The 144,179-nt window shown below is 39.8% G+C and overlaps 1 long non-coding RNA gene across 2 annotated transcripts; it reads left to right on the plus strand.

Annotated features, from left to right (window-relative positions):
* The first annotated feature begins 980 nt into the window (after positions 1-980).
* On the plus strand, positions 981-95,223 carry LOC117504703. Of its 2 annotated transcripts, XR_004558898.1 has the most exons (4): positions 981-1,234; positions 89,106-89,241; positions 94,597-94,759; positions 95,018-95,223. It is a non-coding gene; the product is annotated as an uncharacterized LOC117504703 (long non-coding RNA). The 2 variants fall into 2 exon arrangements; XR_004558889.1 differs by lacking the exon at positions 981-1,234 and having other exon boundaries at positions 89,017-89,241.
* The last annotated feature ends 48,956 nt before the right edge of the window (positions 95,224-144,179 follow it).

The following is a 144,179-nucleotide window of genomic DNA, read 5'->3' on the forward strand; positions in this document are numbered from 1 at the left end:
CTTAATTACAATTAAACCAATTTATACAAAAATAAATACAACTTTTGCTATGGACTTATATTGGCATCTTAATTGCAATGATGAAAAATTGAATGTTGTGTATGGAATTGTATTAGTGTCTTAATTACAATTAAAACATTTTATATATAAATAAATACAACTTTTGGTACAGAATTATATCTTAATTACAATTACAATGATGACAAATGTAACTTTGAGCCAGAAAATATAGTTTCCAGTACTGAATTCCATTTTAATTACAATGTGAATTAAGACACGTATAATTCTATCCAAGTATAAATAAAACTGCCACATTCGTAAAGGGGGGGCATGTAAACTACATATTTTAGTCAACATCATGCTTGCGATTACAATTTCTGCAGCAGCAGAGCAGAAAATTCAACATGAAATAGCTAAAAATTGAGTGTAAATGAAAAGCTGATGTATTTTTCAGTGATTTCAGGGCGCCAGGCTGCTTTGGTTTGTATATTGTGATGTACGCTCCCAGCACATGGACGCTCAGATCAGAGCGATTCCAAGATGGCCGCGCACCTGTCATGGAGGTGGATTGTCCTGATTATGTATGGAGATCACCTCGAGGCCTCTGTAAGCTGCAGAGAGCGCGCACACCTCAAGTTAGTGCTTCAACGGCGGTCAAACGCCCGTCGTTTTTAAACCACCGACTTCCCCTCAGAAAGAAAGGATAAATACTGCCAGTGTCTGCTTTCTCTCTCTCTCTCTCTCTCTCTCTCTCTCTTATTCTTCCCTTCTCTCCCTTGCCCTCGCTCTCTCTGTTCCTATGTCTCTCCTTCTTCTCTCTCTCGCCCTCTTTCTCACATCATAAGTGCTGAAACGCACCCCAGGGCCAAATCGTACAGAACAACCCCTCTGAGCCAGAGAAAAAAGCTGGAATCCGTTTGCCCTGATATTTCACCAGCACCAGCCAGGAGCGAGGGGAGAGGGAAAGACAGAGAGAAAGTGGGGGAGAGGGAGAGGGAGAGAGAGAGAGATATTGGGAAGGAGACTGGGGCAGAGAGAAGGGATAGATGGGAAAACGACACACCATGCCGGGCTGTATTTATTGGGGGTGTGAGTGGCGCGCTGCAGGCTGTGGGACGGTCGGCAGAGTGTAAGGTGTTGCTGTAAGGTGTGGCCGGGTTTACAGAAAGGGAGGATGTGATGGTGATGGTGGAGGAAAAAAAAGAGAGAGATGGAAGGATTGGTCATGCGCAAGGTAAGAGAGAGGCTTTGTTTGATTGTATGAGGGGGTGAGGGTACGGGAGGGAGGGGACTGCCGACTGTGGGGGTTATTATTATTGCAGGCAATCTTTGTGTGTGATAGATTCAGCTGCAGGCTCCTTATTTGTTCTGACGCGTGTCACGAGGCTAAAAGAAGGTCTGAAGTTGACATGCACTTTCCCCATTTGATTATTTGCATACTTCTTAAAAAAAGCATGTGACTCAGGTGGGTGGTGATTGGCTGATTTGAATTGAAGCATCATGTGCAGCGCTTGTGAAAACTATTCACCCCTCCTCCCCTTTTTTAACATGCTGATACTGTTTTATGACATCAAATCGATAATTTCATCTTAAAGTGATTTCAAATATCTCACCCAAGATCTGCATTAAACAAAATTATAATCAATATCATAATGAAGTGCACATTCATGAATCATGACTTTAAAAAAAAAAAAAATAGTAACAATAATAGATTAACTCAATCCAATTTTGGGCAGGACAATCAAATAATAAATATAAGTAAACTCAACTCAGACAAAGCATGCAACATAATTTAAATGAAGTGAGTTGGAGCTACACACATTTATTGGATGGAAATCCTGCTCAAAATTGGATTGAGTTCATCCAGTCTTTTTATTTAGTTTTTTGAGCAAGGTGTCAATGTAATGATTCATTACTTTGCAGTTTATATTTTGTTTAAGTGAATAATGTGGGATATATTGGATTTCACTGAGATTGAAAACATTTAAAATCAAATTGTATGCATACATTTTACACAATTGTTAACATGAACATTGAATTTTGGGCAGTATTTCTAAATTGTAAATATATGTATTTCCAAATCAAACAATATTTATGTATGTAGCATAATTTAATTTAACTGAGTTGGGGCTACATGTATTTATTGGGTGGAAATGTTCAAATTTGGATTGAGTTCATTTTTGTTGTTGTTGCTTTTTAGTGTGGTGTAAAAGTGATTATTCACAAGTATGCATTTTATTATTTTGCACTTTATATTTTTATTTAATCTCGATCATGTACATATGTTCAGTTTTCACTTGGAGATTAAAAATAAATGAAAAATCCAACTTTTCTCAAAGATTATACCATTCCTTTGGACATAAAAATTCAATTCTGGGCAGCATTTCCATCTCATAAATATATGGTCAAACCAGGTACACACATTCAGCATAATTTTTATGAACTAAATTGAGGATATACTTTTTTATGGAAATCATCTCAAAATTGACTTCATCCATTCAGGCTTCTATTTTTTTTAGGAGAAAAAGTGATGATTCACTCATAAGTATGCACTTCATAAGAAATTTTACATGTTTAACATTAAAAAATACATTTTTTGGGGAAGGATTTACAACCAATAAACACAGTGGTGGTGACCAAGTGGTTAGTGCGCAGGTTCCCAGTTCAAACCCCACCCATACCCATTCTCTATGTAATGTGGAGTTGCGTCAGAAAGGGCATCCGGTGTAAAACCTGTGCCAATTCAACAAGCAAATACACCTTGGATTTTCTGTGGCGACCCCAAGTGAAAAGCCGAAGGGACTTACTTTTTTATTTACAACAAATAAATATATGTGACCCGGACTCAAACAAAGTCCATACATATCTTAACTTTGTTGGGGCTAATGCCCATTAATATTGAAGCTGACTTCAGAGGTTGCAAAATTAGTGAGACTGAGATAAGCTGTGTTAAAGGGTTCATATGAATGTTTTTTTTTTTTTTGTTTTTGTTTTTAGCTAAAATACCCCACAGACACTGAGGTAATACAGGTACTAAAAAAAGTAAGTCATTTTACATTCTGTGCCTGTCGCTTTAAATCGAAAGGAGCTGCAACTTGTCAAGCCCCCTCTCCAAATTTTCTCCAAATGGCAATGTATTGTGTTCCAAAGTGTTCACATTAACGATGTGTCTGAATTATCTCCTCTATTATTGCATACCTGGTTCCTTGTGATAGGACTGGGTGTTGGAATGCAAAGCCCACCGTAGAAATGCACAACAAAAGTTTTAATATTTGATAATGCTGATTTGAGTGTAGATTAGGGTGGAGACTAGACCTGTTCAAAATGTCAAATGTTACAACATCTTTTGGGCCACGCGTTGTTCTTGTTTCACTAATAAAATAAAAGATCTGTGCCAATTTTTATTGTAATCAGACATTGTTTAGGGGGTCCCCCCACAAAGCAACAATTTTCCCCAAACAAGCAATGGGTGACCAATCAACCACCACTTTTTGCAATTAGAAGCCATCACATGTACCTGTAAAAGCAAAATAATGGCATCAGAGTCTTCTCCCGTTAGGTTGACGTTGCCTTGCCAGCGGAGGGAGAGGAAAATGTGTCACTCTGGGGGAGCCTCTAAATCTTATCTGATTGAGTTCAAATTTGGTCTGCACCTATAAAACCCCAAGTGGAACAAAAACAGCATGTGGCCCGAAGTCTCTCACAACTTTTATTTTTTCACTATATAACATGAACAGCCTTAGCGGAGATTGTGTTCACAATGGCGGACAGGCTAATGCTAATCATATGCATGTCAGAATTTCCAGAACTGTGCAAGAATAAATTAGTTTCCTGTTGGGAAACCTGAAAAGGAAATGTTCACTTTTAAGCCCAGCTCTGTGATTTGACACAAAGTTTGAAGCCAAAAATAAGGGCAGCTAATGTAGTCCAGCTAATGACACGGCCTAATGCTATCGGTGTTTAGCAAGGAAAAGAAAGGAGAACAAAGTGTAGCACTACCAACTGCTCCTGGGTGGTAAAGATATGCACAGAACAAAGTGGTGCACAAATTCCAAAAACTGCAACAAATTTTACTTACTGCAGATGTATTATACAAAACAGTATTTGACAGTAAATAGTAGATTAAAAACAAATTTTGAACAGTATAACTATTGAAGGAAGACACAAGTCAAGGAACAGAAAAAAAATCTGTTATTGAACATTTACTGGAATCAATTTAAATCAACCTTTAAGAAATATGACAGCATGACACAGTATGGTAAATCTGCCTCGATCAGGCCACCCCCTAACCCGAGTGAGCTTATACCAGTGAGGGAAGCCTCCAACACCTGCATGAGTTTCAAGCTTCAGTGGATGTGACTGGAGATGCTGTGTATAAAATAAATTCATAGCTTCACCAATCACAGCTCACATGTGAAATCTCAGCTCAAACTTGCTGAATGGATTCGAAAACACAAACCTAGACTTCACATGTTCCTTCGAGCCTGTATTTACACTATTTACGATTTTATGTTTTATATTTTGACTTACTTTAGACCACATGTTGAGATTTGGTTTTACATTGAGATTAAAGAGAATAATAATTTGACTTTTTCAATGTTTGGTTTGGTTTGGTGTCAAATGACAACAAAATTCTCACTGTTAATTTAACTCCCACAGTGTTAAAATGGGCACTGTTCCTATGTTTATACTGTGCTAATATTCTCACACATGAAAGTGTATTTTCAACATCATGACGTGAACATTAACATGGTTTAGTATTATTGCTTCTGGGAACTTCACAAACAAAGGTCTCCTTTTTCAGTCTGAACCCACAACCTTCTGGTTAGGAAAGTATGGTATGGCCACAGCACCATCAGTGAGTTAAATCAATCAATCAATATGATCAACTATTATAAACAACTCACTTTGAATGGTACAACACAGATAATTAAAATAACACTTTGAAAGCTGAAATAAACCTAGAAAAGGGAGCGTGTCCTTTTTAGAGCCGCTGTTGGCCTCGCTTATTAACACCAAAACTAACAAACAGTTTAGAAAGTGTCGAAAATCAAATGGGTTTAAATAAAAATGAGATTAGACGACACTTGCTGGAGAGAGAGAGCAGCGTGATGGTGTCTCTTTTACCCACTTAAATAGGACGACAGATAATGGACCTTTTTTTCTATCGGGCACAGGCATCAATCAAAAGGTGTCACGTGGCTGCTGAATCTGGGCTGTGGTCCTCTTCACAGATGACTGATTAGCACGCCAAAATCACCAGATCCATCTTCCGACGGTCACTTTTATTACAGTCATTTTTAAAGTGACAGCAACCTGCCGTGTCTCACAACACTGGCTGCTGCCGCCTTCGCCGCATATATTCTTATTCCCTCGCCTTTCTCTGATCCATCGACCTCTCAGTCTGTCTCCTGTTGTTGCTTTGCCCCCCCCACCCCCATTCTTTTACATTTTGAGGGCCTGTGATCACTGCAACCAGTCTCAAAAAGGAAAAATTCTCCCATTTCTCAAACAAGTTCAAACAGCTTCTGTTGCTTGAATCAGAAGCTGAGACGTAATTCGAGTTGAATTTACTCCGGTGAGAGAGTCACAGGGAAACGAGAGGCCACAGAGACGGTGCATACCGCCACCAAGGCCCAATAAAACTTCTGGTTGTCTCACCTTCACAGGTGGAGGCGCTGTTTCATAAAACTATAGCAAAGATTTAAACCAAAGGGAATTTTTTTTCCCCAATAATCTATTTTTTATACTGCACCCAAATCTGGATGGAGTCCACAGTCATATCGCTTGTTTCCACACCAAGACTGAACAAATAACATAAAAAAACTCCCCCATATCTTTTTGAGTCATGTGGTCACATTTTCATCGACACATAATTTCTCTGTACTAACTGAGTATAAACACTGCAAATCCCAATTTTGGAAAACTACATTTTCTGAAAGTTTTAACTCCACGCACAGCTGTGTCAGCAGCTCCACACTCAAAGAGATCAATGATGCAAAACCGCTGCATTTACTAATTCTGATCAATTTTCGTTGCACACAAAGAAAATAAGGGGACCGAGCTTTTTCTGTTGCGGCTCCAAAGATGTGGAACGATCTACCACTCCACATCAGGCAGGCCTCTTCACTTTCTGTTTTTAAAACCAATCTTAAAACCCACTTTTATGCACTGGCTTTTAACCCGGAATGAGACCTTGATCTGTTTTGGTTGTTTTAACTGATTTTATTTGTTTCAGTTTTAATTTTTGGGCTTGTTGTTACTTGTACTTTGTGGTTTGTTGTTTTTTATGTCCCCTTGTGTACAGCACTTTGTTTCAGCTGTTGCTGTGTTTAAAGTGCTTTATAAATAAAGTTGATTTGATTTGATTTGAATATCAGATGCTGTAGTGATGATGATGACAGATTGTTGGATAGGTGACCTTAGACTTTGGGTGCACAATCTCTTTGCTTATGCAGTTTGTTGAAATTGCTACAGCAGGGTAAAAACGATTTTCAGTTTCGATGTATTAGGCGATCAAAGCAAAATCGGGGTAGGAGGCTCGAATCCACATAAATAAAATACACTGAAAAGTCACGTTTTATATATAATGTTAATGGATGACATGTGAGGAATAAGAGAAAGTGACTTGTTCTGACAAAAATGATTGATAAATGATAAACAAAATCATAGCATATTCATCAAGAAAAAAATTGGACAAATGGTCTGTTTTCTTTCTTATGCTGAATTAGATGACATTACGAGAAATTCACATGGAAACCTGTTGCCTTAAACAAGTAAAATTTTAAACAAGGTGAAACTAAAGAGATCAAATTATATTAACATAGAACTTTAACCTATACATAACTATGTTAATGCAACTTGACCTGTATCACCTCATGTAAAACGTAACTAGCTTAACGTAAGTTACGTTTGGCTGTGATGGATGGATGGATCGTCACTTCTGAAAGGTGAGGACGGGCCAGTTGTCTGTCTGGGTGGTTGCCATCCAGTAGCCAAGGAGGCTACATACAGCACCAGCACATGCTCGCAGACCAAACACAGTGTATGACAATCAATTTCCATGTAATTTTCTCATAACATCAGAAAATTAAGGATAAGAATGTTCGTACTTTATAATGAATCTTGAAATAAGTTTGGCTTCTCCTTTGGTGAAGCAGAGATGTTTCTGGGCGCAAGGAGTGTGGTGTTAATGCATCGTTTTCAAAAAAAACTTTAAAAAAAGATGCTTTGAATTACAGCACTGTGCGGCCAGGTGTTCCAGACAATATTTTAGAGCATTCGTAACGTGAAACTAAGCTGTTATCCAAACTGCCTCTGAACCAGGGCATGTGACGTGAAGTGGCCAACGTCACAGCTTCTCAAATATCTCTGAAATGCCGGAGAAGGCTCGTTCCAGGGGTCCAAATTTCCTGACTTCAACGCGGGTTGATGTAGCTCAGGGGAGGGCAATGTTATACTCGACATTTGGTCATGTTCACTGAGTTAGTATTGGGCATACTTCAACTTTCGCCATCGGAGAGCAGGTGCATTTGTAGCGCACTTTTCAGGGCAGAAGTGTAGCTTTGTGGAGCTGATCTTCAACTCAGCATTTGAGATGTCATGTGATGTAGCCTCTATAAACTCAATGTGACTATGTGATTGCGTCACTTGTAACTGGTGTGTCGTCGAGACAGGTTCTACATTTTCCTTAACATTTCTTCATATTTGTACATATTTCTTCATGCCCAAGGGATCCAGAGGAGGTGGTGCATGCAGTCTATCCTCTGACTTTGGTCAGTGCAGGTGAATAGAGCTGTAACTGTGTACTAGTGGAGGTGTCGTAGCGGTGGTGGAGCTCAATTCTTGCTGCTGTTTTAGCATGAAGGTTTAAGTAGGGAGGGGTGTTATTTCAAAAAAATTTGGAAATCTATAAATGTTTGCATGGAATATGGAAATATACATGGAATAAACCATAGCAGGATAAATTTTGTGTCATTTGGTTCCAAAAACCCGTATGGACGGAGCCAGTGAAGATATCAGGTTCAAAAATTGCCAAAAATATTGACGAAAATGTCATATCTTGAGAACCACTGCACCTAGAGACTTGAAATTTGGCTCCAAATGTTGCTTGACCCCAAGTTTATGTTCAACTTCTATAGTAACAATAAGCCTATCTGGTGTTTTTTAAGAATAATTGACAAAAAACCTAATTTCAGTACATATGTTACGATCAATTGTAACAAACAAAATCTATGTAGTTTTTATTTCAGGAACATCAGTTGCGTATAATCATTACATGTAAAGAATGACATGGCCACAATGAACTAATTATAAGCAACAGAGTGGTTTTCTACGTCAACAGCACATATACGACACATGCGTTACTTGAAATTTTCAAACGCTCCGTCCATATGGGTTTTTGGAATCAAATGACCCAAAATTTATCCTGCTATGGTTTATTCCATGTATATTTCCATATTCCATGCAAACATTTATAGATTTCCAATTTTTTTGAAATAACACCCCTCCCTAATTTAAGATAGAAGATTTTAAGCAGGTTAAAAAATTTTTACGGGACCATGACAAACAGCGTTGCCCAACTGATGTTGATTTAGCTCCTGCGGAGTCTGGTACACCTCAGCGCTGGTCAGTGTTAATCAAGTTTTCACTTTCCGTCGGCAAACACCAAGCTAATCGTCACAGTGTGAATGCTTCATAATACACAGTAACAGTCACAAAACCAGCATGGACTCCCAAAATTTCCTGTATATTTGTATTGTCAAGTGTGTTGGTAGCATGGCTCAAGCAGAGGGTCACCCCTTTGAGTCTGGTCTGCTTGAGGTTTCTTCGTCAAATCATCAGAGGGAGTTTTCCCTTACCACTGTCACCTGTGTGCTTGCTCTAGGGGTTGGTAAAGTTAGACCTTACTTGTGTGAAGCTCCTTGAGGCAACTTTCTCGTGATTTGGCTCGATATAAATGAAAATAAATTGAATTGAAAACACATTCTGTATGTGCCAATAAGGTTCATAATTCCTTATATTATGATCATCCATTAGGATGGACATATATTTGTTTTTATTTCTTCTTATTCAGCTGGTACCTGTATTGCACTTGTGTGAACCTGAAAATGTACCATTGTTATAACAATAATTACATAAATATTGCAATCATTTATTATTTTACGACAGGTACATAGACTGGTCGCATTGACCCATAGATCGCTGGAAAAAGCCTGTTCTTTTTATGATGAGCGGGCCTTTGACCAATTGACATTTTTACCCAGAAATGTCCCTGTAAGATCAAAAGGTTGGTTTGTTGGTTTGTTTCAGCTACAGCTGCGCTAGTTGGTGCCCGCTAGCTCACAGTGAAGACAGCCAAATTTAACACTTTGGATTTCGTCAGCATCATCAGTACAACTCGAATAATGAGCTGAGGTATATAATTTTGGTATCACCGTGTCATGAATGAAAAAATTACATCACTTTTTGTGATGGCATCATGAACTTAAAATTGGGTTGTTTCCTCCAAAGTTAATGATGATTGGGATTTGATTGTAGAAGGTCCCTAATCAGTATACACATTTATAGATGAGGAAGCAGAATTTTAAAAAAGCAGCACACAGAGTCTTCACTATTTTTCTTTTTTTACTTTCTTTGTTGGCGTCTTGTTGCACAGGAAGGCTGAGGGGATGCAGGTCAGGAAGGTGTAGACAGAGAGAGAGAAAAGAAAATAAGACCTCCCGTCTCTTCGATTGTTTGAAGGGTGTGTTCTGAATCTCTGCATCGTTCTCTCTCTCCACAGATGGGGAGAAATTCGTTTTGCACAGTTCCCCCCGCTGTCTTGCACCAGAGCAGGAATTCTCCATCCCACAAGATGAATGTAAATGAAACAGTTTTGGTGTGGAGCGTGTTGGTCACATGGCCGCGCTCTACAGGCAGTACCACAAAGGGTGACATTAGAGGCCAAGAAGTGTTTTTTTTTTGGTGGGATTGCGGGGGGGGTACCATGCAATACGGTATTTGTTGGGAAAAAGGTGTCAGGAGATGTCTATGGGTTTATTCTGGAGCTCGTCAGTCCGACTCCTGATCGGTTCCCGCTACAGTTTACTCACAGGCTGCGTTCAAAATAAATCACTGCATCAAATAATCATTGCGCAATCATTCAAAATGGCAGCCGAGGTGTGTTTACCCGGCGGTTTTGCGTACATGTGTGTCTGAGCGTGTACGGGGACGGGGCTCCAAAGAGCACTCCTGCGTCTTGGCAGGAGATATGCTAATCGTAACTGACATCAATCTGAAAAACATCAGCCCAAGTAACATGTGTCTAAGATTACATTTACAACCTCCTGAGCAAAGAGGGACCATGCACGCGCACGTGTGCATGGCAAGGGAAAAGTGGGTCAGGTAAAAACGAGCATTTCAGAGACCACCTGCCATTTGCTATGTAATCAAAAAAAAAAAAAAAAAAAACAAGAAAAAAAAAACTTGATTGAACAGGTCCTCAGAACCTTCTGCTCACATGTGACTCGTGTCAAACACCAAAAGGGTTACTGTCTGAAACAAATGTGTCTTTTGTTTCAGTGCTCAAAGATGTTAATATTGAGGTTCAAAGGGTTAAAGTTCGTTTCCATCCTGTATCTGTGTGCCACGTCCCCCCAATAAAAAGAATCCGTAAAAACTAAACCCAGCCTTCCCACCTACTGTTTCCTCCATCCATCCATCCATCCATCCATCCATCCATCCATCCATCCATCCATCCATCCATCCATCCATCCATCCATCCATCCATCCATCCATCCATCCATCCATCCATCCATCCATCCATCCATCCATCCATCTTTGTGTGTCATGACAAAGTTGGCTTCAAACTCTTTGAAAGAAGGATCATGATTCACGATACATGTGAGGTTAATAAAAGCTACATGTGTAATATTTAAAAAAATGTTTCATTAATTTGATTTCTCCTAATTGTGATCTGTTTTCTAGCTTCTCATTGTATATTATCTCATTTTTGTATTATGACATACATGATGTCTAACAGTTCAAAAATTAATTAAAATGAATAATACAATTTGCTCAGACAAGGAGCCAAAAGTGATCACTGAATTAATCCCTTTCTTTAAAATAAAAAATATTTTTTTTTTGTACTTTTTTTTTCTTCTCAACAGTTCTGTCCTTGTAACTGTTGTGTTTTTTTTTCAATGTGAATGGATCTTTCTGTTGTGAGTCATGATCACCTCAGACAATCAGACTGATCTTGTTAACTAGTCAAACCTGAACACAGATTATCTTTAAATCACACGTCACATTTTTCCACTTGATGCAGTGTTGTCTAGGCTGTGATATCCATCACAACCTGCGGCACATTTGAGAGCAAACTATAAAATATATGTTCTGCTGCAAGCACAAACACACACAGTGACTCTCACAGTAACGTTGCCAGCAGCTGTGGTTTACCGAGTCAACACAATCGACTGTAGATACACCGGATATATAAACCTGTGGTTCACAAAAATTTTACTGTCACATTTTCCCCATTAAGTCATTAAATGATTACATTTGAGACCCCCCACTGCAAAAAATGTAAAAAAAAGAAGAATGAATTAATTTTCTTAAAATTATTCAAAAAGAACACTTAACACACTGGGGTTAATCAAGCTCCAGATACGGGTTCTGAATTACCATGTTACTGTGTTTTACCCAGCAAGATGGAGCATTTGACAACATTTCCATTACTGAACATATTTATAAACGAATCTCCACAGACACTTGGTGTTGGTCCAAGATCAAGGTATGGATTCTTGGTGATTTTCTTACTTTATTTTTATTTTATAATCAAATTCTCTAAAGGATTTTAACAAAGCTCTACAAATGTTGGCAGGATCGATCAGCGGAGAACCTGTGAATTTTTGATTTGTGGGATTTGAATGCAGATTCTGGATCCTTTCATTGCTATCATTTGTATAAAGTGATACCAACATTCTTTATTACAAGAACCTTTTTAGGTCCTTATAATAAGCATTAATTAAATGGGAATAAGATCTTTTAAAATGTGTGTATGTTATATAAAGCTATATAAGTGTCATTATTAGCATCATAAACACATTTATTGTTAGATTCTAAAGATGGCTGTTGCTTTAGGTGTGATATCCGCAAAGAGTGCCGTTACATATTAATAAGCGCATTGTTAACTGCAAATAATAACAGACTGACATATAGCTTTGTACAGATATTATATAAATGATCCCAGCGATGTTAATTCCATTTCAAACTTCAAGACTTTTTGAATCTTGCGGAGGCATGTGGTGCCTTATTAATTTTTCCGTATGCATGCATCTTATTTTTAATTCCCATTCCCTTTGCTGCATTATCTTTGCATCCCTCCACAGGGTCCATACCATCAGTTTGATAAGTCTGACCTTGGCTTTGGATCTGTGATCAGTGTGTGGGTCCATTTCTTGATTGTTTGCATCCTATGATTAATGGTCACACACATTTAAATACTACACATTCTGGTGAATTTGTCTCAACAAAACTGGTGAAGTCTCACTAATCACAAAATTTTCCGTATCTGAAGCTGGAGGGCAGCGAGGCAGTCTGCGGTCTGACGGCAAATTCGTCGTGAACAGCCACAAAATAAAAAATTGCTGCAGTATTTTAAGCTCAAAACATCTGATGACAAGCAGTAACTGGCATGAAATTCCCCCGAGATTAAACGTCCAAGGAGTTGTATTCCCATTCGGGAAACACACAAGCATGTAAGGTTGCACATGTACACAGAAAAGCAATATGTCATCCTACACACACACACGCACGCGCACAAGCACATACGCACACATGCACACATATCCAGCAAATCTCAACTGGATAAAAAAAATATTATTATACCCGGCAACCGACAGAGGGCGCTCATAACTCTTTTTGATTAAAGAAATCTTTGTGATGTCATAAGGCAAAAATGGTGACAAAAGCTGTCAAAGAAAATGCTAAGAAATTAAATAAAGATATAAAAGGAACATTGTGAGGCACATTGGGATCACCACCAACAATTAAGCAATTCTTCCCGGATGCAAAAATTTGCAGTGTTTTTTTGAAATCTAAGTGAGCAGACAAAGAGACAAACAGGCAGCCCATCAAGTTAACCTCTTCTTTACTTTGACAGTTGGTGACATAAAATTGTCTATCAAAATTTCTCAGAACCCAAGAAAATATTATGAAATTAGTTTATATATATATATATATATATATATATATATATATATATATATATATATATATATATATATATATATATATATATACACACACACACACACACTCCAAACGTAGTCAGTTTTTATGGACAACCACTTAAAGCTGCTTTCCTAAGTTATTTTCATTAAATTTAAACCGTGCAGGTTACTATTGATACAGAGCTGTTTAAAACAATTTCCATCACTGCTAACATCATGTCTATATTCATTTAGAACAGTTTCATTTTAGAATCAGTTCAACCCAAGTTATCTCCATGTTATACTTCTGTTTCTGTTATCTTAGATTTAGCACACACAAGTTCTAAAATGTTAACATTGCGTTCAGAATAATTTAGGAGAGTTTATTATTTAGTTTTTAAACCATTTAAAGCCCAAACTAATGCCAAATTTGTCAGTTAAAGGAGCAACTCAATGTATAAATCCTGATCACCTCTCCACAGAATTTGATTAAAGATTTGTCAATTATTAAAGTAAACTACCGTGTTACCCGTGGAGATCAACGGGCTCTAGACTGGGTAGTGTTTATAAAATAGGTAGCTGACATTTTTCAAGGGTGGTAATAAATGATGCAAAGTTTCTACAACCCCAATTCCAATGAAGTTGGGACATTGTGTAAAATGTAAATAAAAACAGAATACATTGATTTGCAAATCCTCTTCAACCTATATTCAATTGAATACACCACAAAGACAAGATATTTAATATTCAAACTGATAAACTTTATGTTTTTGTGCAAATATTTGCTCATTTTGAAATGGATGCCAGAAACACGTTTCAAAAAAGCTGGGACAGTGGTATGTTTACCACTGTGTTACATCACCTTTCCTTCTAACAACACTCAATAATTGTTTGGGAACTGAGGACATTAATTGTTGAAGTTTTGTAGGTGGAATTCTTTCCCATTCTTGTTTGATGTATGACTTCAGTTGTTCAACAGTCCGGGGTCTCCGTTGCTGTATTTTGTGCTTCATAATGCGTCACACATTTTCAACGGGTGACAGGTCTGGACTGCAGGCAGGCCAGTCTAGTACCCGCACTCTTTTACTATGAAGCCACACTGTTGTAACACGTGCAGAATGTGGCTTGGCATTGTCTTGCTGAAATAAGCAGGGATGTCCCTGAAAAAGACATCCTTGGATGGCAGCATGTGTTGCTCCAAAACCTGGATGTAACTTTCAGAATTGTTGGTGCCATCACAGATGTGTAAGTTGCCCATGCCGTGGGCACTAACACACCCCCATACCATCACAGATGCTGGCTTTTGAACTTTGGACTGGTAACAATCTCCATGATTTCCAAAAACAATTTGAAATGTGGTCTCATCAGACCACAGCACACTTTTCCACTTTGCGTCTGTTCATTTCAAATGAGCTCGGGCCCAGAGAAGGTGGCGGCGTTTCTGGATTTTGTGAGTGTATGGCTTTTGTTTTGCATGGTAGAGTTTTAATTTGCACTTGTAGATGTAGCGACGAACTGTGTCAACTGACAATGGTTTTCTGAAGTTATTCCCTGATGTCTTGGCCCAAAACATAACTGGAGTCAGTGTCACCAGACAAAGAGATCAGCAAGGATGTCTAAGCATAAAATTATGCAGCCTACATGATAACATTAAAAAAAAAAAACTAGTGATGGTGTTCAGATGGCTAAATTATTGAAGCTAACATTTTTCTCAATATGTTGTACAGCAGATGCTCTGCTGATGAGTGTTGCTGAGATTAAACAGCTGATGGATGAGGAACCAAAGGAAACAAAATACTCAGGTGAAGCAACAATGAAACAAAAACAGCACAAATATATAATCACAGTCATTTTGAGTTTGTTCACAGTTACTGGACCGTTTGCCAATATTTTAAAGCTGACAGCATGCTGATTGTGACTGTTAACTAATCACCATGATCTAATCTCTAACATCACACTGCAAGACTGAATTATTTAGTAAAATCTTTATATATGATAAATATTATGTGCCTAATCAACTACCCAATAAGGTTTTACACAAGCTAAACAAAACCAGTGAGCCACTGTAGTAATAGCAGTAATGAATATTAACTTAATAGTTCTTAAGAAAATGTATTTGGATTATGCACTCTTACAGTGCATAATCCACAAAGTATTCACAATGCTTCACTTTTTTCACATTTTATGTTGCAGCCTAAAAATGGATGATTTTTTTCCCTCAAAATTGTACACACAATACCTCATAATGACAATGTGAAAAAGTTTTTTTTTTTTTTTTGATTTTTGCAAATTTATTTTAAAAAAGAACCCCCCCCACCACCACCACCAACACCACCAAGAAATCACATGTATGCAAGTATTCACAGCCTTTGCCATGAAGCTAAAATTGAGCTCAGGTGGATCCTGTTTCCACTGATCATCCTTGAGATGTTTCTACAGCTTAATTGGAGTCCACCTGCAGTGAATTCAGTTGATTGGACAAGATTTGGAGAAGCACACACCTGCCTACATATAAGATCCCACAGTTGACAGTGCATGTCAGAGCACAAACCAAGCATGAAGTCAAAGGAATTGTCTGTAGACCTCAGAGACAGGATTGTCTCAAGGCACAAATCTGGGGAAGGGTACAGAAACATTTCTGCTACTTTGAAGGTCCCAATGAGCACAGTGGCCTCCATCATTCATAATTGGTAGCAGTTCAGATCCACCAGGACTCTTCCTAGAGGTGACCACACGTCTAAACTGAGCGATCGGCAGAGAAGGGTCTTAGTCAGGGAGGTGACCAAGAACCCGATGGTCACTCTGTTAGAGCTGCAGCATTCCTCTGTGGAGAGAGGAGAACCTTCCAGAAGGACAACCATCTCTGCAGCAATCCACCAATCAGGCCTGTATGGTAGAGTGGCCAGACAGAAGCCACTACTTAGTAAAAGCACATGGAAGCCCACCTGGAATTTGCCAAAAGGCACCTGACAGACTCTCAGACTGTGAGAAACAAAATTCAGAAAATGCAAACAAAATGCAGAACTGATGAGACAAAGATTAAACTCTATGGCATGAATGCCAGGCATCATGTTTGGAAGAAACCAAGCACCATCCCTACAGTGAAGCATGTTGGTGGCAGCATCATGCTGTGGGGATGTTTTTCAGCAGCAGGAACTGGGAGACTAGTCAGGATTGAGGGAAAGATGAATGCAGCAACTTACAGAGACATCCTGGATGAAAACCTGCTCCAGAGCGCTCTTGACCTCAGACTGGGGTGACACTTCCTCTTTCAGCAGGACATTGACCCTAAGCACACAGCCAAGATATTAAAGGAGTGGTTTCAGGACAACTCTGTGAATGTCCTTGAGTGGCCCACTCAGAGCTCAGACCTGAATCCGATTGAACATCTCAGGAGGAACCCGAAAATGGCTGTTCACCAACACTCCCCATCCAACCTGATGGAGCTTGAGAGGTTCTGCAAAGAAGAATGGGCAAAAATGGCCAAAGATAGGTTCACCAAGCTTGTGGCATCATATTCAAGAAGACTTGAGGCTGTAATTGCTGCAAAAGGTGCATCAACAAAGTATTGAGCAAATGCTGTGAATATTTATGTACGCGTGAGTTCCTATTTTTTTAATAAGTTTGCAAAAAAAAAAAAAAATCATGTTGTCATTATGGGGTGTAGTGAGTAGAATTGGAGGGAAAAAAATTATTTACTCCATATTGGAATAAGTCTGTAGCATAACAAAATGTGGAAATGGGAAGCGCTGTGAATATTTTTTGGATACACTGTATACGTAACTCAAAATGATATCAGATCTCTTTTGTGGACAGTTTATACTCCACCAGGAAATTATTTGTGAAGGTGGACTGCATGACACAGGTACAAAGCTGTGATAGCTGCAAATTTCTTTCTGTCACCCCAAAGGTCAACAGTACCAAGACTGCCAGCATTACCGGTCAAAACTCACCAAAGGTGAACCTTACGTAAAAACAACTTGTGCTCTTACATCACCCCCAGTGAACATCAGCAATTACACTGGAATTAATCTATTGTGTTACATGTTTTCATCATGAAAAAAGCTACTATAGCTGCAGCCTCCAGACATGACGTAAAAACACAAGTTTTGTTGTTGTAGTACCGAAGGACTGTGATCTCTGTTCATATTCCAGAATAGCTCCATTGGTAGAGTAGCTATCCAGTAATTGTGGGTTCGAAGCCCGAGTGCAGATGTGTGTGAAGGTGTACCTGAGCAAGACATTAACCCCAAACCTGCTCTACCCTGGGTCACCCTGCCCTGATATGAACATGACAAAAAAGGGGGATGCTGGCTAAGATATGGCTGCTATTAATATTAGTGTGAAGCATATGATAAAGGTCATCAATGTTGAATGTGACATAAACTATTAAGCGACTATAATCTTCTTGAGAAAATCCAGGCAATTCCACTGATTCTGGTGAATTACATCACAATTAATAAAAACAAAATTAAAAATTTTGTAAAGAAATTGCCATGTGACTGCAGCATAACAGATCCCAAAATGGATGTGCAAACACAGTTGCTTGCTGTCTGCAATATGTCTGTAACATATTGTGTAAATAAAGCTCAACAAGCATCTCTATTGCGCTCTATCAACTAAGTACAGTTAGTGGTGAGAAAATTCAGAGAATAGATTCACTGTGTAATTACTTTGGAATTTTGTGAAGACGAGCAAATCTTTACATTTTTGGAATGTCCATGTCATAGTCAATCAGAAAATGGATTTCAATTTTCAATTTATTACATTTTATATAGCACCAAATCACAACAAAGCTGCCTCAAGTGAAGCACCTTGGACAATGGGAAAATGGATGTCTCCATTTTCTTGAAAGCCGCCATGGTGACCATGTTGGATTTGTAAATATGGCAGCTTAAAAGATTTCAAACACTCAGCTTCAAGATGACTGAGGCTAATGAATTCAATGGTGCCATTTACAAAAAAGTAAAAAATGTATATGTGGGCAAAATCACATTTATGGGTGGCCCGCTTGGATTTTTGAGTGTGGATGACTAAAATTATGTCTATTTTAACATCTCAGGCATCCATTGTAACCAACATTCCATAATATACATAACTTCAGATCTTTTATTTTATTAGTGGAACAAGAACAACATGTGGCCTAAAAGATTTTATAACATTTGACATTTTGAACAGGTCTAATGGCCGCCCATGAATGTGACTTTGCCCACATATACATTTTTGTAATTTGCACCAATGGATTTATTAGCAATGAACATGTGTGTACATAATTATTGTATGGCCTTGCCTTACAATATAAAGTGCCTTGGGGCAACTGTTTGTTGTGATTTGGCACTATATAAAAAAATTGATTGATTGATTGATTGATTGATTGATTGAGTCACTGGAATGAAAACCTAAGTTAATTTTGAAGCAGAAATACTGAAAAACTCCAATTTTAAGATGCCATTTTTACAAGTCCAAGATGGCCACCATGGTGGCTTCCTGGAAAATGGAATCATCCACTTTCTGATTGGCTATTGTATGTTCATTCATTCATTTTCTACCACTTATCTGGGTCCGGGTTGAGGTGACAGCAGGCCAAGCAGCTCAACCCACACTTCCCTGTCCTCTGCCATGTCCTGTAACTCTTCCAATGGGATCCTGAGGCATTCCCAAGCCATCTGGGAATTATAATCCCTCCAACATGTCCTGAGTCTTCCCCACAGTCTTGTCTCCGTTGGACGTGCCAGGAAGACCTCCCTAAGGGCCACTTCACACATAGTGCAAATTTGGTCGATTGCGCATGAAATGCACATGAAGCAGGAATTGTATGCAATGCGTGTAAAATCGTAGCTGCTTACAATGCCTTGTACACCTGTTGCTACAACTATTTGCAAATACCAGCGGTGTGCGCTGTGCAAGCCCATTGAACCCTCTCGCGGCAGGTATCGACCAAATTCCAGATGACACACACGAACATCTAACACCGCTCGTTTGGCACTTAGAAAATGTGTGGCCATTCGCACTATCATCACGAAAACAGTTAGCAGACAATCACTGTCGAGCTGGATGTGAAATTTATCTAAGTGCCCCCACGAGTGTGGAGTCGCAAAAAGCCACACACATGTGGTGCATGTGTCTCGCACATGTGCGCGTGTGTCGCGCTCCCCCCAACACATCTGGCGTGCCGGGGGAGCGGGAGCACACTTGCACAAAATGCAGATCTGATCACATGGGGGCCAGACAGCGAGGTCTGATCACACAGAGCATGGGGAGGGGCCTGTCAGCTGATCACAGCACGCTGACAGCTGGATGACGGCTCAATGCCCAGATTACAAACACAGAAAGCACCGCAAGGACAGTTATATAAATAATTATGACAATACCAACATACGCAATTACATAACAAATAACAACAATGAATGACAAGGGGGGGTGTGTCCTCTCACAGCCGCAGCTGTAAAGATCTCTGCTCCTGGACGTCCCAGCTTGAGAACACGTTCCGTGTTTGGAAGGACAGGAACTTACAACATTCCTCTGTGAGGTGCGTGTCTCTGCCTGCTGTCCTCACGTGGAAATATATAAACATCTTTCGCCTTTGCACTGGGCTGCAGCGGCTAGACACAGTGCACCTCGTCCATGTCTTTGTTGATTTCAGGCATTTTTCCACACTGATTACAGGCCAGTGATCGTAGTGCAGTGGTAAAGTTTCCGTCTGGTAATCAGAGTTTAGAGGTTCGAATCCCATGAGTGGCATTTTTTTTTTTAAATTTAACCTTTGTTATTTAACCGGGGGTTCTGTATTGCGTCCCCTTTTATGTATTATTTATATCAACTCAGTGACATTCACTACTTATACAGCTGGTATTTATTTTATTTTCCTCCACATCAGCAGTGCGATGTGGTGCACCTCGCCCCACCTGCTCGCACAACACCATCGCGTGCACGACACCATCACCTGCCTGTCGGCTCGATGTTTTCATGGTTCACTCATACGAGCTGTTCCGCCGTGAGTCACCCAGATTTGTAATTAATCGTACTATGTGTGAAGGGGCCCTAAAATACGGAAATACGTACAAAATGTACATATAATAGCCGAGTGTCTGCCCACACTGACCTTTTCAAAAAGTCAACCTGCCTAGACAGGTTCGACCTGGATCTCCCTGAATATTAGTAACTCATTTGTAATCTAACCATTTCTCAGCAAAATTCACCAAAATCCATCAAATGTGTTTGAGATCTCTTCTGCACAGAGAAACAAACAGCAGTCAGCACATAACCTCCACCCTCCTCCTGACCTGACAAAGGAACCATTATTTGGAGTTTGACGTCCGCATTTAATATACCGTACATGTGGCACGGACAAATCCCAAACAGCTTGGAAGGTTTTACATGTCAAAGAACCAAAGGACCATTCATTTTCTCTTAGTACCGGTGCTCAGACATATCAAGAAACAGTAAATTCATCATGTAAATGTAATGCAATAAATGGTCATTTGAAAAGCCACCGCATCAATGCGGTTTCACATGTGCGTAATGCCACCTGGTTCTTATGCACGGCTCCCTGTTGCTCTCATGCAAGAAAAAAAAACAGGGAGGAGTACGAGGAGGTCAGGCGGAGGTTACCCTAAATACAGTCTGGAACTGGAAGGTTTACAAGCCTTGGTTAAGAGCACTGATTTGGCCATAAAAACTAAAAATTAATCAAAAAACAAAAAACATTCAGCTGAGTGAAGAGAAAGTTGCCTTTTCCAGCTTGTACGTTCGTATCATCTCCTGGCATGTGTTTGCCTTCCCGCAGTTATGCGCAATAATTACATTAGACTTATGACCTTTCTGTCAGAGCGGGTGGGGTTTTAAAAAAAGAAAAACCTTGAACATCTTAATTTGATCCGTTTCAAACAAGAGGCTGATTTGCACGGGGAGGAGGAGGCTGAACACAACACATTAAAAAGAGAGCGGTGCCAGCTGAAGCTGCTCTGTTTTTTATTTTCACTTCATATTCTTCACTGAAAGGTTCTTTTGTTGTCTACTGGTTGATTGACTCTAATGAGAAACATTCCATTTTCGCAAATGTTGACTTTACAAAATGAACTTTGTGTTCTTAGTATTTTTAAATTAGATCCTGAAAGGGACACGGCGTTAGCGACAGGGCCCACTTTTATTTGGGATCACAACAAATACGATACGCACACAATCCCAACAAAGCCATTCGTACACTGTACTTGAACCCAACAAGCTCCATGTTGGGGAAAAAAAAGGAAAGTGGACGACATACTTTTCCTACATTATACAAATATCTTTACATTTTCATATTTGTTTGTCTGTTTGTTCAGGTGACTTTCAACTTCTAAAAGTCTGGAAAGTGTGACACACTTGATTTACACATAAAATCCAGGACCAACAAAAAAACGTCATTCAGGTTATGAATATTTTGTGTAGCAAAGTTTGATTATTTTTATGTCAAAGTAGTCTGTGATGGCATCAGATGTGATCAGGACTACATGGATGGATGTGTGGAAGTAAACACTACGAGCAGACAGAGGCCGTCGGCCTGAGCCCCCTACAGCACACACACACACGACTAACAGTGCAACAATATTCTGCTGATCCTTCCAAGCATGCATCACGTACCATTCCAACTACTAGGATGAAGAATTTCGATTTTCTTTTTCTTTGTAATTTCACTTCAATAACCCCTTAAAACAAGAACTTCCAGATTGAATGTTGGTTGATTGTATGTTAAGACAAACACTCCTTTGATATGTTGAGGGTGATTATACGACCGTGCTGGTGCACATATGCATTTCTTCTGGATGATGCAATGCAATTAAAGGGTACAGACATGTTTCAACAGGTTGAGCTTCAGCCCTCCCAACTACGAACCTACATTGGGTTCATAGCCGGATTTACGACTGTTTTTATTGTGAATTATTTGCAACCTTTGACAATACCTCGTCTCTCTCTGGTAGACAAAACAGGCAGAGTGCTTGCTGTGAGACTTGGATGCTAACCACTGACCCAAGTGATGACTGCATCTCTTTGGTACTAGGTCTCCTTAGATGATCCTTGGGGTACCAGAGGAGTGACTTTATGTCAAAGAAGTGCTTTTTTAGAGGGACTCGGATCAGGAATTGCAGTTGCATTATGAGAGGCTGCCAGCTACAACATTTTGTGGCGCGTTTCTGTGGGCAGGATCAAGCATACATGTGTCTCAGTGTTGAGGATGGACTGGCTGTCTGCCTGGGTGGTTGCCATCCAGGATACAAGCTGTTGCTGTGGTGTTGTGGATGCAGATACATGAGGCACCAGTCAAGACAGCATGGAGCTGTGGAGAAGTAAAAGGCCAGCCTTTCATGCGTGGTTACCATGTGGGTACTGTAGCATGTTGGATGCAGTCACACTTGGCACTAGTGCATGTGCCTAACCTGGCCTCGCTGGTAGTACCACTTGGTGGTGGGTGGATATAATTGCAAGTGTCTGAGTTAAAAATCAAGGCCAAAGTGTGGTAGATACTAGATGTAGAATTTTTGGAGCAGACTTTTGGAAAGTATTGCAAAGGCCTGGGGCATCCCATTCAGGTTTTAAAGGCCTCTTTGGATAACGGCGTGTTATCGCTTGCGAACAGAATTCAGAAAGGACGACTATGACTACAAAGAGCAATATTTAGAGAAAGAAGGGGCAGCTAAAGGATGATACTTTCAGCATTAAACACGGTTCATGTCTCAGGCTGTGTGTGTGGTATTGACAAGCTCAGCCCTTGATCTGTGAAGAGGAGGTGATTGTGTCTTAAGTGCTGGTTGTGCACAAATTGTGTAGATTTAGCCACTGGAAACAAAACTGTGTGTTGGAGTTCCTGAAAGCAATTCCTCAGAATAACCGGAGAGTCGGACTACCTGCTGGCATGAGCTAAGCTGTAGATCAATAAGTGTTTGTGTGTCCGTGTTGTTGTATGCTTATTTGTGTGTGTGTGTGTGTGTGTGTGTGTGTGTGTGTGTGTGTGTGTGTGTGTGTGTGTGTGTGTGTGTGTGTGTGTGTGTGTGTGTGTGTGTGTGTGTGTGTGTGTTACACGATTACTGGAACACATACTATATTTGGCATCCTCAAAGCTACATCAACGTTTATGAAAGCAATCCATCCGAATCACAGCAATAAATTTCCATCAAGTTGAGAAACAAGTGTTTCAAAATATTTTATAAAATTACATCTCACCTAAAACACATTAGATGCTTCAGACCACATTCAGGCCCATAACACAGGGACATGTCTGGATAGCATTTGATTGTCATGGCGTATGTGTGCCTTTTGCATGTTCCTGTCACATCGGTGACGTGTGTGTCATGTGCTGAAGGGCACAGCGACCCAAGCAGCAGTTATAACAATACGGACGCTTTTCCAGAGCCAAAATACAGACAGTCTCTCAGGCAGACACGGAGTCTGCCGCCACCATCCATGTTCCAATTCGTAGTGTAGCTTGAACAGTTTGCATGTAATGTGCATGCAGATTTTCAACCTGTTGGCCTCATGTGCTTCTGCAGAGCAATTATAAGATACAAATATATTATTATTATTATTAATAATAATGATACAGAATTCTACAAAATTGCTTCTTAACATGCACATAATTAATAAGGAGAAGCAGAGGAGGTGAACAACTTCATCCAGGTATACAATTACAAACATTTACAAAACAAATGGGGTAGTGAGAGGTAAAGTGGACAGAATTACTGTATTTTACAGAATATAAATCGCACTGGAGTATAAGTTGCAGGACCTCTCAAACTAGTAAAAAAAGGGAATTATACTCTGGAAAATATGGTAATATTTCACTAGGCTTTGGATAGGCCTTGGCATGCACCCTGCAAAATTTACTGAGTAGCTCGGTAGCCTCACCTCATCTGAAGCTCAAGATGTGACTTTCTTCCACAAAGACAGTTGTGAAGCTTGAACAAGAGTGGACCAAGTGACATATTCTGGGTGAGGATGATAAATTTTTGAAGTACCCTCGTACATAGGTAGATGAGTCCCTCTCTTCCAGTTTGCTAAGACGATGACCCCAAAAGAATAAATGCTCCCATCTTCATCATCCTCATCATCAGATTAAATGTACATATAATGAGGATAAATACAAAATCTGGTCTACTTTGATGCACCTACTCAATTGAAAAAGGCACTTTGTTTAGTCTGTATGATATCCCACAGACATATCTGCCACCTGCTAGGTGGATGATGGATTGATGATGGATTAGGAGCAGGTGTGGTTGTCAGTGAGAGAGAGAGATACTTTTTATGTGCGGAAATGTACTCAGAGAAGTAAAATATTATTTTTTGATTGATTCATGATGGTTATGTTCTTCAAATGAAATAACACAGTTACACCTCCACACAGTTCTGCAGAAAGCAGTTTGTATGAATTTAGCCAAGAAAGAAAAAGAAGGAGGAAGATGGTCAAGTAAAGTTCCCAGAGAATGAAGGCGGTTAGAAACAGAGACTGTGTTCACACAGAAATGTACTAAACTAGAAATTAAACCGTTAATTTCTAACTGTTTATGTTCTAAAACTCTAATAACAGCCACAAGTCCACACAACCCAAGGATTTTGTGTTAATATAGCCAAGGGAAACACACACACACACACATATTTATATAAATCTTTGTCATTCACTTGTACAACAGAATTATGGAATCGGATGCAATCTTCTCAGTGCAAACATCAGCAAGAATGAATACAGATATGCCCGTATAAAAACCCTGAACAAATTCTCAAAAATAGCCTCAAAAGTTTTTATAAAGGAATTTTCAAAAGAAAGATTTAACCCAATGCTAAAATACCCTTGGTTGTATGTGCATGTAATCAATGAAAGAGTATGTAGAAAGAATGTGACCTTTTGACCCTCTTGGCTGGACTATTGTAATTCATTATTATCAGGTTGTCCTAAAAGCTCACTGAAAAGCCTTCAGTTAATTCAAAATGCTGCAGCTAGAGTGCTAACAGGGACTAGAAGGAGAGAGCATATCTCACCCATATTGGCCTCTCTTCATTGGCTTCCTGTTAATTCTGGAATAGAATTTAAAATTCTTCTTCTTACTTATAAGGTTTTGAATAATCAGGTCCCATCTTATCTTAGGCACCTCATAGTACCATATCACCCCAATAGAGCACTTCGCTCTCAGACTGCAGGCTTACTTGTAGTTCCTAGGGTTTGTAAGAGTAGAATGGGAGGCAGAGCCTTCAGCTTTCAGGCTCCTCTCCTGTGGAACCAGCTCCCAATTCAGATCAGGGAGACAGACACCCTCTCTACTTTTAAGATTAGGCTTAAAACTTTCCTTTTTGCTAAAGCTTATAGTTAGGGCTGGATCAGGTGACCCTGAACCATCCCTTAGTTATGCTGCTATAGACTTAGACTGCTGGGGGGTTCCCATGATGCACTGAGTGTTTCTTTCTCTTTTTGCTCTGTATGCACCACTCTGCATTTAATCATTAGTGATTGATCTCTGCTCCCCTCCACAGCATGTCTTTTTCCTGGTTCTCTCCCTCAGCCCCAACCAGTCCCAGCAGAAGACTGCCCCTCCCTGAGCCTGGTTCTGCTGGAGGCTTCTTCCTGTTAAAAGGGAGTTTTTCCTTCCCACTGTTGCCAAGTGCTTGCTCACAGGGGGTCGTTTTGACCGTTGGGGTTTTTCCGTAATTATTGTATGGCCTTGCCTTACAATATAAGGCGCCTTGGGGCAACTGTTTGTTGTGATTTGGCGCTATATAAATAAAATTGATTTGATTTGATTTGACCCCTTTAAGCTTGTCCAAGGTCTGTGTCTCAAGAACACTTCCTGTGAATTTGAAGACCCTGGTAGTAACAGGACTGGAATTATGCTGAGCACAGACAGACAGGTGGACAGATGGCCATATTTGGATAAAAATAGAACGCATCATACAAGATGTTTTCATATTCGACCGATATTCACTGCACAATGTGGACCTTTAAAAATTTGCACATATCAAGCAATATTTAGCGCAATTATAGGTTCTGATTAAAAAGTCTTTCTTTTTCTTACCTGTTTATCCTGTAACATCTGCCTGAGGGCAGCAGTTCAAACAGATAGTGCCCAACCTGGGATGGGTCCTTCATTATGGTTTGGACTTTTTTAAGGCAGCGGGAACTGTAAGGTTCTGATGATCTAGGCCATAGGTGTCAAACTGATTCCAGAACGGGCCAAGAGGGTGCAGGTTTTCTTTGTGGCCACCAACTCTACCAGGTGATTTCACTGATGAACTCTTCCCACCTGCTCAAAGTGATGTTCATCAGTGAAATCACCTGGAGGAGTTGGTGGCTACAAAGAAAACCTGCACCCTGTTGGCCCTTTCTGGATTCAGTTTGACACCTATGATCTAGGTGATGGTGTCAACCCTTAAAATGAACCACTTCTTCCTCTGCCTGCCTCTTAAGCAGAGCTTGTTTATCAACCTGTTTCATTTCCAACACCTCAGACTTGTGGCCACCAAGGCTAACCCTGATCCTTTGAAATAATGGTGTTGAAATACTCTCAAATAAATGGTAAATGGACAGCATTTATATAGCACTTTTCCATCTGCATCAGACGCTCAAAGCGCTTTACACACTAATGCCTCACATTCACCCCGATGTGAGGGTGCTGCCATACAAGGTGCTCACTGCACACCGGGAGCAACTCTGGGATTAAGGACCTTGCCCTAGGGCCCTTAATAATTTTGCGGTCAGGCTGGGATTTGAACTGAGGATCCTCTGGTCTCAAGCCCAACGCTTAACCACGAGACCATCACCTCCCCTCAGTATTATAATCTTTAAAATCATATGTAATTTTTCAATTTCAATTTATTTTCATTTATATAGCACCAAATCACAACAGAGTTGCCTCAAGGTGCTTCACACAAGTAAGGTCTAACGTTACCAACCCCCAGAGCAGCAGTGGTAAGGAAAAACTCCCTCTGAGGAAGAAACCTCAAGCAGACCAGACTCAAAGGGGTGACCCTCTGCTTGGGCCATGCTACAAACATAAATTACAGAACAATTCACAAAACGAATATATAGGAAATGATGTTGGTGCACAGGACAGGAGGGTCTCCAGCACAAATACCACACCCATCTCTGGAGGGAACTGCACCTTAAACAGAGAGAAAAAACAGAATCAGGCATCAGAAAGACAAGAAATACAGGATCATTTGTCAGCATTAAACAACAAGAAAAACAAGAAATACTAAGGTGATCACCAGCCACGAGCCCTAAGCTTCACTAAAAGACCCAGAATTTAGGTAAAGTTGAGGCCGCGGCACGCTCTGTTTCCTAATAAAATGAATTAAAAGAGTAAAAAGCGTAGAACTATACTATGCCAGTATGCTAGCCATACGAAAGGTAAAATAAGTGCGTCTTAAGTCTGGACATGAAAGTCTTCACAGAATCTGACTGTTTTATTGATGCAGGGAGATCATTCCACAGAACAGGGGCACGATAAGAGAAAGCTCTATGACCCGCAGACTTCTTATTCACCCTAGGGACACAAAGTAGTCCTGCACCCTGAGAACACAAAGCCCAGGCTGGTACGTAAGGTTTAATGAGGTCAGCTAGGTAGGGAGGTGCCAATCCGTGAACAATTTTATAGGTTAGTAGCAGAACCTTAAAATCTGATCTCACTGGGACAGGAAGCCAGTGAAGAGACGCCAAAATGGGTGTAATGTGGTCAAACTTTCTACTTCATGTCAAAAGTCTGGCTGCAGCATTTTGAACCAACTGGAGAGCCCTCATGCTGGACTGTGGTAAACCAGAAAATAGAACATTGCCGTAGTCCAATCTTGAAGAGATAAACGCATGGATCAGGGTCTCAGCATCAGCCATAGACAGGATGGGACAAATCTTCGCTATATTTTGCTGGTGGAATAAAGCAGTCCTCGTAATATTTCTAATGTGGAGGTCAAAGAACAATGTTGGATCAAAAAGTACCCCAAGGTTCCTCACTTTGTCAGTGTGATGTATGACACCCGAGCCGAGGCTGAGCATTAACTGGTCAAATTGATGCCGATGTCTCACTGGACCAAGAACCATCATTTCAGTCTTATCAGAGTTTAAAAGTAGGAAGTTTCTCGACATCCAGCTTCTCACTGATGGAAGGCAATCTTCTAAGGATTTTATGTGAATGAGATTACCAGCAGTTATCAGCATGTATAACTGAGCATCATCAGCATAGCAGTGAAAGATAATCCCAAAATGCCGCAATATGTGCCCAAGGGGTGCTATACAAAGGGACAAACGCAGGGGGCCTAAGACGGACCCCTGTGGAACCCCAAATTTCATGTCATTAAGGTTAGAGGTAGTGTTACCGTACAAAACACAGTGAGAACGACTGGTCAAGTATGATGTCAACATGCAAGTAATCCCAAAATGATTTTCCATCTTATCAAGTAGAATATGATGATCCACGGTATCAAATGCAGCACTGAGATGTAACAGCACAAGTACCGTAGTGGTGTCCGAATTCATTGCAAGCAGAAGATCATTCACCACTTTAGTGGAGCCGTCTCTGTGGAATATTTTCTAAAAGCAGACTGATTTGCTTGGTTTAAAGTTTAGCAACACCTACAATCATTCATTTTCTGTAAAATTTCTTGTGTTTATTAGTGTTTTTCTTTTTTTTTAATTTCAAGAACTCTCAATGTGTAGTGTTCTAAAACCCCAGTAGATGCTTCACGTTTGCCTAATTAATCAGCGTATACGGCATGCAAATTTAGTTTTAGTGAACTTTAATCCACTTATTGCAGTAAGTGTCATTAGTGCCATATCTGCATATTTTAATTGGCACAACTGACAAAATTCTAATAAAAAGTTGGTGTTTTAACTTGAATGAGATGATGTGACATTCTCACAGAGATCCATACAACAACTCATTTTCTCCCAAAATATGAAATATTACACCCACCCTCTCTCTGATATGTTATTGAACATGTCTTTAGAAAGTTGATGTGTGGCCTGGCACTAAACATAATCGTTCCCACAATAAGGGGGGAAGCGTGTGAAGTTGTTTTTGATGTTGGCAGCAGCCTGGACTCGCTAACGAGGATGTTGATTTTGTGGTGATTACAGAAAATCGGTGGCCTGTTTGTTGATATTACTCAGTTGTGCGCCTCCCTCCTGCTGAGCAACATGGACGGCAACCGCCAACATGTGAATTAAAATTACTCACCATCCAATTAGTCACAGCGCTCACACACGGCGGAAAATGTTTAGCACAACAAGCGATCAAATTCTCACTTCCTGCAGCAGAACTGCACATTTCTTTATGAGGTCATTTCAGCACGAGCTGCAGAAATATCACATTAATGACAAAAAAATAAAGGCAATCAGATGTTTCAGACACGTCGCTCCTCCAATTAGTTCCTGGCTTCAAATTAGTATGGCACATATGGAAACATGGATTCCTATCCAGCAGCTCCAGAATAATTTAATGTGGATCGATGTAGATTTGAATTTAAATTTCAGTTTTTGTGAGTGACACGAGTGAGAGTCAGTTAATTTCTATAAAACTGGATACACTCTAGGGATAAAATCAAACTTTACAAAAGAGATGTCTGAGGAGATTCCCAGTCATCCAGGTCATGGTATCCAAGTACTGTGTTTTCCAGAGGAAATTTTTCATTTGGAATTTTTGTGCACTTTTGTATAGTGCAGATTTTCTTATTGGTATTTGTTGCTTTATTATTGCTTTCATATGTTGAAACTCAAGAACCAAAAAAGCTCTCAAAATATAAAGTTTTATCCAGTACATTAATACTGAGAGGTCAAAGCTCTGCATGCCAAAAATAAATAATCAATTAATAAATAAAAATCATGCATTTCTGACATATATGAATGCCTTTTTTAACCACACTAGTACAGATACTCATGTTAAACCTCTTAAGCTTAAAAGTTAATCAACTTCAATAATATGTTGAATTGATTGTCAAGAGATTTCACCTGGGCTGGTTGATTAAATGACAGCCAAAAATCAACTTACAGCTGTGTCCCTTGCCCTGAACGTACTTCTTACTAGTAATGAATGCACCCAAACTAGTAATAATAATAATAATAATAATAATAATAATAATAATAATAATAATAAATAAAATTAAAAATATATTTAAAAACCTGCAGCATCTACTGTAGTAATGAACAGATTTTAATGAAATTTACAGAGGAGACAGATAATGCTCCAGGAAATACTGTAAGTGATTCAATTTTGGAGGTGATCTGGCCTATAATCTGAAACTTAGAGCCAGAAGAATGTTTGGCACAGAGCAACATTTAAGTCAGAACGTGAGAGGATGTTGATGATATTTGGTCTGCAGATGGATAATGTCCAAGAAAATTCATTTGATTTCATTTAAATTTGATTGGGAACATATTTTGGATCCAGGACACAGAGACATTTTTAAAGCATTTAGTAACATTTAATTAAAAACATATTAAGAATGAACTTCGATAATGTTTTTTGAACATATAAAGAATATCCTAGGGAATAATTTATGTAATGTCCTGGACCTATTCTGGATCTGGAATAAGAAGAATGTTAGGAATACAGCAACACTGAATTCAAATAGATCATGATGAAATTTTAAGAGAGAAATTCTTCTGAAACCAGGCTTGAGGCTTGATGCAAAATGTGTATTCGGCGGTTGGGGAATATGTGGGCTTGGTGGAGATATGTGCTGTCTTCAGTTACATTTGGGATATTTAGGGATTTCATGTAATCTGGATTTCATATTATCTGCGCATTCACATTAGTTTACCCATTGTTATGACTGAGCAATATTTCCATCAAAATGAGGCCAAAACAAGTCTGTATTTACACACATTATTGTAAAATTCTTAAGAATGTGCACACAGATTCCTCAAACACAACAAATCTGAACAAATATGAGGTCTGTCCATAAAGTATCGTACCTTTTTATTTTTTTTTAAACTATATGGATTTGATTCATATGTTTTCACGTCAGACAAGCTTGAACCCTTGTACGCATGCGTGAGTTTTTCCACGCCTGTCGGTGACGTCATTCGCCTGTAAGCGCGCCTTGTGGAAGGAGTGGTCCCGCCCCGTCGTCGGATTTTCATTGTCTGGAAATGGCGGAATGATTTGGGGTTTTTTTCCATCAGAATTTTTTCAGAAGCTGTTAGAGACTGGCACCTGGAAACTATTCGAAAAATTTATCTGGCTTTCGGTGAAAATTTTACGGGCTTCACAGAGAATAAGGTCTGTTAGTACAGCTTTAAGAACCTCTTTAAGGACGCTCAGTGCGCCGCACTCCGAGCTGCGAAGACGAGGCAGAAAACGCCAGATCATTTCTAAGCTGATGGCTCTGTGGATACGAGACCGCAATTAAAAGCCTGGGCTGGTATTGGGACAGGTTCAGGGTCCTGTTTTTTTTTTTTTTTTTTTTCTGGTTCTCGTTCTATTGGTCCCGTGTTAAACTATAAAAGTACCATAAAAACCCTTGATCAATAAATAAATAATTAATAAAAAATTTAAAGCCATTTCATTCTCCCAATTAAAATTATATCATTGGAGTTTGTTTTTGTGAAACATTTGTTACTTTGTTCTTGTTATTTAAAATTTTACATCAAATTTGTGGTATTTTTTGATAGAAGACATGAGTTATGTGCACACTGATATGACATTTTCTATCAGATGTGCATAATTTCAAATATTAGACTGCATTAAACACTAATATCCAGAACCTGATGATCTAGATGTTGATTTGGATGAAACTCTTGATATATAAGGAAAATTGGCCACGGCTGTCCTTTCTTTATCCGGGGACTTTCTTGTTTGGAGACAAGCATGCTAACCGCTGTTCCACCATTCTGCAACTAACACCCCAAACTTGCAGCATACTTTATGTATTGCAGTATAAACTGTACAAAATCAGATTAATACAGTTTGTAGTCACTTCTAAGAAAACATAAATAATACAAACACATTCAGGTCACATAAGTCTTAATTTTATAAAGACCAACTTAGCTACTATGCTAATTACTCTTTCTGTGGCTTACCAAGACAGCTAGCTTAGCTAGCATGTAGCTGACTCAAATATGGCCAACTGAGAGTGTTTGTAAGAAAGTATTATATTCTCATGTGTTCATCTGCTATCATCAGACTGCTAGTTAGTCACCTCATCAAAAAGAAAACAAAGCTTACACGTTTGACATTAGATATTTATATATGAAAATTCAATAAGGTATGTCTTCTATAACACATTCCAATTCTAAGGCAGAACTGTACTAGCGCATACTAAGGTATTTCTAACTATCTAAAAAAAAAAAAAAAAAAAAGAGTAGAATAGACTAGAGTCACTTAGGTGCCTGGTCTTGAGAACCAGGGATGGTTCTCAAGGTGGTTGATGGTTGATATGATTAGCAAGGTTTGGTAGGATTACTTTGAAAGAATACATGTGTATTACATGTATGTATGTAATCTGATTACTTTTGGATTACATTTCAAAGTAATCCTACCCAACCGTGATGATTAGCTCATTCACTGAGAATAGTCATAAGTAGAGAAGTCACTACTTCACCAAGTTCACAACTCGGTTCATGACTAGATACAACTGTCACTGTCCATCCAAAGGGTGAGTGCAGTGATAAAAGCTCAAATGTTGAAAATGAAATCATCTCTGTGTGGTAGAGTCCATGAACAAAATGTTAGAATTCAGATTTCAGTGCTTTTTGGAGAAGGACTGAGACATGGTTGCCTTTTTCTTGGTGTAAAATGGTCAATAAAAGGTATATAATAAACTGCCCTCATGAAAGATGAAATGAAACAACAAGGAAAGTGCCAGTATGTCATATACAGGCCCTGAGGACCATTAGTGCCAGTGCTTATACCCAGATCCTGTAAAGGGAAGCAGATGAGAGTCTATGACTCCCTCTGGATGGGACACTAGTCCATCACAGGCTACTTACCCAGTCTGAGCTGGTACACATTTACATTTGGGTGGACTAGGACAAAAGTTTCAAAAATGTCAAAATTCCTCTGTCAACATTTAAGATCAGGTCAGGTGTGGGAGCAGGTGCTGCTGCTGTGAGTGCTACAAGCATCACAACAAGAAATCACCTTGGGTACTGGATGGCAACCATTCAGGCAAACTGTCATTCCACCCCTCGAAAGTAACCATCCATCTGCCACAGCCAGGTGAAATGTGGCTGTGGCCATCACCACAGAAATGCAACACATGGCCAAAATGTTGAAGCTAATGATCCCTCATAGTGATACACTTCTTCTGAGTCTCCATAAGTAACCTCTTGATTAACACAGTCATTCAAGTGGTACCAAAGGTTCGCCTGAAGAGATCTGGTACCAAAATATTAAGTCGTCACCTTAGGTTGCTGGTTTGCATCCATGTTTCACAACCATACAGTAAGACAGGAAGTACCATGACCATAAAGACTTGGACCTTCGTTCCTCTGCTAAGGAATGGGCATTAAGGAAAGATGTCTCAACTATATGAAACTATATGATTCATTCAAAACAACACTGAATCCACATCCAGATCTGGGTTTCAACCAAGGCTGAATCCCTTATTCTCAGCCCAAGACACCGGCGTAGAAAGTTTTGACTCCAAGGAATTGAAAAATAATAAATAAATAAATTGTGGGGGTGTGGAAGGGGAGGGGGTGTAGTTTGCGATACACATAATGTAACTTCTCATGATGCAATTTGCCCACCGGCACCCAACAGGCTGATATAAAGCAGTTGCCCGTCTTGCCACAGCTTTGTTTTAAAAAGTTGCCGTAGTTAAGGGTGCAGAGCAGACCCTTGGTGAACTCCGACCGACAGCCAGCGGTACATCTCTGATATCCCATTAACTATCTATGAACTCAGAAGAACCAATGCACAATCCAGAGGTCTCTCGCACACGCTGTGAATTTCAAGATGCAACTTATAAAACGGTAGGAAACAACTCATACACCTCAAAACCTCTTAGTAAAAATGCTAAAATCTGTGCACTCCCCATTATACATAATTTAGGGGAATCTATATTCATAGAAGTGCATGGCACTGTTGTGCTCAATGGGGGTAAAACGCCCCTATATGGCTAATGGAATGGCCTGAGTTGTGTGATTGAGTGAAATGTGCTGGAAAGATTGGGAGGAATTTTAGTGCAGATAAATAAACAGGAGACTCTGCTTTTTACTGGGCGTCAGCATTAATGCAGCATCTCCCCGGGTGATCAACACATTCAGACGGAGGGAGGGAAAGATGCTGAGAGACAGACAGAGAGAAAGTGGTGGGGAGGCTCTAGAGAGGTGAACAGGGAATGACGGGGTGAGACAGATAAAGAGAGAGAGAGAGAGACACTTTAAGAAATAGCCTGTTTCAATCCAGCTCCACATGTACGAGGGCCGCGGTGTACCATCTCATATATCATCATAATGTTACCATTGGAAGGTTCAAAGGGAGCGAAAAAAAAGGGGAGGGGGGGGGGTAGTGAATTCAAAGTTAAAATAACCAAAGGACATTATGAAGCTTCTAGATGACTTGAGAATGCCAGGCCTGTCACGTGGATTTTTCTCCCCTCTCCTTTTCTTCCATAATTTTGCGTCAAATGTGAGCGGGCAGCCTTTTCTTTTCACGTCCTACTCTCCACATCCATTACCTTGCAGAGATGCAAAGTGAACATTTTAATTGGATTGCAATGGCCAGTTAGCGCTGCTTTGATCCCCACTCTGCTCTTTGAGGGCTCCATTGTTCCTGATTGCTGGCTTGATTTGCCTGCCTGTGGATAATGGCCAAGAAGCCGCAGTCTGGCGTTCTCCCATCAACCCATTTCTCCTTATCGCAGCTCTGAAGCTAAAAACATATGAATTACTATGATATGCATGGATGGCAGAGTCATCCTCGACGGTGCGTGCACCAGAGGTACTTTATGGCGAGATGTTGTTTGTACATATCATGTCTCTCGCTACAGTTTGAACCTGACTCATGGATTTTCAATCCCAGTTTGAACATACACCAAACATATGGATATTAATTCCCAGACACCAGCTTGCACTGGCAGTCACAGGAACCGGCGGCTTTCATTCACTGGTGCCACGGTTATGTTTGTTTTCATAACAAAGAACTCTTGGCTAGTTTGATCTCAGCAGTATGCAATGCCCCACAGACATTTTTACCCCCTGTAGGAACTACTAGTGGTGGCCGGTGACAGTGGCTGGGCAGATACAGAACATCCTCTCACCTTATTGGAGTGACGTCCTGTGGAACCTGCTAGTCATCATAGCGTCACAGGTGCAATTTGTAAAATCAATAACTCGCTTAAGGTGAAGCCAAGTCTGGGAGCATGCACTGGTACACCACGGAACCCCCTTGGGCCCTGGATGGAAACCACCCTGGCAGACAACTGATCCATTCCCACAACTCTAAAATAATTATCTATCTGCTGCAGCCAGGTGAAATGAGGCCCCCCTCAAATACTAAGGTGATCGCCAGCGACAAGCCTTAAGCTTCACTAAAAGACCCAGAATTTAGATAAAGTTGAGGCCGCGGCACGCTCTCTTTGCTAATAAATGAATTTAAAAGAGTAAAAAGCATAGCAACATACTATGCCAGTATGCTAGCCATACGAAAGGGAAAATAATCAATCAATCAATCAATCAATTTCTTTATATAGCGCCAAATCACAACAAACAGTTGCCCCAAGGCGCTTTATATTGTAAGGCAAGGCCATACAATAATTATGTAAAACCCCAACGGTCAAAACGACCCCCTGTGAGCAAGCACTTGGCTACAGTGGGAAGGAAAAACTCCCTTTTAACAGGAAGAAATCTCCAGCAGAACCAGGCTCAGGGAGGGGCAGTCTTCTGCTGGGACTGGTTGGGGCTGAGGGAGAGAACCAGGAAAAAGACATGCTGTGGAGGGGAGCAGAGATCAATCACTAATGATTAAATGCAGAGTGGTGCATACAGAGCAAAAAGAGAAAGAAACAGTGCATCATGGGAACCCCCCAGCAGTCTACGTCTATAGCAGCATAACTAAGGGATGGTTCAGGGTCACCTGATCCAGCCCTAACTATAAGCTTTAGCAAAAATGAAAGTTTTAAGCCTAATCTTAAAAGTAGAGAGGGTGTCTGTCTCCCTGATCTGAATTGGGAGCTGGTTCCACAGGAGAGGAGCCTGAAAGCTGAAGGCTCTGCCTCCCATTCTACTCTTAAAAACCCTAGGAACTACAAGTAAGCCTGCAGTCTGAGAGCGAAGCACTCTATTGGGGTTATATGGTACTACGAGGTCCCCAAGATAAGATGGAACCTGATTATTCAAAACCTTATAAGTAAGAAGAAGAATTTTAAATTCTATTCTAGAATTAACAGGAAGCCAATGAAGAGAGGCCAATATGGGTGAGATATGCTCTCTCCTTCTAGTCCCCGTCAGTACTCTAGCTGCAGCATTTTGAATTAACTGAAGGCTTTTTAGGGAACTTTTAGGACAACCTGATAATAATGAATTACAATAGTCCAGCCTAGAGGAAATAAATGCATGAATTAGTTTTTCAGCATCACTCTGAGACAAGACCTTTCTGATTTTAGAGATATTGCGTAAATGCAAAAAAGCAGTCCTACATATTTGTTTAATATGCGCTTTGAATGACATATCCTGATCAAAAATGACTCCAAGATTTCTCACAGTATTACTAGAGGTCAGGGTAATGCCATCCAGAGTAAGGATCTGGTTAGACACCATGTTTCTAAGATTTGTGGGGCCAAGTACAATAACTTCAGTTTTATCTGAGTTTAAAAGCAGGAAATTAGAGGTCATCCATGTCTTTATGTCTGTAAGACAATCCTGCAGTTTAGCTAATTGGTGTGTGTCCTCTGGCTTCATGGATAGATAAAGCTGGGTATCATCTGCGTAACAATGAAAATTTAAGCAATACCGTCTAATAATACTGCCTAAGGGAAGCATGTATAAAGTGAATAAAATTGGTCCTAGCACAGAACCTTGTGGAACTCCATAATTAACTTTAGTCTGTGAAGAAGATTCCCATTTACATGAACAAATTGTAATCTATTAGACAAATATGATTCAAACCACCGCAGCGCAGTGCCTTTAATACCTATGGCATGCTCTAATCTCTGTAATAAAATTTTATGGTCAACAGTATCAAAGCAGCACTGAGGTCTAACAGAACAAGCACAGAGATGAGTCCACTGTCCGAGGCCATAGAAGATCATTTGTAACCTTCACTAATGCTGTTTCTGTACTATGATGAATTCTAAAACCTGACTGAAACTCTTCAAATAGACCATTCCTCTGCAGATGATCAGTTAGCTGTTTTACAACTACCCTTTCAAGAATTTTTGAGAGAAAAGGAAGGTTGGAGATTGGCCTATAATTAGCTAAGATAGCTGGGTCAAGTGATGGCTTTTTAAGTAATGGTTTAATTACCGCCACCTTAAAAGCCTGTGGTACATAGCCAACTAACAAAGATAGATTGATCATATTTAAGATCGAAGCATTAAATAATGGTAGGGCTTCCTTGAGCAGCCTGGTAGGAATGGGGTCTAATAAACATGTTGATGGTTTGGATGAAGTAACTAATGAAAAATAACTCAGACAGAACAATCGGAGAGAAAGAGTCTAACCAAATACCGGCATCACTGAAAGCAGCCAAAGATAACGATACGTCTTTGGGATGGTTATGAGTAATTTTTTTTTCTAATAGTTAAAATTTTGTTAGCAAAGAAAGTCATGAAGTCATTACTAGTTAAAGTTAATGGAATACTCAGCTCAATAGAGCTCTGACTCTTTGTCAGCCTGGCTACAGTGCTGAAAAAGAAACCTGGGGTTGTTCTTATTTTCTTCAATTAGTGATGAGTAGGAAGATGTCCTAGCTTTACGGAGGGCTTTTTTATAGAGCAACAGACTCTTTTTCCAGGCTAAGTGAAGATCTTCTAAATTAGTGAGACGCCATTTCCTCTCCAACTTACGGGTTATCTGCTTTAAGCTACGAGTTTGTGAGTTATACCACGGAGTCAGACACTTCTGATTTAAAGCTCTCTTTTTCAGAGGAGCTACAGCATCCAAAGTTGTCTTCAATGAGGATGTAAAACTATTGACGAGATACTCTATCTCCCTTACAGAGTTTAGGTAGCTACTCTGCACTGTGTTGGTATATGGCATTAGAGAACATAAAGAAGGAATCATATCCTTAAACCTAGTTACAGCGCTTTCTGAAAGACTTCTAGTGTAATGAAACTTATTCCCCACTGCTGGGTAGTCCATCAGAGTAAATGTAAATGTTATTAAGAAATGATCAGACAGAAGGAGTTTTCAGGGAATACTGTTAAGTCTTCTATTTCCATACCATAAGTCAGAACAAGATCTAAGATATGATTAAAGTGGTGGGTGGACTCATTTACTTTTTGAGCAAAGCCAATAGAGTCTAATAATAGATTAAATGCAGTGTTGAGGCTGTCATTCTCAGCATCTGTGTGGATGTTAAAATCGCCCACTATAATTATCTTATCTGAGCTAAGCACTAAGTCAGACAAAAGGTCTGAAAATTCACAGAGAAACTCACAGTAACGACCAGGTGGACGATAGATAATAACAAATAAAACTGGTTTTTGGGACTTCCAATTTGGATGGACAAGACTAAGAGACAAGCTTTCAAATGAATTAAAGCTCTGTCTGGGTTTTTGATTAATTAATAAGCTGGAATGGAAGATTGCTGCTAATCCTCCGCCCCGGCCCGTGCTAAATAAGTGCGTCTTAAGTCTGGACTTGAAAGTCTCTACAGAATCTGACTGTTTTATTGATACAGGGAGATCATTCCACAGAACAGGGAAACGATAAGAGAAAGCTCTATGACCCACAGACTTTTTATTCACTCTAGGGATACAAAGTAGTCCTGCACCCTGAGAACGCACAGCCCGGGCCGGTACGTAGGGTTTAATTAGGTCAGATAGGTAAGTAATACTCCTAACCTTACTCTTTCTCAGTAACTCCTTGTTCAATACAAAGTCAATCCAGTAGTACCCAAGGATCCTTCAAAGATACCTAGTGCCAAAGACATCCAGTCATTGCCTTAGGTCACTGGTTAGTATCAAAGTCACACAACTATACAGCACGACAGGCAGCACCAAAACCCCAAAGACTTGGTCCTTCCCCTGCCTTCAAAAATATCAGCATCACCAAACACCTCTGTCCTTAAGGCCAAGTTAAAAAAAATGTTTCTTATCCGGCGCTTATTGGGGAAGTATTTTTAAAAAAAATTGGAAATCAATGAAAGCAGTGCTGCAAACTGTGCCAAGTATTTCAAAGTGAGGGCATCCAGCCATTCAAGAGACAGCAATCACACTTTTGAGACCCAGATGAAGACAGGCGCTGGAATGCAGAAAATTGTGATTTTTCTGTGCACAGACTGGGATAAGAAATATATCGTTGTAATTTTTTTTAACTTGGGCTAATGTAACCTAATGGACACATATTAACATACAAAATTTGCACAGAAACAAACTCAACAGGCTAATTTTTCAGCTAGCAGCATGGTACCTTGCTACATACGTTAGCATGGGGTTCTGCAGTAGTGTAGCTAATCTGTTAGCACAGTAGTGTCAATACCTCAATCACGAGCAAAATGGCATTTTGTATAGTTACAAATTATTAAATAATATATTGATTGATACCTTAGTAAACATGAACACCAGTAATAAATTACACTCAACAAAAATATAAACGCAACGCTTTTGGTTTTGCTCCCATTTTGTATGAGATGAACTCAAAGATATAAAACTTTTTCCACATACACAATATCACCATTTCCCTCAAATATTGTTCACAAACCAGTCTAAATCTGTGATAGTGAGCACTTATCCTTTGCTGAGATAATCCATCCCACCTCACAGGTGTGCCATACCAAGATGCTGATTAGACACCATGATTAGTGCACAGGTGTGCCTTAGACTGCCCACAATAAAAGGCCACTCTGAAAGGTGCAGTTTTGTTTTATTGGGGGGGGGGGGCGGGATACCAGTCAGTATCTGGTGTGACCACCATTTGCCTCATGCAGTGCAACACATCTCCTTCGCATCATCGTGAAGAGAACACCTCTCCAACGTGCCAAACGCCAGCGAATGTGAGCATTTGCCCACTCAAGTCGGTTACAACGACGAACTGGAGTCAGGTCGAGACCCCGATGAGGACCACGAGCATGCAGATGAGCTTCCTGAGACAGTTTCTGACAGTTTGTGCAGAAATTCTTTGGTTTATGCAAGCTGATTGTTTCAGCAGCTGTCCGAGTGGCTGGTCTCAGACGATCTTGGAGGTGAACATGCTGGATGTGGAGGTCCTGGGCTGGTGTGGTTACACGTGGTCTGCGGTTGTGAGGCTGGTTGGATGTACTGCCAAATTCTCTGAACGCCTTTGGAGACGGCTTATGGTAGAGACACGAGCAACAGCTCTGGTTGACATTCCTGCTGTCAGCATGCCGATTGCACGCTCCCTCAAATCTTGCGACATCTGTGGCATTGTGCTGTGTGATAAAACTGCACCTTTCAGAGTGGCCTTTTATTGTGGGCAGTCTAAGGCACACCTGTGCACTAATCATGGTGTCTAATCAGCTCTTGGTATGGCACACCTGTGAGGTGGGATGGCTTATCTCAGCAAAGGAGAAGTGCTCACTATCACAGATTTAGACTGGTTTGTGAACAATATTTGAGGGAAATGGTGATATTGTGTATGTGGAAAAAGTTTTAGATCTTCGAGTTCATCTCATACAAAATGGGAGCAAAACCAAAAGTGTTGCATTTATATTTTTGTTGAGTATATTACTACACTGCCTATTGCCTATTTTTCTGACCCACAACCAAATAATTTCTCCTTGAGAACAGTGCAGAAAACTCTTCTGTCTACAAAGCTGTTTGTATTTAATATTTGCGTGGATTTGTCCTGGAGGTGATGGTTGACCAGCGCTGCTCCCATTTACGCATCTGATTGTCTGGCTGAGACTTTACGGCGAACCCAAGTCTCTGCGGCACGCCGCTCGAACACAACTTGACTGCAGCAGCGTTTACATGCAAAAAAATGGAAACACAGAGAGAATTTGCTCAAGTGTCTGGTCTCCTCCCAGATACAAATGAACAATTTGTTTTCCATTTCTTCCCAAACCTTCATTCCAGCCTTTGTGCTTTGAAGTAGTGCACGGATCGAGTGGGGGGGGGGGCTGCAGATTGTACGATGCTGTATTTGTCTTCAAAGAGCCCCGGCTTGCTTACAAATGCACCGGCGAGTACAACACCTTCAAGGTGAAATTGATAAATCTGGTGGTAAGCTCTTTCATGGCTATAATAAGCAGAATTTGTTGAAAGGGCACATGGATTTTAGATGCAAATGTTGTCAAACCACACCAGGCAAAATCTAAATTGAACCGTGGCGAGTAGATAAGAATATTTTGGGGATGCATAATTGCTTTCATGAACAATATCCACCTGAGTGTGGCGTGACCTTAATCAGGACCATTCATACTTTCTCCGGGCTTTGGCCTTGGATCAGCTACAAAGTTGACCATCTCAGTGCTGAAATATCTCATCTTTTTCTTTTTACATATCAACAGGAGCCTTCAGACAGAACCTTTCCAGAGGCAGACCTGAGGGCAAATAAACAAGCCATGAGGGGGAAGAAAATACAGAAAGACAAAGAGAAAAAGGCAGAAAACTCATCAGTTGTCCATCTGGCGGATGACATCCTTTGTACCCTCTCTGTCATTTCTTTCTCATCTGCCACGATGGACAGAATCTCCTCTCTCTCTCTCTCTGGGATGACTGGAGTCCCTGGAGACACCTTTTTCCTCTGTCTCTCTCGCTTCTCTTCTCGCTCTCTTTCTCGCCGGCTGCTCTTTTCCTGAAACTTATAGATTAGTTACAACCTTTTTTCTTTCCTTTTCACCCCCCCCCCCCCCCCCCCAATCCACCCCGCCACACCTTTACTTTCTCATTCAGGCTGGACGTGAATTCAAACACCTGCCTCTGGACAAACCTGTCCGTCTCCCAGTCCATGTGTCTGTCTGTCTGAAGAAAGAAAGAAGAAAGAACGAGATAAAAAAAAAAAAAACAGATGAAATTGCAACAAATAATTTAAAAAAGTTATATAGATATATTTTAAAGGAGGAAAAAAAAAGTTAGTGCTCTCACATTTGTAAATGAAATGCAGCTGTGGATCGAATGGCCTCGCAGCGCCCTGCTGTCCGCGCCCGCCCCCTCTCAGATTGGGCAGACACGGGGGTGCTGTGTGTGTGTGTGGTGTGTGTGTGTGAGTGTGTGTGTCCTATTTTGTGACCGCTTCCCTGAACTGAACCCTCCCCACACTGGGGGAAATGGCGGGACTGTGGCAACGACAGGCAGTTTACAGTGAACCGGGCTGAATGTAAACTATATTTAATGTATGACATTTCACACAATCATCCGGCCACAGACATGACCCTGGGGTATTCCGCAGATTGCTTTTTCAGTGCCTCAGGCACTGTGGAATTATTCGTCCCAGAGAGAGAGAGAGGAGAGGAGGAGAAGGAAAGAAAAAAAAGCCTTTGAGTTTTGGTGAAATGATCGCCCTTCTCTGCTCTGGCCATCCCAGACTGGAAGCCCTCTCTCTCTCTGTCTCTCTCTCTGTTCTCTCTCTTTCAGTCTCTTTTCTCTGTGATATCATGATCGCAGGGCCGTGCCAAATTGAAAACATCTTGGCAGTCTGGAGGCTGTATGAATAACCATATATTATGTGTAGTGTAACACCCGATGGATAGCAAAACAATTATGCTGTTTTGCGCTCTCAAAAGATTCTGTTTGCCCTTCGCCACTCTCCATTTGTGTGTGTGTGTGTGTTAAAAAAAAATCCTGAGAAGGGAATGTGAAAATTATTTCAGATTTGTAAATTGCAGTTGGATTTTAACCACACACCCCCTCCCAGAACCGGTCAGATATGAATAAGTCTAACAACAATTTACGGCACTACGAACACGCCCGAGCACGGCCATCTGCCGGGTGAAGAGAAGAAAAAGCTGTAAATATCTCATATTCTATTCCCCTTCGCCACATGTTTTTCTTTTTTTCTTTCCTTCTTTTTTGTTGCATTGACATGATATGGAAATAGTGGCAAGCACAATAAGAGTTCATTGAATACACAGTGAGGAAGGCCAAAACATCAGCGAAACGCCACGCCGCTGGTATCAATACAACAGAGCGAGCGAGGAAAGCAGCCAGAGAGCGCAGACCTCCGCCAAACCTCAGCAATAATCGCTTTTGCAACAACTGTCGTCGTTTTCTGAAAAATGACCCCCCAAATTACTCTTGCATTATATTAGGTACTTAAAAAAGAGTGTTTCAAAAATTTGACGGTTTATTAAACTAGACATGGTAGCATATTCCTTTATTCTGATGTGCCACAATAAATTGCAATCAAAGAATGAATTTGTATTATGTATCAAATTTGGAAATAACTGGCATTCCAATTTGGGCCTTTTCATATGATGAACCAATACACAATTTCTAAAATATGCAGATTGTTTGAGAATGATCAAACATTTTAAGAAACTACTTCAACTTTCACACCTTTGTATGTGACTGTCAATCACCAACATTTTTCAAGCTACAATCAATAGTTTGGTTGAAAAAGTTGATGAAAGAATAAATTGAATTGGGCCACTAGGGGGCTTGTTGTAAAAAAAAAAAAAAAATCTTTGGCTCTGCCAAAATGTATTGATATTCCATATTTAGCATAAACAGAATGAACAAATACCTGGTAAATATTCATTTTTTTTTGCTATTGCTATTAGCTCTCTTCTTTGATGCAGTTCAGACCTAAAAGTATATTCTAGATCAGACAACATTTTCACCTACTTTTGCGAAAAATTTGTTTGACGGAAGAACCTCGACCTCTTGGTTCAGTTTAATGGAGCCACTTGGAGAAAGGCCCCAACTTTCTGTCAATTTCCATATCATTAGTTGCAATAATACATCCTTCATTACAATTAATAATGAATTTTATTCCACATTTTGGAGAGCCAGACAGAACTTTTAACATTGGTTGCATAGTTTTTGTGCAATCTTGCTACTAAACTAACAAACAGCTCAGGGCGAAGGTTGAATTCCTCAGTTTTTAACTTTTAACGAAGAATATAATTTTTTTTTTTCCCCATTTATCTCTCAATGGTGAATAACTCATAAGAAAATCCAAACAAGCATCCAGATTTCTCTTAAATTCTTCTCAGAGTTTTCTGGGCACTGTACCTACTTTTCTACCAAATTTCATGAAAATCAGATCGAGCGTTGCTGCTCACACACAAACATACAAACAATCGAGCCAGACCGAAAACATGAGCTCCTTGGAGGTAATAAATCCAACATTTTCTCGCTCACTTGTCAGCTCAGCCTTGCAAAACAATGTATTTATACCGCTGTATTCCACAGTTGGGCCATCCATTTTATCTGAGGGGACATTTTTCAACATTTAGCTTTAGATATGAGCTACGGTGACCACTACATCAGCGTCACTCTCTTTTCAAGGTTAGACAGTGGGTGGGGAGGTAAAGAGCATTAGTGCACAGCAACCTGTCACAGTCAACACGCATACACACGCACACACACACACACACACACACATAGAGCCTTAAAGCCACAAAATTAGAAAATCCGGTACTGAATATTTGCATTTACTTGTGGCCAATCGGCCTTAATTCTTCACATCAGTGTAAGCAAAAGACAAGCTAATGATGTGCTATTAAAAGGACGATCAAACACACAAGAAGACAATAAAAGCCCTTGCATGGAGTTTAATGTGCAGCAGTGTGTGTCTTTTCTGTTGAATATTCCAGTGAACACCTGTATGTCGACACTTGTTTTGTGTTGCAGTAAAAAAACGATGCAGTCAGAGCCCATACAAATGGATCAGATCAATTCCGCTGTGATTTGATACAGTCCAGATATGCAATTGAATTTTTTATTTATTTATTTTTTTAGTAAAGGTGTGTTTATTAGTTTTGACTGACAGGCAACAACATTTTAAATAAAGTGAATTGACATTTATTTCAATATTTATTGACTGAAATGCCAGAAAAATTCTGTCATGCAAATAAAATAAAGTAAAAGCAGTTAAGTGTGCTTGTTTACAGTGTGGAAGGTTCCCGGTGCAAAAATCACGCCTGCCCATTCTCCGTGGAATATGGAGTTGTCAGGAAGGGCAATCGGCATCACACTTGTGCCAAATCCACATACAGATCCACCGGATCTGCTGTGGCGACTCCAAGTGAAAACAAGAGAGAAGCCGAAGGGACTTACTTAAGATAAAATAAAATAAAAGCAGCGGTAGCGACTTGCCTTGGCTTTTATTTTACGATTCCAAACCTTATAATCACGAATGGTGTTACAACTGGACGTTTAAATTATTTCATAAAATTACTGGTTGGTATCAGGTCTGATGGTCGCCTTTGAAGATGTATTAGCCACATGAGCTCAACAGGGTTGTTTTCGAGTTATCTACCTGCTAACTCAGTAATATGGCATGATGAGTCATGGTGTTGACTGGATTCGGTTAGTGAGCTATCTATCTTGGTCATTCAGTTATTAAGTTATCAATCACATGAAGATTTTTATTAAAACTGGCTACTACTGGTGTGAATTATACAGTGATATTTCAGGGTACATAGCTGTTGAGAACCCTTACCTAATAGTTAGTGAATGTTAGGTAAAGCAAATGTTAGCCTTAGCTAGCTAATGATAGTGAAACTGTAACTTGAATTAAAATTTAGGAAATGCCGAATGTTTGCATTCACCTGTTGACCCAATCTAATTGGGAGTCTATGAAGGAAAGAAGGTGAATGGTATTGAACAAGCTAGATAGCAAGCACTAGGAAGCACACATTTTAATAACAGGTTCAGACCCTATGCCCAGTAATTTGAAGAAGAATTATACTTGTGATTATCCACAGTTTATACATCTTCCCATGTCAAAGTTCACTATAACTGAACTCAAGAAATCTATCACCTGATAGAGGAATGCGTGCAAACATACAGATCATGGCAAATAATACTGAAATTAAGTGAAATTTGATTGACAATCGCTAACCAGGATGACTAGCTAACCCATGTGTCCGCTAGAACCCACAATGATGATCTATGTTTCCCTAAAATACAGTAAATAGGAATATTTTAGTTCTGCTACATACCATCTATTTGAACTTATATTTTTTTTTAACACCACTTATGAGTATGGGGATGTATCGATTGTTCAGGTCTGTAACTTTACCTCACCCTATTAAACAGCAACAAGCTGACAATGATATTGACAGAAGATCAAATTTTGTTATCTATTTTAAACAGTGTCACTTGGTATTGACATCAACAGCCAACATATAACGGGAGAATAACTTAAATGCTTTTTTGACAGTGTCAAAATGTTTGCTGAAATTTTCAAATAATTTGGTTTTGATCCATGGTTGTGTGTTGACATCATTCTTGTATCAGTTAATCTTGACATCTCTATTAAAAATATTTCTTGGTTCCTTGCGATGGAAATGTACATTTCACAGTAAAATCAGGTATTTACTTGAGGCTGTGGATGATGCACATGCACATAATGCACCGAGTTGAATAATAGTTGCATCTTAAAGCTACAGTGTGTTGGATTTTGTGCCATTTAGTGGTGAGATTGAAGATTGCAGTCAGTTCTTTTCCTCTTCACATTTTCACTTCTTTGGCGACAGGAATTCATGGTCCCTTACCTTCTATTGTAATAAGCAAGAGGTTTGATCTTCCATTTCACAAAAATGAGGGCGCTCAAACGTGTTAGCCTGCATTAGCAATCAGTAGACAATATGTAGGGGATCAACAACTGATTTCTCTTCTTCAGTCGGCTGACTTTGGTGCATAATGTGAAAGGAGGGGTATTGCTGGCTTCGATTGGACGTATGAAGACGTTAATTCCAAGTCTGTATTTGTAATGTCGGACCGAAATGCATTCTAGTGCATATGCTCAGGAAATGAACATGGGCTCCCTTTTGCCATATTTTTGTCCTCCATCTTGGGAGTGAGATTGTCAAGAGTTAAGGGCCTTTCACACTGCAGGCTTTAACGCGACGCTTTAACGTCCCCTAGCACGTCAGGCCGATGCTTTCCAATGCGTTGTGACGTCAGACGCGTCGCTTCGGAAGCGGCAAGGGGGCGGAGATTGCGGCTACGTCATACTCTGCCTGTTTCACACTCTGAAAAAAGTTCAGCGATCGCCATCTTGAATTTGCGTCGCCTGAACAACAAAAAAAGCTTTAAAAAACAGCAGTAGAACGATTCTCCCATCACCCTGCTGGGAGAAGCTTTTTTTTTTTCAGCTACTTTTCGGAGTGACGCCGACCGAGGGAGGACTGACGACTTGGTGGGATATCGATCGAACCGTGACAGCGGGCCGACCCACACGGAGAAGCCGGCCTTCAGGCATCATTCCTGTGCAGACCAAGGCAGGCAGCTGGGGTGATGGAGCAGACCCACTCAGTCCGAAATCTCCCACTTTTTGGATATATGCGAAGTCCCAGTTTGCCCAACGGAGGTTAGTTCTGCAGCTTTATCGAGGTGAGGATAAAATAAAAGAAAAACATGACGTTTCTGCAATGCTGTGAATGTTTATGATTGGCTAACATTAGCTTAGCTTTTTAGCACAGTTGATCAGAGTGAATGCTTTAATTTGTAGATGGTTCAGTCTTCTTATTTTTACCAAATAAAGCTACAGCTTTTTTCAGACACCACAAAAGCTCAATTTTAAATAACTTATTTTTCAGGCATTTTTTTTTCCATCGTTTTTTTTGCCGTTTTTTTTTCTTTTTTTTATATCAACTGTTTAGTGTTTCATTATATTTAAAAAATATTTTTATTTGTCCCAATCAGGAACATTTGCTGTGCAGACAACCAAACTTCCATTGATGAGCTGAACACCATGAAGTCCAGTCGAAAGAAACATCTCTGCTCTAAAGCAAAACCACCAGTTAAAAGTTACAGAAGAGACCTTCATCTGGTCCCGAGAATCCAGCAGAACATCACCTGCTTCTAAATAAAAGGCTCTTTCAACAGCAACTATTTTATTATTTTTAAAAAGCTGTTTCATTTTATATTTTATCAATAATGAACGGATCATTAAAAATGTCCACAAATCAAAGTCAAAAGACATTTGCACAGGTAGAAGCTCTCCACTTATTGTGCTCAAATTCATATTTTAGAAATGACTCTGTCCTGATAACAACATTAAAGGCAATTACATATTTTGATGAAATTACAAGTTTAAATGACTATAAAAAAATTCATCATGAGGTTTATGTCAGAAATCCTACTTTACAATCACACTGCAGTCATTGTTAAATTATTTCCTGTTGCATTTATAATACACATTTGACATTTGTATTTATTTAGTGTGTTTTTCTGGTTGAAATGAGATATAATAATCTACCAGACTTTAAAAAATGTACAAGTTTCCATGTTATTTAATTTGTCTAAAAATAAATGTCCAAGGTTCCTTATGTTAAACAAGAAATTAATCTGAAATAACAGGTGGTTTTAATTTACAGATGAAAGGTTTCTAAAGAACCATTTATTGATTTATTTAGCTATTTTAATTACGTGTTCTAAACTTTTTTAACAGTAATAAGAAATTTTGAGGTAACAAACAACAACAACAAACATTTCCAATGATTTTTCTTCAAAAAACTGCTCTATAAATGAGCAGTCCTGTCACACGTTAATGTTTTTGTACAGATCAGTGGTTTCTGCACCAATCGGATTGGTCCAATCCATTTTGTAGAGATCAGTGGTTTCTGCCATGAGTCTTCCGTGTTTTGGCCCGATGCGTCGTTCCTATTGGACAACACGAAGGTACGTCACAGCTCAGAGTGTTGAAAGTTGGACTGGATTGAACTTTGACCCGCGTCAGCCTGCCGACAAGCGGCAATGCGCGCTCCCGTCAGAAGCGTCATTTTAGATCGGCTTTTGACGCGACGCTTCTGATGCGTCTTAAAGGCAATGCCTCTCATTGAAAATAATGCTTTTTAGACCGATTTTTGACGCGTCTGACGCGTTCAGTGTGAAAGGCCCTTTATGCAAACCAACATCATAGTTGTTGCTTCATGAAGCAACAACAGTGTCCACAACTGAGGGCAAGATCCATCAGATACCTTTTACTGCATACAGCCACCATCAATCACATACAAATAAAAATTATTTCAAACGTTATTCTGTTTACTGTTCACTGCGCACGCCATTATGATGCAGTCACGTCAGATGAGCAACTTCTCTTTCAGTCTTCGAATTCTGATTTGACTGGCTGTTTGATTACACTTTTCTGAGCCAGAGCTCATTTTTTCGAGGACTATCGAATGCAGCATCTGTTCCTTTTGGGCTACTATGTCAACATGGCCGTGCAATATGGCAACCTCCAGCAGGGGGCAACTCCCATGTAGACATGAGCAACTCACTCTCTGCTTATGACAACACATCAGTTCACTGTTGCAGATATGCTAATAAACAGATGATTATGAATGCTATATTTTATTTCTGCCAACAAGCATCAGTTAATCTGACAGACTGTAGCATTAAATCTTTATACTATACTATGCCAGTATGCTAGCCACGAAAGGTAAAATAAGTGCGTCTTAAGTCTGGACATGAAAGTCTTCACAGAATCTGACTGTTTTATTGATGCAGGGAGATCATTCCACAGAACAGGGGCAGATAAGAGAAAGCTCTATGACCCCAGACTTCTTATTCACCCTAGGGACACAAAGTAGTCCTCACCTGAAACACCAAGCCCAGCTGGTACGTAAGGTTTAATGAGTCAGCTAGGTAGGGAGGTGCCAATCCGTGAACAATTTTATAGGTTAGTAGCAGAACCTTAAAATCTGATCTCACTGGGACAGGAAGCCAGTGAAGAGACGCCAAAATGGGTGTAATGTGTCAAACTTTCTCTTCATGTCAAAAGTCTGGCTGCAGCATTTTGAACCACTGGAGAGCCCTCGCTGGACTGTGGTAACCAAAAATAGAACATTGCCGTAGTCCAATCTTGAAGAGATAAACGCATGGATCAGGGTCTCAGCATCAGCCATAGACAGGATGGACAAATCTTCGCGATATTTTGCTGGTGGAATAAAGCATCCTCGTAATATTTCTAATGTGGAGGTCAAAGAACAATGTTGGATCAAAAAGTACCCCAAGGTTCCTCACTTTGTCAGTGTGATGTATGACACCCGAGCCGAGGCTGAGCATTAACTGGTCAAATTGATGCCGATGTCTCACTGGACCAAGAACCATCATTTCAGTCTTATCAGAGTTTAAAAGTAGGAAGTTTCTCGACATCCAGCTTCTCACTGATGGAAGGCAATCTTCTAAGGATTTTATGTGAATGAGATTACCAGCAGTTATCAGCATGTATAACTGAGCATCATCAGCATAGCAGTGAAAGATAATCCCAAAATGCCGCAATATGTGCCCAAGGGGTGCTATACAAAGGGACAAACGCAGGGGGCCTAAGACGGACCCCTGTGGAACCCCAAATTTCATGTCATTAAGGTTAGAGGTATGTTACCGTACAAACACAGTGAGAACGACTGGTCAAGTATGATGTCAACATGCAAGTAATCCCAAAATGATTTTCCATCTTATCAAGTAGAATATGATGATCCACGGTATCAAATGCAGCACTGAGATGTAACAGCACAAGTACCGTAGTGGTGTCCGAATTCATTGCAAGCAGAAGATCATTCACCACTTTAGTGAGAGCCGTCTCTGTGGAATATTTTCTAAAAGCAGACTGATTTGCTTTGGTTTAAAGTTTAGCAACACCTACAATCATTCATTTTCTGTAAAATTTCTTGTGTTTATTAGTGTTTTTCTTTTTTTTTTTAATTTCAAGAACTCTCAATGTGTAGTGTTCTAAAACCCCAGTAGATGCTTCACGTTTGCCTAATTAATCAGCGTATACGGCATGCAAATTTAGTTTTAGTGAACTTTAATCCACTTATTGCAGTAAGTGTCATTAGTGCCATATCTGCATATTTTAATTGGCACAACTGACAAAATTCTAATAAAAAGTTGGTGTTTTAACTTGAATGAGATGTGACATTCTCACAGAGATCCATACAACAACTCATTTTCTCCCAAAATATGAAATATTACACCCACCCTCTCTGATATGTTATTGAACATGTCTTTAGAAAGTTGATGTGTGGCCTGGCACTAAACATAATCGTTCCCACAATAAGGGGGGAAGCGTGTGAAGTTGTTTTTGATGTTGGCAGCAGCCTGGACTCGCTAACGAGGATGTTGATTTTGTGGTGATTACAGAAAATCGGTGGCCTGTTTGTTGATATTACTCAGTTGTGCGCCTCCCTCCTGCTGAGCAACATGGACGGCAACCGCCAACATGTGAATTAAAATTACTCACCATCCAATTAGTCACAGCGCTCACACACGGCGGAAAATGTTTAGCACAACAAGCGATCAAATTCTCACTTCCTGCAGCAGAACTGCACATTTCTTTATGAGGTCATTTCAGCACGAGCTGCAGAAATATCACATTAATGACAAAAAAATAAAGGCAATCAGATGTTTCAGACACGTCGCTCCTCCAATTAGTTCCTGGCTTCAAAATTAGTATGGCACATATGGAAACATGGATTCCTATCCAGCAGCTCCAGAATAATTTAATGTGGATCGATGTAGATTTGAATTTAAATTTCAGTTTTTGTGAGTGACACGAGTGAGAGTCAGTTAATTTCTATAAAACTGGATACACTCTAGGGATAAAATCAAACTTTACAAAAGAGATGTCTGAGGAGATTCCCAGTCATCCAGGTCATGGTATCCAAGTACTGTGTTTTCCAGAGGAAATTTTTCATTTGGAATTTTTGTGCACTTTTGTATAGTGCAGATTTTCTTATTGGTATTTGTTGCTTTATTATTGCTTTCATATGTTGAAACTCAAGAACCAAAAAAGCTCTCAAATATAAAGTTTTATCCAGTACATTAATACTGAGAGGTCAAAGCTCTGCATGCCAAAAATAAATAATCAATTAATAAATAAAAATCATGCATTTCTGACATATATGAATGCCTTTTTTAACCACACTAGTACAGATACTCATGTTAAACCTCTTAAGCTTAAAAGTTAAATCAACTTCAATAATATGTTGAATTGATTGTCAAGAGATTTCACCTGGGCTGGTTGATTAAATGACAGCCAAAAATCAACTTACAGCTGTGTCCCTTGCCCTGAACGTACTTCTTACTAGTAATGAATGCACCCAAACTAGTAATAATAAATAATAATATAATAATAATAATAATAATAAAAATAAAATTAAAATATATTTAAAAACCTGCAGCATCTACTGTAGTAATGAACAGATTTTAATGAAATTTACAGAGGAGACAGATAATGCTCCAGGAAATACTGTAAGTGATTCAATTTTGGAGGTGATCTGGCCTATAATCTGAAACTTAGAGCCAGAAGAATGTTTGGCACAGAGCAACATTTAAGTCAGAACGTGAGAGGATGTTGATGATATTTGGTCTGCAGATGGATAATGTCCAAGAAAATTCATTTGATTTCATTTAAATTTGATTGGGAACATATTTTGGATCCAGGACACAGAGACATTTTTAAAGCATTTAGTAACATTTAATTAAAAACATTAAGAATGAACTTCGATAATGTTTTTTGAACATATAAAGAATATCCTAGGGAATAATTTATGTAATGTCCTGGACCTATTCTGGATCTGGAATAAGAAGAATGTTAGGAATACAGCAACACTGAATTCAAATAGATCATGATGAAATTTTAAGAGAGAAATTCTTCTGAAACCAGGCTTGAGGCTTGATGCAAAATGTGTATTCGGCGGTTGGGGAATATGTGGGCTTGGTGGAGATATGTGCTGTCTTTCAGTTACATTTGGGATATTTAGGGATTTCATGTAATCTGGATTTCATATTATCTGCGCATTCACATTAGTTTACCCATTGTTATGACTGAGCAATATTTCCATCAAAATGAGGCCAAAACAAGTCTGTATTTACACACATTATTGTAAAATTCTTAAGAATGTGCACACAGATTCCTCAAACACAACAAATCTGAACAAATATGAGGTCTGTCCATAAAGTATCGTACCTTTTTATTTTTTTTAAACTATATGGATTTGATTCATATGTTTTCACGTCAGACAAGCTTGAACCCTTGTACGCATGCGTGAGTTTTTCCACGCCTGTCGGTGACGTCATTCGCCTGTAAGCGCGCCTTGTGGAAGGAGTGGTCCCGCCCCGTCGTCGGATTTTCATTGTCTGGAAATGGCGGAATGATTTGGGGTTTTTTTCCATCAGATTTTTTTCAGAAGCTGTTAGAGACTGGCACCTGGAAACTATTCGAAAAATTTATCTGGCTTTCGGTGAAAATTTTACGGGCTTCACAGAGAATAAGGTCTGTTAGTACAGCTTTAAGAACCCCTTTAAGGACGCTCAGTGCGCCGCACTCCGAGCTGCGAAGACGAGGCAGAAAACGCCAGATCATTTCTAAGCTGATGGCTCTGTGGATACGAGACCGCAATTAAAAGCCTGGGCTGGTATTGGGACAGGTTCAGGGTCCTGTTTTTTTTTTTTTTTTTTTCTGGTTCTCGTTCTATTGGTCCCGTGTTAAACTATAAAAGTACCATAAAAAACCCTTGATCAATAAATAAATAAATTAATAAAAAATTTAAAGCCATTTCATTCTCCCAATTAAAAATTATATCATTGGAGTTTGTTTTTGTGAAACATTTGTTACTTTGTTTCTTGTTATTTAAAATTTTACATCAAATTTGTGGTATTTTTTGATAGAAGACATGAGTTATGTGCACACTGATATGACATTTTCTATCAGATGTGCATAATTTCAAATATTAGACTGCATTAAACACTAATATCCAGAACCTGATGATCTAGATGTTGATTTGGATGAAACTCTTGATATATAAGGAAAATTGGCCACGGCTGTCCTTTCTTTATCCGGGGACTTTCTTGTTTGGAGACAAGCATGCTAACCGCTTGTTCCACCATTCTGCAACTAACACCCCAAACTTGCAGCATACTTTATGTATTGCAGTATAAACTGTACAAAATCAGATTAATACAGTTTGTAGTCACTTCTAAGAAAACATAAATAATACAAACACATTCAGGTCACATAAGTCTTAATTTTATAAAGACCAACTTAGCTACTATGCTAATTACTCTTTCTGTGGCTTACCAAGACAGCTAGCTTAGCTAGCATGTAGCTGACTCAAAACATGGCCAACTGAGAGTGTTTGTAAGAAAGTATTATATTCTCATGTGTTCATCTGCTATCATCAGACTGCTAGTTAGTCACCTCATCAAAAAGAAAACAAAGCTTACACGTTTGACATTAGATATTTATATATGAAAATTCAATAAGGTATGTCTTCTATAACACATTCCAATTCTAAGGCAGAACTGTACTAGCGCATACTAAGGTATTTCTAACTATCTAAAAAAAAAAAAAAAAAAAGAGTAGAATAGACTAGAGTCACTTAGGTGCCTGGTCTTGAGAACCAGGGATGGTTCTCAAGGTGGTTGATGGTTGATATGATTAGCAAGGTTTGGTAGGATTACTTTGAAAGAATACGTGTATTACATGTATGTATGTAATCTGATTACTTTTGGATTACATTTCAAAGTAATCCTACCCAACCGTGATGATTAGCTCATTCACTGAGAATAGTCATAAGTAGAGAAGTCACTACTTCACCAAGTTCACAACTCGGTTCATGACTAGATACAACTGTCACTGTCCATCCAAAGGGTGAGTGCAGTGATAAAAGCTCAAATGTTGAAAATGAAATCATCTCTGTGTGGTAGAGTCCATGAACAAAATGTTAGAATTCAGATTTCAGTGCTTTTTGGAGAAGGACTGAGACATGGTTGCCTTTTTCTTGGTGTAAAATGGTCAATAAAAGGTATATAATAAACTGCCCTCATGAAAGATGAAATGAACAACAAGGAAAGTGCCAGTATGTCATATACAGGCCCTGAGGACCATTAGTGCCAGTGCTTATACCCAGATCCTGTAAAGGGAAGCAGATGAGAGTCTATGACTCCCTCTGGATGGGACACTAGTCCATCACAGGCTACTTACCCAGTCTGAGCTGGTACACATTTACATTTGGGTGGACTAGGACAAAAGTTTCAAAAATGTCAAAAATTCCTCTGTCAACATTTAAGATCAGGTCAGGTGTGGGAGCAGGTGCTGCTGCTGTGAGTTGCTACAAGCATCACAACAAGAAATCACCTTGGGTACTGGATGGCAACCATTCAGGCAAACTGTCATTCCCACCCCCGAAAGTAACCATCCATCTGCCACAGCCAGGTGAAATGTGGCTGTGGCCATCACCACAGAAATGCAACACATGGCCAAAATGTTGAAGCTAATGATCCCTCATAGTGATACACTTCTTCTGAGTCTCCATAAGTAACCTCTTGATTAACACAGTCATTCAAGTGGTACCAAAGGTTCGCCTGAAGAGATCTGGTACCAAAAATATTAAGTCGTCACCTTAGGTTGCTGGTTTGCATCCATGTTTCACAACCATACAGTAAGACAGGAAGTACCATGACCATAAAGACTTGGACCTTCGTTCCTCTGCTAAGGAATTGGCATTAAGGAAAGATGTCTCAACTATATGAAACTATATGAGTCATTCAAACAACACTGAATCCACATCCAGATCTGGGTTTCAACCAAGGCTGAATCCCTTATTCTCAGCCCAAGACACCGGCGTAGAAAGTTTTGACTCCAAGGAATTGAAAAATAATAAATAAATAAATTGTGGGGGTGGTGGAAGGGGAGGGGGGTGTAGTTTGCGATACACATAATGTAACTTCTCATGATGCAATTTGCCCACCGGCACCCAACAGGCTGATATAAAGCAGTTGCCCGTCTTGCCACAGCTTTGTTTTAAAAAGTTGCCGTAGTTAAGGTGCAGAGCAGACCCTTGGTGAACTCCGACCGACAGCCAGCGGTACATCTCTGATATCCCATTAACTATCTATGAACTCAGAAGAACCAAATGCACAATCCAGAGTCTCTCGCACACGCTGTGAATTTCAAGATGCACTTATAAAACGGTAGAAACAACTCATACACCCTCAAAACCTCTTAGTAAAAATGCTAAAATCTGTGCACTCCCATTATACATAATTTAGGGGAATCTATATTCATAGAAGTGCATGGCATGTTGTGCTCAATGGGGTAAAACGCCCCTATATGGCTAATGGAATGGCCTGAGTTGTGTGATTGAGTGAAATGTGCTGGAAAGATTGGGAGGAATTTTAGTGCAGATAAATAAACAGGAGACTCTGCTTTTTACTGGGCGTCAGCATTAATGCAGCATCTCCCCGGGTGATCAACACATTCAGACGGAGGGAGGGAAAGATGCTGAGAGACAGACAGAGAGAAAGTGGTGGGGAGGCTCTAGAGAGGTGAACAGGGAATGACGGGGTGAGACAGATAAAGAGAGAGAGAGAGACACTTTAAGAAAGCCTGTTTCAATCCAGCTCCACATGTACGAGGGCCGCGGTGTACCATCTCATATATCATCATAATGTTACCATTGGAAGGTTCAAAGGGAGCGAAAAAAAAGGGAGGGGGGGGGTAGTGAATTCAAAGTTAAAATAACCAAAGGACATTATGAAGCTTCTAGATGACTTGAGAATGCCAGGCCTGTCACGTGGATTTTTCTCCCCTCTCCTTTTCTTCCATAATTTTGCGTCAAATGTGAGCGGGCAGCCTTTTCTTTTCACGTCCTACTCTCCACATCCATTACCTTTGCAGAGATGCAAAGTGAACATTTTAATTGGATTGCAATGGCCAGTTAGCGCTGCTTTGATCCCCACTCTGCTCTTTGAGGGCTCCATTGTTCCTGATTTGCTGGCTTGATTTGCCTGCCTGTGGATAATGGCCAAGAAGCCGCAGTCTGGCGTTCTCCCATCAACCCATTTCTCCTTATCGCAGCTCTGAAGCTAAAAACATATGAATTACTATGATATGCATGGATGGCAGAGTCATCCTCGACGGTGCGTGCACCAGAGGTACTTTATGGCGAGATGTTGTTGTACATATCATGTCTCTCGCTACAGTTTGAACCTGACTCATGGATTTTCAATCCCAGTTTGAACATACACCAAACATATGGATATTAATTCCCCAGACACCAGCTTGCACTGGCAGTCACAGGAACCGGCGGCTTTCATTCACTGGTGCCACGGTATGTTTGTTTTCATAACAAAGAACTCTTGGCTAGTTTGATCTCAGCAGTATGCAATGCCCCACAGACATTTTTACCCCCTGTAGGAACTACTAGTGGTGGCCGGTGACAGTGGCTGGGCAGATACAGAACATCCTCTCACCTTATTGGAGTGACGTCCTGTGGAACCTGCTAGTCATCATAGCGTCACAGGTGCAATTTGTAAAATCAATAACTCGCTTAAGGTGAAGCCAAGTCTGGGAGCATGCACTGGTACACCACGGAACCCCCTTGGGCCCTGGATGGAAACCACCCTGGCAGACAACTGATCCATTCCCACAACTCTAAAATAATTATCTATCTGCTGCAGCCAGGTGAAATGAGGCCCCCCTCAAATACTAAGGTGATCGCCAGCGACAAGCCTTAAGCTTCACTATAAGACCCAGAATTTAGATAAAGTTGAGGCCGCGGCACGCTCTCTTTGCTAATAAATGAATTTAAAAGAGTAAAAAGCATAGCAACATACTATGCCAGTATGCTAGCCATACGAAAGGGAAAATAATCAATCAATCAATCAATTTCTTTATATAGCGCCAAATCACAACAAACAGTTGCCCCAAGGCGCTTTATATTGTAAGGCAAGGCCATACAATAATTATGTAAAACCCCAACGGTCAAAACGACCCCCTGTGAGCAAGCACTTGGCTACAGTGGGAAGGAAAAACTCCCTTTTAACAGGAAGAAACCTCCAGCAGAACCAGGCTCAGGGAGGGGCAGTCTTCTGCTGGGACTGGTTGGGGCTGAGGGAGAGAACCAGGAAAAAGACATGCTGTGGAGGGGAGCAGAGATCAATCACTAATGATTAAATGCAGAGTGGTGCATACAGAGCAAAAAGAGAAAGAAACAGTGCATCATGGGAACCCCCCAGCAGTCTACGTCTATAGCAGCATAACTAAGGGATGGTTCAGGGTCACCTGATCCAGCCCTAACTATAAGCTTTAGCAAAATGAAAGTTTTAAGCCTAATCTTAAAAGTAGAGAGGTGTCTGTCTCCCTGATCTGAATTGGGAGCTGGTTCCACAGGAGAGGAGCCTGAAAGCTGAAGGCTGTGCCTCCCATTCTACTCTTACAAACCCTAGGAACTACAAGTAAGCCTGCAGTCTGAGAGCGAAGCACTCTATTGGGGTGATATGGTACTACGAGGTCCCCAAGATAAGATGGAACCTGATTATTCAAAACCTTATAAGTAAGAGAAGAATTTTAAATTCTATTCTAGAATTAACAGGAAGCCAATGAAGAGAGGCCAATATGGGTGAGATATGCTCTCTCCTTCTAGTCCCCGTCAGTACTCTAGCTGCAGCATTTTGAATTAACTGAAGGCTTTTTAGGGAACTTTTAGGACAACCTGATAATAATGAATTACAATAGTCCAGCCTAGAGGAAATAAATGCATGAATTAGTTTTTCAGCATCACTCTGAGACAAGACCTTTCTGATTTTAGAGATATTGCGTAAATGCAAAAAAGCAGTCCTACATATTTGTTTAATATGCGCTTTGAATGACATATCCTGATCAAAAATGACTCCAAGATTTCTCACAGTATTACTAGAGGTCAGGGTAATGCCATCCAGAGTAAGGATCTGGTTAGACACCATGTTTCTAAGATTTGTGGGGCCAAGTACAATAACTTCAGTTTTATCTGAGTTTAAAAGCAGGAAATTAGAGGTCATCCATGTCTTTATGTCTGTAAGACAATCCTGCAGTTTAGCTAATTGGTGTGTGTCCTCTGGCTTCATGGATAGATAAAGCTGGGTATCATCTGCGTAACAATGAAAATTTAAGCAATACGTCTAATAATACTGCCTAAGGGAAGCATGTATAAAGTGAATAAAATTGGTCCTAGCACAGAACCTTGTGGAACTCCATAATTAACTTTAGTCTGTGAAGAAGATTCCCCATTTACATGAACAAATTGTAATCTATTAGACAAATATGATTCAAACCACCGCAGTGCAGTGCCTTTAATACCTATGGCATGCCTAATCTCTGTAATAAAATTTTATGGTCAACAGTATCAAAAGCAGCACTGAGGTCTAACAGAACAAGCACAGAGATGAGTCCACTGTCCGAGGCCATAAGAAGATCATTTGTAACCTTCACTAATGCTGTTTCTGTACTATGATGAATTCTAAAACCTGACTGAAACTCTTCAAATAGACCATTCCTCTGCAGATGATCAGTTAGCTGTTTTACAACTACCCTTTCAAGAATTTTTGAGAGAAAAGGAAGGTTGGAGATTGGCCTATAATTAGCTAAGATAGCTGGGTCAAGTGATGGCTTTTTAAGTAATGGTTTAATTACCGCCACCTTAAAAGCCTGTGGTACATAGCCAACTAACAAAGATAGATTGATCATATTTAAGATCGAAGCATTAAATAATGGTAGGGCTTCCTTGAGCAGCCTGGTAGGAATGGGGTCTAATAAACATGTTGATGGTTTGGATGAAGTAACTAATGAAAAACTCAGACAGAACAATCGGAGAGAAAGAGTCTAAAAAATACCGGCATCACTGAAAGCAGCCAAAGATAACGATACGTCTTTGGGATGGTTATGAGTAATTTTTTTTCTAATAGTTAAAATTTTGTTAGCAAAGAAAGTCATGAAGTCATTACTAGTTAAAGTTAATGGAATACTCAGCTCAATAGAGCTCTGACTCTTTGTCAGCCTGGCTACAGTGCTGAAAAGAAACCTGGGGTTGTTCTTATTTTCTTCAATTAGTGATGAGTAGGAAGATGTCCTAGCTTTACGGAGGGCTTTTTTATAGAGCAACAGACTCTTTTTCCAGGCTAAGTGAAGATCTTCTAAATTAGTGAGACGCCATTTCCTCTCCAACTTACGGGTTATCTGCTTTAAGCTACGAGTTTGTGAGTTATACCACGGAGTCAGACACTTCTGATTTAAAGCTCTCTTTTTCAGAGGAGCTACAGCATCCAAAGTTGTCTTCAATGAGGATGTAAAACTATTGACGAGATACTCTATCTCCCTTACAGAGTTTAGGTAGCTACTCTGCACTGTGTTGGTATATGGCATTAGAGAACATAAAGAAGGAATCATATCCTTAAACCTAGTTACAGCGCTTTCTGAAAGACTTCTAGTGTAATGAAACTTATTCCCCACTGCTGGGTAGTCCATCAGAGTAAATGTAAATGTTATTAAGAAATGATCAGACAGAAGGGAGTTTTCAGGGAATACTGTTAAGTCTTCTATTTCCATACCATAAGTCAGAACAAGATCTAAGATATGATTAAAGTGGTGGGTGGACTCATTTACTTTTTGAGCAAAGCCAATAGAGTCTAATAATAGATTAAATGCAGTGTTGAGGCTGTCATTCTCAGCATCTGTGTGGATGTTAAAATCGCCCACTATAATTATCTTATCTGAGCTAAGCACTAAGTCAGACAAAAGGTCTGAAAATTCACAGAGAAACTCACAGTAACGACCAGGTGGACGATAGATAATAACAAATAAACTGGTTTTTGGGACTTCCAATTTGGATGGACAAGACTAAGAGACAAGCTTTCAAATGAATTAAAGCTCTGTCTGGGTTTTTGATTAATTAATAAGCTGGAATGGAAGATTGCTGCTAATCCTCCGCCCCGGCCCGTGCTAAATAAGTGCGTCTTAAGTCTGGACTTGAAAGTCTCTACAGAATCTGACTGTTTTATTGATACAGGGAGATCATTCCACAGAACAGGGAAACGATAAGAGAAAGCTCTATGACCCACAGACTTTTTATTCACTCTAGGGATACAAAGTAGTCCTGCACCCTGAGAACGCACAGCCCGGGCCGGTACGTAGGGGTTAATTAGGTCAGATAGGTAAGTAATACTCCTAACCTTACTCTTTCTCAGTAACTCCTTGTTCAATACAAAGTCAATCCAGTAGTACCCAAGGATCCTTCAAAGATACCTAGTGCCAAAGACATCCAGTCATTGCCTTAGGTCACTGGTTAGTATCAAAGTCACACAACTATACAGCACGACAGGCAGCACAAAACCCCAAAGACTTGGTCCTTCCCCTGCCTTCAAAAATATCAGCATCACCAAACACCTCTGTCCTTAAGGCCAAGTTAAAAAAAAGTTTCTTATCCGGCGCTTATTGGGGAAGTATTTTTAAAAAAATTGGAGAATCAATGAAAAGCAGTGCTGCAAACTGTGCCAAGTATTTCAAAGTGAGGGCATCCAGCCATTCAAGAGACAGTCAATCACACTTTTGAGACCCAGATGAAGACAGGCGCTGGAATGCAGAAAATTGTGATTTTTCTGTGCACAGACTGGGATAAGACATATATCGTTGTAATTTTTTTTAACTTGGGCTAATGTAACCTAATGGACACATATTAACATACAAATTTGCACAGAAAACAAACTCAACAGGCTAATTTTTCAGCTAGCAGCATGGTACCTTGCTACATACGTTAGCATGGGTTCTGCAGTAGTGTAGCTAATCTGTTAGCACAGTAGTGTCAATACCTCAATCACGAGCAAAATGGCATTTTGTATAGTTACAAATTATTAAATAATATATTGATTGATACCTTAGTAAACATGAACACCAGTAATAAATTACACTCAACCAAAAATATAAACGCAACGCTTTTGGTTTTGCTCCATTTTGTATGAGATGAACTCAAAGATATAAAACTTTTCACATTACACAATATCACCATTTCCCTCAAATATTGTTCACAAACCAGATCTAAATCTGTGATAGTGAGCACTATCCTTTGCTGAGATAATCCATCCCACCTCACAGGTGTGCCATACAAGATGGCTGATTAGACACCATGATTAGTGCACAGGTGTGCCTTAGACTGCCCACAATAAAAGGCCCATCTGAAAGGTGCAGTTTTGTTTTATTGGGGTGGGGGGGGGGCGGGATACCAGTCAGTATCTGGTGTGACCACCATTTGCCTCATGCAGTGCAACACATCTCCTTCGCATCATCGTGAAGAGAACACCTCTCCAACTTGTCCCAAACGCCAGCGAATGTGAGCATTTGCCCACTCAAGTCGGTTACAACGACGAACTGGAGTCAGGTCGAGACCCCGATGAGGACCACGACCATGCAGATGAGCTTCCTGAGACAGTTTCTGACAGTTTGTGCAGACAATTCTTTGGTTATGCAAACTGATTGTTTCAGCAGCTGTCCGAGTGGCTGGTCTCAGACGATCTTGGAGGTGAACATGCTGGATGTGGAGGTCCTGGGCTGGTGTGGTTACACGTGGTCTGCGGTTGTGAGGCTGGTTGGATGTACTGCCAATTCTCTGAAACGCCTTTGGAGACGGCTTATGGTAGAGGACACGAGCAACAGCTCTGGTTGACATTCCTGCTGTCAGCATGCCGATTGCACGCGTCCCTCAAATCTTGCGACATCTGTGGCATTGTGCTGTGTGATAAAACTGCAACCTTTCAGAGTGGCCTTTTATTGTGGGCAGTCTAAGGCACACCTGTGCACTAATCATGGTGTCTAATCAGCATCTTGGTATGGCACACCTGTGAGGTGGGATGGATTATCTCAGCAAAGGAGAAGTGCTCACTATCACAGATTTAGACTGGTTTGTGAACAATATTTGAGGGAAATGGTGATATTGTGTATGGGAAAAAGTTTTAGATCTTCGAGTTCATCTCATACAAAATGGGAGCAAAACCAAAAGTGTTGCATTTATATTTTTGTTGAGTATATTACTACACTGCCTATTGCCTATTTTTCTGACCCACAACCAAATAATTTCTCCTTGAGAACAGTGCAGAAAACTCTTCTGTCTACAAAGCTGTTTGTATTTAATATTTGCGTGGATTTGTCCTGGAGGTGATGGTTGACCAGCGCTGCTCCCATTTACGCATCTGATTGTCTGGCTGAGACTTTACGGCGAACCCAAGTCTCTGCGGCACGCCGCTCGAACACAACTTGACTGCAGCAGCGTTTACATGCAAAAAAATGGAAACACAGAGAGAATTTGCTCAAGTGTCTGGTCTCCTCCCAGATACAAATGAACAATTTGTTTTCCATTTCTTCCCAAACCTTCATTCCAGCCTTTGTGCTTTGAAGTAGTGCACGGATCGAGTGGGGGGGGGGGGCTGCAGATTGTACGATGCTGTATTTGTCTTCAAAGAGCCCCGGCTTGCTTACAAATGCACCGGCGAGTACAACACCTTCAAGGTGAAATTGATAAATCTGGTGGTAAGCTCTTTCATGGCTATAATAAGCAGAATTTGTTGAAAGGGCACATGGATTTTTAGATGCAAATGTTGTCAAACACCACCAGGCAAAATCTAAATTGAACCGTGGCGAGTAGATAAGAATATTTTGGGGATGCATAATTGCTTTCATGAACAATATCCACCTGAGTGTGGCGTGACTTAATCAGGACCATTTCATACTTTCTCCGGGCTTTGGCCTTTGATCAGCTACAAAGTTGACCATCTTCAGTGCTGAAATATCCTCATCTTTTTCTTTTTACATATCAAACAGGAGCCCTTCAGACAGAAACTTTCCAGAGGCAACTGAGGGCAAATAAACAGCCATGAGGGGGAAGAAAATACAGAAGACAAAGAGAAAAAGGGCAGAAAAACTCATCAGTTGTCCATCTGCGGATGACATCCTTTGTACCCTCTCTGTCATTTCTTTCTCATCTGCCACGATGGACAGAATCTCCTCTCTCTCTCTCTCTGGGATGACTGGAGTCCCTGGAGACACCTTTTTCCTCTGTCTCTCTCGCTTCTCTTCTCGCTCTCTTTCTCGCCGGCTGCTATTTTCCTGAAACTTTATGAATTAGTTACAACCCTTTTTTCCTTCCTTTTCACCCCCCCCCCCCCCCCCCCCCCCCCCCCCCCAATCCCACCCCGCCACCACCTTTTACTTTCTCATCTCAGGCTGGACGTGAATTCAACACCTGCCTCTGGACAAACTGTCCGTCTCCCCGTCCATGTGTCTGTCTGTCTGAAGAAAGAAAGAAAGAAAGAACGAGATAAAAAAAAAAAAAAACAAGATGAAATTGCAACAAATAATTTAAAAAAGTTATATAGATATATTTTAAAGGAGAAAAAAAAAGTTAGTGCTCTCACATTTGTAAATGAAATGCAGCTGTGGATCGAATGGCCTCGCAGCTCCCTGCTGTCCGCGCCCGCCCCCTCTCAGATTGGGCAGACACGGGGGTGCTGTGTGTGTGTGTGTGTGTGTGTGTGTGAGTGTGTGTGTCCTATTTTGTGACCGCTTCCCTGAACCTGAACCCTCCCCACACTGGGGGAAATGGCGGACTGTGGCAACGACAGGGCAGTTTTACAGTGAACCGGGCTGAATGTTAAACTTATATTTAATGTATGACATTTCACACAAATCATCCGGCCACAGACATGACCCTGGGGTATTCCGCAGATTGCTTTTTCAGTGCCTCAGCAACTGTGGAATTATTCGTCCCAGAGAGAGAGAGAGAGAGAGGAGGAGAAGGAAGAAAAAAAAGCCTTTGAGTTTGGTGAAATGATCGCCCTTCTCTGCTCTGGCCATCCCAGACTGGAAGCCCTCTCTCTCTCTGTCTCTCTCTCTGTTCTCTCTCTTTCAGTCTCTTTTCTCTGTGATATCATGATCGCAGGGCCGTGCCAAATTGAAAACATCTTGGCAGTCTGGAGGCTGTATGAAATAACCATATATTATGTGTAGTGTAACACCCGATTGGATAGCAAAACAATTATGCTGTTTTGCGCTCTCAAAAGATTCTGTTTGCCCTTCGCCACTCTCCATTTGTGTGTGTGTGTGTGTTAAAAAAAAATCCTGAGAAGGGAATGTGAAAATTATTTCAGATTTGTAAATTGCAGTTGGATTTTAACCACACACCCCCTCCCAGAAACCGGTCAGATATGAATAAGTCTACAACAATTTACGGCACTACGAACACGCCCGAGCACGGCCATCTGCACGGGTGAAGAGAAGAAAAAGCTGTAAATATCTCATATTCTATTCCCCTTCGCCACATGTTTTTCTTTTTTTCTTTCCTTCTTTTTTTGTTGCATTGACATGATATGGAAATAGTGGCAAGCACAATAAGAGTTCATGAATACACAGTGAGGAAGGCCAAAACATCAGCGAAACGCCACGCCGCTGGTAATAAATACAACAGAGCGAGCGAGAAAGCAGCCAGAGAGCGCAGACCTCCGCCAAACCTCAGCAATAATCGCTTTTGCAACAACTGTCGTCGTTTTCTGAAAAATGACCCCCCAAAATTACTCTTGCATTATATTAGGTACTTAAAAAAAGAGTGTTTCAAAAATTTGACGGTTTATTAAACTAGAATGGTAGCATATTCCTTTTATTCTGATGTGCCACAATAAATTGCAATCAAAGTAATTGAATTTGTATTATGTATCAAATTTGAAATAACATGGCATTCCAATTTGGGCCTTTTCATATGATGAACCAATACACAATTTCTAAAATATGCAGATTGTTTGAGAATGATCAAACATTTTAAGAAACTACTTCAAATTTTCACACCTTTGTATGTGACTGTCAATCACCAACATTTTTCAAGCTACAATCAATAGTTTGGTTTGAAAAAGTTGATGAAAGAATAAATTGAATTGGGCCACTAGGGGGCTTGTTGTAAAAAAAAAAAAAAAAAATCTTTGGCTCTGCCAAAATGTATTGATATTCCATATTTAGCATAAACAGAATGAACAAATACCTGGTAAATATTCATTTTTTTTGCTATTGCTATTAGCTCTCTTCTTTGATGCAGTTCAGACCTAAAAAGTAATATTCTAGATCAGACAACATTTTCACCTACTTTTGCGAAAAATTTGTTTGACGGAAGAACCTCGACCTCTTGGTTCAGTTTAATGGAGCCACTTGGAGAAAGGCCCAACTTTCTGTCAATTTCCATATCATTAGTTGCAATAATACATCCTTCATTACAATTAATAATGAATTTTATTCCACATTTTGGAGAGCCAGACAGAACTTTTAACATTGGTTGCATAGTTTTTGTGCAATCGTGCTACTAAACTAACAAACAGCTCAGGGCGAAGGTTGAATTCCTCCAGTTTTTAACTTTTAAAGAAGAATATAATTTTTTTTTTCCCCATTTATCTCTCAATGGTGAATAACTCATAAGAAAATCCAAAACAAGCATCCAGATTTCTCTTAAATTCTTCTCAGAGTTTTCTGGGCACTGTACCTACTTTTCTACCAAATTTCATGAAAATCAGATCGAGCGTTGCTGCTCACACACAAACATACAAACAATCGAGCCAGACCGAAAACATGAGCTCCTTGGAGGTAATAAATCCAACATTTTCTCGGCTCACTTGTCAGCTCAGCCTTGCAAAACAATGTATTTATACCGCTGTATTCCACAGTTGGGCCATCCATTTTATCTGAGGGGACATTTTTCAACATTTAGCTTTAGATATGAGCTACGGTGACCACTACATCAGCGTCACTCTCTTTTCAAGGTTAGACAGTGGGTGGGGAGGTAAAGAGCATTAGTGCACAGCAACCTGTCACAGTCAACACGCATACACACGCACACACACACACACACACACACACATAGAGCCTTAAAGCCACAAAATTAGAAAATCCGGTACTGAATATTTGCATTTACTTGTGGCCAATCGGCCTTAATTCTTCACATCAGTGTAAGCAAAAGACAAGCTAATGATGTGCTATTAAAAGGACGATCAAACACACAAGAAGACAATAAAAGCCCTTGCATGGAGTTTAATGTGCAGCAGTGTGTGTCTTTTCTGTTGAATATTCCAGTGAACACCTGTATGTCGACACTTGTTTTGTGTTGCAGTAAAAAAACGATGCAGTCAGAGCCCATACAAATGGATCAGATCAATTCCGCTGTGATTTGATACAGTCCAGATATGCAATTGAATTTTTTATTTATTTATTTTTTTAGTAAAGGTGTGTTTATTAGTTTTGACTGACAGGCAACAACATTTTAAATAAAGTGAATTGACATTTATTTCATATTTATTGGACTGAAATGCCAGAAAAATTCTGTCATGCAAATAAAATAAAGTAAAAGCAGTTAAGTGTGCTTGTTTACAGTGTGGAAGGTTCCCGGTGCAAAAATCACGCCTGCCCATTCTCCGTGGAATATGGAGTTATGTCAGGAAGGGCAATCGGCATCACACTTGTGCCAAATCCACATACAGATCCACCGCGGATCTGCTGTGGCGACTCCAAGTGAAAACAAGAGAGAAGCCGAAGGGACTTACTTAAGATAAAATAAAATAAAAGCAGCGGTAGCGACTTGCCTTGGCTTTTATTTTACGATTCCAAACCTTATAATCACGAATGGTGTTACAACTGGACGTTTAAATTATTTCATAAAATTACTGGTTGGTATCAGGTCTGATGGTCGCCTTTGAAGATGTATTAGCCACATGAGCTCAACAGGGTTGTTTTCGAGTTATCTACCTGCTAACTCAGTAATATGGCATGATGAGTCATGGTGTTGACTGGATTCGGTTAGTGAGCTATCTATCTTGGTCATTCAGTTATTAAGTTATCAATCACATGAAGATTTTTATTAAAACTGGCTACTACTGGTGTGAATTATACAGTGATATTTCAGGGTACATAGCTGTTGAGAACCCTTACCTAATAATAGTTAGTGAATGTTAGGTAAAGCAAATGTTAGCCTTAGCTAGCTAATGATAGTGAAACTGTAACTTGAATTAAAATTTAGGAAATGCCGAATGTTTGCATTCACCTGTTGACCCAATCTAATTGGGAGTCTATGAAGGAAAGAAGGTGAATGGTATTGAACAAGCTAGATAGCAAGCACTAGGAAGCACACATTTTAATAACAGGTTCAGACCCTATGCCCAGTAATTTGAAGAAGAATTATACTTGTGATTATCCACAGTTTATACATCTTCCCATGTCAAAGTTCACTATAACTGAACTCAAGAAAATCTATCACCTGATAGAGGAATGCGTGCAAACATACAGATCATGGCAAATAATACTGAAATTAAGTGAAATTTGATTGACAATCGCTAACCAGGATGACTACAGCTAACCCATGTGTCCGCTAGAACCCACAATGATGATCTATGTTTCCCTAAAATACAGTAAATAGGAATATTTTAGTTCTGCTACATACCATCTATTTGAACTTATATTTTTTTTTAACACCACATTATGAGTATGGGGATGTATCGATTGTTCAGGTCTGTAACTTTACCTCACCCTATTAAACAGCAACAAGCTGACAATGATATTGACAGAAGATCAAATTTTGTTATCTATTTTAAACAGTGTCACTTGGTATTGACATCAACAGCCAACATATAACGGGAGAATAACTTAAATGCTTTTTTGACAGTGTCAAAATGTTTGCTGAAATTTTCAAATAATTTGGTTTTGATCCATGGTTGTGTGTTGACATCATTCTTGTATCAGTTAATCTTGACATCTCTATTAAAAATATTTCTTGGTTCCTTGCGATGGAAATGTACATTTCACAGTAAAATCAGGTATTTACTTGAGGCTGTGGATGATGCACATGCACATAATGCACCGAGTTGAATAATAGTTGCATCTTAAAGCTACAGTGTGTTGGATTTTGTGCCATTTAGTGGTGAGATTGAAGATTGCAGTCAGTTCTTTTCCTCTTCACATTTTCACTTCTTTGGCGACAGGAATTCATGGTCCCTTACCTTCTATTGTAATAAGCAAGAGGTTTGATCTTCCATTTCACAAAAATGAGGGCGCTCAAACGTGTTAGCCTGCATTAGCAATCAGTAGACAATATGTAGGGGATCAACAACTGATTTCTCTTCTTCAGTCGGCTGACTTTGGTGCATAATGTGAAAGGAGGGGTATTGCTGGCTTCGATTGGACGTATGAAGACGTTAATTCCAAGTCTGTATTTGTAATGTCGGACCGAAATGCATTCTAGTGCATATGCTCAGGAAATGAACATGGGCTCCCTTTTGCCATATTTTTGTCCTCCATCTTGGGAGTGAGATTGTCAAGAGTTAAGGGCCTTTCACACTGCAGGCTTTAACGCGACGCTTTAACGTCCCCTAGCACGTCAGGCCGATGCTTTCCAATGCGTTGTGACGTCAGACGCGTCGCTTCGGAAGCGGCAAGGGGGCGGAGATTGCGGCTACGTCATACTCTGCCTGTTTCACACTCTGAAAAAAGTTCAGCGATCGCCATCTTGAATTTGCGTCGCCTGAACAACAAAAAAAGCTTTAAAAAACAGCAGTAGAACGATTCTCCCATCACCCTGCTGGGAGAAGCTTTTTTTTTTTCAGCTACTTTTCGGAGTGACGCCGACCGAGGGAGGACTGACGACTTGGTGGGATATCGATCGAACCGTGACAGCGGGCCGACCCACACGGAGAAGCCGGCCTTCAGGCATCATTCCTGTGCAGACCAAGGCAGGCAGCTGGGGTGATGGAGCAGACCCACTCAGTCCGAAATCTCCCACTTTTTGGATATATGCGAAGTCCCAGTTTGCCCAACGGAGGTTAGTTCTGCAGCTTTATCGAGGTGAGGATAAAATAAAAGAAAAACATGACGTTTCTGCAATGCTGTGAATGTTTATTGATTGGCTAACATTAGCTTAGCTTTTTAGCACAGTTGATCAGAGTGAATGCTTTAATTTGTAGATGGTTCAGTCTTCTTATTTTTACCAAATAAAGCTACAGCTTTTTTCAGACACCACAAAAGCTCAATTTTAAATAACTTATTTTTCAGGCATTTTTTTTTCCATCGTTTTTTTGCCGTTTTTTTTTCTTTTTTTTATATATCAACTGTTTAGTGTTTCATTATATTTAAAAAAATATTTTTATTTGTCCCAATCAGGAACATTTGCTGTGCAGACAACCAAACTTCCATTGATGAGCTGAACACCATGAAGTCCAGTCGAAAGAAAACATCTCTGCTCTAAAGCAAAACCACCAGTTAAAAGTTACAGAAGAGACCTTCATCTGGTCCCGAGAATCCAGCAGAACATCACCTGCTTCTAAATAAAAGGCTCTTTCAACAGCAACTATTTTATTATTTTTTAAAAAGCTGTTTCATTTTATATTTTATCAATAAATGAACGGATCATTAAAAATGTCCACAAATCAAAGTCAAAAGACATTTGCACAGGTAGAAGCTCTCCACTTATTGTGCTCAAATTCATATTTTAGAAATGACTCTGTCCTGATAACAACATTAAAGGCAATTACATATTTTGATGAAATTACAAGTTTAAATGACTATAAAAAAATTCATCATGAGGTTTATGTCAGAAATCCTACTTTACAATCACACTGCAGTCATTGTTAAATTATTTCCTGTTGCATTTATAATACACATTTGACATTTGTATTTATTTAGTGTGTTTTTCTGGTTGAAATGAGATATAAATAATCTACCAGACTTTAAAAAATGTACAAGTTTCCATGTTATTTAATTTGTCTAAAAATAAATGTCCAAGGTTCCTTATGTTAAACAAGAAATTAATCTGAAATAACAGGTGGTTTTAATTTACAGATGAAAGGTTTCTAAAGAACCATTTATTGATTTATTTAGCTATTTTAATTACGTGTTCTAAACTTTTTTTAACAGTAATAAGAAATTTTGAGGTAACAAACAACAACAACAAAACATTTCCAATGATTTTTCTTCAAAAAACTGCTCTATAAATGAGCAGTCCTGTCACACGTTAATGTTTTTGTACAGATCAGTGGTTTCTGCACCAATCGGATTGGTCCAATCCATTTTGTAGAGATCAGTGGTTTCTGCCATGAGTCTTCCGTGTTTTGGCCCGATGCGTCGTTCCTATTGGACAACACGAAGGTACGTCACAGCTCAGAGTGTTGAAAGTTGGACTGGATTGAACTTTGACCCGCGTCAGCCTGCCGACAAGCGGCAATGCGCGCTCCCGTCAGAAGCGTCATTTTAGATCGGCTTTTGACGCGACGCTTCTGATGCGTCTTAAAGGCAATGCCTCTCATTGAAAATAATGCTTTTTAGACCGATTTTTGACGCGTCTGACGCGTTCAGTGTGAAAGGCCCTTTATGCAAACCAACATCATAGTTGTTGCTTCATGAAGCAACAACAGTGTCCACAACTGAGGGCAAGATCCATCAGATACCTTTTACTGCATACAGCCACCATCAATCACATACAAATAAAAATTATTTCAAACGTTATTCTGTTTACTGTTCACTGCGCACGCCATTATGATGCAGTCACGTCAGATGAGCAACTTCTCTTTCAGTCTTCGAATTCTGATTTGACTGGCTGTTTGATTACACTTTTCTGAGCCAGAGCTCATTTTTTCGAGGACTATCGAATGCAGCATCTGTTCCTTTTGGGCTACTATGTCAACATGGCCGTGCAATATGGCAACCTCCAGCAGGGGGCAACTCCCATGTAGACATGAGCAACTCACTCTCTGCTTATGACAACACATCAGTTCACTGTTGCAGATATGCTAATAAACAGATGATTATGAATGCTATATTTTATTTCTGCCAACAAGCATCAGTTAATCTGACAGACTGTAGCATTAAATCTTTATATGTACGTCACAGTACTCATAATAAATGTTTGAATTTCATATCTAATTCTAAATAATCAATAATCATTTAATACTACTAACAATGGCAGCACTGTAAACATTACAAAAGGACAAAAACCCAGAAGAATATAATACACGACAACAACAATACACACATATACACATATGCACACACAAATACACAAACGCTCCAAGTCACAACCACAGTCAACAGCATAATTACCAGTTTCCCTCAGGGCGTTAGGAAACCTGTTCCTAATTGGAGCCCAGTTGGGACTTTACATGGATTAAAATACATGAGGCGTCTGCAACAGGGAAGCATATCCACCAAAACACAAGCCAGCTCAATGAGGTGGCGACGCTTTGCCCAAATTTGTATTTAAGCTAAATCTAGCATGATCTCCGTTGTCTCGCTACACACAGGTCAAGTGCGACAACATGAGTTTCCAAAGCACAATTACGCCACTATTTCCCCCTGTTTTGTATTCTGTTTTTCTTTATTTCTGTTCCATTTCCCTGACTTAAGCTGTTGTCTAATGGACAGCATCGTGACAGAAAGGGGTTTGGTATCAGATTGAAGCCGGTTGCCCTTTTTGCCAATTTGCGAACAGCCTCCTCTGTACTTGTAAGATGGCCAATTAGCTGACCGCCTGACAGAGGCTTTCTGACAGTGGCTATTAAAACGCACGCACACACACACACACACACACACACACACACACACACACACACACACACACACACACACACACACACACACCATCGCTGACGGTCCAAGTCTATGTGTTTTTCCAGACGCAGATCCCTCACCCCTCACCTTCTACCAACAATTATGAAGACACGCACATGCGTATATATATATATACACACACACACACACACACACACACACACACACACACACACACACACACACACACACACACACACACACACACACACACACACACACACACACACACACACACACACCATCGCTGACGGTCCAAGTCTATGTGTTTTTCCAGACGCAGATCCCTCACCCCTCACCTTCTACCAACAATTATGAAGACACGCACATGCGTATATATATATATACACACACACACACACACACACACACACACACACACACACACACACACACACACACACACACACACACACACACACACACACACACACACACACAAACACATGCACGGTGGTTTTCCATTCCAAAAGAACCGCCGCTCTCTGACCTCTCTCCTTTCTCCACCTGTTCTCCCGCGGACCTCTTCCTTCTCACATCTTTGCAAACATTTTTGTCTCCCAATACCTTCCAACCCCCCATTTTCTACCTCCTCACAAACTTTCTCATTCGCACCTTCCTTTACCATCACGTTTGCTCTTGTTCTCCTGCAGCTTCTTTTTTAAGATTTATCTTCACTGCTGCCTCATTTTGTCACGCCACTGCACAGCGCGTAAATGTTTGGGAGGCTGGTGTTTTTCCACTTAATTTAGCTTCACTTTACACTTTAAATCAAAACTTAAATCTTAAATCACTTTAAGATTTTAAATCATGCGGACATACAATTTAGCTTCATTAGCTTCAGTTTAGCTTAATGTGTGCTTACTTAGATAAATCGTTCATCAAATGTAACACAGAACTGCAGTTTAAACTCTCGAGCAAACAGTTTCATTAAAACTGGTGAAAATCTTACCTAAGATAAAATAAGCTAAGCTAAGCTAAGCTACCTCTTCAGTTTTCTGCCGAGGTCATGTTTATTTATTATGTATTTCTAATGTACAAAACCATCTGTATTTAAAGTATCAAATCACTGAGATGCACCCACATACTCTAAAAGAAAAAGGAAATGTGCCACCTTGGAATTAAAGTTAGCTAAAAAGGAGCTAAAGCTGACATCCTGCTTAGCTTCATTAGCTGCAGTTTATTTTAAAGCATGCTTTCTTTAATAAATCTCTCATTCAGTGTAACACAAAGCTGCAGTGTAAACTCAAGTAACCAGTTTCACTAAAACTGGTCAAAAGCGTCACTAAACTAACCTAAGCTAAGCTACCACTTAAGTTTTCTGCCGAGGTCAAGATGATGTAATTTTAAAACCATCTATGTGTATAAAACCATCTGCATTTAAAGATTTACCAGACTCTAAATGAAGTAAAACTGCCACCACTGCCTTAAAGTTTGTTAAAAATGAGCTCAAACTCAAACTACCGTTAGCATTTCCATTTTCTTATCATTTGTAATCAGATATTGTACAAGATGTGACTGTTAAACTGTTAATATTAACGTATGAGGTATATATAAAATGCAATGGCAAAAAACATTGCATCTTACACTTACAAAAGTCGCTGATGGAGTGTTTGTTTGTAGCATCTCTGGTAGATGGTAAATATTAACGTACAAGGTATATATAAAATGCAATGGCAAAAAAAACATTGTGTCCTACACTTACAAAAATCGCTGATGGAGTGTTTGCTTGTAGCATCTCTGGTAGATTTACAAATATGCAACTGCAAACACTGAGTTGTGATTCGACTTCAACAAGGCTTCCAGCCATTTGCTTCACCAAAAGCTTCATGAAGCAATTTAATAGCTTACTGGAGACTACTGTCATCTACTGGTCAAATAATGTATAGCACTCTTACAATGTATATTCCAAGGTGGAGATCACAAAGCACATTTTCTGTGGACATGTACCAGCAAGGAATGCTATAGTCATATTGAACAGATTATCATAGCTGGGCAGGTATACATATGTACTGTAGACAGACAGGCCGCTGTGTTTTTTCATGTTAACTGAGAATTTAATTTTATTCAACAGAAAATCTTATTAAAATTTAATGGAATCAAGGTGGATGTCATGTGCAGGGAGAGTGGCCAAGTGGTTTCAGTGCAGAAGGTTCCGGGTTCAAATCCCACCCCTGTCACATTTCTCCATATAATGTGGCGTTGCATCAGGAAGGGCATCCGGTGAAAAACTTCTACCAATTCAACATGCAGATCCACCTCGGATTTGCTGTGGTGTCCCAGAGTGAAAAACAAAGGAGACTTAGTAAGTCCTACTCAGGTGGATATCATGTCATGAGCACACGTTCTACTTGACTTTGCATTGTTTTGCAAAGTCAAGTTACAAGTTAACACATGTAAGACAAGTGCTCTTTTCCACACGACAAGTAAAAATGTCCAAAATGCTTAATGAATGTGCAAAACAATTCAACCAGAAAAAAAGGTCATTTTCAAGACTAACTTTTTAGAACGCAATGTTCTTATCAACCAATGACAATTTAAAAATTATTATACAGACACACATTCTGTACATGATTAGAACAATGTAGATTCAAATGTGGCATATTTGTGTCTATGATCATTTTTTTTTCGATATGTAATTGACTTAAATTAAGTTGATTAAGATGAATATTTTTTAGATTAGCTGATTGATATGATTTAACTTTCACAAGTTTTTTATACGATTTTACCAGATCTGGGCAACACATCTTCAACTGACAAAACTGAAAATCTTATTTTTAACAGACAGTTAAAACCATCTGAGTAAAAGACAAAAAAATAAAATAAAATAAATAAAAAGTGAAGAATTAGTTAGATCAGATAGGTTTGGCATGCATTTAATCATGTTTTAAGGCATCTTAAATTAGTCTGTTGTTGGCATATACAAGTCGAAAGCACTTAAAACCAGATTATTTCTAATTTATCTAATTTACACTCAGAAAAAAAGACATTTGGTTGAACGCAGATTGTGAAATGTGAAAGGGTTTAAAATAATTTCCCTGCATGAAAAAAGCATTTCTCAAATAAAATAAAAAATTTGAAAATCCTTACTTTTGAGAAGCTGAAAAACTCACATTTAGGCCATTTTTTTTTCTCACTGAATGACTTCAATCAAAACAGTTGTCTCAGTGTAGATGCACTTATTGATTATTCATCTGTTTGTTTCTGTTCCATCACTGTGTGTTGGACTCTGAAAACTATTTAAGAATAAATGTTCATATATTTTTACATTTCAGTTGTAATTCGTAAAGTTATCAGGAGGATAATTTGGATCGCGTGAATGGACGACTGACAGAAGAACAATTCTAGGCCCTGGTAAATACATGAACACACAAATACACAGAAGCACAAACGCACTCCGGGGACCTCCACCCTGGATTCTGCACCTTAGACGCCTCCAACACAAGCCTGGCACCCCCCCCCACCCTACCCCACCCCCCAGCCCTCCCCGCCCCCTTGTCTTTGTTGTCCGTGTGAGTGGTTTGTTTTAAGCTCCGGCTGCAGACCCCGTCATCCGTCTCCCTCCACGGTCAAGTTCAAGGGTCCTTTAAAAACACGCCGGATGGTGGAGGCGGTGGAGGTCAACAGTTTCCTGGGACTACAAACATGCGAGACACAGACACCTGCAGGCGCAGACATGCTCACACACACCCTGGCAGGACACAACAACAGGAACATGCACAAATATTCTGCAGCACAAACATTCACGAAACCGGTGAGAATAAAAAAAGAAAAAATTCATATATAACATGGCGACACTGCCGCGCTCATCTGGCTGCACCTGCCTCCTCCAGGTCTGTCGGGCTGCAGTCAAAATGGTGGACACAACAACACGCGGCTTAGCTTTGATTCCTAATATGGAGGAAACAATTCTATTTTTCTGCAGGGCCGCTGATGCTCGAGGTGGAATTCAACTTCATGTAATCGTGCAACGCCCTCTTTGTTGATATATCTGGACATCCATGTGTCAGCTTCAGCGGGAACACGGATAAAAAAAGGTATATTACAGCAGCTGTGACACATATCCTAAAAAATACGAATCCTTTCCAGAAATACAAACGGGCAACGCCTTCACATTGAGCACAATTTTAAGGTGAAGGAATAAACAGATTAATTTAACTAAGAGATAAAAGTTTACAGAACTCATATTCAGATTCTATAAATAACTCTCAAAATGTCACATACTGTTAATTAATTTCTTTTTTTCTTTTTTACTGTTTTCACATAGAAAAATAAACTTTTGCTTCTGCTCTTGTGAGCTTTATTTGCATTGTAAACGCAATCTGCATGTGCATCTGCAATTAATTAATTTCTATGTAAATCTTGGGAGACCCTGAATTAACACAAAAGAACTTGCTGCCTCAGTTCTCACAAGCACGGTAATTAGAATGTTAAGAGGGTTTGCTAATTTAAAAATGCTATCATCAAATTCACATCTTTGATCTCACTTTGTCCCTGATGGTTAAACTCCTTTAATTATATTCCCCCAAAATTAACTTCCTCTGAATAATTAACAGTGACTCTTCTTCTTCTTTTTTGTTTTGTTTGCAGGATGTGTTGCCTAAGTTTTATTAATTAATTCTGGTGACAAACAAACTCAAATCTCCCGGTATAGACATAGAAAGTCTATCAATTGCAAAAATCAGAACGGGATGGGGTGCCACACGTTCCCAAACCAACACGCGTAAATGGTTCCGCTGTTCTGCACACTTGCGCTTGGAGTGATTTCCCTAAACCTCGGCACGCGGCAAAACGTCATCCTTTGTGAAAATGGCACAAAGAACGCACATGACCCACATGTGTTCTTGACAATTTAGTGAGAGGGAGTACAGACATTCTCCATAGCTCATTATAGCCCCCTATAGCATATCAGCACTTCCCTGGTGGAATGTGTACACAGACACACGCAGGAGTCAGATGATTCATATTATCTTTATCAGCCGGCTATAGGAGCTGACTGGCCTCACCATTATGTAAAACTATGGATTACGTTTACATTCACAGCCGTGTGCATGCGACAGTGACAGTTTATTGGGGGAGTGGGGGTGCTGGGGGTGCGGGGAGGCGTGTATACATACATGCATGTATGCATGCATCCATGTGAATACCTCCTCCCCTTCCTCCCCCTTCCCCCGACCTCCCCCTTGCACCCCACTCCCCATCTATCATGCATCCATAGGTCTATCAGCTGCGGGAATGAGGTGTGGAGAGAGAGGAAGGGGCCAAGAGACATAAATTTAGCCCCCTATTTTAAAAATGCACATACATTTCCATACATTGAAAGGCAGCACCCTGCATGCTGTAACGTGCCCCCCACCCCACCCCCCCGACGAGCACCCAAAACAGCGAAGATGAATGTGTGCGTCCCGTTCGCTAGGTGTGGGTGAAAATCTACTCCATGCCATATTTATCTTCATAAGAGGAGAAGGTGCATGTGTTATTTGTCTGCTGGTTGTGTGCCCGTTTGTTCTTCGTGTGTACAGGCACTCGTTTGCCTCAGCCGATAAGACTTATGGGTAATTCTTGTGTGGCGTAAGAAGAAAAAAAATAAAAGAGTGCACAACAGCAGAGATTTTCCTGATCCCTCATTGCAATGTGCATTAAAGTATTGCAACATCTTCCAAAGGTCCAAAAGTAGTCAAACGTCCAAGTAAAGACACAGTCGAGTTCCTGAAACAAAACGTGCAGATGCCAAAAGTGTTCCTCCATCAAAAAAATCTACATGCTACTGTGATCATTAAGGATTTTGAGTTGTTCAAGATTCTCAAACTGTCAGGATTTGTTCTGATTGTCAGCAGTTCTTACTCCAGACACTTGAGCTAATTTCCATGAAACTCAAATGAGCAGTCTTTTGGTGTTGGTCGTGTTATGGAGGAAGAAAAAATTTATACCTCAGGCAAGGTATGTATGTGTGTGTGTGTGTGTGTGTGTGTGTTGGGAGGGCGCTCTATGGATTTTAATGAAACTTTACAAAGTGGCAACACCCCATATGAGGATGTGCATGAAGGAAAATAACTCCTGTCCAATGCCTGCAAGTGGACACAAACATTTGATGGACTTTGTTTTTGCAACTCCTCCTCAACTGGTTTATAGATTTCAATGAAACTTCACACAATCATGTGAAGATGCACAGGAAGGAAAATAGCTCCATTCAAGGGCAGATAATTGGTCTTCTGTATTGCATTTAGTAATTACATGTAGAAACAAACCCGCTGGACTCGTCAACACAGACTTTCACCACTTCATTCCCATGTTTTTTTTTTCACAAAGAATTTACTGCCACCAATAAATAGCACATGCAAGCAACTAGTACAGCAGATCCAGTGACATTTAATTGAGAGATGCTTGCTCAAGATTGGCCACTGAATATGTGATGACAGCCAATCAACAAGAACAGATGAACTCTAGGCTGGAGTCTCCCCTGTGTCCTCTGGTAAAACCTCGATGAAATTTCATGTCTTCTTTTGAAGAAATCCTTCCCTGTTCCACCATGCAGATTTTCCATTTGCAGCCACAGACAAATAGAACTCTTTCAGTATTGTCATGGGTGTCTTGGTGGCTTCCCTCACTTGTATCTTCTTGCAGGGTCACCCAGTCTTTGAGAAATGCCTCCTCGAGGGCAGATTTACTATATAGTACCATTCTGTTTGTATTTCTTAATGACTGATGTAAATGAAGTCCAAGACGTATTCAATGACTTGGAAATGTTCATGTATCCATCCACCGACTCATCTAAAGAAAACTGGCTTCAAAACACACAAACAAACAAACAAAAAAAAAAAACAATCTTTGTATTTACTTTGTCCAATTACGTATGGCCTCTGTAAATGGAAGCACTTTGCATAGAAATGGCTATAATTTCTAAATTGTAATATAGAGAATGGTTTTTTTTTTTTTTTTGGCGCTTCACTTTCCAACCGTATCTCACAGACACTGATGTCAAGCGTACATATCAGTGATGTGTAACGGCTTTGAACCGGGCTACAGATTACCATTTTCATCCTACCCTCCTCCCACTTTTATCTACAGTCATTATAATAATCATAACACATACACTGCAGGTGGCGGCAAGCAGGGTATAAAATTTTCTGACTGACCTGAGCTGCAATGTGCTTCTTTTGTATTCAAATATGAGCGGCAGTAGCGGCCCTGTGCGCTGTTTTGCATCAGGTGGAAGACAAGGCCCTAAATTTGAGAAACTGGCTACGGACTTGTTTAATAGAAACAAGTAAATTCTCTTTTATTCCTGTAGTCGAAATTTTTTTGTTGAGCATTTGCCGACCTTTTGAAAATGATTCATCGTTTAAGTTACAGATAATAAAAATAATCATTCGCTGCAGCCCAGTTGTTGCACAGATCCTACATCTCGTCCATTTGCCGTCTGTCATGTCTGAAGGCATTTAGACCAAAAAACAATAAGTGCGACCTTTGGCCAAAAAGCCGGCAAAGCGGGCGCCCCTCACGCTCCAAATGATGGCTTGTCTTGAGAGAGGAGAGACAAACACAGTTGTATTATTAAGCGGGACTAGTTTGTTTGGGAGAAGTGTTTCTGGCTTTTAAAAAGTTCCATTTTGCACTCCACAGGCGCTACATATGGGGTACCCCAGGGAGGCATGATTGCATGGTGGGGAGGGGGGGGTGCAGTGTGTGCGCGGTGTAAAATATTCTGACTGAGCTGTCGAGCGGCTCACAGAGCACAGAGATGTGTCCTGTCTTCTGCATTCAAATGTGAGTGGGTTCTGGAGAGCAAAAATAAACAGATATGCTTGCTTGAGCACACACACGGGAACGCGTGTGGGTGTACACACCTGCTGTCTCTACATGTATGCACACGTGTACGCACAACTGCACATGGATACTGCATGAATACGCACACAAGCATGCACAAGTGACGTGTGTAAATGTACGTCTCGCCGTCTGTTGTCCGACAACGTTTCCACCGATCTGCCCTTCACAAAAATGCACAGCTCCCGCGTGCTAACAAAAACAAATGCACCAGTCAACTGATGCCCAAACAAGAAAAGCACTTATTAGAGTTCATGCTGTGGCCTTTAAGATGCACGGTGGATAAATGAATAAATAAATAATAGTTATTTTGAAAATTTCTAGAAACATATTGAAACCTGCTGAAAATTTAATGGTTTGTTTTGCAGCCCAGACAAAACTTTTTGGGAAGTTTTGTGTAAATCAGCTCATTTGGTTTTCAGCAAAGCTGCAAACAATTCAGCAAATCAGCCAACAAGAGGAAGGTCAGAAACCATGAATATTACACGTTCACCACTCGGCCACTCGCACGCGAGCGTAACTCACTTTACACACCAACCTAAGGGGCACTCAGAGTGTTACACTTTCCCAGTGCCTCTTCTTCTTGTTCTATAAGGTTTATGCATCATGATTGTGAAAGATGACTCCATGCAAACACCAAATCACACAGCAGATCTCTTGTGAATCACATCTTTCCTAAACACCAACTAAGACAAGTCTGTTTCAGAAGATTATAACCTAATAACCTAATGATGTCATAAAGCAACAATATTAGAGCAACAACAACAAAGGAGATACCTGTATTTAGACCTTTTGGAAGTAAAAACAAAGTAATTACAGACCTCACACTTGATTTTCATGAGTTTGGCTTTTAATCAAATGTAAAAACCATGAAGAATTTTTTTTATTTTTTTATTTTTTGGATTTGCAGGAAAAATTATGGAAATTATAAAAAAAAAAAAGTTTCTAATATTACAAATGCATTTAAGTACAGTTATTGGAAAGTAAATCTGTACTCTTAGGCATGTGCATACATCTCCTTCATGCAGTCCATAGATCTACATAGTCAAAGCACTGGTTTCTGAAGTGATTTTTTTTAATATATTAATTTACAGTATTGTTATGCCATTATTGTTTTAGTATGTTTGAAATTAAATTCCCTTGAAATTATGAAACAACTCAAGTAACAGAAAGCGATATTGTTGTCAACATTACGTTGCCTAAAAAGGTAGATTTTTTCCACCATTTTTTCACCTTTACCAAAAAACGTCTCTTCTAAAATTTGGTATTGACTTCAAAAACAATATGCATTAAATTATTTAAAAAAGAAAACAAAAGAAAGAAGAGAAACTTTACAGAAAGGTTGTGTTTGCATGTATGTGGTTTTGGGTTTAGGCATAAGCCGTATTGACTTCCAGACACTGCAGCTATTCACATAAACATCACGACTTAATGTCTCTAATGCTTCATAGAGGACCGCCGACAAGATGCTGGGGGTCGTGGATTTGCCCTTTTATAGCTTGTAAATCTATGTTTACACAGCAACAAAGACATTCTCAGTTTGCTCCTTTAAGTGCTTTTATTGCTTTTCCAAATCACACCTGCAGCATGTGGGCCGTAAGGAAAGACAGCCAAAGACAATGAGCTGTCCACTTGGCGAGGATGTTAACTGACAGCATGTTATGAGCAGGACGGGGGAGCCAAGTGTAAGATGAGCTCTTCAAACAAAAAAATGTGACCCTTAAAAATCTTTGCCGTTAGCATGACCTCAGTCCTTGCTACCATATTGCCCCCGTTGTCTCTCCTTTAGTTCACTCGTTCCCCACTCAATCCCTTCACACACAGATGTGTTTGTCTGTCGCGAACACGATGATAAATTAGCGAGAGTGCTGCCGCTGAAATCAGAGCTGGTGTCTGAGCGCACGGGGTGATCCGGTGGACAATGTCAGCGATGAACCACTGCTAGTTCAGCTGTGGTTTTATCTGGAGAAACATTTTGGACGGGACGCTGTCAGATACATATCTGCTGTTAGAAGATTTGGGGTATATTAAGTTATTACTGACTGCGAAAACTAAAAGCCTATGATTAGTTTTATATATTTGTAAGTGATGATCCTCGTGATATTTATCCCCCAGATATGTTTTATTCAGTTTGTCTGTCTTTTAGAACCATACATCAAAATGTTTTGAATGGATCTGAATGACATTTCCTGACGAGATAGACCTTAGGTCGAGGAACAGATTATCAGATTTTGTGGTGGATCTGGATTGGTTAATTTTGGAAATAATGTACAAAATTGTAGAAAGAGCGCCCCCAATGGGACTTCAGTTAGTACCCTCCTCTATTGTCATTATTACAGTTTTTGCCAAGACCAGTATTACTTTTAAACCACATATCACAATGGGAAAACAACTGGGCCCCCACGCAAAAGATTGGGGTTCAATTCATGCTGAAGCTACCTGTGGTGTCTTTGGAAAAGATGTTTAATCTACATTTTCCCAATCCGCCCAGCTGTCAATGGTTACCAGCCTTTTCCTTTTTTTGTGGGGGGGGGGGGGGGGTCCACTTGTGAGGGACCAGCGTCCCATCAAGGTGGAGTCATAGACACCCACCTGTTTTACGCTACTGAACTCAAGCCCTGTATAGGACATATGTCCACTTCATTATTTCCAATTGAAGTCCAAATATTGACTTGATAGCAGCTGGACTTCTTGTTGGTCTTCAAGACCAAAAGAGTAATCAGGTAAACTTTGAGGCAATCTCTTAGCTGGATGACTGAGGACCAGAAAATATTAACCAGGGTCTCGAGCCCCCATAGATTTTATTTTAATTTACTGTTTAAAATTCTGTAACAGGCAGCACGGTGGGCTTAGTGGTTAGCACTGTTGCCTCACAGCGAGAAGGTCCGTGGGTTCAATTCCCGTGGCCTTTCTGTGTGGAGATTGCATGTTCTCCCCGTGTTTGCGTGGGTTTCCTCCGGGGCTCCGGTTTCCTTCCACATCCAAAGTCATGCGGGTTAGGTGGATTGGAATCTTTAAATTGTCCGTAGGTGTGTGTGTGGGTGTGTCTGTGTTTGTTGTCTATTTGTGGCCCTGCGACAGACTGGCATCCTGTCCTGGGTGTACCCCGCCTCGCGCTCTATGACTGCTGGGATAGGCTCCAGCCCCCCGCGATCCTTAATTTGACTAAGCGGTAGAAGATGAATGAATGTATGAATTCTGTAACATGTGAAAAAATGTTTTCCTGAATCACTTTCTTTTAACATTCTTGCATTGTGACATCACAAACATCTGACTTGGATAACAACTCAGATCATAACTCTCTGTACTTGTTTGCCATTTCTCATTGTTTATTAATCATTATTTTAATCTGAATCAGAACAGATCCCAGTGCCAGATTTCACAAAGAGAACAAACAGCTCAATAAAAAACAAATTGATCAACATGATTTTTTTTTAACCTTTTAATTATTTGTGCAGAATGTCTGATTGATTATTATTGATTTCGTCATTCCTGCGATTTTTATTTAATTTTGTTTTTATTACCAACATCGTTTGTACCCATTTCTGATCTGGCTTTCAACTGTACGTATGGCAAACAAAGTGTTTCCATGATTATAATTTTAAACGTTTGCTTTTATGAGGGTTAGTTTTTGTGTGAGGTGCATGTATGATCACAACCTTTGGTTGCACCAGAATGGCATCATTACCTGGAGCGCTGAAAAAATTCTTCTGTGTTGGCAGGCTGCATGCATGTGCAGCTTTTCTTTTCTTTTTTGAGTGATTCTTTTACCTGCAGGCCTTGGTTCTGTGTGCATGTTTGTGTCCACATGTACATTTGTGTGTGTGTGTGTACGGACATGTGTTTCCCATGAAGGCCCATGCAGGATAAATTAATTCTCAGAAGTTGTGTGGCGGGGGCTCTGCTTCTCTTTGAAATTGGGCATACTGCTCCCTGTAATCAATAAGTCAAGCCATCTCGGCTGCATGTAGCAACCCTCCCGGCGCATAGATGAAGAAGTCCAATTTACTCATCATAAATTCTGATTCCCACAATAAATATGAGAGGAGGTCCCATGGTATTAGAATATCTGGAATCTCATGGGTGTTTGAAATGCCGACCGGGCCTCGCCTCGGTTACCTTGTTGGTTAAAATATGTGTTTTGTGTTGAATAATAATGATCTGGGCTCATGGTGGAATATTCATTCTCAAAATCCAAGAAAAGATAGATATGTATTTATTGGCCTGGGAAAAAGGGAAAAAATATTTATCTCAAACATCTAATCCACAATATAGTTACTATTCAGTGCACATGCAGGGATTTTTTTTTCTTACCATTTCACAAAACCTCTCTTTTTTCTAATCAGCCTCGACAGGCACCTCCAGAAAAGCGGTGACGTGTGCAGAAGAAGGCATGTAACGTCTGAGGCACGCTAATCTAACAGACAAGTGCTGTCTCTCCAGTTTAAAGCCTCTCCGCTCAGTAGTCCCAACCCCATGACAGTGACCTGAGAAGGAAAAGTGCGGCAAATGGGAGGTCACCTACAGAGTGCGGGGGATGCCATCTGAACCGGCAGCTTGAACAAAGACTGGAATTACAGTTTGAGGCAAGTCCAGCATTTAGACACCATGTTATACTTATAGCTCATTTCAGCGATCTTTGGTGTCGTTGCTCACCATAAAATATGAAACACTGCTCTAAATGTGGTGTACCCCAAAGCTCAGGTTTTGGCCCTCAATTGTTGTTTCTCTGCATACAGCTTGTCTTAACCATTTAAATGTAGTTAAGGTATATAATTTAACAGATCCCCAAACATGATACAGATAATGCTTCACGGCATATTTATAGTAGTAACGTTTATAGCAGCACTACTCAAGATGCCACAGTAAGGTTATACTGAACCAGTAATATTAGAATAAAAAGTTGATGCCATATTTTTTGTGAGCTGCATGGATGAGACAATGCGTGTGCATCCGCCCTTTTCAGGTTTCAAATCCTGCAAAACCTCAGAGAGTTCACCGCGCTGCGAGATCTCAAAATTATAGTGGCACAGAAGAAAATCCTTTTTACGACTTAAATCATGAAAAGAAAAATCCAGTGGGATTAAAGCTTTATATTAACATAAAAGTTCAATGGGGCATGTGTTTCCAGTTGCACCACTTTACTTTGGAATAATCACATTCCGCATACAGTCTGACTTTTTCCAAACACTTTGAAGTCTTAAAAGTCAAAATGTTTCATTGTTTGTCTATGAGCAGATTAGTTCTGAGACATATGAGGTTTTTCACTGTTCCTGTTGCACATGTATACTTATATTTATCATTCCTGTGTGATTTAGTCGTGGCATCCCCACCACCAGGCCTTCTCCATCCATCCTCTTTTGACCACGACTTCCTGCTATCCTGAGCCGCTCAGCTGATACACGACATTTAAAAGACTCCCAGGAGCCACGACGCATGCTGACTAGATAACTACGGCAGCGTCTGCACCCTCACAACAAAACGCCAAATCCTGTCATGGACAAATGTGAGTAGCCCCCATTGGAATCTACCAGGAGAGCAATGCCAAAATTAACCCCTTAACGCCCGAATTTATATAGCTGTATATAAAAAAATGTTTGTGTGTGTTTTTGCCTTTACGATTATTAATTTCACTTTTGCACAAAAACTAGATAGTAATATTGGGTATTCTGGTAATGACTTTATGTTATAATGTTATAATAATAATGATGGTATGTTGCAAATTTGCGACAACAGGCATACAGGTCAATTTGGTAAGTTGCATATTTGAGTCAAAGATTGTAGCATATATGCGACGATGGGCGTTAAGGGGTTAAACAAACTCTTGCTTCAGCCGATGAGAAAACACAAGAGATGTTGAGAAGGCAAGGGCAAGAAGACTTCACCAAGAAGCAAACGAAGAGAAAGTAGCATTCCGTGCTAGTCAATATAGCTGTCTTCATTTGTAAGGTGGTGTTAAGAGCACTAATTCCCGACTTGTTACTTACATCTGAGAGCAGAGAGCAGTGCCGGTGGTAATCCATAAGTCTGGCACTAAGTGGTTCATCAGCGAGTGCCTGAGATCGAATGTCACCAATTAAGACACCTAAATGCTCGGCTAATTGTGCTCAGAGTGTAATGCTCTGTGTCTCACACGATCACACATGATTAGAGACATCACACAGCCGAGGTAATCTTGACAACATGAGAGGCGCTGTATGTATCAGAGAGAACACAAGAATTGATTGGTAAAACAATTTGCCCACATCGTTAACAATTACAATTAAGCACGTCAAGGCTTCAGTGGCCAATGCTGCTGATGGAAGTTTGGAGTGGCCGAGTGTGTAAAGATAAGAGAACATTATCGAAACAGCAGCGTGTTGGGAAATTGGACAAAAAGGGAGCAACTACAGTGAATGACACACTTTTAAATGTGTGCCAAACTGAACACATTTAAAAGACACTAAAATTCTACCTATGCACAGATTTAAATAACAAAAAAAAAATCACAAAAATATTTAATAACGCTCAGTCCAGCAATGCTGGGTAATGAAGAAATAAGTCCTGGATCCATTCTTGGATCCACAGCTGCAAAAAAATGTAACTGATTTCTTCCCAGCTCTCAGCCCACCTTTCCACAAAGTTTCATGAAAATTGATTAGTATGTTTTCTAGTAATCCTGGGGACAATCAAACCAATCAGCCAACCAACGGACATATGGGCCCCTTCACACATAGTGCGAATACGTACAACTCAGGGCAACTCACAGCGGTAGAGCTCGTATGAGTACAACATGAAACATTGCACTGACAGGCAGGCGTGCATGATGCCGGTGAGACAGTTCGTCATGTTAATAGTGCGAATGGCCACACATTTTCTAAGTGCCATGCGATCTGTGTTAGATATTCGTGTGTCTCACCTGGAATTTGGCCGACACCTGCCGTGAGAGGGTTCAATGGGCTCACACAGCGCACACTCTGTCTTTCAGCCGCTGGTGTGTGCAAATAGTTGTACCTACAGGTGTACAAGGCAGCTACGATTTTACACGTTTTGCACATGATTCCTGCTTAATGCGCACTTTATGCGCAAATCTACCAAATTTGCACTATGTGTGAAAGAGCCCTAAGTATTCGGGCTGCAACAGTACACCTCCCTTATGGTTCTGTTAGTAATCATAGTTGCCTTTGAGATCGAGCGATGCCTGGGAAGAGCTTTTGGATTCACTGGACAGGGGTGTTTGCTGATGCTGATGTTGTTTCAAGAGAATGGCGGTCCAGGTCTTAAAAGTCCTGGTGCTACCTGTCTTACTGTACAGTTGTGAGACTTAAACACCAACCAGATATGTAAGGTGACAACTGGATGCCTTGGTACCAGGTCTTTTTGGAGGATCTCTAGGCATCTCTAGAATGGCTTTGTGTCAAACGAGTGGTTACTTTGAGAAATTTAGATGAAGTGTCACATTGTGAAGGAACGTCAGATACAACACTTTGGCTATGTGGCACATTTCTTTGGTGCTTGATCCAGCACGTAGGGGCATCAGTGTTGAGGACTCCAGGGGCTGGAAAAGGCCAGGAGATGACCATGTTTTCACCCGGCTGCGGCAGGTAGATGGCTACTTAGGAGTGGTGTGGATGGACCAGTGATCTCCCTGGGTGGTTGCCATTAAGGATGCAGGATGGTTCCTGTATATTTTTCCCTCACACATAAAAAAATAGACTTCTACAAAGTTAAAAAGACAGAACACCATCATTAGAGATGTTCAACAACTGGCTTGAGGATCCACCAGTATTATCGTGCCTTGAGACCCATCTTTTCATGGTCTTGGCCTTGGACCGCCTCGAGAAAGTTTAAGGTATTTCAAGGCAGAATTTTGCCATTTTTAAATACGGTTTAGTGACCTAAACATGTACAGTACAAAGTACTACTTTTACTGGAAACAACTTTCTTACACATTTTAGAGTAAGTCCATGTTCTTTGGATGAAATATTTTAATTTTTCCGCTTTATTTGTGATGTGTCCATAGTATTGGCCTTAAAGGGGTCAAAGCAGTAATATATGTATGACTGACAGACTTTATCAAGATCAGTTTTTCATCAAAGGAGGGGAGTTTCCTTTCAGTGTGCCAATGAAAGTAAAATGTGATCTGAAATGTATTTCCAGATCCTTGTGAAACCAATATTTTATGGATTCTTCATCTTCAGAAGACCGATTCTTCCACCAAGCTTCGTGGAGATCAGGTGAAAACATTTACTCTGCTAAAAATCACACAAACCGACTTGTAATATTTTAATGTAGAAAATTATTTTGTCTCACATTTATATTTCAGTGCAGCCCAAGTCTGTAACATCGATTTTAACCCTAAAGCTGACTGTGAAAGATTCTGTCACTTCTCGACCACACTGAACGAAGCGAAGATCTGCTGCAGATCTTCGCTGAAGAATGAGAACAGATAGTATCTGGTCCGGGCCTCTCCCCGTGTTCGCCCACAGGTCTGACAACCGGAGAGAATTGTGAGTCTTTAAAGGGATGATACCCATCGGAATGTTGATGGCGCTAAATATTTCAGAGGCGGGATCATCACATGGCAAAAAGAGAACCGGGTGGATTTTCCCAAAAGCATTCGTGGTGAAAAAATCTGCTAAGCAGGACACTTTCACTTTCTCATTTGTCATACTGAATGCACACACCTGCAAATGTTTGGCTTTTACACATTTTGATTAGTTTTTTTTTTTTTTTTATGGCATCAATTTTTAAGACATGCATCACAACTCTGAAGGACTCCTAGGCTTCTGTGGACGTATACTGTACATACTCATATACAGCTTCATAGTGCAAGAACACAGATCAAATCCAGGCTTGATTCTCCAAGCTGCTTTTGACCAAACTGCAGCTGAAATTTCAAAGCTCTTAAACTGGTGATGCAACAGATAAGGGTTCTATCACCTTCTGTGTTATTGTTGGTGGTGGCTTCCCTCGCTTGTCCTTCTTGCACAGTCTAGACGAGACAGCACCATAATGTTTGTACTTCTTGATGAAGTCCAAGACATATTCAGTGAGTTGGAAACCTGGCTGAAAAACCAAAGTGGATGTAAAAGTCACATTTTTTTTGGTGCTGCATTAAAGGTTTGCTTGGGAGCTGACTAGCTGTGCAGGTCTCTTTCTTTTTTTTCTTTTTTACAAATGTAAGAGTGACCTAAAAAGTTTTTCTCTCACTGATGATTTTTAAAAATTAAGTATGCCATACACTGTTTTTATGTTTCATAAGAAATATATATTGGTGGCCCATTTTGGATGCCATCTTGATTTTAAAACTTGCCAATTAAATTATTTGGGCAAAAACATATTTGTGACTTAAAATATTTTTTCTCATTGAATATTTGTGAAAATTAAGTATACTTACTTTTCAAAAATATTCAAATTTTATCATTCAATTATTATTAATATTCAAAATATCATTATTTTTACATGAAACATTAAACCAGCATATGCCGTATTATTTTGGTGGCCATTTTGGATGCCATCTTGAGGTTAAAACTTTGGCACAAATGTAATTAGTGTAACACAAAACATTCCTCTTGCAGAATATTTTAAATGAATTAAGTCCTTTACATATCATTTTAGGGTACTAAAATTTCTACGTATCAACCCGGGCTCTGTGTTCTCAGGGTGCAGGACTACTTTGTGTCCCTAGGGTGAAGAAAAAGTCTGCGAGTCATAGAGATTTGTCTTATCGTGCCCCTGTTCTGTGGAATGATCTCCCTGCGTCAGATTCTGTAGAGACGTTCAAGACCAGACTTAAGATGCACTTATTTTCCCTTTTGTATGGCTAGCAAACTGGCATAGTATGTTACTATGCTTTTTACTCTTTTAAATTCATTTTATTAGGAAATGGAGTGTTCCACAGCCTCAATTTGATCTAAATTCTGGGTCTTTTAGTGAAGCTTAGGGCTAGTGGCTGGTGATCACCTTAGTATTTCCTCTTTTTCTTGTTACTTAATGCTGACAATTACTGTATTTGTTGTCTTTCTGATGCCTGATTCTGTTTTTTTTTCTCTCTGTTGAGGTGCCGCTCCATCCAGAGATGGGTGTGGTGTCTGTTCCTGTGGCCCTCCTGTCCTGTGCACTGGCAACATTTCCTGTATATTCGTTTTGTGAATTGTTTTGTAAATTGCATTTGTAGCATGGCCCACACAGAGGGTCGCCCCTTTGAGCCTGGTCTGCTTGAGGTTTCTTCCTCAAATCATCAGAGGGAGTTTTTCCTTACCACTGTCACTTGTGTGCTTGCTCTGGGGGTTGGTAAGGTTAGACCTTACTTGTGTGAAGCACCTTGGGGCAACTTTGTTGTGATTTAGCGCTATATAAATGAAATTACATTTTTTTAAAAAAAAGGGTGCTGTAATGAAATAAATGGCAGCCAATAGGCACCATTATAAATATTTGACTTTAGGCCAAGTTTGTTTTTTGGGAACATTTTCATTATGTTTTGGGTCATCAAAGACATTGATTCCCAAACACTGGGTCGCGACCCACAGGTGGGTTGCAGGATATTTCATTTGGTTGGTTCTGTCATGGTTTCTATGATAATTCTGCCTGCAGCATGGAGGAATCTGGCTGGAGTTTAAAGTGACTTTCACAACCTGGAACAGTACCATAGACACGTTTCAAGTTGCAGTTGCTCATGACAGTATACGCCAAAATTGCCATTTCACCCACAAGACAACACTGGTGTCAAGTTAAGCCATAAGCATCGTCACCTATTGTTGACCAGTAAAGACCAAAGAAATGATCAAAATTCAATAAAAAATGTGGATATATGAAAGAGGTTAATAAAAATCAGACACACACATATAATATTAATTGTAATATTAATAATAATGCCTATTGTGGATCACAATGGTTTGTCATTTTTGAAGAGTGTGTTCCTCGAAAAAAGTTTGGGAAAAACTGATCAAAGGAATCTAAAACAGTTGAGTAGGTTTAGGTTTACACCGTTTTCCAGCTGCTTTGGAAATGATGTAACATATATCTATTGACCTCAAATCTCAAATCCACGTTATGGTCCTTTAATGTCGAGCACAAATCTAGAAATACGGTCTGAGAAAAACACACTTGAAGGATTTAAAAGTCAAAATCGTTATTTTATTTGAAGCCGCTTATCTATCGTTTATGTGGAAAAAGATCTCATGACATTCAGGTTTGGGAAAAGAAGCTGAAATCCGTTAAAGAGTAATAAACACAGGTAACTCATATTCCTTGTGTCTCTTTTACAGCATTTGTCATGATGAAATATCAGCCGCCATTACACATATGGTAAATCCAGTTAACGTAGCTGTATGACATAAGTGGTTCTTTTTAAAGAATGACAGAAAAGTCATGGGAGCTGTTAAAAAAAACAGAGGGAATGCCCCAGCAGTCCGTATAAACATCTGGCAACCACTGCATGACTTTTATTTCAGCCAAAGCGACTGCTAGCCTTGAGAAAGCTGCAGAGAGAGAGAGAGAGAGAGAGAGAGAGAGAGAGAGAGAGAGAGAGAAAAGCTGAAAGTTCAGTGAAGAAAAAAAAGAGGAAGCAGAAAGATGGGACGGGGTCTAAAATTAAGAGAATTATTGCATGCTCCCAGATGTGTGCAGGGAGGATGACCCAGGGAAAGTCAAAGTTGTCCCCCATCAATCATTGCCATATGCTGCTGGAGAAATGGATCCTGCAGGACACTTCATATTCGTCTTTCTGATTAGTTCATTTCAAGGATGGAGACGGGGGGGGTAGTTGGAGCTTTGCGAAAATGGACGGTGTAACCTAAGAACAGAGACGGTTCAATGTCAAAATTAAGGCCCCGCTATTAAGAACTTCTGGGATCTTTTGTTTTTTTTGGTCCTTGCTCACCACCTTCTCCCCTCCCCGCGCGCCCCATCTTTTCTTTGCAGAGAGGTTGGTGTCACGGCGTGATGGAGCGAAGGCAGCGTGTTCCTACCTCTGATCAAAGGAGAGAGAGAGAGAGAGAGAGAGAGAGAGAGAGAGAGAGAGAGAGGGAGAGAGAGAGAGAGAGAGGGGAAAGCGTTTCTAATGACTGGCAGTCGCTCTCCGTTCTTAATCCATCTCTCTTCTTCCATCTTTCCCCTCTCGCTTTGACTCGCCTTCTCTCTCAGGGCATTGGTAATTATCGGTGAGGTCTTAGTGACTGCAAATGAAATTACCATTTAAGAGAGCGGGAGAAAGAGACATCCCCTTTGCCATAGGAGAGGGCTTAAGTGAGGCGGCTAAGGTTTCAGCTATTGATTTTTAAACTGCTACATCAGAGAGTGTAATGCTTTCATAATTTCAAATAAACTGTCTCGTTACCAAGTACTAATGAGAGAAAGAGTGCGAGCAGCCCAAACAAAGTAAGAGAACAACGGCGGCGGAATATTAAGCATTGACGTGCGTACGTGGAAATTAAGCTAATAGACAAACGTCAACGTGTGAGTAAAAAGTTCAGAAAACTTCTGAACTTTGAAGCTAAAGTCTAATTAAAGTGATACAGCACTGATAAAAAGTCCTCAACCTCTCAGGTGTTTACAGTTTTGTTTTGTGGTATCAAGCAATCATAATAGTAATTCCAATTATTTAAAAAAAAAAAATGCTTTAAGGGAGAAATTAGGGATTTTTCAACCTGGACAATTATTTATTTTTTTTTAATTTGTCCAGTATTGATTTAGAACAAAGACACTGTCACAGAGGAAATCGCTTCTTGTTGCCACTTAACAGGTGAAAACGTCATGAGAAGTGTCTAGCAGCATGGAGACAATACCTATGACGTAAATGTGTGCATGTTTACTTCATTAAATGTAATAAATAAATCAAAGGACCAATTCTAAAAGTTAACTGCTTACCTTACCGTCCTGCGTTTGCAGCAACGCCAGTCTTTGCTGAGTCATTAGAAGTCAATTTTCGATGAGACGCTCCTTCCTGTAAGCAGAGGAAAAAGCCTCACATAGACAGCGGTCTTGTAATAATAATACTGATAAGAATAATATAGCCTTATTATCATTATTCACACACATATATACATACATAAATGAAATTTAACCATTTAACCCATCCTGATTACAGTTAGACACAATCCAACCACTAGGAGCAGTGGGCAGCCACAGTCCGGCGCCCGGGGACCAACTCCAGATGTGTACACGCTGCCTTGGTCAGGGGCAGAGAAAGGAGCAGACCCTAAATGGTGACACAGTGGAGTGTCAGATAGCACAAACTTTCCCTTTTCATTTACTTTTGCTAATGCTCACATATCTCCTGGCTGTGGCAGTTACTTGGCTACTTTGTGGAGGTGGGAATGGACCTGTTGTGTGCCACCCAAGACCCGGACTGGTTCCGTAGTGTAGCTGATCCCAAAAAGTAATGGTTTCCTTCCATGGTTGCGCCAGTATTTTCAGCAAATGTGAGAAAATTGGTTGATTAATAAAGTGTCTCGCACTGTTTTAAAAAATGTTTTCTGGCTCAAACATAAAGCTGCCTGTTTTAGTTTAGACACAAGTTCAAAAAATTCACTATATTTTCTAATTAAGATGAAAATGAATAATAATAATTCATGAACAAATAAATCACAAAGCTTTTTTAAAATTTCCCTCATTTCTGTTCCAACTGAAAACAACTTATTTAATACTAATTAATGAATTAGTAAGTAATATTACAAACAGTTGTTAATGCTCATTCTATTATGGGTTGTTTTTTGCATATAATGCCCCCCCCCCCCCCCCCCCCAAAAAAAAAGAAAAAAAGTTTGATTGCCGGTTTCGTTGTAGAATAGGTGACTGGTTTTGGTGCAAATCATACATGGCATAAATGTGTGATGTAGAGATTTTAAAAGGCAATTACAAGTAATAAGTGTTTTTCTACTTACAGAATAAACAGATTATGAAGAAGAATTTAGAAAGCAAGATGGAATTTTGGATGTTGCTGTATAAACCTCTCTCTCTCTCTCTCTCTCTCTACAGACCGCAGACCGTTGGAGGCAGCTTAGAAATCTCTTACATCTGAAGAGCCATAATTCACAGAATTTGGGCCTGACAGCCATGACAGGCACAGTGGCGGCCAGCAACAACTGTCTCCTGTGTTAGCAGAGTGTACGAAGGAGCGAATGAGAGTGAGAGACAAAGAGTGACAATGTGCTGCCTGTGTTTACTGCAGGCACGCAGAACTGCACCCCAAAACACTTTGTGCCACCTTAACAAGAATTTAGACTGTTTTTAGACACATTCATTATAAATGTTTATCATACACATTACTGGTGTGTGACATCCTCTAAATAATCTAAAAAAAAAAAAAAAATTCAATTTACATCCTTGTTTTTTTTAATGCAATTTTTGTTTTTATATTTTTAAATTATACAGTTCATTTTATTTACTTTCCCAAAAGGAAGGTCAGCTTTGAGGTCAGAGTGGAGCTGGATAGTCCGGAGGCAGCTGTGAGGAAGCGGATAATGGACCAGATCAGTTCCATCCTGGATAACTCCTCCCATCCGCGCCGTGATAAACTGTGGCAGATGGGCAGCACCTTTAACAACACACTCCTGGCTGAATTACACGTCTGTGCCACATTCCGCTGGCAGACACGTCACAGAGGCAAACGTTCGCCAGTGTGAGCGTTCACATCCACTGTTGGCTCGTGTGAGTTCTAGTTACCACGCCAACCAGATTTAATGCAATGTCCAAAGGTATCAAGCAGCTCTCCGGCGTTTGAAGACACTGTTTCTTCAAAATTCTTTAATTCTGGTACTACCATGAAAAAATGTATGCTTAAAGAATACATTTACTACATTATCACAGTAATCATCACAGAATATATTCAAACATTTAAATTCATCTGCTTGTACCTGCAACCTTTTTTAAATGTAACTTTTTACTTCAGTGATGTTCACAGGACACTTTAGAATAATTAACTAAATACACTGCATGATGATAAAGTTCAATAAGACATTACATTGGGAATGTCATATTAAGATAGAAATTCCATTGCAGCTTGATGTGACGACAGTCATCATCAATAATGGCACCGCCTCTTTTCCCACATTACACAGCATTGATTTGCAAAGCCTTTGTTGCTACATGTGTCGAATCAGATTTGAATCAGATTCACTGCTGAGGTGTATTACCACATGTGCCCCACTACAGAGACATCTTGAGTCCAACCCCATCGCTCAAAATTAACCATGTGTCTGCGGCAGCCAGGTGAAATGTAGACATGACCTTGACATTTTACAGTTGCTAGTGTCCTCAACACTGAGGCGCCTGTGTGCTGGATCATGCCCAGGAAAACACACCACATGGCCAAAATATTCTGGGTGATGGTCACAATGCAAGCAGTAATCCTCATTTAACTCTTGTTTGAAGACACAGAGTACATAAGACATCTTGTGGTTGGTTTTGGTCATTAGTTGGTGTGCAGGTCTCACAACCATGCAGTAAGACAGGAAGCACCAAGACCCTAAAGACTTAGGTGTTTGTCCTCCTGCAAAAGTATGGGCATCAGCAAATACCTGTTGCTAGTGACTCCAGAAGATTTTCAGAGGCAGCTCTTGTTCTCTGACATGAACATCACTGCTAAAGGTGCACTGACACGTGCATGTCTTTGATGCACGCACTTGCACGCCCTGTGTCATGCAGGTGAGTAAACTCATCTTTAACAGGTGTAGACTGAACGTGAGAGGGGCACCGTTGCGTGCAATTGCGCAAAGAGAATTTTGAAATGTTCAAAAAGTCCTTCACGCATAAATGTCGTGCTACATGGCACGATCTGCTCCCCAACACGACATGCAGCTCGTCAAGTGGAGTAAAGAAGTGAACAGAGCGAGTGATTGTGTCAGCAGATCGCATCAGCGCACAGCTCATCTGAAGGATTATAAGAAGATGTTAAATCTATCAAAAACAATATTTTAAAGCAAGAAGGAAAGAACATGCAGCTGTTTTACCAAACCATGACAATGTAAACATGATAAATAATTACCCTTTTAGACAGCTCCAAATACTTTCTCCAGCTCATTCAACACACGTGCGAATGGTGCTGCTGGAGCGGTCCTCTGTGATTCAGGAAGCAATTAGAGCCATTTTCAACAGACAACTTGCAGAGAAAATGATTAATCTGCTACGAAATAATTATTTTATATACGCAGTGTCCAGCACAGAGCACGTGGCAGGCGGTGGAACAAAGCACGGCATCCAGCTGCGAACACAGTGGGTGGAATCATCATGACAACATGCGTGCAAGTGTGTGAATCAAAGTCATGCACGTGTCAGTGCACCTTAAGATTAGTGAACGTCTCTACAACAGTCTCACACAGATACATTTCTGATGGCAGACACCAGGAAATCATTAAAAAACTTGATCATAATCTAGATTGAAGACAATCGCAAATCCAGACATTCCAGTGTCTCGCTCAGCTTCTCAAGTGCTGGAATCAGGGTATCCACTGACACCACAAAGACTACAGCATTGTCCCCAAATTCAAGGTCAGCAGACCTTTCCTCACCAAGAAGACACCTAAGGTGCCAATTTCCACAACTCTATCCGATACCAAGTCCATGCAACCACTGAACAATGTTGAAGCCAGAACACATCCCAGTAGAACATCAGGCCCCACAGCCACAGATTCTGTCCCACATCCACACACTACCTATGCATAGTCCAATTAAAATACAAAGTGTGGGAATCCCACCAGTTTTCTGGATATCCCACAGAGTACCAATATAGACTGCAAAGAATCGCTGCTGGTATTCGTGCTTGTATTCAATGAGTAGTCACAGAGCTAAGATATACATCTCTGAGAATGAAACCAAGATTGTTTGCAGTGCTAGGAGAACAGCATCTCCCACTGTGAGGAGGACGTCAGCTCCAATACTGTTTACCTGCTTTTGGTTTGCAGATAACTGCTCGAAGTAGCAGGCCAGTAGAATAGTACAACAGTGATGTCCGGACAAAGCTATTCCCTGCTGTGTCAGTAATGGAGCCTGGTGTAGGTTTGGAGAAATGAGGCATTCTGATTCCTCTGCAAGCAAGTAGAGGGTCAAGACCAAAGATGGCAAAGTCACCTGATCACCGACTCAGTTTTCAGAGGTCATAAGTACTTGGACATTGTCATGAAGCGGTGTCATGAACAGATGTGGATTGTTGTCGTTATTCCACAGCAGATTAAGCAGTGAAAATGTCTGGAGTTGATTCCAAGTGTTGAAACTGTATTTGGCAGCTGTTCACTGGAACACTCAATATACATCCAAAGAGGTGTTGATGAAAATGAAGGAAGGCATAACTAGGCTGAAAAAAACAACAAACAAAAAACAACACCAACAAAATAACACAACAAGCAGATAGCACAAGCTTTAGGGATGGCCACATCAATCATGTGTAACATTCTTAAAAAAGAATGCACTGGTGAGCTGAGCAAAGCTAAAAAAAAAACCTGAAAGGTGACAGAAAACAGCTTAAGTGGATGACGGTAGAATTCTTTCCTCGGTGAATAAAAAGCCCTTCACAACATCGAGCCAAGTCAAAAACACGCTGGAGTAGGTCGGCGTACCATTGTCAAAGTCTACGATCAAGAGACGCCTTCATGAATGTAAATACATGAGGTGCAAACCACTGATAACACTGAACAACAGGAATGCCAGATTACACTTCGCAAGAAAACATAAAAAAAAGAAGGAAAAAAAATTCCGCCCATTTTTGGAACAAGATTATTTGGACAGATGAAAACCAAGATTAACTTGTTCAGAACAATGGGAAGAGTACAGTACAGAGGAGGAAAGAAAGTGATCATGATCTGCAGCAGAACACATCATCTCTCAAATATGTGTTATGGCATCGGCATTAATGGCTGCCAGTGGAAGTGGGTCACTGGTGTTTATCGATGATGTGACTGTTGATGGAAGTAAAATAATTAATTCTGAAGTGTATCCAGCTAAACTATTTGCTCAGATTCAGCCACAAACTGCCAAATTTACAGCTGCAGAAGGCAGCAGTAAAGTCCTGGCAAAGCATCTGAAGGGAGGAAACAAAACATTTGGTGATGTCCATGGTTTCCAGACTTCAGTTATTCACGACAAAGAATTTTCATCAAAGTTTTAACCTTAATGCTTCTAACTATGGTAGTTTGTACGCTGCAACCAGAAGTTTTTACGTTGCAGCCTTATTCCAAAATGGATGAATTCACTTTTTCATCCTCAAAATATCAATCAATCAATCAATCAATCAATTTTTTTATATAGCGCCAAATCACAACAAACAGTTGCCCCAAGGCGCTTTATATTGTAAGGCAAGGCCATACAATAATTATGTAAAACCCCAACGGTCAAAACGACTCCCTGTGAGCAAGCACTTGGCTACAGTGGGAAGGAAATAGGAAAATACTGCACATAATACCCCATAATGACAAGATGAAAAATAATTTTTTTTTTTTAGATTTCTGCAAATTCATTTAAAAATAAAAAAAGACCCCTAAGAAATCACACGTACACGTACACGTACATTCACAGCCTTGCCATGAAGCTCAAAACTGAGCTCAGGTGCATTTGTTTCCACTGATCATCCCTGAGATGTTTTTACAGCTAATTTGAGTCCACCTGGGGTAAATCAGTTGATTGGAAATGTAGACACCCACCTGTCTACATATAAGGTCCCACAGTTGACAGTGCATGTCAGAGCACAAACCAAACATGAAGTCAAAGGAATTGTCTGTGGATCTCCAAGACAGGATTGTCTCGAGGCACAAATCTGGAGAAGGATACAGAAACATTTTAGCTGCTTTGAAGATCCCAAATAGCACAGTGGCCTCCATCATATGTAAATGGAAGAATTTCCGATACACCAGACTCCTCCTAGAACTGGCCCGTCCGTATAAACTGGGGAGAAGGGCCTTCATCAGGGAGGTGACCAAGAACCCGATGGTCACTCTGTCAGAGCTCCAGCATTCCTATGTGGAGAGAGGAGAACCTTCCAGAAGAACAACCATCTCTGCTGTAATCCACTAATCAGGCCTGTGTGGTAGAGTGGCCAGACGGAAACCACTCCTTAGTAAAAGGCACAAGGCAGCCCACCTGGAATTTGCCAAAAGGCATCTGAAGGGCTCTGAGACCATGAGAAGCAAAATTATCTGGTCTGATGAGACAGAGGAATGCCAGGAGTCATGTTTGGAGGAAACCAGGCACCATCCCTACAGTGAAGCATGGTGGTGGCAGCATCATGCTGTGGGGATGTTTTTCAGCATCAGAAACTGGGAGACTATTCAGGATTGAGGGAAAGGTAAATGCAGCAATGTACAGAGACATCCTGGATGAAAACCTGCTCCAGAGCGCTCTTCACCTCAGACTGGGGCAACTGTTCATCTTTCAGCAGGACAATGACCCTAAGCACACAGGCAAGATATCAAAGGAGTGGCTTCAGGACAACTCTGTCAGTGTCCTTGAGTCGTCCAGCCAGAGCCCAGACCTGAATCCAATTGGACATCTCTGGAGAGATCTGAAAATGGCTGTGCACCGACGCTCTCCATCCAACCTGATGGAGCTCGAGAGGTGCTGCAAAGAGGAATGGACAAAACTGCCCAAAGATATGTGCATTAAGCTTGTGGCATCATATTCAGGAAGACTTAAGGCTGTAATTGCTGCCAAAGGTGCATCAACAAAGTACTGAGCAAAGGGTGTGAATACTTATGTACATATTATTTCTTAGATTTCAATTTTTAATAAATTTGCAAAAAATTAAAAAAAAATCATGTTGTCATTTTGGGGTGTTGTGAGTAGAACTTTGGTGGGAAAATTAATTTACTTCATTTTGGAATAAGGAATAAGGAACCAACTGTACTTATTATTCATCTGTTTTATTCTGCATTTAAACCAAAAATAAATAGGCTGTCCACTTCACTTATTTGACAAGTAGCCAAACAAACTTTTAGCAACAACAAAATATGCTAAATCAGAATCACCAAAATCTAATATGTTCCCAATGACATACAGATTTCTAGATAATACATTCATACATTTGCAGGATATAAAGTATATGCAAAATAATATATATTCAACTTGTTATACTTCGTACTTTTTATAGCATATTAAAACTATTGTGTAGTGTCAGTTATATATTACTTTTAATGTTTTGTTCAATTTAATTTAGCATTTTTGTGATTTATTGCAGATATTTTATTCCACTTAATTTAGCACCTTATTTTAAATATTTTGTTCTATTTAATTTTATATTTTTGATTTATTTTAGTTTAACATTTTTGTGATTTATTATTTATATTTTGTTCAGTTCAATTTGACATTTTGTTTTCCCAATTCATTATGTTTTTATTTGTTTATGTTTTCTCACTTTTTAAACCTTTTGATATTTATACCACACATTCTTCACAATTTATATTTTTTAGCACTTGTACCACGAGTCACTTTTGTTATTCCTCCTTTTTGCACTGTTTAATGACAAAGTACATTTGATATCATATAAAAATACTATATATTTATGGTAAAATAGTACAGTAAATAATACTGCATAGTAGAATAAGAATAATAATGGTGTAAAAAGTATGTAGTAACATGTTAATTACAAATGCATTTTATTTCACAGGGCATTGCAATTATATGAACCTATGTACATTTCTTCACATTGCTGTTGTGATATTTACATTCTTTTTTTATCTTATATTTATAAATGTTTGTGCTCTTTTGTTCACATGTCAAGGAGACAAACACCCAGTTGCTGACGAAAAAGTGGCGTCCATGTGTTTCGTGGCGTGCCAGAGGCTCCGTGTTGGCCCTAAATATTACACACAGACAGTAGCGATCACTTCCAAGCCTGAAATCCCACATTCCACATTCCTGATTCCAACAGCTCGCCTGTTAAGCTGGGCACCACATGAAGAGCCATTGTTAGAGAGCGAGGGGTCATGTATCTCTCTCTCAGCTCGTCTCTCCGCCCAGATCTCCATCTGCAACTCTCTTGCTCCGTCTATCTTTCTATTTCTCCCTCTGCAGGTTTATCTCACGCACTTATTCCTCCTATTCCGTGCCGCGCTTTGTCGCCCACTCACCCCGCTCCCATTTTCAACATTTTGTATTCCTTTCTTGCATCCGTCTCTGACTGATGGCGGCTCTCCTACAAGACTTCTGCTTCTTCCTTCTGTCTTCACTGTCTGCAGATATTCACGGAGAGATTTTCTCACGTTAGATATAGATTTATGGCCCCAGCAAGATCCCTGTGGCCGCTAAATTTGATACCATCCACTAAGCCACATTGTTCTTTTTTTGTGCATTTGAGCTTGTCTGTTGTGTGCGGCTGGGGGTAAGTAGGCATACAGTATGTGTTTATTGTGTTGGTGCATTACAAGGTGGAGGCGGGCGACTTTTAAAGGGTTAGCTTGTGCACGGTGAGTGCAGAGGAGGAATTTACAGTTTATTGAAGTGTAGCAGCCAGGTGCGTTCGTGTGTGCGAGAAGAATAAATAAATAAATAAAGCCAGGATGGAGAATTAAAGAGAAAAAGAGCGAGCGAGAGAAGCGCCTGTGGGTGCCAGGTGACTGCGCTAACCTCTCAGCTGGTGCTTTGGATTTAGCTTTTGGATAGCGGCAAAAATAAAAATAGAAATCCTTTTCAATTACAGCCAGAAAACGGAGTGACAAAGGCAGGAGGAGAAGAAAGGATGAGTTAATTGGATCTAAATACATCAAGGTCTTTCCTGACAGGCACATTAATCTGACGGCATTAAGTTTGAGTTTCAGAACATTACATACTTCAGGGGGAAAATAGTTGCAACGGTTTATTTCATTTCATGATTTTCTGTATCAAAGTCACGAAAATCCGACTGTAATTTGCATTTAGCTGCAACCACAGGCTGCACCAGCGAAATCCATTTTTATCATTAGCTCAAGCAAAGCAGACGTCTGGGGACTTGGCTACTTGAGGGACCCGCTGAGGCGACACCACAAAGCTAATCATTACGTGTTCCAAATGCTAGGTGAACCAATGTTGCTGCAGCGTACCATCACTCAGTGAGCGGCCATTAAAAAAAGAAAAGAAAATGATCTCCACTGGCTTGTCGTCAAGCCAGCTACATGCTAGTTAGCCAAGCTAGCTGGCACAGTGCTCCCTCGACATCCACATCCTTTTGTTTGGTGTTTTGTCATTATGCAAGTAAAACTGTTAGAAACATTCCAGTTTGGCACCACTCTCTTTATGCGAGAATATTTGTTATTTCCTTAAGTGTTTGAGCAAAACTGCACTGAACTGAGTTTTTGAGAGTTGCTGTATGCCTTGCTAATAGTCTCTTAAGCTTTAGCGATCTTATGGTCACCATGTTCTTGAAAGGTCTCATTATATTAGCATTGAAAAGGTGAATCAGAACTCTTCCAATGATTTTGTGTGCATGTTGCACAATGCCATGTCATAATGCATTATGGGTAGTGACAAAACAGCTAATTAAAGTAGTAGTCCTGTTTGATTTTGAACAAAATTTACTTTGTGTTGAAGTACCTTCATGTCAGTGGTATATCACAAAATTACAGTTAATTTTACTGCTGGTGAAGTATTTATTTGTGGGTTCCATGGTAAACAGTGAGTTCACCACGCAAGAACTTGCAGACAACATAGAGAAATGCACCCCCAACACCACCAACACCAAAATTACGCTGCATTCAATGCAAACTGGTAACTCTGAGTCTCCAACTTAAAACAAGAAAAAATAGTGATAACTGATGCAGTATCAAAATATTTGTGTGAAATTTGTTCATCTTCTGTCTTTTTTTAGTTTATTGGGACTTTCAGTCCCAATTGAAGTTCTACTACTATCATATGTAGTGTATCAGTGCTGTTCAATGCTCAAATGGAATGCTGGGAAACTATGTCAAGTTGGACCCCATCACATCATCTATGACATCAACACTAAATACGTTTCATGGTATCTTGTCAAAATATTTCACCCATCCGGGTCAAAATGCTAAGTTGTTTTCATTCATGGCAAATTGTGATCATGTTGGCGAGATAAGATTTTGAAAACTTTATCTGAATACTAAAGAAACAGAATTATAGCAGTGCTGTAAAAAAAGGCATGTTATGACTTAATGTAATAAAAAAATTGAAAGGACTACAACATTAAGTTATGCAAATAAATACCAGTGAGTTGTTAAATTTTGAACACTTCAACATGCTGAAATACATACGTGCAAAAAACGATCCTACTTACTATCTAATATTATGAGCGAAGCGTCGCACAGTGGTGCAAAGCTCACTCATGGTACAGGGCATCCTAAACAGGAAGTGCCAATTTTCAAATCCACAGTAAAACAGGAAATGTTCAAATGCAAACACTTCCTGGATTAACAGATGAGATCCCATGGAATCTCGCGGGAACTCAGTGGCAAGCTCACACTCAAAGAGGAAGTGCCAGTTTATCAGTCACAGTGAAACAGCAAATGTTCAAATGTCAAACACTTCCTGGATTAACCACTGAACTGTACACTATGTGGAATGGCCGTCACGGCTGAGCGAGTGAAGCCAAGTCGCTGCATTGTCGGCCATCTTGCGTCCCCCAAAAGGTGCAAATGCCGCACAGTGGAATCAGGTCGATAGTATAGGGTCAAACTCACCAATTTCTGCAGAATGAAGCCCTTCGTCGAGTTGTTATGTAATATTATTAAGCTCTGTTAAGGCCATTTATAAGACTTGTACACGCAGTGTAGTTTTTGATAGATTACTAAAGTAAATAGAAACAAAAACTTGTTAAATCTATGGACATTATAAGCTCTTGCAATGCAACACTATTTGAATACTTTCTATCATACTATATACCCTTGTGAACACGCACAAAGGCCCCCCCCCCACACACACACACACATAATGTTCATTTGACACATACAGTCACACATAATGTTCGTTTGACACAACACACACACACACACACACACACACACACACACACACACACACACACACACACACACACACACACACACACACACACACACACACACACTCAAAACAACCCCCAAACGGTGCACATCAACCACAATCAAATGCACAAATACTTTTTAATGTCGTGCACACACACAAAAAGGCACACAAGTAATTGGTCAATCAGTTAAAGTAAATATTAGAATGTATTTTAGTTTTGCAGAAGTAGGGACATGGCAACAAATCACAATCACAGTTGATGTAAAGCAGTCAATCCATTCACACGTCAATGTACACTCTATCAAATTGAAAATTAACTATGTGACAGCTTTAGTGTCTGAAACAACAAAATACAACAAAATACAAGTAGAGCAATGGCCAAATTTTAAATGAGTTGTTTACAGGTGTTTACATTTCAAAACTTTACAGCATCTGATTAACACATTTTGAAAAATACCTTTTTATGTATGTACAGAGTGTGTACTCACTTTCATCATCAGATGGAGCAGCATCTTATTTGGATCCAAAATAAAAAAAAATAGTATAGTAATATTATTTGATAATGCTCTATAGAAGTTGACATTTTCAAAGAAAACAGACCAAGTTAGAGGCTGAAAATTTCAAAATGTATATTACATGTATTATATGTATTATATATGTATTATTATTATTATATCATATTACATATATTATATATTATAATATTATATATTACTATATTATTATATATATTATATGTTTTACTGTATAATATATGTAAGTAAGTCCCTTCGGAAGCTCCCTCGTTTGCACTCGGGGTCGCCACAGCAAATCCGAGTTGGATCTGCATGTTGAATTGGCACAGGTTTTATGCCAGATGCCCTTCCTGACGCAACTCCACATTACATGGAGAAATGTGGCAGGGGTGGGATTTGAACCCAGAGCCTTCTGAACTGAAACCAAGCGCATTAACCACTTGGCCACCACCCCCCTACTGTATAATATATGTATTATATGTATATTACTGAATAATGTATATTACTGAATCTGGCCTGACAACTTAATGGAAAACTCATAATAATAAAGCAAAACTGAAAATCCTGAAAGTCCTCTTCCACTATTTTCACGATTCGTGCAATTAATTGCAGCGCAAGACGGCATTTTGCAGTGCAAACAAAGCTAAATCAAATCAAACAAAGCTACATCGGCGATTATTAATCTAAATTGTGCGTGTGCGACGAGCGTCTTTTTTATATTGGCGTTCGAAGTTCTGGGAGACACAAGATGGCATTTTTTGTACTTCTGCCGGCTTCACGCCTCCGCGGCCAATCAAGGTACAGTGATCGATCGGGCCCATTCCACGTAGTGTATAGCTCAGTGGGATTAACAGATGAGATCCCATGGAATCTCGCGGGAACTCAGTGGCAAGCTCACACTCAAACAGGAAGTGCCAGTTTATCAGTCACAGTGAAACAGGAAATGTTCAAATGTCAAACACTTCCCGGAATAACAGACGAGACCCCATGGAATCTCACGGGAACTCGGTGGCAAGCTCACACTCAAACAGGAAGTGCCAATTTATCAGTTACAGTGAAACAGGAAATGTTCTAATGTCAAACACTTCCTGGCATGAGTGTAGCTAGAGCGGAGGCCGGGGTTTCACTGGACTCTCCTGAAATCTGATTGGACACAGATGATTGACATGTCACGGCACCACACGTCTGGTTGAAAGAGCTTCATTTTCAAATCACTGAGTCACATTGACTGCTAGGTTCCTCCTGTCCAGTAGTTGGTGCTGTGTACCACAAAAAGTTGTAATCCACCTTAGTAGAAAAAGAAAAATGTTTGCTCCAGGTTTGAACTATGGACTTCTAATCACAACAAACTTATATTGGTGAATAAACGACCGTATTTTATGGCAGGACCGTATTTTATGGCAGAAATGAGGTCCAGGTTGTTAAAAGCAGCATTTCTCCTTTAATTTGGGTGGCTTATTGTTGTTGGCTTATTAGTGCAGCAGATAACTGAAACAATCCTTCAAATGGTGATACAAGCATCAAATTCAGCACAAATACAGCTGGAGCAAAATTAATGGAGCAACTTTAACTTTTGACCCCTGTACAAACTGAAACTGACCTTTGTCACATTCTTGCTGTTTTTACCTCATAACTCCATAACATTCAGACACAGATTGTCTGAACTATACCTTTTTTGGAATCTTTATGAGCAGGCAAATAATGTGGTGTAGTTTTCTATATGATTGGAGCATCTTTTAATTTAGACCAGAGGTGAGCAACTTGTTCCAGAAAGGGCCAACAGGGTGCAGGTTTTCTTTGCAGCCACTGATTCCACCAGGTGGTTTCACTTATTAACTGATTCCATCTGCTCAAAGTGATATTAATCAGTTTGAGGAAGATCATTTTCGAAATTTTAATTCTTTATTTTTTGTATTTATTGTATTTAAAATGGCATAAACAAATTAAAATGTGTGAAATTCCAAGTGTTCCAATACTTTTGTAGGGCACAGTATCCTAACCTTATGATGAGTGCAAAATGAGCATGGTATTATTACTGTTTTGTTTAAGAATGTTTAATTTTCACTGTTTCTGCACTTTGTGTCAAATCATAGTCATATCATATATCATATTGATATGAAAATTCAATAAGGTATAGCTTCTATTATACATTCCAAATCTAAGGTGGAACTCTATTAGTGTTTACTAAGGTACACCAAAATATCTTAAAAAAAAAAACAAAAAACAAAAAAAAGAGTAGAGCCACTTAGGTGCCTGGTCTTGAGAACCAGGGATGGTAGGTTGAAAAACGTTTTTATTCCATGGGAACTCTCCCTACCCACCTAAGCAGCTCAATAATATGGACAACATGTATATAAGTGACATTTACATGACAATTTATATGACAATATTGAGATACAATTATTTGGCCATATTGTACAGCCCTACTGTTAACGAGCTGAAAACTTTGAATATTAATTTACATCTACATTGAAAAAAATGCTTAAAGTGACAGAGGGTTAAGAGGGCTGTAATGAGGGGGGTAAGCTGAAAAGCAAAAAAACAAAAACAAAATGCTTAAAAAGGTGGGGAGTATGGGGGGCAGAGCCCCTCCAGAAGCTGAAAGGCAAAATAAGGAAAATGCTTAAAAAGGCAGGGGGTTTTTGCCATGCTAATGCTTCTCTGAAGCATTTACTCAAAATAAAGTCTGACGAACCTAAATGACATGGTGAGATGCTGCCGAACTTCACTCGTTCATGTCTGCGACATATGCATATTAAAAATAATATCAAAGGAGAGAAAATCAGGCCTTTTTTAAGGATTTTTTGTGACTTGGATGAATTCACACAGCAGTGCAAAAATAGACTGCACAGAATATGGAAACACACACCTGTGGAAGATCGTCACCGTTTCTGTGTGTTTTGCATGGTTATTGTTCTTGACGGCAGTCAGTTTCAAGGTAACATCGTCCTTTGCCATGCATATTTTATTGGACGTAGGTGGTATTTGTTGTGTATTTATGTCAGTTTGCTTGAATCTTCCGTTCTTTCAACCCGCCGCACAAGTTGTCAAGGGTGGGGCATTTGAAAATGGCATTGTAGACTCCTGAGGATTGTAATACTGTTGTGCATCCGTGTGATAGGAGATGGTATTTGCCTTTTGAAGTCTGGCGAGGAGGAAACACACAAAATAAAAGCCCTTTTTTTGCATGTCTGAGCGTGTGTCTATTCCCTCTAACTGTTTGTCTGTCAGTCAGATGGTGCACACGTTGTTTGCACTGGTGCACGTTTGCATGCAGGCATTACTTTTGTAAATGTGTGTGTGTGTGTGTGTGTGTGAGAGATAAAGAGTGAGCACGCGCGTCTAAAAGCCATATCTGGCTTCAGATCAAATGGCGTATGAAGGAGGGGAATGACAGAGAGAAAAAGTGATTGCTCTTTAATGTTACCTATCCACTCTCAACCCAAATATAAGGCCAACAACACACAGAATAGGTGAGTGTGTTTTCAGCAAAGCAGAGTGACATGAAACACTTATGTAGAAAACATCTGAACATGACGTGAGCTTTGTAGCGGAGGGGAAAATGTCTCAGCAAACACAAAGAAAGAGGCTAAATTGGGTGGAAGGAAGAGAGACGGCAGGGGCAAAGAATAAAACGGCAACATGCACTTTGTTTGCGCATGTCAAGGTACATGATGTTTTTGTTTTCACTGTATACCAACTATTTTGCTCATTTTTCTCTTTGTGTACTGAGGACTCTAAACTTTCGCGGCTGTCACTGTTGTGCTGAAACTTGTCTGAAGGAGACGCTAGCATGACGACTGCGTGCATGTCTATTCATGCTATTATTCAGCAATATTTGTATGAATGCACCATTTTTGTCTTGGATGTGCAACAACCAGCAGAAGCAGTGCTACCACAAGTAGCACTGAAATCTATTATGTGCAACAATTTGGTTTTATTGTGTCAGGAGATGCACCTGATTTGCCCTCAAACACGCACAAGACTCCTGTCTGCCAGCGTGACTTTACACGCTACTGCATTCCTTCTATAACACATGTTGAATTGGTGTCAATAATTCATCAAAGGCCATTTTGTGGCAGCTGACCTTTGAGATGGCAGAAGTAAGCAATGTCCACAATAGCAGCTAAAGTGGAATTTAGCAACTCAAGTCAATATAATTTGACCAAATTCTGCCTTTCTGATGAATAGGCTGTTAAAAATATCAGTTTGCAAGCATTGACAGACAATACTTAATAGCATGAAATCATTTCTTCGCACTAACGTTTAAACTGTTATTTGATAGCAGCACGGTAGCTCACAACAGACTGAATAGCATAATCACATTTCTTTCACTTTCGTTATTTGTACAGCATCTATGCTAACTCACAAGTTGTCGGACTGAATAGCAGACATTTCTTTGCTCTATCTTTTGTTATCTAGATAATAGCTACATTTGCAAAAATATCAGTTTGCAAGCATTGACAGACAACACTTAATAGCATGAAATCATTTCTTCGCACTAACGTTTAAACTGTTATTTGATAGCAGCAACGGTAGCTCACAACAGACTGAATAGCATAATCACATTTCTTTCACTTTCGTTATTTGTATAGCATCTATGCTAACTCACAAGTTGTCGGACTGAATAGCAGACATTTCTTTGCTCTATCTTTGGTTATCTAGATAATAGCTACATTTGCTCACAGCAGTTGTAAGACACTGAGTAGTATAAATACGTGTGCTTTACGTAACATTGTATTTCCTGTCTAGCAGCTATGCTAGTTCACAACAACTGGTAGAAAATGCTAATCATATAAAACATTTCCTCCATCTAACATCTAATTATTAAATGTATAGCAACTACTTTATCTTAGTAGATAGCCTAAATATAAAATATCAGTTTACAAGTGTTGTCAGACAGTTAAGGAATAACCCTGTTGTGTCTGATGATGTGCAGACATTCATGCTGGGTTATACGGGCAAACATACAGCCTTAAAACGGATATGTTCGACCATATAACAGCATGAACGTCCGCACATCATTAGACACAAGGGGGTTATTCCCATTCTAATCCAATTCCATCGTTTGCACGGTTTATTTTTCTGTAGGTAATTCGGCCGGCGAGGCTGACCGTGAAGCAGCGAACGTCTCTCCAACAGTGGTCAGGGCGTGGAGGAATCCATCAAATGTGAAAATCCATCAAATTCATCAAACGGGAATTGGTAATTCTGTATCAGAATCCACATCAATACTTTGGTACAGTAGCTTAAGTTCACCAATTTTGGCGGTGGCGGTGACGGCACATGACTTTCTCTCACTCTGACCTAACAGCGCTAAGAGCTAGCAGTGTGCACAGCCGCTGTTCTGATGAACTGTGCGTCTCGGCAATTCCATGTCCTGACAATACTGCGCATGCGCTGTTGCGTGCGGAGTACAGGAATGACATTCAACAGTAATGACATCTCGTCAAGACACCGGTCAGTGCGCGGAGTCATACATCTTTGGCCATCGTTCCACAGATATCACATGCCTGATATGTCACACGATTAACCAATTAGATTTGCAGAAAAAATGTAACTGGATTAGAATGCTGAATAGCATAAAATTATTTCTTTGTGCTGACATTTAAACTGTAGTTAAGCTAGCTCACAACAGCTGTCAGACTGAATAGCATAAACACAATTCTTTCCATTTTAATTTATCTGTGCAGCAGCTATGCTAGCTCACAAGTTGTCAGACTGAATAGCGCAAGCATTTCTTTGCTTAATTTGTTATCTAGATAGCAGCTACATTAGCTCACAACATTTGTAAGACACTATGTAATATCAATACATTTGTCTTAATTTGCTAGCTATACAGCATCTATGCTAGTGCACAAGTTGTCGGACCAATCTTCGCTCTAACGTTTATTTTCCTATCTAGATGGTAGCTACATTTGCTCACAACAGTTGTATGACACTGAGTAGTATAAATGCATTGGCTTTATGTAACAATTTCTTTTCTGGAAGTAGCTACGCTAATTCACAACAGTTGGTAGAAAATATGAATAGGATAAAAACATTTCAACTACTTTAGCTCAGTAGATAGCTTAGCTCATGCATTAGACTGTTGTGTTAACTGAGCTAGTTACCACGTAGCTAGCTTTGAAACTAGCCTGTTTGCAAGCAAACAGTATATTGTTCAAATATGCTGGGCAATGTTAGCTGCAATGTTTATCCCACACCTATTTCATGAATAATTAAAGTCTACATTTGTGAACACAATGACCACAATTTGATTGTAGCCCTTCAAAATTTGTTCAAATTCACAGTTAAAATATAAAACTCTATTTCCGCAGCCTAACTGACTTTAATAACACTTAATGTATCCAAAAATGTAATTTTATGCAACGTAAAAACACAATAACCGATTTGTGATCATCCTGCACCCTAACTACTGAAACTGCTGCGAATTTAAGGAATATTGTTTAAAATTAGAAAAAAACTTCCAGCTTTTTCAAGTTCTAATTTCTTTAGAAAATCATTCAGAATAATTTCTTTTATGGCTCTCTGCAGTTTTCTATTCCAAATACATGCAAAGCTTAAAAAATGATTAAACAGTGTTTCAGTATGTTGACGTTTGAGTAAATATTTCATACACTTTTTATTCAAATATAAAACAGTAATATCCCATGGGAACAAAGAGCTTTTAAACACCTAATAAGGTCAAGTAAATGGCGCTTCAGCGTCATTATGCAGGCATTTCGAGATGACATATTTAACTTCATTATATCAGTGCACATACGTAGTTAGATAGATATCTATTTATGCCTTTATTTTTTTTTACTTTTTGTCCTTTTTTCCTAACAGGCATTTACTGTGAGTTGCACTGGATGAAATAATTATTACTGTCCAATCTTCTACACTTCCTTTTATCCTCTCATGTTTCCATTCATTCATTCTATTCTCCCCTGCTTTTTTCTTCTGAATAGCCTCTTGCTCTGACACAGATTTGTGAATATTAAATGTATTTATTTCCTTCCTACATGGACTACTGTCCTTCCCTATTGTGCAACGGTTAAATTCGACCAATGCAAGCATGCACACACACACACACACACACACACACAAGCACATTTGTTCAAATCCTCCACATTCCTTTCCTTCTTGCAGGGCTCGCCCCTTGTCTCACTCGCTCTCCACACCAGGAAATTAACCTTGACATTTCCAAGATATAATTCCCTCTAATAAAAATGTGCGTGTAAATATATATAAACAAATGTGTGAAATATTCATAGCAGGGGTCATATGAGAGCGCCTGAATATCAAAGCTGAAGGCTCCGCTGGGGACTGATTTCTTTCTCTATCTACCATCTTAACACAGCCATCATCCAAGACTCAGGTTCCTGCTCTGAACATTACTTTGCGTAGGCTCAAACGTAACCTTACGGATGGATAATTGAACAGTCTGCTTCAGATGTACAGCCTATTCACAGGCAGAATAATACCTTAATGGATCAATGTGCAGGAATACAAGAATGGCGAAGGCTTTGTGAAGCATACTGACTATTTAAAAACACTGACGTATCAAGGACGAGAGCCATGATATTCAAAAGAGGAATGCAACAAAAGTGTCAGTGCTATATACATGTACGTAGTTTTCACTTGCCGTCACTCATCCCACACTGCCGGTCAAATGGTTTAATATTAGAGGAAGGATCAAGTCAATATCAAGCCTCAAGCTTGTCAAGTCAGTTTGACTACCACAGTGTAGACAATGACTCAACCTCTATTTGACACAGGTAATGGGTAACTCGTGTAGGTCATCGTTAATGTACATTATGTGCAAAAATGGTCAGCAGATGGTAGAATAAAGAGCACTTACAAGTAATTTGTAGTAAACGCCAAACAGGGGCAGAAAGTCATATTAATCAGAAAGACCACAAGCCAACAACATTCAATCTGAATTCATTTATACAGGGCCAAATCACAACAAAAGTTGCACAAAGGTGCAATGCATGAGCAAGGTTTAAACCTTACCCACCCCATGAAAAAGTACATTTGTGACAGTTGTAACACAACAACTCCTTCAGGGTTTTTTTTTTAATAGAAAGAAAACTAAAGCAGACCAGGCTCACTGAGGTGACCATCTGCTTTGGCTATGGGTCATTCTCTGTAAAATCTTCAGGTGCCTCCCAGGTCACCGACTCGGATTCTCATAAATTTTTTTTTTTTTTTGCAAGTACCTACATATGTCTGATGAACACATGCAAAATATTTCTGCTTAATTCCAAGTAGTTTTTCAGATATATTTTTTTAATACGGGTACCCACAATCCTATTTTTCACTCACGAATGTATGCTTTCTTTCATTATTTAAAGGCATTATCTCAGCAACAAAATGCAGATATAAAGCTCAAATTTGGAATACACCCTCATTTGGGCACCCCAGATACAGTAGTAAATTTCAAAAATGGGATACAGAGTTAATTTGTCATTCTGTAGCATTACAAAAATGTCAGTTTGTCCATTCTTGATCCATTATTTTGGGGTGCAAAATATTGTAAATACCAAATTTGAGCTTTATGCTTCCATTTCTGAATATGCAAATACAGGTTCAAAATTGGTTTGCACCATGTTACGGTACCCTAATTCGCAAAATTTTTTTCACTATGAAAGCATTTGAGCTAGATAAAAGAAATTGGACATAAAGTTGGTATATTAATGTGCTCCCACAAAAAAAAATGAAGTGGCTGAGCACTTGCCCACATGGTCAAATCATGAAGAGACAGGAGGCCTATTTTTGACATTCTACGATCATGTTCGATTTTTAAAAGTCAATAATTCAAAAACCCTTCAAGTTATGACCACAATGTTTTACATACATATAACTAGTACCCCAGATATGTGTATTATACAGTATGAAGATTATCCATTGAATCCCTTCTTTAGTACAGCTCTTTGAAATTTTGTAATTTTTTGCAAGAATGGACAAACTGCCATTTTTGTGATGCTACAGAATGAAAAATTCGTTCTGTATCCCATTTTTGAAATTTACTACTGTATCTGGGGTGCCCAAATAGGGTGTATTCCAAATTTGAGCTTCATATCTGCATTTTTAGCTGAGATAATGCCTTTTAAGAATGAACAAAAGCTCAAAATGCATTTGCGAGTGTAAAATAGGATTGTGGGTACCCTTATAAAAAAAATATCTAAAAAAAAAACTACTTGGAATTAAGCAGAAATATTTTGCATGTGTTCATCTGAAATATGTGGGTCCCTTCGGCTGCTCCCTTGTTTGCACTCGGGGTCGCCACAGCAAATCCAAGGTGGATCTGCATGTTGATTTGGCACAGGTTTTACGCCGGATGCCCTTCCTGACGCAACTCCACATTACATGGAGAAATGTGGCAGGGGTGGGATTTGAACCCAGAACCTTCCGAACTAAAACCAAGCGCAGTAAAAAAAAAAAAAAAAAAAAAATCATGAGAATCCGATGATTTCACACAGAATGACCTCTATACTAACAATTAAAACACAGCACTGTCTGAACATGCAGTAGTAGAAATGTTGCAGCTGATCATCGAATTATACTCACCTAGAGTGAGTCTGACAGATGGCCTGAAAGAACAATCTGGAGGTGAAGAGCAGGGTACTGGCTGCAACGGTCAGGCAATTCCACCAGATCAATGACTGAAATTAGGACCCTCCCCAATTCCAACTCCAAACCAAATGTTGTTCAATCCCCCCATAAAGTGCTCCACATGCCACAGAAAGTTCTGGAGTTACTAAGATCCAGCGTAGACTGCACATAGCTCCACGCTCTTGGACCACATGCAGATGAACAACACAATTAAGTATGCTTGAATAATTTTGTGCACTGGGTTTAAAATGTGATTCCATTTCTAATATTGAGTCCACTGATATCCAAAGACAGTTTAACTATTATTCCCCAGTCGGCACTTCATTACTACTTTAAAAAGCTTCTAAATGTGAAAGTCTTAATTCTAGTAGGGAGGAGTGAATGCCTACATAAAACTTTACACCATGAAATTTGAAATATTATGACACAATATTCCCAATTTGACCACATTCAAAGTGGTTACACTATGATGTATATTACAGCAGTGACAGGCAAAATATCACACCAAATGTGAAGGAAATCTACCAAATGGCTGCTGAGATGTTGACTTAAAAATTCACAATGCCATCGACAACATTTGAGTAAACAACCTGCCAGGACAGTTTGAGGCCTCAACTGGTGCTACCAAGGCAGACCCACAGTCCATCCTCCATTTCTCTAAAGTAAACACCTAGGTGCCGCAGCCAGGTGGGTGTCCCTATGACTTAGTACAGGTGTTGAGGTCTCAGCAGTAAATGTGCCAGATCATGCTGGGAACAATAGACCACAAGGCCACAGCACCAGAGTTGGGGCTTCTTCACGACCCATGAAATAGGCCTCATGCTTGTTTACTTCAGTAAACACTTATATGACACAATGTCATGCCAGCAACAAGGGTTTTTCAGAGATGATTACACTAGTATAAAGACACAGAGTCATCATCTTTGATGTATCACAATTATACTGTAAGAGTGGAAGCACCAGGACTGCAGACTGAGATCTTTACCCTCCTTCTAAGGTATTAGTAGCAGAAAATTCAAAACATCCACAGGCTTCTCAATAGCATTACAAACAGTATAACAAATGTGAAGGTTTAATATAGTAATATACTTAAGAGTGAGATGACAGTTTACAAATTTGCTTCTTGTATGACGTCACAATCAGCTATAGCTACATGTTAACACTCCTTTCATGTTCAACCATGTTAGCATCACATTTTTAGCAATTATCATCAACAAGCAGTTAATGAAACTGTGATGAAACATGAAACTGTGCCGATCACCCTGGTCTGCAAACAAATTCATCATAAAACAAAAATAAAACAAAACAAATTCATATGAACTGCTGAGCACTTAGGAGCTAATGTTAAATATTTACCATGAATAAAATAGAACCTAAATTTGATACTAATTTGACTTCGGTCTCTTGATTCAGAAAATCCAATCCAATGTTCAATGTTTGTGTCTGTCTGAATAAATTCATTCATTCATTCAACAAAAAAAAAATGCCATCTTGCAAAGGTCACAATATGAACTTTTTTGTTTGTGATTTAGCCTGCTAATGTTAGCTCACTGACTATCTAACAAGCTCGACAGAATATGCTGATGTACATTAGCCAGCTATTGGTAACTTGAAGGTGAAATTACTGCTTATGGCAAATTAATAATTTAAACATTACACAGTAATATGGCTACGAATCTCAAAATTAGCTGTAACAAATGCTGGTTTCCATTACCTGCCTTCTTGGTTAAAATGCCTCTTTGCAGCTGGTTTAGTGGTCACTCAAACCCAGTGACCTCCACTGTGCACCAAGTATCAGATTTCCTTGTGTCTATTTCAATCACCAGTGGGGGGGAAATATGAGCAATTCTAGTATCCCAAGTTGTTCACTTGCTGTGCTGCATACAGACATTAAAAACTGCTGGAATTGGGAATATAGAGGCTGGAAGCCTGTCAGCATCTTGTACCTACACTATCATTCTGCCGCGAGCTGATTTCACAATATAAGATTATTGTTGGAGGGGATTTTGCCTTTGTGAAACAATGCCTGCATGTGGCCATGTGTGCATCACTCCATACACATTTGTGATCTTTGCACATGTGCGTGCACGCTTCCATGCTCCCTTCATAATGGAATGACAGTGATGCGGATCCAAAATGGCTTTTTTTAGCATTTGGACACCAGGGTGAGACTAAAATGAGGCAGGGGTGAGGATACAACAAAGGAGAGAAAGGGAGAGAATGAGGGAAGCATGCGGGTAGGTGGTGATCGTATAATACCATCATGGAACGCCATCACTCCCCGTCTGACCGGCCTCATTTGGGGGCAATGGAACTCCAGAGGAAAAAGGCACCAATGACACATTATTCTGCCTTGGAAAATCACCCTCATGTTTTTATTCATGCCTGCACCATAAACAACAACAGAATTTGATTTCCAGTGTAAATATCCTGGACCAATGCAGAGATGGAAAGAATTATTTGTGAAAATTTGTGCATAGGAAAAGAAATATTATTTATATTGCCAGCCATCCAAACAACTTCCAGTGTTGACAAGTGAAGCCAACACGGTAATGCCAAATCCTGCAGTTCCTTAAATGGCCACAAGAGTCCGGCTCCAAAAGTGAATCAACCCCACAGAACCCCATGCTGGTCATTGTTTTTAAATATACACATCCAAGCCACATGTAATTAGACCCACTGCCCAGCCCAAAAAAAGAAGTGTTCATCAATCAACAGGTACCTAGCTTGATAGCCTTAACCACCTTGGTAACTTCAAAATAGGTAGACATCCAGGTCACACTGGTCTTGCTCACACTCCGCCCCTTTACCTATTTATGGATTGGCCAGGAGTTAAGTGTCAACAGCCAGACCCACCCAAACACCATCTAGTTTAGGTGAAGGATGAAGCATACTCCAGGTAGCAGAGGATGAAGTAGTTGCAGAAATATTTCTTCCTATTCTTGGAATTTGTTTGATGGTAGAAACCTCCGCAACACGCCCACTCACTCATAAACTCAATCAGACATTACACTAACTTTGTACTTAGGGGCTGGCAGAATAAAGTCTGTTTAATGTCTAGTGTTGCCAACCGAATGGTCCCCCTAAAAATCGGTCTCCCCGATGACGTGGTTCATGGATTAACACCTTGTTTCTGCTTCAAACTGTACACCAGTCATCATCTATCTCAGCGACAGATATCTGAAGCTTTTGTACAACAATCACTTCCACATGAATTCAGCATTATTTCATCATAAAAGGCGGCGGAAGCGATCAGAGCGCCGCGGCTAAATGAGCTGCTAGCTGACGCGTTTACTGCGTGTCGGACATTTCAAAGCGTCACGGAATTTCACCTCGTTTCTGTTTAAAACTGACTTTAGAATGATTTAAGAGGTTTTACCTTTATCATCTGATGGTTAATAATCCCATAAAAAAAAAGTTGTGCGTACATCCAATCCTGATTAGGCCAGGTGCAAGATAATCAAGAATAGCAGACAAAAAAGGAAAGAAAATCCGCACACCGGTATAGAGCTCCCAAAATCTTTTAAGTGACTAAAAAACACAAACAAACAAACAAACAAACGCACCGTTTCGACCGTGAGGTCTTCTTCAGGCAACTGTCAAGATGGCTGTCAGTTGATTTTGGGAGCTTTATACCGGTGTGCAGATTTTCCTTCTTTTTTTTGTCTAATAATCCCATTAATCCATTTGATTGCTTTGGGTGAAGAGACTCTGTCTCAGACATGCTGCTGTGGTCCGAAATTACGCATGCGCAGATGCAAAAGGCGAACCGATTTTTAGTGGTGGACCGTTTGGTCTGCTACACCAGTCGGATCATGACATTTGTGTTCTCCTCAGTGTAACGTCTCGACAATTTTAGGGTGGCAGCACATGCTTGGAAAAGAATCACATGGAGTCTATGAGAAAGAGAAGTCCAGCTTGCATCTTGAAGTTGAGTCCAAAGCACGTGTGGTCTTCACATTTTTTTTTGTTGTTGTTTTTTTTTTGCCACTCATCCATGCAGCTTTGTCGACATGAAAATCACACCTCATTCAGCCAATAACTCACCTGTGGGTGAGATGACCTTAAAGCTCTCTGGGAAAGTGACATTGTCCTCTGAAGGCCACTGTTTGGTTATCAGAGACATGCCCATTCAAGAAAGGTATGCGCTGAAAAAATGTGGAATCACTATCACTCTGCCAGTCATGAAGCTCCACTCATAGCTACACCATTTTTATATTTGACACACAGAACTGAAATCTGTGGCAACAGATCAGGACATAAGCTTGAGCTGATTATACTGAAGGAATTTGGACTTGATCCGACGCTGATCAACAGCTGCTCGATGTGATCTCAAATTCTGAACACTATCTGCTGGTATGAAGAAGGTTGCAAAGAGCACTAGCTGACAGCTTGCATCCTAATCAAACCCCACCGGTCATTTCACTGTCTAATATCTACCAAACCCTGCTTTACCCTGATCACTACCTGCTCCTGCTGTGCCCCGCTCAGATCCTGCCACAGCCAACAACAGTAACAAGTATGAGGTACATATACCACCCGCGGATTACACCACTGATGTCTCTGTGGTGACGGAAGCCCTCACCGTGACAACAAGATCTGACTGTGACTAGATAGATCAGCATCAGAGCACAGTTGCAACAATGACAGAAAGAAAAACACATGTACCTAAAGGATAAATTGGTACAGACATACAGCAAGTTATGGAGTAACATCCTGCTGCTCTGTAGCAGGATGTGGGATATGGGTCAAAGAAACAAAAAAATTGCCATTTGGGCTATTGTCACTGCAAATACCTGTATGTACATTGGTGCTGGAGTATATGCAGCACATACAACCCCTGGCAAAAATTATGGAAACACCAGCCTCGGAGGATGTTCATTCAGTTGTTTAATTTTGTAGAAAAAAAAGCAGACATGACACAAAACTAAAGTCATTTCAAATGGCAACTTTCTGGCTTTAAGAAACACTATAAGAAATCAAGAAAAATAATTGTGGCAGTCACTAACGGTTACTTTTTTAGACCAAGCAGAGGGAAAAAAATATGGACTCACTCAATTCTGAGGAATAAATTATGGAATCACCCTGTAAATTTTCATCCCCAAAACTAACACCTGCATCAAATCAGATCTGCTCGTTAGTCTGCATCTAAAAAGGAGTGATCACACCTCGGAGAGCTGTTGCACCAAGTGGACTGACATGAATCATGGCTCCAACACGAGAGATGTCAACTGAAACAAAGGAGAGGATTATCAAACTCTTAGAGGGTAAATCATCACGCAATGTTGCAAAAGATGTTGGTTGTTCACAGTCAGCTGTGTCTAAACTCTGGACCAAATACAAACAACATGGGAAGGTTGTTAAAGGCAAACATACTGGTAGATCAAGGAAGACATCAAAGCATCAAGACAGAAAACTTAAAGCAATATGTCTCAAAAATCGAAAATGCACAACAAAACAAAGGAGGAACAAATGGGAGGAAACTGGAGTCAACGTCTGTGACCGAACTGTAAGAAACCGCCTAAAGGAAATGGGATTTACATACAGAAAAGCTAAACGAAAGCCATCATTAACACCTAAACAGAAAAACAAAAGGTAACAATGGGCTAAGGAAAAGCAATCGTGGACTGTGGATGACTGGATGAAAGTCATGTTCAGTGATGAATCTCGAATCTGCATTGGGCAAGGTGATGATGCTGGAACTTTTGTTTGGTGCCGTTCCAATGAGATTTATAACGATGACTGCCTGAAGAGAACATGTAAATTTACACAGTCATTGATGATATGGGGCTGCATGTCAGGTAAAGGCACTGGGGAGATGGCTGTCATTACATCATCAATAAATTCACAAGTTTATGTTGATATTTTGGACACTTTTCTTATCCCATCAATTGAAAGGATGTTTGGGGATGATGAAATCATTTTTCAAGATGATAATGCATCTTGCCATAGAGCAAAAACTGTGAAAACATTCCCTGCAAAAAGACACATAGGGTCAATGTCATGGCCTGCAAATAGTCTGGATCTTAATCCAATTGAAAATCTTTGGTGGAATTTGAAGAAAATGGTCCATGACAAGGCTCCAACCTGCAAAGCTGATCTGGCAACAGCAATCAGAGAAAGTTGGAGCCAGATTGATGAAGAGTACTGTTTGTCACTCATTAAGTCCATGCCTCAGAGACTGCAAGCTGTTATAAAAGCCAGAGGTGGTGCAACAAAATACTAGTGATGTGTTGGAGCGTTCTTTTGTTTTTCATGATTCCATAATTTTTTCCTCAGAATTGAGTGATTCCATATTTTTTCCCTCTGCTTGGTCTAAAAAAGTAACCGTTACTGACTGCCACAATTATTTTTCCTGATTTCTTATAGTGTTTCTTAAAGCCAGAAAGTTGCCATTTGACTTTAGTTTTGTGTCATGTCTGTGATCTGCTTTTTTTCTACAAAATTAAACAACTGAATGAACATCCTCTGAGGCCGGTGATTCCATACTTTTTGCCAGGGGTTGTACAATACTACCATAGACAGAACACACAATCGGTGCACAGTGCATCAAGAAAATATTCACAGAATTTCACATCCACAGTTTATGTTACAGCCATATTCCAAAATGGATTAATTTTTTTCCTTCAAAATTCTACACACAATACCCCATAATGGCAATGTGAAAACGTTTTTTTGTTTTTTACATTTTTGTAAATTTATTAAAAATAAAAAAACTTAAGCAATCACATGTTCATAAACAATCAAAGCCTTTCACATGAAGCTTGCACTTTGAGATTTCCTTGAAATGTAAGGTGCAATACAAATAAAATGTATTATTATTATTATTATTATTATTATTATTATTATTACATGAAGCTCAAAACAAAGCTCAGGTGCATCCTGTTTCCACTGAGTCCACCTGGGGTAAATTCAGTTGATTGGACATGATTTGGAAAGGCACACACCTGTCTACATATAAGGTCCCAGAGTTGAAGGTGCATGTCAGAGCACAAACCAAATAAGAAGTCAAAGAAATTGTCTGTAGACCTCCGAGACAGGACTGTCTCAAGGCACAAATCTGGGAAAGGGTAGAGAAACAATTCTGCTGCTTTGAAGGTTCCAATGAGCACAGTGGCCTCCATCATCTGTAAATAGAATAAGTTTGGATCCACCAGGACTCTTCCTTGAGCTGGCCGTCAGAGCTCCAGCATTCCTCTCTGGAGGGTGAACCTTTCAGAAGGACAACCATCTCTGCAGCAATCCACCATTCAGGCCTGTATGGTACAGTGGCCAGACGGAAGACACTCCTTAGTAAAAGGCACATGACTGCCCACCTGGAGTTTGCCAAAAGGCACCTGAAGGACTCTCAGACCATGAGAAACAATATTCTACTGAGCTGGGTGGGGATTGCTAGTTCATAGCTTCTTATTTTCTGGAATATGCAACTTCTTAGTAATGATTACTACATAGTACCGGAGAATACTGTAGAAACCCAGCTCTGTGAGTTATAACTTTGTGCTCTGCTGTAATAACCTTGGTGTGTTGACATGTAACATGGACTTACATCATCAGTCCACAACCATCACAACATAAATTTAATTACTTTCCCAAGATCAGGAGCAACTTTGCAGTTGCATTTAAACAAATGAACCTCTAATAACAACCAGACAATAATTGGTTCAGTTCTGTCAACCTGATGTCGTGGTCACTCTATGAGTTAGAAAAGCAAATTTGATTTGTGTGGGTGGAGCTGGAAGCTAGGGGACATCATGAACTCTGGTGCCACCTTCCACAACAGCTGCACGAAACATCATACGCAGATGTGGAACATTACAATTTAGCCAAAGCATGTCAGACTGCACCAATGCGCTGTGCAATGTTCAGTATACATTAAAATGAATGATTAGACAACCAGTTATGTTGCCTCCTTATGAAAATATCAGCTAACAAAACTATTCATTCTACACACACAGTAGACACCTGGCCAAACAATCCACAAGGTACATGCAGTTACTGGATTGAATGAGCCAAACTGTTGGGTCCAATCCTTTAGCTTTGGTTGATCAAAATGAGTGCCATCATGTCTTTTCAACAATCCAGTATGTCTGTTGGATAAAGTAAGGACCCAAATTTATAGCAGCAGAAAACTCATGATACATTCAATCAAATATTTCAGTTGGGACTGCTAACAAAGGATGTATTTGAAGGCAAATGCTTTCATGGCTGTGCCCATCATACAGTGTTTTGCTTTTTAAACTCTGTATTTTCCATCTAATCTGGACCTGTTTTTGTTTCTCTAAGCACTCTCGGTTAATACTGCTCAGAAGAGACCAAAGTGCCTTGTTGACAGTTTGTATTGAGATGTCACTTGATGGTAATCAATAGTAAAATATTGCAAGATTCTAAAAGACAACCTTGAGAAGTGTGCTCCACAGGTCAGAGATTGGAGAATGCATGAACTGAATAACTGTGTGTAGGTATTTCTAATCTTCACAGTTCCTTTTCTGACTGCTCTTGGAAAGTATTACAAGTATCACAGCAATATCAATACAGGAGCAACAATTAGTATTAAACAAAAAGAAGCTATAACCCCCACGATGATGACTGTTGCTAAGATGAATTACTTACAATCAAGAAAATGGGAAGAGCATTTTTCAATCAAAACATCAGAGTGGTGTCTTGTTTTCAGGTAGGTTTGACTGGAAGGAAAAGAGGGATTGAAAGGTCTGCACACGTTCCAACAATAATGCACAAAAACGCAGATCCAAAAGCTCTAGCAAAAAGACACATTTTGTAAAGTCTTCATTTCTTAAAGTGCTGATGCATTTTAGAATGTGTATTTGTGTTTGTTTGTTCATAATATTGAGAGAGTGGTTTATAATGAAAGATTTTTAAGGAAATGTTTAGGATTTATTTATTTATTTATTTATTTTAATATGTGTTTCTGAGTTCAAATACCTGATTAAATTTTGGGAGCTCTGGATCAAGACCTTAGAAAATTTTTAAGGCCATATCATCAATGTTTTTGCAATCAATAATACTGAACATTTTTAAACTAGAGAAACTGTAAGACATCAACTCCGTGACCAGGTTTTAGAAGAATGCACATTTTTGGAATTATCAAATTAGTCCAGTTGAAACTGAATGTGTCAATCAATAAAAGATACAACATATGTATATATAATTTAAAATGTTTGCATAATTCATGCTAATTGCCTGAAAAGCTATTCAGCTTTGCTACGCAAAACAAAAAATTATTTTCCACACATACACAAACACATGATGTAGACTGTATCTCTGATTTAAACAGTTTGAATGATGATTCATAAAGATAAAACAAAGATACAGGCAGGCGTTATGCATAGTATAGCTGCAAATTAGGTCCATATGTCCATGTTTCAAAATGACAAAACCAGACTGAATATCTCATTTGTGTCACAGTGCAGAAAAAAAAAAAAAAATCTCAATCTCAATGCAACATAGTTATATGACATTGTCAAATAAAATATTGCCTCAATAAACACAGATGTGGTGAAAATACAGCCATAGCATGTCTAGCTGCGAGCATCTTCACCTTAAAAAAAAAGTGAGCTTGAGTCTGCAAGAAATGTGAAATTCAATGAGGGGGTGAAAAGAAAAGTATTCCCAGCATGTTGCAGAATACCAATATCCTTAAGCAGGCGGGGTTTTTGATGTATAGACTTCTGCCAGTGAATTGTACAGATGAGACACTTAAGGCAAGACAATAGTGTTATAGATTGTGGCAAGAGTTAAATCAATAGACCTTCCGAGGAGTAACAAGACACCCGGTAGCAAGTGCTCCAGCTCGGCACACATAGCAGGGGCTGGGAAACAAATGAGGACTGGCAGACAGGGGCTAAGACCTCAGTGTCACTGACTAGCCATTAGATGTTAGTGTGCATGTAGGTGTGTCTGCCCGGCCCACTCTGAACATGTGTTATGGATGCCGCCGAGTGTATGTGAGAATGTGTTTGTAAGGCATAAGCAAGAACAGATACCTGTGTTTCAGTTGTACTTTTATCTCTGCTTCTTGGCCCTGTAATCTCCCACCGGGCATCAAAGCAGAGCTCCATCACTCGCTCTTCCACACCGCTATTCTATATCCCTCCAGATCCCTGTGTGTACGTGCCAGAGAGAAAAATCTCCAAAAGAAGGGAGCCTGCAAGAGAATGTGAGAGAGGCAGAATTAAAAGGAGGAAACCAAAAGTTGTGCAGGAGTGCCTGTGAGCCCCTCCTCTCTCCTGCAGGCGGGTGAGCGAGCGAGCGAGCGGGAGGGCTTTGCACGGAGCTTTGGACCGTCACCCAGCCGTGGCTGTCATCCAAACCAAGCCCACAAGCACCTCTCTACAGCATCATCCACTAACCCTCTTTCCCTGGGTCTTACTCCCTCTTACTCTACCGCCGCAGTTTCTGATCCAGAATCAGCGGTTCCCGTGGACCCGATAGGTGTCAAGGTCCATTAACCTGGAGCGGGTCTTATCATATTCATCAGGAAGATGAGAGATGAGATTTATCTGTGTGTTTATCAGATTTGAGGCATCAGAAGCCGACCGGAGGTGTCGTGGCAGTATGGTAATGCGATGGCGGCTGGTGACAGACGACCCACATGTGGCAGCAGTTGATGCAGCAACCCGGTTTCACCCCAAGGCATCCACAAAGTGACGGTTTTGACACTTTGTCACAATGGGGATGCAAAAATAACCCCTGAACATCCTTACCGAAATGTACAGAGAGGATCTGCGGAAGTACTGCAGCAACTAAAATTCATTGATTATTGTTAAGACTGATTACTAATCATAAAGGTATAATTTTTTTAACTGGTGAGAATGTAGTTTTGCTAAGAATAATTTTCAAAAATAATTAATCACATCACTGAAAAATTCCAATCTGGATTTAAATGACGACACAGCACTGAGTCAGCATATTTAAAAGTACATAATGACATCACTCTGTCTGTGGATGCAGGGAATCCTGCTGTGCCGGTGCTGTTGGACCTCACAGCAGCCTTTGACACTGTGGATCACACAGTACTTGTTTCCAGGTTAGAAGATCTTATTGACATTCAAGGTACTGCACTTAAGTTGTTTAAATCGTATTTGGGCGAAAGGAGTTTTTTTTATTGTGATTGGTGACCTCTCCTCATCAATTGCTCCTCTGTGTTGTGGAGTGCCACAGGGTTCTATTCTTGGCCCTATTCTATTTCCTTTGTACATTTTGCCATTGGGGTCAATTATAGCCCAGCACAACCTGTCCTTTCATTGTTAGGCAGATGACCTGCCTATGAGGACTAAAGGGAGCGATGCTTTGTCATCATTATTTAATAGTATTTATAGTAAAACAGAGACCATTGTGTCTGGATATTCTGGCATGCCGAATGCAGGACCATTAAACTTTGGTGTTCTGCCTAATTATGTAAAAGAAGCTGTCAAGAATTTGGGAGTGCTATTTCACAGCTGTTTGAGTTTCGATCAACAGATAAACTCTGTTGCCAAAGCAATTTTTTTCCAGCCACGTCTAAAGTAAAGCGTTTTCTGAGTCGACATGATCTTGAGACAGCCATTCATGCTTTCATCACCTCCAGACCTAATTATTGTAATGCACTTTATACTGGTATTAACCGTCTGTCTCTTGCGCGCCTCCAACTGGTGCAGAATACTACTGCTCATCTTTTAATGAAGACTTAGACATGAGCATACGTATGATGCCTGCACTGTACTCACTCCACTGGCTTTTTGTTAATTTTAGAATTGATTTTAAGATTATAATGGTTGTTTTAAAGGCTGTTAATGTTCTTGTGCCTTCCTACCTGTCTGAAATTTAACTCTCCGCACTTACAGTAGGACATTACGAGCAGCTGGCCAGCTTTGCGTAGATGTTCCGTGGTCAAAATACAAACTCTGGGGTGATGGTGCTTTTACGGAAGCCTGCCCCAGACTGTAGAAAAAGCTACCTCCTGATTTACGTGCTATTCCTGACCCAGCACTTTTTAAAATCTAAGCTAAAGGCGTATTTATTTAAAGTGGCTTTCAATACCTAGTGGTGCTGTGACATGTTTTGTTTATATGTGCTGTTTTATCTTTATTGTATGTGTGTTTTATTTTTGTGACTCCTTGATTTTTCTGTAAAGCACTTTGGATACCATCTGGCTGCTGTAAAACACTTTTCAAATAAATGTTGATTGATTGACTGATTGATAACTGAAAGTGTTTATATATATATATATATATATATATATATATATATATATGCATTCAGTGCATGCGGAAAGTATTCACAACACTTCACTTACCAAGAACCTGATGTTTACTCTGTCAGAGCTCCAGCGTCCCTCTGTGGAGAGAGGAGAATCTTCCAGAAGGACAACCATCTCTGCAGCAATCCACCAATCAGGTATGTATGGTAGAGTGGCCAGACGGAAGTCACTCCTTAGTAAAAGTCACATGGCAACCCACCTGGAGTTTGACAAAAGGCACCTGAAGGACTCTTAGACCATGAGAAACAAAATTTTCTGGTCTGATGAGACAAAGATTGAACTCTTTGGCATGAGTGCCAGGTGTCATGTTTGGAGGAAACCAAGCACCATCCCTACAGTGAAGCATGTTGGTGGCATCATCATGCTGTGGGGTTTTTCAGCAGCAGGATCTGGGAGACTAGTCAGGATTGAGGGAAAGATGAATGCAACAATGTACAGAGACATCCTGGATGAAAACCTGCTCCAGAGCGCTCTTGACCTCAGACTGGGGTGACAGTTCATCTTACAGCAGGACAATGACCCTAAACACACAGCCAAAATATCAAAGGAGTGTTTTCAGGACAACTCTGTGAATGTCCTTCAGTGGCCCAGCCAGAGCCCAGACCTCAATCCAATTGAACATCTCTGGAGAGATCTGAAAATGGCTGTGCACCGACGCTCCCCATTCAACCTGATGGTGCTTGAGAGGTTCTGCAAAGAGGAATGAACAAAACTGCCCAAAGATAGGTGCACCAAGCTTGTGGCATCATATTCAAGAAGACTTGAGGCTGCTGCTAAAGGTGCATCAACAAAGTATCGAGCAAAGGATGTGAATATTTACGTACATGTAATTTCTTACTTAGAATTTTATTTTTAATAAATCCGCAAAAAATTCTAAATAATGTTTTCATGTTGTTGTTATGGGGTGTTGTGAGTAGAATTTTGAGGGAAACTCCACTTTGGAATAAGACTGTAACAAATAATGTGGAAAAAGTGAAGTGCTGTGAATAGTTTCCAGACCGTCTGTATCTATAGATACATATATAGATATATATGTTAAAACTTAAATTAAAAATTTTTTGTCCAGTTGTTTTCCAAATGTTTTTTCCAACTTTTTAAAAAACTTTTTAATCTGATTTTTAAAACCTGAATATGTCTGTGTATTTTCTGTCTGAATGATTGATTAAAGGGATCATTAAATTTTTTTTTTCAATAAACTTTCAGCAAACTTGATTATCCTTTTTTTGGTGGGTGTCAAATTCAGAGTTGATGTAAATTATTCTCCTTCTGGATATACTTTTCTTCCATTTGGCCCCTCCCCTTTCCATATGGTCTGGAAAAACGAAGGAAAAACATCTTTCAGGACTGCTGAACCTTTAAGATTCATCAGCATACACTGAGTTTGATGTGATGTATTTTTTACCGGACTGCAGCTCTGAAGGAAACACATCAGCTGCAATCCTCGGCTGCACATTGCAATCAGTTCCTGACCTTGTTCAGTTTCTCTTTCTCATCTCTATCATCTGAATGAACATTCTACACTTATTTATTTTTTCATTTATTCATTTATTTTTTGATGTTTGCCACTGTGTGTCCCTACTCAATTCCAGAAAATGTCAAATGTGTTGATAGCGATATTTTAAGACTTGCTACTTATTTTAATTCAGTGAGCAAGACCTCCTCTGTGGCCTCTGACCCTGACCTTGACCCCACCAACCACGCTCTCCTGGGTTGGAATGAAATGTTGCTGACTCAACATTGTCAGCGGTCAGTATTCAACCTGACACACTGCACTCAAATCACATGACGTACAAACACGGGCTGTATATTAGGTTGTTCTGTTTCTGATCTGTTTACTTTGAGGGACATGGGACTTTGTCCACCCTCAGTACTACTACTGGCTACCAAAACCAGGACAAAAAGAAAAATGAACCAGCATATATCCACTAAAGGTAAAATACAAAATCAGGAAGCGAAGTGTGATATTTGGTTGACAGAAGTGCAGATGCCAAACCTTTAGCTGAATGGATTAGTCATATGAAATTGGAGCGATCTCATTTTTTAAGTTGGGTGCAGAGCTGACTGCTTAGCCTCTATTACAGGGGTGGGCAACGAGGGCCGAGACACTGCATGTTTTCCTTGCAACCAATCACCTCAGCAGGTGGGTTGCTGATGAGCTTCTCCCTTGAACATAAACACCTGGTTGTCAATGAAATCACCTGCTGAAACACCTGAACATTAATGAAATCACCTGCTGAGGTGATTGGTAGCAAGGAAAACCTGCAGTGCTTCGGCCCTTCATGGCACATGATTGCCCACCCCTGCTCTATTATTTTGAATTTGAGCCCAAGTACGAACAAACTCCCTAAAGTTTGGAAATCTGCTTTTGTTGTCCCACTGTAAAAAGGAGGCAAATCTTCAAATGTGAATAATTACTGACCTATTTCAAAATTATGCATTTTGACAAAAGTATTTGAAGGACTTCCGAGAAACAAACAATATTTTAAACCCTTTTCAGTCTGGTTTCAGGAAGCAGCATATCATCTTGTCCTTGTCAGGTCATGTTCTTTTAGGAGAGTTTTCTCTTCAGGATGCTGTTATGTGTCCCCCGGTGTGTAGTGCTCCGTAGGTCTGCCATGTTTTTATTTATTTATTTATTCTTGCTATTCATTTTAACTTCTTAAGTCTGTTTTATTTGTTTTTATTAGTTTTATTGTTGTTATATACTGTTATGTTAGCTAAACAACTGCAAATTGTAAATAACACAATGCTCATGTGTTATTTACAATTTGCAGTTTAGTTAATTATTACAATCCTATTGTCTTACATACACTTTGTACATGTTCAAATCATCTTTGGTTCATGTTGTGCAAATCAACAAATATTTGTAGATCACCCACTGTGCATTTGCACATATTAATATTAATGTGACAAATTTAACTCCATAGAACGTTAGCTTTGAGTTAGCGAAAGTTAGTATGCAAGCTAACGTCCACAAAATGTCTTGTAAATGACACCAGAGGTGTTATCAGGTTACAAGAGCAGCATTTTCAGGTTTAGAAGTGTTTGTTTCTCACTTGCTTTTACATAATATACCAGATACGAAGCAGTTAGCAAGTCGCTGAACTAGGAAGTGACGTCACTATGCTAACCTCCAGAAAAATGTCTTATAAATAAGCTCAGAGGTGTTAATAGGTTCCATAAACAGTGTTTTCAGTTTTAGAAGTGCTTACTTCTTGCTAGCATTTACGTAATATATGAGAAACGTATATAAACACACAAAACGAAGCACTTTTGAAGAAACCGGCAACTGACATTTCAGCGTAGCTCTACTCTACTAGGGGAGGTGATGGTCTAGTGGTTAAGCGTTGGGCTTGAGACCAGACAATCTTCAGTTCAATGCCAGCCTCACCGGAAAATCACTAAGGTCCCTTGGGCAAAGTCCTTAATCCCCTAGTTGCTCCCAGTGTGTAGTGGGCACCTCGCATGGCAGCAGCCTCACATCGGGCTGAATGTGAGGGATTATCGTTGTAAAGCATTTTGAGCATCTGATGCAGATGGAAAAACGCTATATAAATGCAGTCCATTTACCAGTTACTCTTACTGGCTGTCGCCCGTGGCAAGAAATGGATCAGATTATAACAGAATGCGACTTTTGTTTAAAATATCTCTTAAAATACATCAAAGCTGCCATCTTTGAACTTGTCCAAGGTCTGTGTCCCAAGAATGTTACCTGTGAATTTGAAGACTGTGGCAGTGATAGAAATGGACTTATGCTGTACACAGACAGACAAACAGACAGACAGACGGACGGACGCCAGGTCTTCGCAATACCCGATGGCCAAATGTTGGCCTCGGGTAAAAAGAATATACTGTCACATCTTCAGTTGCTATTATGTAGTCCTGTAACTCCTTTTCGTTGACGTCACTCTGTAAGAAAGATATGGTCGAGTAATATTAATCCTGTTGATGTTAACTGAACTATCCCTCAGCTGCTGCTTCTACAGCCAATGCTTTCATGAAAATTCTGCCCAAGATTCCACAGCCAAAGTGTTTGTTTGACCATAATATTAAAATCTTTTTTATTTTCTAAATGTTATCTTAATGACCACTCAACATCAGTTTTTTTTTCTTAACTGATGTGCATGAGTCATTTGAACAAACAGACCATCTGCTGCTTTTCCATTCAAAGAAAGATCCTAATGATTAATGTTGTGTGGAATTATACAGTGGATGTGAAGATCTTATTATTTTTTTTACATGTAGTAACAAAAGTACACACACACACACACACACACACAAACCTCTCTCAATGCAGCCCTCATCAACATCTTTCTTGGAAAATCACTCCAGCTCTAAAAAGTAATTTCAGCCACAGTAGCAGTAAACCCTTAAAGATTCATTTTCGTATTTACTGTCTGCCTTGCTCCGCCCCGACACACACACACACACACACACACACACACACACACACACACACACACACACACACACACACACACACACACACACACACACACACACACACACACACACAGCAGGGTTAGATTGATGAAAAAAGGAGGGAATTAGAGCAGACCTGAACAAGTCAGACAGAAACAGGTGGAAGAAGAGAAGAAAGAAGCCCTATTAAATTTTATGAAAAGCTTCTGAAGGAAGGGTAGAAATCTGGGGAGAGAGGCAAAATCAGAAGAAATCTACAGGAGGAAAAAGAGAAATATTTAGAACAAAAGACAGAAGCGGTATATATATATATATATATATATATATATATATATATATATATATATATATATATATATATATATATATATATATATATATATATATATATGTGTGTGTGTGTGTGTGTGTGTGTGTGTGTGTGTGTGTGTGTATGACAAGGTTCGATTTGTGAGTCAAAATATGATGACAAAATCATAAAATTATTAACTCTGTGAAAATGGCTTGCAAACAGATCATTCTTATGTGAAATTTTTTCAGGAATTTAATTTTGCAAGGCAAAATACAAAATCTCTAACCAGTTAAGTGCTACAAGCCTTAACTTACAGATACTTTTAAAATTTAAGATAAGAATGATCTGTTTGCGGGCAGCACGGTGGCTTAGTGGTTAGCACTGTTGCTTCACAGTGAGACGGTCATGGGTTCAATTCCCGCCTGTGGCCTTTCTGTGAGGAGTTTGCATGTTCTCCCCGTGTTTGCGTGGGTTTCCTCCGGGTGCTCCGGTTTCCTCCCACATCCAAAGACATGCGGGTTAGGTGGATTGGAATCTTTAAATTGTCCATAGGTGTGCAAGTGGGTGTGAATGTGTTTGTCTGTCTGTATGTGACCCTGTGACAGACTGGCGTCCTGTTCTGGGTGTACCCTGCCTCGCACTGGGATGACTACTGGGATAGGCTCCAGCCCCCAACGACCCTTGGTTGGACTAAGCGGTTGAAGATGAGTGTGTGTGTGTGTGTGTGTGTGTGTGTGTGTGTGTGTGTGTGTGTGTGTGTGTGTGTGTGTGTGTATATACGCATGTGCGTGTCTTCATAATTGTTGGTAGAAGGTGAGGGGTGAGGGATCTGTGTCTGGAAAAACACACAGACTTGGACCGTCAGCGATGGTCTGTGTGTGTGTGCGTGTGTGTGTGTGTGTGTGTGTGTGTGTGTGTGTGTGTGTGTGTGTGTGTGTGTGTGTGTGTGTGTGTGATCTGTTTGCAAGCTATTTTGACTGAGTTAATAACTTTGTGATTCTGGACTGCCAGCAGGTTGGCCACGATCCTGAGAGTTTTTATTATCTTTCTTAGGTACAATAAATTCACATTTCAGTCATTTAAAATAAAGAAAAAACATACTTTAAAATTTAGGTTGTTGAAGAATTTATATCTGTAGATGCCTAATTAGGTCTCTTATCTCTAAATAGTGCCAACAGGACACATTTACCAGTTTTACTGGAAGTAATGTTTAGTAATATAGTCAATTCCACCTGTTGCAAAAAAAAAAAAAAAAAAAAATCCCATTTGTTTCTGGTCAAAGATATGTTCATATTAATGGTACCTCCATGTAACCTACATATATATATATATATATATATATATATATATATATATATATATATATATATATATATATATATATATATATATATATATATATATATATATATATATATATATATATATATATATATACACACACATAGGTACACCTAGTTATGGTTTTAGGAGTCTAGCTTCAAAATTGAAGGGGTCAGATTTTTTTTTTTTTTTTTTGCAACATTATATATTTTTTTTCACATGTCTTAAATTTAAGGGGTATGGGTTGAGAAAGATATGATTTTTTCTTAACTACAGTTAGATATTGCTTATTGTAAGGTATCAGTGGATTGCACGGGACCCACTGAATAATTTAATATTTGTTACATTACCAAATACCTTTGGTTGAATACAATAAATTACATCATTCTGCTTCTCTGCAATTTGGTTCCTTAACCTAGTTCTCTGGTTTGATTCACAACACCGTAGGTGTGTGTGGGGGTGTGACTTCTGCAAATGCCCCCAGATAGCTTCCAGTGTACTCAATTTGGTTTTTGTGTTACAAGAATGAGCATGTCAATAAATCAAACCTTGCCATGTTTGTTTTTAAGCTGAGCGCCGTCATTTATCGTGAGAGTGCGCACAGTGGTAGAGCTCTGCAATAGTACAAAACGCATGGAAATAAATTTGCACGGTCAATGGAACACAATGGCAAATGGGACGTATGAGCCACATCACGTGACACAGAAACCACCAATCAAAAGACAAGGATGTATTTAATTTAATTTAATTTATTCATTTTATATAGTGCCAAATCACAAAAGAGTCACCTCAATGCGCTTCACACAAAACAATTCAAAAAACAAAGTAAAATGAATTAAAAGATTAAAAAATCACAGTGAAAGAGTAAAAAATTAAAAAGCATAGTAACATAATATGGCAATATGCTAGCCATACGAAAGGGAAAATAAGTGCCTCTTAAGTCTGAACTTGAAAGTCTCTATAGAATCTGACTGTTTTATTGATGCAGGGAGATCATTCCACAAAGCAGGTGCACGATAAGAGAAAGCTCTGTGACCTGCAGACTTTTTATTCACCCTCGGGACACAAAGTAGTCCTGCACCCTGAGAACGCAAAGCCGAGGCTGGTACGTAAGGTTTAATTAGATCAGCTACGTTCGAGGTGCCAGTCTGTGAACAATTTTATAGGCTAGTACCAGAACTTCAAAATCCAATCTAACAGAGACAGGAAGCCAGTGAAGAGATGCCAAAATGGGTGTAATGTGGTCTAACTTTCTGCTTCATGTCAAAAGTCTGGCAGCAGCATTTTGAACCAGTTGGAGACCCCTAATGCTGGACTGCTGTAAACCAGAACATTGCAATAATCCAATCTAGAAGAAACAAATGCATTAATCAGGGTCTCAGTATCAGCCATAGACAGGAAGGCAGGAATCGTTGCTATATTTCGCAGATGGAAGAAAGCAGTCCTCCTAATATCTCTAATATGGAGGTCAAAGGACAACATAGGATCAAAAATTACCCCAATGTTCCTCACTTTGTAAGTGTGATGTATGACACGCGAGCGTAGGCTAAGCGCTAGCTGGTCAAATTATTTAGGCATTATATAAAAGTGAATATAGTCACTTTCACTTTATTCACTTTTATATAATGCCTAAATAATTTGACAAGCAGGGGTGGTGGCCAAGTGGTTAATGCGCTTGGTTTCAGTTCAGAAGGTTCCGGGTTCAAATCCCACCCCTGCCACATTTCTCCATGTAATGTGGAGTTGCGTCAGGAAGGGCATCCGGCGTAAAACTTGTGCCAATACAACATGCAGATCCACCTTGGATTTGCTGTGGCGACCCCAAGTGCAAACAAGGGAGCAGCCGAAGGGACTTACTATAAAAGTGAATATAGTCACTGAAATGAAGTGCTTGTCTTTAATTAGGTCACACTTCCATTAAACCTGAGAATTTTTGGCGTAAATTTCAATTTATTTAAAAGTAATTTAATTTAATTCTGCTTGGGACTCCGACGAGGGCGGTCGCATCTCCTCCACTCTCCTTTATCTCTCTGCCTTTAACCTTCAAGTCCCTACTTCACCAGACTGTGAATTCCTCAAAACTATATTGGATTCTGGATCTATTGGACTACTATTAGATTAACCATGGAATTGATCAGCTGGTCTCTGAACACTATTGACACCATTTTTTATACAAGAAGGTCAGGACCGGGGATCCTACCTGCTCAGATGGAACGTATCCTGCAGGCTATGTCCTCGACTCCTGGGGGTCTTGGCGTGTTGCATGCGTGGAGCCTTTCTTCATTGAGGACGTCGAGTATTTATTTATTTTTGGTCTCAAGGCAGCAGGGCTGGTACTTTTTGGCTTATGTGCTGCCCTGATCTACCGGAAAATTGGCAAAACGGCGGCATCAAGAACCACCGGCCCTCGCTTGTCCATCATGATTAACGAGGTTGGCAAGGCAGTGCATTCTCAGGCTGCGTTGACGCTTGAACTCAGACGCAAATTGGATGACACCTTGGAGCTGATGCGTGCCTTGCAGTTGAAGCTGAAGGTTTCGGAGGCCGGTGAATATTCTTAATTCATAATTGGGAATATTCTAAATTCATAATTGGGATTTGGCTGTTCAAGTAGAACTGTTAAAAGCGTTTTTCACTGCTCAGCTACAACACTCCAGGCTTATCTAGCCTCAAGGACAAATTCCCCACTGTTTACCTCCAGAGGAATTTATTCAGGCCTTGGTGAGATTATTCAGCTCCATTCTTATCTCAACCAATCAAAACGGACTGTTTCAAGTTTAGTGCACATAAACAATGTCAAATGTTTATGTGTTGTCTTAATTCTGATGTGTGCCATTATTACGGTAAACAAGTAATAATTATGGATTAATTGCTGTTTGTCTGTGGAATGTGAGTGTGGCAATCTCGTTGTTGTAATGACAATGATAATAAAGCTATCCATCCATCCATGTGCATCTTTCTGAATTTCCTCCAGGGGGTGACAAGTTTGATGAGTCAGTGGCAACAGTTCATGCAAAGTTCATCACGCCTGACTTTTGATGTGTGAATTTGCACTGATAATCATGAGACGTCACCTATTGACCTTTGAGGAGTTGGAACTCAACAATGTCTAAATGAAAGTCAACAGAGGGCTGATACAAATCCTGCACACTCTGCACACTAAGTTATATCCATGCCCAATAGTTCATCTTACCAATCACAAATACTTTGCTCACTGGTATAAACTTTGGATTGCCTCTCTAGGCCTTTTGGTTGCTGAGATATAACTGAAAATATAAGTTTTTGCATCATGTTTTTGTTGACCTTGACCTTTGTCAAATCCTCTGCAAAGGTTAATCAACTCCAGATCACCACTCAAGTAATATTCCTGTCAGGTTTGGTAACAAATCTGTCCATCTGTTTTTTTTTGTTTTAGTTTTTTTTTAAGTTATCTTGTCTATGAACAGTCACATGCATAAGACCAATACCCTTCAGTGCCCCGCTTCACCAGCATGTGGGGTAAATATAAATATTAGTTGCCCATGCCATACTGATTTGATTAGTATATCAATGGTTTTAAGAATAATACTGCCCATATCCAGCAAGACTGGGGGGCAGTTTGGTGGCCAAATAACTAGTGTACTTCCTTCTGAAACTGAAGGTTTCTGGTTCAAGACCACACATAGCAAAGCTCCATGTAATGTGGAGTTGCAACAGGAAAGGCATCTGGCTTAAAACATGCCAACTCAACATGCAGCTCTGTATTGGGTTTGGTCTGAGCCAAAAAGTAACTTAGTTTTTTCATATATTAAGAACAGAAAGTACGAGGTCTGTTAGAAAAGTATCTGACCTTTTTATTTTTTTCAAAAACCTGATGGATTTGAATCACGTGTGCTTGCATGAGCCAACCTTGAACCTTCGTGCGCATGCATGATTTTTTTCACACCTGTCAGTTGTGTCATTTGCTTGTAAGCAGCCTTTGTGTGAGGATGGGTGGAGTCTCTCATAGTTATTTCTTTGCAAGGAAATGGCGGAACGACTGGAGCAGCGCGACTGCATCAAATTTTGCCACAAACTGGGCGACAGCCAGGTGGAAACCATTCGGATTATTCAGATGGCTTTCGGTGACGATCCTCTGGGCATCACACAGATTAAGGAGCGGTACAACCGGTTTAAAGACGTCCGCACAACGGTGGAGAGTGAGCCGCACTCCGATCGGCATCAACACGCTGAAACGACAGGATCATTTCCAAAGTGAACGCTGTGGTGATGTGGGACCGTCGTGTGATTATCCGAGAAATTGCAGAAGAGGTGGACATCAGCACTTTTTCGGCACATTCCACTGTGAAAGAAGATTTTGCCATGAAAAGAGTGGCGGCGAAATTCATGGGCACGAAGCTGATGGCGCAGCAACAGCGCCTCCGTGATGAAGCCTCACAGGACATGCCCTGACATGTCCAGCTTGTCCACAATTTCTCAGATAGTCACACGACTGAAAAGCCACCGAAAGCCGTCTGAATCTTCCGAATGGTTGACGAGCTGGGCATGTTACAACATGTCCTGTGAGACTTCAAAACGGAGGCCCTGTTGCTATGCCATCAGCTTCGTGCCGATGAATTTTGCTGCAACTCTTTTCATGGCAAAATCTTCTTTCACAGTGGAATGTGCCGAAAAAGTGCTGATGTCCACCTCTTCCGCAATTTCTCGGATAATCACACGGCGGTCCCACATCATCACAGCGTTCACTTTGGAAATGATCCAGTCATTTCAGCATGTTGATGGTCGACCGGAGCACGGCGCGCCCTCCACTGTTGTGCAGCCATCTTTAAACCAGTTGTACCGCTCCTTAATCTGTGTGATGCCCAGAGGATCGTCACTGAAAGCCATCTGAATAATCCGAATGGTTTCCACCTGGCTATTGCCCAGTTTGTGGCAAAATTCGATGCAGTCGCGCTGCTCCAGTCGTTCCGCCATTTCCTTGCAAAGAAAAAACGACGAGAGACTCCACCCATCCTCACACAAAAGCTGCTTACAAGCAAATGACGCAACCGACAGGCGTGAAAAAAATCACACATGTGCACAAAGGTTCAAGGTTAACTCATGCAAGCACACGTGATTCAAATCCATCAGGTTTTTGAAAAAAATAAAAAGGTCGGATACTTTTCTAACAGACCTCGTATAAACACATTCTCTTCATGTCATTTTTCACTGATCTGAATACCAACCACACTCATTTGCAAACTAACTAGCCCCCACCTTCCCCCAGCTACTACAGTAGCTCACTAAGCCAAGTAGCTTATCTAGTAAACATGAAGCTGCTACAGCTTCACAAGCCAACTAACTTAGCTCGTTAGCATGTAGCTGACCCAGCTGCTACACTGACTTGCCATTCGGGCTAGTTTGGCTCACCAGCATGTAATTGACCCCACTGCAACACTGACTCACCATGCTCGTCGCTTTGGCTAGTTAGCATATGGATTATCCAGCAGCTATTTTGATTTGCTCATCCAGTTATCTTTGCTCATTTGCATGTAGCTGACATAGCTGCTAATTTGGCATGAAAGCCAGTTAACCTTGCTAATTAGCATGTACTTAAACCTGTCGCTATTTCGGCTTGCCAAGCCAGTTTTCAAACAAATAAATATTCTGATAATATTGTTTTCATCAAGTATTGTTGGTGTGATATTAAATAATTGCATGTGATGATCCCACAAAATGTCACTATATCACAAAACTTATATTTTGTTAAAGTGTGCAGATAAAATGGGTGATCAAGATAATATAAAATCTTATTTCAGCCTTCTTACATAGAGAAGAAGTGAAAAACTGGCCATCTTGGTGTTAATTTTTTGTAGCTAAAAGGAAAAAACAAAACAAAAAAGAAATCAATGACATGATGAAAATGGAGAGGCAAACAATAGGGACAGTAAACATCTTTCAATCACCAGAAGTGCTGCAATCATCACAGTATGCTACACTACCCAGACGTTTTATAATGTGTGCGCACGCTATGGGTGCTTGTGATAGCGTGTGTGTGTGTGTATGTGTATCACAGGGGAGACGGAGGCGAGAGGCCGTTACCCTGCACCCAGATAATAACCTGGTTTTATAATGTTGCATATCTATATTCAGGCCAATTCCCCCTGGAGGGGAAGCCAGAATAATAACACTGGCCATTTTACCCCTCCTAGCGCGCGGCCATTTTCTGCCGATTCTCTGTGTGGACCTCTCCTCATTCCCAAGGTAGCATGTAATGGATGCCACAATGAGATGGAGTGACATTGTGGTGTCTGAAATGTGAAAAGCCTATTTGCTGACTGGCCCTCCCTCAACTGCGTGGCTGGCAGAGATATGGGGAGATATTTATGCCTAATCCTCATCGCAATTTCACATGTTGTTCTTTCTGATGATTGTCTCTGTTTACAGTAAATTGGCAAATTTGAAAAACAGGTGGAAAATTGCAGTGAATTGATATTTTTCCCCCTCTAAAACAAATATAATTTCACTATTGTTGTGAAAACAAAACTCTGAGCAATGGTTAACATGTGAAGTTGGTGAAATTTGCATTAATCATCAGGAAACAAAAGATTATTTAAACAATTTTAATATTTTGAGTTAGGTTACGTTTATTTTCTTGCCTCAAAAAAAAAAAAAAATTAAACAGATGGCTTTACAAATTGTACAACTAAAACTGAGACAGTACGGTTTAATAACAAAAAAGAACACAATTGAATTGATAGTTTCAACCCTCTGTTGAGTCTCTTGGCTGTCAAACATAGGCTTTTAATAAGTTTTCTAACAAAATAGTTAAGATTATTGTTTTGGTGAGGCTCAACGTTCAGGTTAGTTTTAGTGACATTGACACAAGCTTTTATGTCGGCATTAAAAACATATTAACCTCCAATTTTTATAGTGTTATTAACACATTGTTAGCTATCAAGCCTCTAAGTGCTCTAGACTAGAGCAGGTGCCCTGCTCTAGTCACCTTCAATGATTGTGGGGTGTAAGAGAAATAGCTTAAAGAAAAAAAACTTAAAAACTGTTGAAAAGGAAATTAATCTATCATAAATACATATATCAATGTCTCATCTGAATCAGCTTGAAATCCATCTAATCTAAATCAAAAACTAACTTAAAACTGAGGGAGAAAATCAACTTAAAATACGTTTTTCTGAAATCTAAGATTGCGATGTCGGTTTAATTATTAATTATAGTATGTATTTCTTGGAATATTATTAAATTTCTGTTAGGACTTACTGTGCGCTACGTTAGCACAAAACAAACAGACTGGGCCTGTATTTCAACATTTGTTCTGGTTTGTTGTAAATTGGTATTTTACATAAAAATACACTGAACTGTCCATATTTCTTGAGGTGTTTTGTATTTCTAGTTCAACAGCAATTAAAAAGTAGGTTGCTTGTGTAATTTATTTCTAGTTTGAGTAAATATTTGACTCTTGGATTGCTCCACTGAATTTATTGGAGCTATCCTAAATATTAAACCTATCTTGAAAAATAGGATTGCATGCAAGCAAGTCATTCAAAGATACTCATAAGTGCAACACTCAAACTCTTGATCACTAACATTTTTATATGTCTGGAATTGCAAAAATGAAACAAATCCTTTAATACAGATGCAGACAGCAAGTGTTGCTGTTTGACATTATTAGGATGTAGACGGATCTGGAAAAACTCTAAATAACAGTTGCCTAACAAATGTGGCAACTGTTTAATGTTTAGAAGAAATGGTTATACGTACTGTTCCTGTTTGTAGCTAGCACATTTATCCATTTACATTAGCCCCTTACCCATTATTAGCAGCTAACATTAGCTCCCCTGTTGCACTTAGAAATGTACATTTAAAATATTACGTGCACTGATGGATGGTGGATCCGAGGATTATGTGAATGAGTGATTTGAAAATAATGTAAAGATATTCTGTTGCAACATGGTAAACAACATACTAAATCCAGTTGTTCTGTGGGAGTTGTTCAAAACTGCATGAGAAAATTGTGCATGTGTAACATTGGTTAGCATTAGCAATTGAATGTGATTTGGGAAATTTTATCCAAGTACTGCTACAGCATATATTTTCCATGTTTTTTTTTTTTTTTTTAACTAAATAGGTGATTTTTCACCCACTATCTGACACACAACACTTAAGTTAACCAATAATTCATGGCTGTATGAAGGAAAGAAATCCTCAAGACTAGGGATGCACCGATCCCGATACCAGTATCTGGTATCGTCCCGATCTCGTCTTCATTTACTTGTACTTGTAATCATAAACAATCTCTGATACTACGTCACCCAATACCCCTTTACAGCAGCTTGATGTCAACTTCTCAGTGTGGGATTTTCACGCTCACACTCCGAGATTTCCAGACTATAAGCCGCTATTTTTTTCATACGTTTTGAACACTGCAGTTTAAACAATGATGCGGCTAATTTATGGATTCTTACAGGCTTTCATGTAATTTACTCATAAGTCGAAATACGTCGGTCAGTGCTGTCCACTGATTTGCTGAAAGCTGCAGTCCATCATGCAGAGTAACACACAGAGTAAATAATAAAGTCTTACCTGTTTCAGTGGAATTCATCATCATACGATCCTGAAGAAAAATAATCCACACAAAGCCTCCTGAGTTTGGAAAACAACATCTGAAAATACTTTAATTCCTCATGTGACTGAAAAAAGTTCCTCTGTGACTTCGGCACTTGGCGCCAATTCCTCCGTCAGAACTCAGTGTGTGTGTGTGTGTGTGTGTGTGTGTGTGTGTGTGTGCGCGCGCACACGCATGCCATACTCCTCCAATATTACATGTTCCACCTTTGGGAAAAAAAAAAACAGTTTGTATTTGTGTATGTTACCTGTACGTATTTAATTAAAAGTTAAAAATAGTGTGGAGAGTGAAAGGCTGTTTAGCTCAGTGTCACACACATTTTAGATAAAAACAGAAACACGCTCACAGCTGATAACACAGAGAAGCTTCTTTTCATCAAAATGAATCTGCCCCTCACATTTTCAAAACAGGCTTTTAGTCCTAACAGACATAAACAAAGTTATTGATGGACAGTTTCAGTTCAGTTATTGGTGTTGTATATTTTGTAGTGCTGAAGTCCACAGGTTACATTTAAGTGAGATGTCTGGCAGTGTCATGTTGTCACACACAATTAATGTTAAAGAACCGTGAAGTTATGCAATTTAAGTGAAATGTTTGTGAATAAAAACAAAGCTAATGATATTGGTAGCAGTTACAGTCAAAAAGTAAGGAACAACTGATAAATAAAATGTTTTCAAAGTCATCATAAAACTGTAATGGTATCATTAAGTATTCATATAAAATAAGTATTCGTATCGATACTCTGTATCGACAAGTACCAAAATGTATGTACTTACACTCAGCCTGGAAAAAAGTGGTATCGGTGCATCCCTACTTAAGACAATTTTTCTGTTTTCATTTCAAACTGAAACTTTATCTTACACAGGTAAAAACTTATCAGGACTGTGAGTTGCTATTACACATAAAAGTTTTAAAACAAACCGAATACCAGTTCCACACAGAATTGCCAACTACTCGCTCACACATTACATGATTGCATCATCTGCATAGAGTGAAAACACTGTATTTTATGATAAAAAGCAACAGAGCTGTGAAATCAGGAGAGACAGCATTCACCCTATACGATTGTGATGAAATATCGTCCCTGCCGACCCGTCCGTTTCAATAAAACTACAGACAAAGAAAGGTTAGGCTGGATAGATTTCCCATCGTAGTCATGCACACGTTACTTTCTCTCTCTCTTCTGAACTCTAAATGCTGAATTCACTCAAATTCTCCATCCTATCCCTCACCTCTTCAATAATTCACACAAGGCAGCTTTTTCTGGCCTTTCAAACCTTTGAAATGTAACCTACATCCCGCAAACATACTGTTCTTGTTATCCCACTGATGACATGTGTTTATTCCAGCCCTTTGCTTGTTGAGCAGTCGTAGAAAAATAAGGGAAAAGCTCATAGTTTATTGATTATCATTGACAAGTTGATAGCGGATAAAACAAAAGTGTATGTCAGATATATCCACTTAAATATGTCCTTATATGCTGCCTTCATTGGATTTTTCTATTGATTTTTCCAGTTGTTGACACAAAAATAATTCTGTCTGAAAATCACAATAACCTTTGACATGTTTTGCACTCTGACTGGCGTAATGGGCATTTGCTTGGCGTAAAATCACAGAAGAAATAATATAATATGTTTCAATTGATTTTAAAATCACAGTTTGTTAACTTTATATTAGAATATCTGTCAGCAGGACAGCAAATATAACAGCCTGAAAATGGCAATGGCAAAAAAAAAAAAAAAAAATCCCAACTATTTATTGAGCCCCATGCTGAAATAATGGATACTGTAAGGAACTGTTTCTTTACAACTGCAATTATGCCCAATAAAAATTCACAACTATGTAAATGTTACTCATGGTTTGAAAATGGTGTTGTTACAGTTTGAGCCAGATCTGCATAGAGGTGCACAGTAGGAAGTTTAAAATTAACTTATTTCAAAAGGCGAAGCAGGGTGTTATTAGAATTTCTTTTGTACCGTCAAGAAACTATTAAGCCCCGTCACACATAGCAAGAATGTGCCGGAAGCATGCCCGATACGGCAAATATTGCCATAATCCGACACAGTCAGGAGGAAAAGAGGTGTGGTCTGCAGTGTCAGAGCGCAGACAGACTGCCTCGTCCACGCCTGTCAGATCACATCCAGAGCATATGTAGATGACACAGACTGCTGTCAGATGCCCATAAAAGACGCTGTAGACTGTCCGATCTCCAAATGTCTGGATGGCAAACACAGAACTGGAGCGCTGTGTTCCTCACCCGCATGTGCGCGAGAGTGCGCAGCATATGTGTGTGCGTGGGACACGGGCACTCCGTGCACATGCGTGGGGCTGCAATTATCACTCAGCCGCGTGTGTGGGTGTGTGTTTGTGTTTGTGTGTGTGTATGCATAACGTTGCATGGGCCACTAAGAGCACGCATGAGGCGCACGTGGGCATGCCTGCCACTGGACAGCTTCGCTCCAAAGATGGCTGGCATTGGGCCATGCTGTCCCTTGCTACAGACGGAGAGCCTTTCCAGGGAACTTTCTTTTTTCTTGTTTGCCCACTTCAGGAGCACAACGCATCTCTGGACACCGCGATGGTTGGATTATCACATAGAATTAATGGTGGACATTATTATATGTGCCCTCAAGCGCCTTG

Source organism: Thalassophryne amazonica, chromosome 1 (assembly GCF_902500255.1).
Source record: "Thalassophryne amazonica chromosome 1, fThaAma1.1, whole genome shotgun sequence".
NCBI lineage: Eukaryota > Metazoa > Chordata > Actinopteri > Batrachoidiformes > Batrachoididae > Thalassophryne > Thalassophryne amazonica.